The 108,074-nt window shown below is 40.2% G+C and overlaps 16 protein-coding genes across 16 annotated transcripts; 8 read left to right on the top strand and 8 right to left on the bottom strand.

Moving 5' to 3' along the window:
- The first annotated feature begins 253 nt into the window (after positions 1-253).
- Positions 254-7,319, top strand: LOC116737197 (extracellular calcium-sensing receptor-like). Its single transcript, XM_032590220.1, has 11 exons — positions 254-694; positions 1,303-1,517; positions 1,617-1,708; positions 1,845-2,024; positions 2,356-2,544; positions 2,637-3,095; positions 4,449-4,658; positions 4,751-4,874; positions 4,968-5,161; positions 5,253-5,534; positions 6,060-7,319. The coding sequence occupies exons 1-11, from the start codon at positions 486-488 to the stop codon at positions 6,480-6,482; spliced, it is 2,577 nt and encodes an 858-aa protein (XP_032446111.1). The 5' UTR covers positions 254-485; the 3' UTR covers positions 6,483-7,319.
- An 81-nt stretch (positions 7,320-7,400) lies between these two features.
- LOC116737199 (extracellular calcium-sensing receptor-like) lies at positions 7,401-15,197 on the bottom strand. Its single transcript, XM_032590222.1, has 9 exons — positions 13,826-15,197; positions 13,327-13,621; positions 13,132-13,218; positions 11,967-12,236; positions 11,024-11,230; positions 10,670-10,945; positions 9,593-9,820; positions 9,390-9,513; positions 7,401-9,297 (listed from the first exon to the last, which is right to left on the bottom strand). Exons 1-9 carry the CDS (start codon positions 14,068-14,070, stop codon positions 8,387-8,389), a joined length of 2,643 nt encoding a protein of 880 aa, XP_032446113.1. The 5' UTR covers positions 14,071-15,197; the 3' UTR covers positions 7,401-8,386.
- A 238-nt stretch (positions 15,198-15,435) lies between these two features.
- On the bottom strand, positions 15,436-20,820 carry LOC116737305 (extracellular calcium-sensing receptor-like). Its single transcript, XM_032590376.1, has 9 exons — positions 20,470-20,820; positions 19,941-20,235; positions 19,746-19,832; positions 18,573-18,842; positions 18,007-18,213; positions 17,653-17,928; positions 17,100-17,327; positions 16,897-17,020; positions 15,436-16,802 (listed from the first exon to the last, which is right to left on the bottom strand). Exons 1-9 carry the CDS (start codon positions 20,712-20,714, stop codon positions 15,886-15,888), a joined length of 2,649 nt encoding a protein of 882 aa, XP_032446267.1. The 5' UTR covers positions 20,715-20,820; the 3' UTR covers positions 15,436-15,885.
- Positions 20,821-21,311: 491 nt separating this feature from the next.
- On the bottom strand, positions 21,312-31,852 carry LOC116737321 (extracellular calcium-sensing receptor-like). The gene is made up of 9 exons (XM_032590391.1): positions 31,610-31,852; positions 31,153-31,447; positions 30,961-31,047; positions 30,034-30,303; positions 29,240-29,446; positions 28,431-28,691; positions 27,985-28,212; positions 23,222-23,345; positions 21,312-22,761 (listed from the first exon to the last, which is right to left on the bottom strand). The coding sequence occupies exons 1-9, from the start codon at positions 31,849-31,851 to the stop codon at positions 21,839-21,841; spliced, it is 2,637 nt and encodes an 878-aa protein (XP_032446282.1). The 5' UTR covers position 31,852; the 3' UTR covers positions 21,312-21,838.
- A 1,234-nt stretch (positions 31,853-33,086) lies between these two features.
- LOC116737349 (extracellular calcium-sensing receptor-like) lies at positions 33,087-39,420 on the bottom strand. Its single transcript, XM_032590423.1, has 9 exons — positions 39,192-39,420; positions 38,765-39,059; positions 38,573-38,659; positions 38,103-38,372; positions 37,625-37,825; positions 37,275-37,541; positions 36,077-36,304; positions 35,856-35,979; positions 33,087-35,115 (listed from the first exon to the last, which is right to left on the bottom strand). Exons 1-9 carry the CDS (start codon positions 39,416-39,418, stop codon positions 34,205-34,207), a joined length of 2,610 nt encoding a protein of 869 aa, XP_032446314.1. The 5' UTR covers positions 39,419-39,420; the 3' UTR covers positions 33,087-34,204.
- Positions 39,421-41,704: 2,284 nt separating this feature from the next.
- Positions 41,705-46,173, bottom strand: LOC116737351 (extracellular calcium-sensing receptor-like). The gene is made up of 9 exons (XM_032590425.1): positions 45,979-46,173; positions 45,492-45,786; positions 45,285-45,371; positions 44,282-44,551; positions 43,871-44,071; positions 43,497-43,766; positions 43,126-43,353; positions 42,914-43,037; positions 41,705-42,848 (listed from the first exon to the last, which is right to left on the bottom strand). The coding sequence occupies exons 1-9, from the start codon at positions 46,086-46,088 to the stop codon at positions 41,935-41,937; spliced, it is 2,499 nt and encodes an 832-aa protein (XP_032446316.1). The 5' UTR covers positions 46,089-46,173; the 3' UTR covers positions 41,705-41,934.
- A 1,071-nt stretch (positions 46,174-47,244) lies between these two features.
- On the bottom strand, positions 47,245-51,521 carry LOC116707999 (extracellular calcium-sensing receptor-like). The gene is made up of 8 exons (XM_032545747.1): positions 51,261-51,521; positions 51,060-51,146; positions 50,695-50,964; positions 50,043-50,243; positions 49,697-49,972; positions 49,048-49,275; positions 48,847-48,970; positions 47,245-48,158 (listed from the first exon to the last, which is right to left on the bottom strand). The coding sequence occupies exons 1-8, from the start codon at positions 51,519-51,521 to the stop codon at positions 47,245-47,247; spliced, it is 2,361 nt and encodes a 786-aa protein (XP_032401638.1).
- Positions 51,522-52,339: 818 nt separating this feature from the next.
- On the bottom strand, positions 52,340-58,490 carry LOC116708177 (extracellular calcium-sensing receptor-like). Its single transcript, XM_032546006.1, has 9 exons — positions 58,039-58,490; positions 57,660-57,954; positions 57,459-57,545; positions 57,095-57,364; positions 56,473-56,673; positions 56,097-56,372; positions 55,446-55,673; positions 55,245-55,368; positions 52,340-53,940 (listed from the first exon to the last, which is right to left on the bottom strand). Exons 1-9 carry the CDS (start codon positions 58,278-58,280, stop codon positions 53,027-53,029), a joined length of 2,637 nt encoding a protein of 878 aa, XP_032401897.1. The 5' UTR covers positions 58,281-58,490; the 3' UTR covers positions 52,340-53,026.
- Positions 58,491-58,543: 53 nt separating this feature from the next.
- Positions 58,544-62,750, bottom strand: LOC116708178 (extracellular calcium-sensing receptor-like). Its single transcript, XM_032546007.1, has 9 exons — positions 62,377-62,750; positions 62,004-62,298; positions 61,807-61,893; positions 61,384-61,653; positions 61,101-61,301; positions 60,733-61,008; positions 60,287-60,514; positions 60,071-60,194; positions 58,544-59,836 (listed from the first exon to the last, which is right to left on the bottom strand). Exons 1-9 carry the CDS (start codon positions 62,613-62,615, stop codon positions 58,926-58,928), a joined length of 2,631 nt encoding a protein of 876 aa, XP_032401898.1. The 5' UTR covers positions 62,616-62,750; the 3' UTR covers positions 58,544-58,925.
- A 2,244-nt stretch (positions 62,751-64,994) lies between these two features.
- Positions 64,995-70,084, top strand: LOC116708179 (extracellular calcium-sensing receptor-like). The gene is made up of 8 exons (XM_032546008.1): positions 64,995-65,255; positions 65,971-66,265; positions 66,343-66,632; positions 67,453-67,748; positions 68,182-68,387; positions 68,514-68,735; positions 68,844-68,967; positions 69,040-70,084. The coding sequence occupies exons 1-8, from the start codon at positions 65,014-65,016 to the stop codon at positions 69,936-69,938; spliced, it is 2,574 nt and encodes an 857-aa protein (XP_032401899.1). The 5' UTR covers positions 64,995-65,013; the 3' UTR covers positions 69,939-70,084.
- A 518-nt stretch (positions 70,085-70,602) lies between these two features.
- On the top strand, positions 70,603-74,892 carry LOC116708182 (extracellular calcium-sensing receptor-like). Its single transcript, XM_032546011.1, has 8 exons — positions 70,603-70,880; positions 71,528-71,822; positions 71,915-72,201; positions 72,347-72,642; positions 72,832-73,037; positions 73,149-73,370; positions 73,466-73,589; positions 73,665-74,892. The coding sequence occupies exons 1-8, from the start codon at positions 70,621-70,623 to the stop codon at positions 74,561-74,563; spliced, it is 2,589 nt and encodes an 862-aa protein (XP_032401902.1). The 5' UTR covers positions 70,603-70,620; the 3' UTR covers positions 74,564-74,892.
- A 1,655-nt stretch (positions 74,893-76,547) lies between these two features.
- Positions 76,548-80,621, top strand: LOC116708181 (extracellular calcium-sensing receptor-like). Its single transcript, XM_032546010.1, has 8 exons — positions 76,548-76,804; positions 77,397-77,691; positions 77,780-78,069; positions 78,228-78,523; positions 78,738-78,943; positions 79,079-79,300; positions 79,377-79,500; positions 79,577-80,621. The coding sequence occupies exons 1-8, from the start codon at positions 76,698-76,700 to the stop codon at positions 80,473-80,475; spliced, it is 2,439 nt and encodes an 812-aa protein (XP_032401901.1). The 5' UTR covers positions 76,548-76,697; the 3' UTR covers positions 80,476-80,621.
- A 2,870-nt stretch (positions 80,622-83,491) lies between these two features.
- LOC116708180 (extracellular calcium-sensing receptor-like) lies at positions 83,492-87,978 on the top strand. The gene is made up of 8 exons (XM_032546009.1): positions 83,492-83,874; positions 84,632-84,926; positions 85,011-85,300; positions 85,467-85,762; positions 86,011-86,216; positions 86,329-86,550; positions 86,623-86,746; positions 86,824-87,978. The coding sequence occupies exons 1-8, from the start codon at positions 83,621-83,623 to the stop codon at positions 87,726-87,728; spliced, it is 2,592 nt and encodes an 863-aa protein (XP_032401900.1). The 5' UTR covers positions 83,492-83,620; the 3' UTR covers positions 87,729-87,978.
- Positions 87,979-89,254: 1,276 nt separating this feature from the next.
- On the top strand, positions 89,255-93,424 carry LOC116708183 (extracellular calcium-sensing receptor-like). The gene is made up of 8 exons (XM_032546012.1): positions 89,255-89,429; positions 89,776-90,070; positions 90,163-90,452; positions 90,620-90,915; positions 91,185-91,390; positions 91,504-91,725; positions 91,798-91,921; positions 91,998-93,424. The coding sequence occupies exons 1-8, from the start codon at positions 89,323-89,325 to the stop codon at positions 92,900-92,902; spliced, it is 2,445 nt and encodes an 814-aa protein (XP_032401903.1). The 5' UTR covers positions 89,255-89,322; the 3' UTR covers positions 92,903-93,424.
- A 4,465-nt stretch (positions 93,425-97,889) lies between these two features.
- LOC116737217 (extracellular calcium-sensing receptor-like) lies at positions 97,890-102,415 on the top strand. Its single transcript, XM_032590241.1, has 8 exons — positions 97,890-98,191; positions 98,646-98,940; positions 99,033-99,322; positions 99,958-100,253; positions 100,527-100,732; positions 100,824-101,045; positions 101,120-101,243; positions 101,315-102,415. The coding sequence occupies exons 1-8, from the start codon at positions 97,905-97,907 to the stop codon at positions 102,211-102,213; spliced, it is 2,619 nt and encodes an 872-aa protein (XP_032446132.1). The 5' UTR covers positions 97,890-97,904; the 3' UTR covers positions 102,214-102,415.
- Positions 102,416-103,100: 685 nt separating this feature from the next.
- Positions 103,101-107,727, top strand: LOC116737215 (extracellular calcium-sensing receptor-like). Its single transcript, XM_032590240.1, has 8 exons — positions 103,101-103,395; positions 103,824-104,118; positions 104,229-104,518; positions 104,725-105,020; positions 105,798-106,003; positions 106,098-106,319; positions 106,398-106,521; positions 106,607-107,727. Exons 1-8 carry the CDS (start codon positions 103,157-103,159, stop codon positions 107,503-107,505), a joined length of 2,571 nt encoding a protein of 856 aa, XP_032446131.1. The 5' UTR covers positions 103,101-103,156; the 3' UTR covers positions 107,506-107,727.
- Positions 107,728-108,074: the final 347 nt, after the last annotated feature.

Raw genomic sequence — 108,074 nt, 5'->3', positions numbered from 1 at the left:
TTTTTACTTTAAGTGTTAGTTTTGCCTAATTATCTTGAGCTATTTTCAAACAAACTTGTCCAATAGTACATAGCAAACTGTTTTTGTGTATTATTTATTTTTCATATTTTGCATCCTCACTGTATCACACCTCAGTCTCTCCCATCACTGCTCTGCCTTTACCTTCGAGAGAGATCATTTGATGAAGCGTCATCTTGTTGGCCGTGCCTCCGCTCTGAGCTTCACTCATAAATATTCAGAACATCATCTCTGCTGCAGAGCAGGAGGGCGAGGCTGTGTTTTCATGACTTAACATAGTTTTGCCAGTACTTTCTTTGTCAGAGACATTTAATCAGTGTAGATGAAGACTTCAACTCGTTCATGTCGTTTAAAGATTTAAAATAGCATGCAGGTATTTCTCCCCCTTCCCCCCCAAGATGTTCTGTTCTGTGAATGTATTCTAGAAGGTGTTTTCCGTTGAAGCGTCCAGAACCGCACCATCCACCATGTCCCTGCTGGCCCAGCTCGTCGCTCTCTGGCTGGTGGGCGCACAGCTGGCTCAGACGCTGACCTGCTCTCGGTGGGGAACACCCAGCGACAGCAGGTTGTTTGAGGACGGGGATGTAATCATCGGGGGGCTCTTTAACCTTCACTTCATGCCTCCTGTTAAGGACCAGAGGTTCACTCTGGAGCCAGACAACAAACCCTGCACTGGGTAAGACTCAGGAAGTAACTTTTTACTTTTTGTAGTTGACTGTTTATCACATTTAGTGTGTTATCAGTTTTTTTCTTTTTCTGTTTTTTTTTTTTTACAAGGTTTTGCAAAACTATTTATACACTTTAACTCAATTTTTTTTCTTTCAAATGCTCGTCGCATGACAACCATCAAGTTCAAGTGTGTTGTTCTTGGGTTTTATCTTACAGGACTAAAAAGTAAGGAGTTATTGAGGACAGAAACGAGAACTGATGCATGGTTTTGGAGGGAGTGCACATTCATCAATTTTTTATCTTTTCCCAGAATCCTCCTGTACCATAAATATGCTTCAATCTAAGCAATTTCATTGTGGAAATCTGGATTGGTAAATTTCTAATTTGTTTCATCACTAACAGGTTTTCTTCTGGGATTTCCCTGTATTTAGATCCATTCTGAAACAGTGTTTTTGAGTGTCGTTCACATTTGCTTTGTCCATGAATTGGTATTTGGCAAACTTAAAAATGGAAAAAAAAGTTAAAAGTTTCAAGTTACCAGTTTGCTAATGCTTTTGCATTTGATTTTTATTTGTTTATTTTTGTGTGACCTCATCTCTCCCTATTTCCCTATAGTTTGCAAAATCTACCATTGCAGTACATCTATGCGATGCTGTTTGCTCTGGAGGAAATCAACCACAGCTCCACCTTGCTGCCGGGCGTGAAGCTGGGCCACCGTATCCATGACTCCTGCGCCCTCCCTGCTTGGGAGATGCACGCTGCGCTGTCATTGGTCAGTGGAGACGCACCGAGCTGTAACTCGGATCAGGAGGAAACAGAAGTCGGAGCAGGTAATTGTCTTGACTTGTTTCGTGCAGAATAAGACTGTATGTTATTGCAATAAAAAAAATAAAAAAAATTACATGTAGCATACTTTGTAATGTTATTAGGTGAACAGCGTGTGCCTCTGATCATTGGTGGCTCCTCGTCTATAACAGCCCACGTACTGTCCAGACTCCTGGGACCACTTTCTATTCCTCTAGTGAGTTTCCCGATGTAACAGATAGATATATACCATAGACTATAGATGGAGCATTTCTTACAGTTTATACGCTCTACGATTCAGATTATATGTTGAATTTTGCAGTAAATGCACATTGTTTTTTTTCTCCCTTTAGCTGAGCTACACAGCAAGTTCTCCAAGCTTAAGTGACAGGCGACAGTTTCCTAATTTCTTCAGAACCATGGCCAGTGATACCTATCAAGCACGTGCAATTGCTCAGCTCGCTATAAAGTATAATTGGAGCTGGGTTGGAGCAGTGGTGGCCAACAATGACTATGGCCTCATGGCAGTGAAGGTTGTTCCATTAGTTGTATTGTTTCTTTTTCTTCTTTGCAAAAATGCAGACTTTAAACATCTTTTTTGCCAAGCGATATTTAGCAAAAGTTTGATTCGTATTCTTTTATATTCAAGATATCAGGAACTGAAATGTGTCAACTACATATTTAGCCAAATTGTTGAACATCCCAAAGACTAATGAGGAAGAGAAAAGATTGCGACATTTGGGATTTTCATTAACGATATTGTGATTCCAACATTTGACGATAATATTGCTGTTGGATTACTTGTTAATGTCTGACAGTCTTAATTCATTCCTCTCCAGCCTTCTCATTTGTGCTCCAAATCAGGTGTTTCAGGAGGAAATTCAGGGGGCCGGGGTTTGCCTCTCCTTTTTGGAGACCCTTCAGAGAGAAAACATTGAAAGTGAGACCAGACGGGCAGCGCTCACCATCCAGGCCTCGACTGCGAAGGTGATTCTAATCTTTGCCTGGTTCACGGATGTAATAGAGCTGTTCCTACAACTGGAGAAGCTAAATGTAAGAAACAGAAATGAAAAATCTTCATATAAGCTACCAAAGAAGGCTTTTATTACATCATTTCGGACATTTTGTGTTGTTGTTATTGTTAGGTGACTGACAGACAATTTCTGGCAAGTGAGGCCTGGAGCACCAGCAGCGATCTTCGGCAAAGCACCTTTTCACGTAAAGTGGCGAGAGGTGTTCTCGGCGTTGCCATCCGGAGATCCCCCCTGCCTGGGTTTGGGACTTTTGTTCGGAATTTAAACCCGTGGCTTCGCCCGAACGACCAGTTCCTGAAGGAATTTTGGGAAAAGGAATTCAGATGCAATCCTGGGATTGCAGCAGCTCCGTCGTCTTCATCTCTTCCACCCTGCAACGGCACAGAGAGCCTGTGGGACGTGGAAAATCTCTTCACTGACGCCTCCCAGCTACGGGTGACATACAATGTCTACCTTGCAGTCTATGCTGCGGCCCACGCCCTTCACTCCCTACTCTCCTGCCCCGACGTTAGCAGCTCTCCAGGACGAAACGTCGCCTGTTCACTTCACACTCAAATCAAACCCATTGAGGTAAAGACATTTATGCATGTTTCAGACTTTTGTGAAATGTGCATTTAGATTTGGACCTCATATTTATCTCATATGTATCATCATTTTTTATTTTTACTTTTCCTTCCCAAGTTGTGGTATATAATAGCAAAATCCTGGCAAAATCAATAATTATATTTTTTTTAAAAAGAGAAAGAAAAGTGAACTAGAGGCAGCTGAGAACATAATTTTAAATTGCCACCCTGTAAACTGTTCTACCAATACATCTGCATCGTCAGACATCAATTTACAGCTGATGTCTGAGGGAAGCAAATAGAAGACCTAACAAACCGACACCTTATTGTGGGCCTTAAAAGCATTATACTTCCTGAATGAGTTAATTAATAAACATTTGTGACAAAAACTGTCATTTCAAACAATGAAGTTCCAGAAATTTCTGCTTTGGCTCCTTGTAAGAATGTTATTCTGATATCAATGGGTGACAAAAATTTAAAAAACACCAGAACGCAAATGTCTCACATTTCACCATGTAATCCAGGTTGTGTGTGTGTGTGTTGGCGTGTGTGTGTGTGTGTGGGCTGCAGCTACACTGAATTAATTCCACTATCGAAACAATATTTTGAGGACATTGTCTGCCATAGTTTTCTCACAAGTCATTTGGTCCTCAAAAGACACTTTTATCAGAACAGATGGAAAGCTAAACTACTTATATCTGCAAACCTATTTGCTTCAGACGCAGTGATCAGTGATGCAGCTACAGCAAATTATAGCTGCATCACTGAACACGTTTATTTTAGCTTAACTTGAGAGTTGCTCTAGCTGTCTGTAAGAGCGTTAGCACAAAATGTGCTGTGTTGTCATCCTTCAGCTTTTGATCGGTCCTTCTTCGGAGACTGCGATCGCTTCATTCTTCTGGGATAAAAATCGTTTACAACGGAGTGACTCTTTTTCTGTGGTTGCAAAAAAATGTGTCCCTTCCATCTGTTTACTTCCGAGGAGCTCACTAGCTTTTTCTTATTTGATGATCTTTACAGAAAAAGTGCTCAATATTTGCTCTTTTTGTGTCACTATTTAACGTCACACACGCATTCTACGTATTTCTACTAAAATGTTGTTTTTTTTTGTTTTGTTAAGAAAACAAACTGTTGTGATTAGCGCGAGAGATTTTTTTGAAACTACTGTTGCAGTTCCCGAGCAAAGTCCAGTAATTAGGCTTAAAGAATTAATGATTGGGAATTTTTGTTTCATATTCCTTAAACGTACGGACTTTCTAGCCCTAAAACATGAAGATATATTGTTTTTACAGATTACAGAGCAGCAGTTGCAGAAACAAGAATGCTGTAGTAATTTTTTTTCCCACTTCTTGGCCTTCAGCTGATGGAGCACCTCAGCAAAGTGAACTTCACCACACCGCAGGGCGAAGCGTTTTATTTCCAAGGTGCCGACGTCAAGGCGAAGTATGACCTCTTGAACTGGCAGAGCAGCCCCGAGGGAGAGGTCAACCTTGTTTTGATTGGTCGTGTGGATGGCTTTGACCTCCACCTTAACGAGTCTGCCATTCAGTGGAGCACAGGGTCCAGTCAGGTACTCCGAATGAATCCGCTCGCTTTTTGGGTTTTCTGCAGAGTTGTTTCATGTTTACTCCTGAGACTGATGAGTTGTTAAACCTTTTTCAGGTCCCCGTTTCCGTCTGCAGTGAGAGTTGTCCTCCTGGCACAAGGATGGCCAGCAGGAAAGGAGAACCCATCTGCTGTTTTGACTGCATTCCATGTGCTGATGGACAGATTAGCAACACAACTGGTGAGGATGGCAGCATCAAAAGAAAGCCCATTTCAGCCTTTCTGCCATGACTTCGACGCCGTTTCCGTCTGTTTCTTTCTCTTCTGCGTCCAGGTTCCACTCAGTGCAATATTTGCCCATCTGAGTTCTGGTCCAACGCCGAGCGTACCGCCTGCATCCCTCGCCAGCTGGACTTCCTTTCCTTCAATGAAACTTTGGGCATCACCCTCACAGCAGTGGCCGTTTCTGGTGTCATGGTGACAACTGCTGTGTTCATGGTGTTCCTTTACTACCGACAGACGCCTATGGTAAGCCGACGGACATCCGCGTTCGACATTTTGATGTTTTACATTTGGAAAACGAAGCCATTCAAGGTTGTCGGTTCCCGTGTTTTCATAGGTACGAGCCAACAACTCGGAGCTCAGCTTTCTGCTTCTCCTGTCACTGAAGCTCTGCTTTCTGTGCTCGCTGGTGTTCATCGGCCGGCCCTCGGCGTGGTCATGCCGGTTCCAGCAGGCGGCCTTCGGGATCAGCTTTGTCCTTTGCGTGTCATGCCTTCAAGTGAAGACAATTGTGGTCCTGGCAGCGTTCCGCTCGGCCCGGCCCGGCGCCGAAGCCCTCATGAAGTGGTTCGGTCCCGGACAGCAGAGAGGAAGTGTCTGCCTCTTCACATCCGTACAGGTAGTGTATTTTTTTTAAATATTGCTTTTACCCAGGATGCCGTTCACATCCCTATTGAAGCGCTATGTGTTGAGACCTTGATGAGGCAACAGATGAGAACAAAATGATACCATGGTAAATCATTTCAAAACTTTCTCCACATGTACAAGACATAAGGAAGAAAATAGATATTGTGTAAAACATTGGTGACATACAGTAAGAAGTATTTCACATTCCCCTTAGTATTTCCCTTAATATTTACCTTCAAGGTAAGGAACGTTTTTAAATGATTTATTGTGGTTTACTTATTTGTTTTTTTTTACTTCTGAGAGCAAAAGGATTGTACAATGTATTAGTATTAATATAATTATTATTGATATTGTTTTTTAACACTTTAAGCATTTTTTGTGTACCTTTACCTGTTGCTGCTATTACACTTGAATTTCCCCCTCGTGGGATAACAAAGGTTGTTTGTATTCAACTTAAATCTACACTGTAATGACATTACTGCCATGACCACGTTTCCCTTTTCTTTTCTTTTTCTAGGTTGTCATCTGCATTATTTGGCTGTCACTTAGCCCCCCACAGCCTCGACCTGACTTGAAGATCCCGGGTCTGCAGGTGACCCTGGAGTGCGCCATGGCCTCTGTGGTGGGGTTCTCTCTGGTGCTGGGCTACATTGGCCTCCTGAGCTGCACCAGCCTCCTTCTGGCCTTTCTCGCCAGGAAGCTCCCCGACAACTTCAACGAGGCCAAGCTGATCACCTTCAGCATGCTGATTTTCTGTGCCGTCTGGGTGGCTTTTGTCCCCGCTTACGTGAGTTCACCTGGAAAATACGCGGTGGCCGTGGAGATTTTTGCCATCCTGGCCTCGAGTTACGGTTTGCTGCTCTGCATCTTTGCTCCAAAGTGTTTCATCATCCTTCTGAGGCCAGAGAAAAACACTAAGAAGCATTTGATGGCAAGATAGTCATTTCAGTCACGCTCTCTGTTTTATAAGTTGTTCATGCTCTATTGTTTCATTTCAAAGGTTTTGTTTTTCCAGATGTTGCACACAATGTGTGACGACCTGTAAGAAATGATCATAATTTAGTAAAAATAAGCCACTAAAAAGGATTTTTTTTAAAGAATATGTTTTGATTCATTCAGTTCAGGTATGTGTTCCTTTGGATACATATTTTTATGTTAAAAATGGTTTTGCTAAGAGTTAAAGGGAGGATAAAAGTGTGCTAATTAGAACTTTTATACAGCCTCCATATATGTTGTTTGTCAGTATCTTATTCACAACTCTCCTAAATATTGATGCTACATGGATTATATTGCCAACAGCCACATTGATTTCTTTATTTAAACTTTGCAAACTAATGATCAAATTATTTGCATTTAAGTAGTGTAAAGAGCTAGATGTCTGACAACCAGATCAGGAACTTGACCGCGACTCTCTGATCAATTTTAAGTCCGCTGCTGCCATCTGCTGGCCAGATTTCAAAAGTGCTTTCAAAAAGGTCAATAGGATTCTTTCTCTCCTTACACAGAATAATTGGACAAGGGAAGACCTTAAAATTCATTCTAACTTTTACAACATATTTTTGAAAATTCAGTTTACACAATATGTTTGATTTGTAATAACTGTGTAACGATACATGTATGTTCTATGCTATTTAACGTTTTCGATTCAGTTGTGCTAAAAGAAAAACTTTATGTTAAAAAAATTTGCTAAGAGTAAAAGAGGGCATAATTATTACAATTATGTTTAATTTGTAATTGTTTAAAGATGCATGTTCTGTGCTATTTAAAGTTTTTGCTTAATTTGTGTTGGGTTGTTTGTTTTTGTTTCATTGTCAAATGCAATTTGCTGCAGTTTGTCTAAGAACTTACAACACTACAGAGATTAACCAAATGAATCTTTATTCATAGAAAACAAATTTACATTCAAATTTGTTATTACAAAGCAGCTGCAGTGATATTTTAAAAGTAACATTATGGCAAAAAATAAATAAATAAAAATAAAAACCTCTGGCGGTGATTCCGACATTTTGAGTGTTCTAACAATTTCTTTCATAAACTCATCTTAATAACTTCTCATATTAGTCATGATATTCATTTTAATCTGTAAATTGATTCCACCTCTTAAAAAGCATTCACACCCGTTGAATTGCTTCACATTTGTTAATGTGGCAACTACAAACCTCTGCCTGTTGTATAGAAATATAATGATATAGAACAATGTAAAGTAGCACAAATTCACAAAATAAATATATATATTCCTGATCAAATCAAAACCAAGAAAATTTGTGCTGTATTTTTGTATTCAGCCCCCACTTACTCTGACACCAAAAAAAAAAAGACTGATGACTTTTTATGACTGCTTTAACGGCCATAAAGATATGTCCACGACTTTAATCCTCATCTGTCAGCAGTGAGCTTCTGGGTGTTCATGACGCAATTCTCCGAAGTTTTCCACAGAGCAGGTAGGAGAAATTGTCAAGTCCTCCACAATTAGTCATTGACTTCATGAATGAGTGGCAAGAAGGAAATCACTACTGAAAGATGGAGGTCAGTCTGCAGCTAGTCACATGCAAACACATTGAATAGTGACCTGGTGAGATGAGATGACAATGTGAATGTTTGCACTGCACATTGACCTGCACACACCGTCCCCCTGTGAAACACGGTGGTGGCAGCTTCATATACCCTTTTGTCAGCAAAGAAAGAGATGCTGAGCAGAGTTGATGTGAAGATGTTAAGAGCTACAAAATTTGCTGTCCACCTTCCTGCAGAAAGTATTAAACAAAATCTAATTAAAGTTTTGTTGCGCCGTACAAAATGGGACAGAACGTTGAAGGAGTACTTAGACTTTTACAAGCTATTATTTTATTGTTCCATTCCTCTTGCCATGAGAGCTTTCTTTGTATTTCTTTCTGGTCTCAGCAGAATTATGTAACATTTAGGTCCAAACAGCGCCACCAAAAGGCCAAAACTGGAGGCCAGGATGGCGAACACCTCCACTGCATCTGCATATTTGCCCGGTGAGCTGACATAAGCAGGAACAAAGGCCACCCACACAGCACAGAAGATCAGCATGCTGAACGTGATGAGTTTGGCCTCGTTAAAGTTGTCGGGAAGATTCCTCGCCATAAATGCCAACACAAAGCTGAGAAGAGCCAATACGCCAATGTATCCCAGTAACACGGAAAAACCAATAGTGGAGCCAACAACACACTCATAAACTATCTTATCGTTGTGGTATTTGGTGTTTTTATGTGGAGAAGGAGAAGAAGAGACAAGCCAGGCAGTGCAGATTGCTGCCTGAACAGAGGTGAGAACCAGAACAGTTCCTCTCTGCTGCGAAGCGCCGAACCACTTGAGACTGGCTCCCCCTCCTGGCTTGGAGGCTTTGAACACAGCCAGAACCACCATGGTTTTAACCAGGATGCAGGACACACAAAGCACAAAGCTGATCCCAAACGCTGCGTGTCTGAGTTGACATGTCCACAGCCTGGGTCGTCCGATGAACAGCAGCGAACACAGGAAGCACAGTTTAAGGGAAAGCAACAGGTTGAAGCTCAGTTCTGAGTTGTTGGCTCGTACTATCGGTGTACTGCGGTGATAGATGAAGATCCCCAGAACAACAGCGCAGATGAATGTGCCCAGCAGTGAGGCTGCTGTCAAGCAGAACCCTAGCGGTTCCTGATAGGAGAGGAACTCTGTTTGCTTAAGAACACAGTGATCTCGCCGTGGACTGGACCAGAAGTCCTCTGCACAACTGAAGCACTCCAGGGAATCTGACAGAAAGACAGGAAGAAAGTCAAACCGTGTATTTGTAAGACTGCGTTGTGAAAATCATAATAAAAACTAGTAAAACATTAAAACTCACTAGTGTAATTACTGATCATTCCCTCAGAGCAAGGGATGCAGTCAAAACAACACTCAGGTTCCCCCTTCTTTCTCACAACACGGGTTCCTGGAGGACAGTTCTCGCTGCACACCGACCGCGGCGGCTATAGGAGAAACATAAAATCATGTTTCTCCCTAAAGTCACTTCACAAGTTACAAAAGGAACTAAAGGAAACGAGTCACCTTTTTTGATTGAAAGTTCCAGAAGATTTTGTCTCCATCAAGTGTGAGTTGTTCACCATTAAAAGGCGACACTTTTACGTCGCCGACATTTTGAACTTTTGTTTGTCCATCAGGGAGCCAGAGCCAGTTCATGACGTCATATATTGGTAAGGCATCGCCGTTCTCATCAAATGACACTTGGTCACCAAATGATGTGGTGAAATTAACCCTCTCTAGATAATACACAAGCTAATGGAACGCAAATGAGAAAAGGGAAAAGAACATCTGAAAGACATTGACTGCATAATTTTATCCAGTTCACTGTTAAAGTTGATATGTAATACTATGACCATACTGTAAAAGAGTATAAAATTATTCTCAAAACAATATTAGACATTTTTGATGTTGGTAGACAGACTCCTTTCATTGACTACCACCGAACCCTCATTGGGCAGCTGCTTAATCATGGTAGATGCATTTGAGTGCATCAATAAGCTTATAAAGTAAGTTGTCAGGGACTTTATACTTGTGACATGCAGTCCTAAGTGAGCCTGAAACACCTCAACTGGTTCCTCTTGATGTGTAGAAACAATGGTTCTACTCTGAGCCCCCCCAGAAATTGAGCTTATGAACTTATCGCTAAGAGAGAACCCAGATACCTTGTGGGGGCAGTTTGGTAGTACAAATTGGCAGGTGTTTTGATGAAGACATGATGAAGCCCCGCTAAGGACAAAGGTGTACAGAAAATGGATGGATGGATGGAATTTTATGGGTTGACAAAGAATCGTAGCCCCAAGTGGAGGTGGGTCCTGTCCACCCTCATCTGTGGCCACAAGCTCTACGTAGTGACCTAAAGAAAGAGTTTGTGGATACAAGTGGCTGCTCTCCCTTAGAGATAGAGTGAGAAACTTGGTCATCTGAGTGAGGGACAGAGTTCAGCCACTGCTCCTCCACATCAAGAAGAGCCAGATGAGGTGGGAGGAGACCCAGGACAGAACTGCAGAGAGGGAGCTCTTCTTTTGTTAGGCTACTGAGTAAACACATTATATTTATTTATTACTATAGTTCATTGTCAAAAACATGTAGCATGTACTATACCTGCCATGGTTGAAGGTTTTGTAAAGTTGCACAGCTTTCCTTACTGAAAGGCCCTTTTCCTGGTTCACACCTCAGCAGCTCATCAAGGGCGTATGCCAGAGCGTACACAGCTTTGTAGACGTTGTACTCAGGCCTGAGATCAGAAACATCTAAGAACTCAGTTTCCACGGCCTTCAAATCCTCGTCTCCAGAGCAAATCCTTCCCCCATCCTTAACCCAGCCTGATGGAGCTGGTGCAAATTTACATTGAAATGTGAATTCCCAAAACTGGTTTGCCTGGAAAACATAAAAGTGACATTTTTTAAGAAGGATTTTTTAATCATCATGGCTACACTTAATGACTGAAAAAGTCACCATGCTATTTTCATAGGTGGTGGTGTGTTGTAGATCAGCACGTGTTTGGAGCAGGAAGTCCCTGAGGCCTGGTATCTCTCCTTGACGGATAGCGATGCCCAGAGTGCCCCCGAGGTACGGCATGAGGTCAGGGGTCTGGAGCACGGCAGCTGTGGACCAGGCTTCACTGGCCAGCCACTGAAGGCCTGTCAAGTTCTGCCTCACAACCTGTTTAGGGACAAAACATGATCTCAGCTAATTCACACAAACTAGATCAATAAAACTGAAACAAAGTCAAACATTGAACAGTGGAATGATTTTAAAAGCACTCACAGCAGGAGTTATAAGACCATTATATCTATATTACATCTATAAACTCTAATAAAACTCTTATAAGCAGAGGCATTTCTTGAACGCTTATGAACACCATCTCACAGAGCCTACACCAGTCAAAACTATTCCCCATTTATTATTAATTGTTATAAGAGTTGTTTATTGCAATGGAATCAAACTCTCTCTTACATGAATGTCCTCAAAATGCCTGGTTGTGGCAGAATGTATTGCTAAAACCACCTTTTAGCAAACTGTTAAAAAGTAATAACTTTCTTAGCCTTCAATAAATACTTAGATTATGTTTAAATATTCTCAGATTGAAGTAGTTTGATACAGAACAAAGAAATACTGACTAGTTTTGACTGGTAAGATAATATGTGAGCACACAACTATTATCCTGAAGTTGTATTTATGTGACTAGAGGCCCATAGTAATACTTCCATATTTGTCCTCTGAGCCTTGAGTTTGACACTTTGTCTTCAGACTCTTTGGAAAGAATAATATTTTTTCTATACTGACGTGTTGAGCAGTGGTGTATTTTTTATTTTTTTGTCTCATGTTGTTTCTTGCTCACATGTTTGATTCTGACACTTTATACGTTTAGGAAGGACAAATAAATGTTAGGACCAACCTCCTCCATGAGATTAATGATCATACCCTCATGCGCAAACACAACAACAACGCGGGCCGTGGATTTCCTCATCACATCCACGATCCTCTTGAATTCATTCAAATCTTTTTCCCAGGGCAGAATCTCTACATAGGCCAGACAGCCTCCTCCAGACACACCCAGGTCAGAGTTGAAGGAGCGGGCGGCGTCCAGCCCGTAATCATCATCACTTATCAGCAAACCCGCCCAAGTCCAGCCAAAGTGTTTCAGTATCTGAAGCATGGCGCGCACCTGAAAACACACAGGAAAAACTGACTCTGTGTGACTCCTCTGTTTTAAAATGAATCATGTTCAGTATGCAGTTAGCATCAAATTCCCTCATATGTTTGGTATGTTTTATTTCATTTTCGTTTAGATCAGGAGGTTTGACTCTGATTGAAATTGACACAGATTTCTCCTGAAGATGTCAAGAAAAACATCTACTTTTTAAAAATAGTCCCGACACATGCAATGTGGAAAATGATCTATGCCACTCTCGCGTGACAAATTTGATTACAGCAATCAAATTTGTCATATATGTGCTCATAAGATTTTCTTTAAATGAGATAATTCATGTTCTGCAGAGGTTTATGTTTTGAGGTTGGAAAGCCTCCTTGCTGTCCACCTCATCTTTACCTCCCTCTGCAGATTCTCTGTTGGACTCTTCAAAACATTAACATCACTTCTACTCAGAAGAAAAACGCTGGTCAAACTAAAAGATTGCTTGTGTGCAAAATTTAGTCAAACTATTGTTGTGAAAAAATTTAACTACCCACTCTCTACTTATGTGAAAGCACCCAGTGAAGTTTAAAAAAAAATTGAGCAAGATTGAGAATGTTGAGGATGTTGCTTTGAGCTCTGACATTCAGAATAAGCACATGTCTTTTATATTGTTGTACCGAAGAATAGAATAAGTTAAAAAAAATAGTTTAAGACAGTCTGTCAGACTGGATGTTATCTAAAAACATACTACTTCCAGAGCAGCAAACAGAAAATCTCATGACACTGTTCATGAGATAAAGACACAAACATACCTTTCCACAGTCAGATGCAATTTCTACTATTTTTAGTTGAAATAAACAGATCAAAGGAAATAATTTTTCACTTTTTAATATATTTTTTCATTCTAAGCTTTTTTTTTTTTTACCTGGAAAGCATCACTCGGGATTGTCCTAAAGAACGATGGAAACCTCTGCCGATCACTGAGACAGGCACACGTGGCAAAATAACTCACCTGTTAAAAATACACGTCGCACATTCTCATATCTTTTCAAAACGGTTCCAGTCGTCACATTTTACATACAAACAAATCTGTTATTAGACGGCAAAGCTGGACACTTACCATCGGCACTCTGTACAAACCCAAGACAGTGGAGATAGCAATAGTGCGTGTAGAGGAAGAATCTCCCACAAGTCCTACAACTGGAGGGGCTCCTTCACAGGTCTCATTCAACACAATATGCTCCTCTTGACCGCTGATTAATGCCAGTGCTGCACGAAATCCAACTCCGAGAGTGAGACAGCTGTCGTAGAGACTGTACCCTAAAGTCACGTTGGGTAAAAGCCGATTGTCTCTGTTGATCTCATCAATGGCAAAGGCCATGGTCTGAGCCTTTCGAAATCCTAAAAAATCAAAACTAGCGCAAAGAAAACAAGGTTTGACGCTGAAAAATATAACAGTTAAGTTTTTATAACTACAAATCAGCCAAGGGGGAAAAAAAGGAATAATAATAATTACTTGAATAATATAGACAAAATATTTCTCAGATGATAACACCTGATTCTCAAATGTCTTTCTATTGCTCTGGTTTCCCAGTCTTTTGTGCTCCTGACGCACTTACCTGTGGCATATCAGCTGTTGTGGTTCAGCGGTAAACGACTGGTCAGGAAACACGGAGAAGAAGTGGACCTGAAACAGCCCGCCGAGTATCAAATCCCCAGCCTTGTGCATGCCATTTAGATGAAATCTTCCCTGTAACAGACAGGAGGAGGGAAACAAAGAGGAGGGCACAGAAGAAAAAGCACCAGAGTGCAGCAGTAGAAACAAGAGTGAGCTTGTGCACTTTAAGTTTTGCGTCATGTCCATTTCGTTGATCCTGGTTGTTGTGTTTCAGGGCTTCCTCAACTGTTTTTATTGACTTCGCTGCCCAGCAGGGGTGAGGAAGAGCAGTGGGCGGGGCCTGTTATGCATTTCAAGCTTACCTTGAACTTAACCATCAATAAGTTGGTTAAAATTTCAGAAAAATGTTGAATTTAAATATCTATGACATGGATTGATCATAACCAGGCCAAAACAGCAAAAACACAACAAAGGCCTGTTGTGATTTGAATGTGTATTATTAGTCAAATTTTACAGACATGTGAAACTTGCATAAATTTCAAATACTGCAGTGGAATTCAAAAGGGACATGGTGAAACGGCTCTCAGCTCAGTTTTAAACACATATATAACATAGATATTTGAAAATTTAGTACTAATAATCCTCCAGTACAGTGAAAAAAGCCTTTTGAAGATCCAAAGACCAACAGCAAGTCAGCCATTTTGGGTCAAAGAGTAAATTTAAGGGTTTTTGACATTTTAAATGTCAAATTTTGACAAACACCTCACAGGCAGAGGCGGTCGTAGCCTGTTTGGCGTCCTGGGCGAACCACATTTCAGGCCCCCACTCCACAAATCTGTAAATGATAAAAGTAATGCTTCAGTTCTTGACTGTGTGTCCCATCACTTTGTATTTTTTGTCTTCATCATGTAAAGCACCTTGAACTGCCTTGTTGCTGAAATGTACTACACAAACAAACTTGTATAACTGGAGAACTGGTGGGTTCATGTCTTTTGATTCTCTACCTAATTTACACAGCAAACTTTCACCAGTCAGTCAGTCAATTCGGGACAGAATTTGTTTGATGTATATATATTTTTTATTTTCACAATTTACCAGGATCTGACGACAACAGCCACAATTCAATTAGACTTAAAGGAAGTTCATGTTGGGAGATCATGTTTATCTTTCATTTATCTATTCAAATTCACAATATCACGCTGTAGTTTCATATATGTTAATTAATATTAAAAGGGTCAGAGTTATCTTTACATAAGCAATTAAATTGATTTGAAATAAGGCTGCACAGTGGTGCAGTTGGTAGCACTGTTGCCTTGCAGCAAGAAGGTCCTAGGTTTGATTCCCGGCCCTTTCTGCATGGAGTTTGCATGTTCTCCCTGTGCATGGTGGGTTCTCTCTGGGTACTCCGGCTTCCTAACACAGTCCAAAAACATGACTGTCAGGTTAATTGGTCTCTAAATTCTCCCTAGGGGTGAGTGTGTGTGTGAATGGTTGTTTGTCCTGTTTGTCTCTGTGTTGCCCTGTGACAGACTGGCGACCTGTCCAGGGTAAACCCGTCTCTCGCCCAGAACGTTAGCTGGAGATACGCACCAGCACCTCCCGACCCCACTAGGGACAAGGGTGATAGAAGATGGATAGATGGATTAAAATAAACCACATTTTCATAACAATGCAGCCACAAACAAATAAAAAACCACAAATAAGTAGTCACACAAGAGAGAACCGAAAGCGATACGTACTACTGGCTCAGAGTTTATGTGCTTAGTTGTGTTTGTTGCTAGAATGAGTTATTGCTGCACTTAATGCTTTACTTTTTCTATCAATGATGTAGAAATTTTAGACCGAGATTCAATTATTCTGTTTCAGCAATCATATCAGTCTATCATTACAGAGTCTACCATGAATTTAGGAAGATATTCATATTTGCCTAATTTAGACAGTTGAACAAATTTGGATTTAAGCCTGTACACTGGACGCAAAAAATTTGATTCAGATCTGACTCCAAATCTAAAATTTTTGTGTAGTTTCTATGCACTTCAATCACCCAGCACGTTTTTACCTTTAAGTAGTTCCTATAGTGCTTCGCCCCATGAGAGCTTTCTTTGTATTTCTTTCTGGTCTCAGCAGAATTATGTAACATTTAGGTCCAAACAGCGCCATCAAGAGGCCAAAACTGGAGGCCAGGATGGCGAACACCTCCACTGCGTCTGCATATTTGCCCGGTGAGCTGACATAAGCAGGAACAAAGGCCACCCACACAGCACAGAAGATCAGCATGCTGAACGTGATGAGTTTGGCCTCGTTAAAGTTGTCGGGAAGATTCCTCGCCATAAACGCCAACACAAAGCTGAGAAGAGCCAATACGCCAATGTATCCCAGTAACACGGAAAAACCAATAGTGGAGCCAACAACACACTCATAAACTATCTTATCGTTGTGGTATTTGGTGTTTTTATGTGGAGAAGGAGAAGAAGAGACAAGCCAGGCAGTGCAGATTGCTGCCTGAACAGAGGTGAGAACCAGAACAGTTCCTCTCTGCTGCGAAGCACCGAACCACTTGAGACTGGCTCCCCCTCCTGGCTTGGAGGCTTTGAACACAGCCAGAACCACCATGGTTTTAACCAGGATGCAGGACACACAAAGCACAAAGCTGATCCCAAACGCTGCGTGTCTGAGTTGACATGTCCACAGCCTGGGTCGTCCGATGAACAGCAGCGAACACAGGAAGCACAGCTTAAGGGAAAGCAACAGGTTGAAGCTCAGTTCTGAGTTGTTGGCTCGTACTATCGGTGTACTGCGGTGGTAGATGAAGATCCCCAGAACAACAGCGCAGATGAATGTGCCCAGCAGTGAGGCTGCTGTCAAGCAGATCCCTAGCGGTTCCTGATAGGAGAGGAACTCTGTTTGCCTAAGAACACAGTGATCTCGCCGTGGACTGGACCAGAAGTCCTCTGGACAGCTGAAGCACTCCAGGGAATCTGACAGAAAGACAGGAAGAAAGTCAAACAGTGTATTTGTAAGTCTGCGTTGTGAAAATCATAATAAAAAAAATAGTTAAACATAAACACTCACTGGTGTAATTACTGATCATTCCCTCAGAGCAAGGGATGCAATCAAAACAACACTCAGGTTCCCCCTTCTTTCTCACAACCCGGGTTCCTGGAGGACAGTTCTCGCTGCACACCGACCGCGGCGGCTATAGGAGAAACATAAAATCATGTTTCTCTCTAAAGTCACTTCACAAGTTACAAAAGGAACTAAAGGAAACGAGTCACCTTTTTTGATTGAAAGTTCCAGAAGATTTTGTCTCCATCAAGTGTGAGTTGTTCACCATTAAAAGGCGACACTTTTACGTCGCCGACATTTTGAACTTTTGTTTGTCCATCAGGGAGCCAGAGCCAGTTCATGACGTCATATATTGGTAAGGCATCGCCGTTCTCATCAAATGACACTTGGTCACCAAATGATGTGGTGAAATTAACCCTCTCTAGATAATACACAAGCTAATGGAAGGCAAATAAGAAAAGGTTACAGCAGAGGTTGTTGTTACATGACATCATATTGCTCTTTTACCTACACTGTGAGACGTGATTGTCGTAAGACGTTTTTACTAAGTTTTAATTGAAGAGCAGTGAATGCCAAAAATATTTTCACAAAGTCGTTTTTGTCTTTACTTCTGCTTTGCATTGCTTTATCACATCAAATTGGAAAGAAATTCATAAATTTTAGGGTCATAACACCACAAAATGGTCATAAATAAATACATGAAATCAGGTTTATGAATACATTTTAAAGACTTTTAAATTTCACTGTCAACATGTACTATACCTGCCGTGGTTGAAGTGTTTGCAAAGTTGTACAGCTTTCCTCACTGAAAGGCCCTTTTCCTGGTTCACACCTCAGCAGCTCATCAAGGGCGTATGCCAGAGCGTACACAGCTTTGTAGACGTTGTACTCAGGCCTGAGATCAGAAACATCTAAGAACTCAGTTTCCACGGCCTTCAAATCCTCGTCTCCAGAGCAAATCCTTCCCCCATCCTCAACCCAGCCTGATGGAGCTGGTGCAAATTTACATTGAAATGTGAATTCCCAAAACTGGTTTGCCTGGAAAACATAAAAGTGACATTTTTTAAGAAGGATTTTTTAATCATCATGGCTGCACTTAATGACTGAAAAAGTCACCATGCTATTTTCATAGGTGGTGTTGTGTTGTAGATCAGCACGTGTTTGGAGCAGGAAGTCCCTGAGGCCTGGTATCTCTCCTTGACGGATAGCGATGCCCAGAGTGCCCCCGAGGTACGGCATGAGGTCAGGGGTCTGGAGCACGGCAGCTGTGGACCAGGCTTCACTGGCCAGCCACTGAAGGCCTGTCAAGTTCTGCCTCACAACCTGTTTAGGGACAAAACATGATCTCAGCTAATTCACACAAACTAGATCAATAAAACTGAAACAAAGTCAAACATTGAACAGTGGAATGATTTTAAAAGCAATCACAGCAGGAGTTGTAAGGTCTGTTAAAGACTAAAAAATGTGAACCCATTAGAAAAATAGTTTTTTTCATCTAGGAAACAATATTTTAAACTGAGACAAGTTTGATTACACTGAATATCGTCTTGCAAATCTCACTCTGGCATAAATGTGCTATGTCACTTGCTTGAACATTTTCTGTTCCGTTTTGCTAAATTGGTGGCTTTAAAAATGTATTCATTGCTCATCGTAAAGAGAAACAAATAATTTTTAAGACCAACCTCCTCCATGAGATTAATGATCATACCCTCATGCGCAAACACAACAACAACGCGGGCCGTGGATTTCCTCATCACATCCACGATCCTCTTGAATTCATTCAAATCTTTTTCCCAGGGCAGAATCTCTACATAGGCCAGACAGCCTCCTCCAGACACATCCAGGTCAGAGTTGAAGGAGCGGGCGGCGTCCAGCCCATAATCATCATCACTTATCAGCAAACCCGCCCAAGTCCAGCCAAAGTGTTTCAGTATCTGAAGCATGGCGCGCACCTGAAAACACACAGGAAAAACTGACTCAACAGGTTTTAATTTAAGGTAACCATGTTCAGTATGCAGTTAGCATCAAATTCCCTCATATGTTTGGTATGTTTTATTTCATTTTCGTTTAGATCAGGAGGTTTGACTCTGATTGAAATTGACACAGATTTCTCCTGAAGATGTCAAGAAAAACATCTACTTTTTAAAAATAGTCCCGACACATGCAATGTGGAAAATTATTTATGCCACTCTCGTTGATGAGTGGACATTTTTTTTTGTCATTACAGCTATCAAATTTGTCATATATGTGCTCATAAGATTTTCTTTAAATGAGATATTTCATGTTCTGCAGAGGTTTATGTTTTGAGGTTGGAAAGCCTCCTTGCTGTCCACCTCATCTTTACCTCCCTCTGCAGATTCTCTGTTGGACTCTTCAAAACATTAACATCACTTCTACTCAGAAGAAAAACGCTGGTCAAACTAAAAGATTGCTTGTGTGCAAAATTTAGTCAAACTATTGTTGTGAAAAAATGTAACTATCCACTCTCTACTTATGTGAAAGCACCCAGTGAAGTTTAAAAAAAATTGAGCAAGATTGAGAATGTTGAGGATGTTGCTTTGAGCTCTGACATTCAGAATAAGCACATGTCTTTTATATTGTTGTACCGAAGAATAGAATAAGTAAAAAAAAATAGTTTAAGACAGTCTGTCAGACTGGATGTTATCTAAAAAACATACTACTTCTTAGAACAGCAAACAGAAAATCTCATGACACTGTTCATGAGATAAAGACACAAACATACCTTTCCACAGTCAGATGCAATTTCTATTATTTTAAGTTGAAATAAACAGATCCACGGAAATTATTTTTCACTTTTTCATAATATTTTCTTTCATTCCAAACTTTTTTTTTACCTGGAAAGCATCACTCGGGATTGTCCTAAAGAACGATGGAAACCTCTGCCGATCACTGAGACAGGCACATGTGGCAAAATAACTCACCTGTTAAAAATACACGTTGCACATTCTCATATCTTTTCAAAACGGTTCCAGTCGTCACATTTTACATACAAACAAATCTGTTATTAGACGGCAAAGCTGGACACTTACCATCGGCACTCTGTACAAACCCAAGACAGTGGAGATAGCAATAGTGCGTGTAGAGGAAGAATCTCCCACAAGTCCTACAACTGGAGGGGCTCCTTCACAGGTCTCATTCAACACAATATGCTCCTCTTGACCGCTGATTAATGCCAGTGCTGCACGAAATCCAACTCCGAGAGTGAGACAGTTGTCATACAAACTGTAGCCCAAAGTGACATTGGGTAAAAGCCGAGAGTTTTTGTTGATCTCGTCAATGGCAAAGGCCATGGTCTGAGCCTGTCTAAATCCTAACAGATCAAAACTAACACAAAGAAAACAAATGTTAGACACAGAATGGCCAGTTAGTAAATGAATGAGGAACATTTATCTATCAAGTCATGTTCACGTAATGAGTCTTTTCTTAGAAGAAGAAATCAATAACATACAAAAATAAAATTTAAATTATATAAATATGCCAAATATTTCTCACACGAATCGTGCCAATCTTTCAGCACCTTTCCTGGCTTCTCTGTAAATGTGCTCCTGACGCACTTACCTGTGGCATGTCAGCTGTTGTGGTTCGGTGGTAAACGACTGGTCAGGAAACATGGAGAAGAAGTGGACCTGAAACAGCCCACCGAGTATCAAATCCCCAGCCTTGTGCATGCCATTTAGATGAAATCTTCCCTGTAACAGACAGGAGGAGGGAAACAAAGAGGAGGGCACAGAAGAAAAAGCACCGGAGTGCAGCAGTAGAAGAAAGAATAGGCCTGGGCGCTTTAGTTTTGGCATGACAGTCATTAGATTGAGCCTGGTTGTGATTTTTTGCTGCTTTCCCAACTGTCTTTATTGACTTCGCTGTCCAGCGGGGCAGAGGATGGAGAGTGGGCGGGGCCTGTTATGCTGATATGCTTTTCTGGCCTTTTAATTTGCTAAATACTGACTAACTATGCAGAACTATGCGGCACAGATAGATAGTAAAAGCCAGAATATGTATTGTAAAAAGGCTCATGGGTTTAAAACTGACAGGATGTGGCTGTATGAAAAATAGAATAAGGAGCCTAGGACATTTTGATTTTAAAAATTAGTATCAAAACATATTTTATATACAGCCTGTAGTGATTGTTCCAAAGAGTTGAACCAGTAATTTATATGTTGTGATGATACGTAAGAAAAGCTAAAAAGACGTAAAGTCTTATTTTTTTAAAAGCATGAATCTCTGAAAAATAATTCTCAGCTGCGTGAAAATAAAACCTGACCTGACTGCAACGATTACTGGCAGGGAGATACTCTGCCACCTAATAATTACTGAGAGAGAATATTTTACTAATGGTTAAGAAAATTAATAATCACCTCAGAATGATCAGACTTTTGATTAATGAGGTAGCAGAAACATTTTCTTTCTCCAGTTCTTCCACATGAAGACATGAATAATGCCAGAAATTAAAGAACAACTCCCCCATATTTAGCTGATTTATTTTTGTTTATTTTATGTTAGACCATCTACAATATTTGTTTAACAATGGCTTCTCTTTCCTTGATTTGTCCCTTTGTCCCTGTAAGATCTTTACATTACCCTGAGTCTTTTTTTCCCTGATAAAGCAGGAATTATAAAGCAATTTAAACATTAAATCAGATGGGGGTTTTCTGTAGCTAAATGCCACCAGTGGTTGAAATTACTTTGTAAATAAACTGAGTTGATCCAAGTTACGCATTTGAACAAAGGAGCTCAAAAGCTTTTAATCCCGTCCCATTACATAAATTACACAAACGTTTTGCTTGCTCTTCATTTTTTGTGTGGAATATTCAGAAAGTAAGTTATGTGAAAATCTTTCTATTAAAGTCAAGCTTATTTAATCTTACAGCATTCACATTGCAGTTATGAATTAAACTTCTTCTAAGCAGTTCACTTCCCCCAACATCTTTTACTTTTCGGAAGTTCCTATAGTGCTTCGCCCCATGAGAGCCTTCTTTGTATTTCTTTCTGGTCTCAGCAGAATTATGTAACATTTAGGTCCAAACAGCGCCATCAAGAGGCCAAAACTGGAGGCCAGGATGGCAAACACTTCCACTGCGTCTGCATATTTGCCCGGTGAGCTGACATAAGCAGGAACAAAGGCCACCCACACAGCACAGAAGATCAGCATGCTGAACGTGATGAGTTTGGCCTCGTTAAAGTTGTTGGGAAGATTCCTCGCCATAAACGCCAACACAAAGCTGAGGATGGCCAGTAAGCCGATGTAACCGAGTAACACTGAAAAACCAACAGTTGAGCCAACAACACACTCATAAACTATCTTGTCATTGTGGTACTGAGTGTTTTTATGTGGAGCGGGTGAGTTGGTGACAAGCCAGGCAGTGCAGATTGCTGCCTGAACAGAGGTGAGAACCAGAACAATTCCTCTCTGCTGCGAAGCACCAAACCACTTGAGACTGGCTCCCCCTCCTGGCTTGGAGGCTTTGAACACAGCCAGAACCACCATGGTTTTAACCAGGATGCAGGACACACAAAGCACAAAGCTGATCCCAAACGCTGCGTGTCTGAGTTGGCATGTCCACAGCCTGGGTCGTCCGATGAACAGCAGCGAACACAGGAAGCACAGCTGAAGTGACAACAGTAGTTGGAAACTGAGTTCTGAGTTGTTGGCTCGTACTATCGGTGTACTGCGGTGATAGATGAAGATCCCCAGAACAACAGCGCAGATGAATGTGCCCAGCAGTGAGGCTGCTGTCAAGCAGATCCCCAGCGGTTCCTGATAGGAGAGGAACTCTGTTTGCCTAAGAACACAGTGATCTCGCCGTGGACTGGACCAGAAGTCCTCTGGACAGCTGAAGCACTCCAGGGAATCTGACAGAAAGGAGAATTATATGTCATAGTTGCAGCCAGATGGAAAAAAAAGAGGTCTTCTCATTAAATATTCAGTTCTTAATCAACAAATGTTTGCATGGTAATGTCTAATGGACTTTTTTGTGTTTTGAAACCCCCCAAATAGATTTAATTCCAGAAATGAGCCTTATTAATGCATTTCACAAAAGATATCAATAAAGAGCTGTATAGCTGTAGCTGCTGTTAATCACCCTCCATGTGTTAAGCCTAATTTATTTATGCATTTTAGATTAACATTTTACAATGCACTTTTTTCTGTTCTCATTTTTTTACTCATAAAATTTCAATTTCAATTGATAGAAATCATCCACGTGTCCAAACGTTGCTGTTGTAGAGTGTGCTCATTTTAATCCACACCTGTATTTACTGTAATTTGTTTTTAAAACAATGCTATCAAAGTAGCTCAAATATAGATACTCACTGGTTTTGTTATTGACCATCCCCTCAGAGCAAGGGATGCAGTCAAAACAGCACTCAGGTTCCCCCTTCTTTCTCACCATGCGGGTTCCTGGAGGACAGTTCTCGCTGCACACCGACCGTGGTGGCTGAAAAAGACAAAAAAAATAAATAAATCCGTACCGGTGAGGTGCGGTCAGGGGAGACCTGTCATCATGGAAAAATAATATCTAATGATAAAATCACTTATATAGCTATTTTCACCCTGTGGTTTGTACTATAAAGTACCTATTTTTCATTTAGGTTAACCAATTTTGATTATTTTTTCTTCAAAATCGCTGAATTTTCTTCATTTCCCATTCAAATGCTCGGAAGCGCAGCTGGTGAGGCAGCAGTGAGCTGAGCCTCACCTTGATTGATCAACCTCTCACTAACTGCACTGGATGACAGCATGAATGGTTAAAAAACATTTAATGCGTGAGCTGATTTTCCATAATTTAGCTTATATAATATAATGTAAAGTGTTTTTTGTCACCAACATGTGTGTAACATGTTTCGTGTGCTGAGCAGCGATCAGAAACGGCAGAGAATAGATTTGAGGTGAGGCAGGCAGTTCTCTCGCCCCATGGCAGGGGGCGCTCATGATCCCAGACATTGTGACTGCAGAGTAAGAGACAGTAACAACGAGCTAGCCATTGAGCTAGCCATACAGTACAGAATAGTCTGTTTGCCCTCCAGCGTTGTCCGCATGCGCAAAATTTTCTTATGTAAACAATAACGCGCAACTAGAAAATTTCTGAAGAAATTTAAACGGGGCCTGCCAAAGTGAGCCTGTCGGTTGGAACCCAGCGTCCTGATGCTACAAATTAGTATCAATGCTAAAGTAAGCTACAATGTACTCAATAGCATGTGGAGAGTCACAAGCATGTTGAGTAACATGGACTTATGCCATTCGGTGAAATGAGAGTACAAGTTAAAATGAGCCAAACATTAGCCTAAATACTGTGAGTAGCATGTGGGGCATCACTCCATTCAGTGTACTAAGAGTGGCTAATAAATAAGAAAAATAGCTAAAAGCATTTTTTAGGGAAAAGGCTAATGCTAATGGGGGGCAGTGAAATGCTAATGTTTGTGCTAAGGTTTGTGTTAATTTACTGTCTTGCGCAGTAAGTCTTACTTTCAGTTATTAATGTACAATAAGTGAAAAGAGAGATGTATCTTCTATCATGAATATAGATTAGAAAAAAACCCTACAAATTACAATGAGATATTGCTACTTCTGGTGGGCGCCAGAAGTAAGACCCATAATCGTTTCCCCAGTAAGTCGCCCAGGAAAAAGGTGGATAGAATGTTCAGTTCCAATGACATCAGCAGTGATGACAAAACTCTATGATACCACAAAGGAGTCTCTCTCTTGAATGTAGCTCACAGACAGCGTTTTCTCAGACCTGTTCCACAGTTCTATCGCGACAGATCACTCTTCAGAGCACGTTCGAAATTAATCGAAACAAGCGGGATATCGATTCCAGATATTACACACCTTTCAGAGAAGCAAGAAATTACCAGAACATCGACATGAAGCAACAACAGATTGCTTGTGAACATGAAGCTTTTCCAGCTGAGCTTTCATGGGTCGACATTATGGACCTTAACATCCAAGTCGACTATGACGCTGTCATTTCTTTTGAAGAAGACACAGACAGCCCCATTAAACCGGAAGATGAATCAGGAGAGATCCAGGGGGAATCAAGTCCTTCCGGCGACTTGGAGAGTCCAACATCATTGGAAGTCGAGCAGGAAACAACTCCCTCTGCTGGCTTCAAGATCACCCCCTCGGTGGAAGTCGTGGAAGAGTCAAGCCAACACGTCATTGACCTGACAAGGCAGGTAGACGATCTTAAAAAAGAACTGCAGAGTAAGGCTTTTGATCTCCATAAGGAAAGAGACCGGAGGATTGCATATCAGGCTGAAGTCAAATCACAGCAGGAGGAGATTGAGAAACTGCAAAAAATGGTAGTAAAAGAACATCACCTGCGAGTCAAACGTGAACATGAAAGAAACGTGCCAGAGATGAAAGATCTATCAAAGGTTTCTTGCTCGTCCAAAGTTACAGTTGACAAGAGCATTCTTCAACAGCTGGAATACTTCAAGAGGGAGGCTGAAAAATACGCCTCCCGCAACAAAGGTTTGATAGAAGTAATGGTTGAAGAGTACAGAGTAAGACTTAAATACGAGGAGCAGCTCAAAAGTCACACTGAGCAAGCTTCCAAATTCAAAGCACAGGAGGAAACGATGAAATCTCTGCAGGGTCAGGTTGCAGACCTGAAGGTGAAATTGAAACTTGCTCTGGAAAACAACCATCCCAAAGTCTCCACCCAACCAGAGGCCCCCCTGAAAACAGAAGGTTCCCTACAAACAGAGGAGTCCAAGCAAAGACAGACCTCCAATCAATCAGGGAGGTCTGAGCAAAGACAGACCCTGAATCAACCAGGGGTCTCCCATAGCCTGGTTCGGCCTTTGCACCGACCCACACCCAGGTTGCAAACAGAGGAATCAACACAAAGCCAGACCTCCACACAAACATGGAGGTCTGAGGAAAGACAGACGTCAATGCGACCAACCTCTACTGGTTGCATGAAGGGCCTTCACGTTGGCATTGGCGTGAAGGCCAATCTATGCCCTGCTCGGCCTTTACGCCGACCCACACCTAGGTGGCACTAACCTAGGTTAGGGTTAGGAAAAATGTGTGGGTTAGGCAAAATCGCAGCTACTAAAATGAAGGGAAATCAATGCTAAGATTTAATATGGGTCGAAATAGCTTTGACAAACTTGTACAGCATTTTGTTTTCTAAATCATTATAAACAATGATGATATAATGTTAGTGTTTCTCTGCCACTTGCGTAGCTGCAGTACACTGTTAGTCTAATGCGGCGTTTCCCAATTCCGGTCCTCAGGCCTCCCTGCCCTGCATGTTTTAGGTGTTTCCCTTCTGCTACACACCTGGATTGAATATATGGGTGATCAAAAGGTTTCTGCAGCACTTGATGGTCATGCAATCATTTGAATCAGCTGCTCTGGAATAGAGGCACATCTAAAACATGCAGAGCAGGGAGGCCTGAGGACCGGAATTGGGAAACGCTGGTCTAATACATTGAATGTGCTGATCAGAATCAGAACCAAAAGACAAACTTTTGGTTCTGATTGGTTGTTTCTGGACAGTAGCAGAGCCAGATGCATTTTCACAAATTCTCTGTTTCATGTTCTACTGTCAAACATTTTTAACAAATATTCATCCATCCATCATTTAACATGCTTATATTTGCACACACACATTTACACCTTAGGACAATTTAGAGAGACCAATTAATCAATTAATTTTTGAGAAATTTTACCTGATCAGCAGATCCCAAATTTGTGTAAAGAATCCAATTTCCATAATGCCCAGTGTTAGCGAAACCTGGGCTTTTTATAGTGACCAATACTAGTCTATTCCCAACCCTAATCTTAACTAAAACTTAATTAGCATCTTATCTCTAAACGTTACCCCTGACCCAAAGCAATGAGTCCATCATATTAGGACCAGCGTTTGGTCCTAATATGATGGAACTAATACAGTGTTTCTCAATTCCGGTCCTCAGATCTCCTGCTCTGCATGTTTTAGTTGTTCACCTTCTGCCACACACCTGGATTGAATCAGAGGTTGATTAACAGGCTTCTGCAGTACTTGATGACTGCAGAAGAGATCATGCAATCATTTGGATCAGCTGTTCTGAAATAGAGACACATCTAAAACATGCAGAGCAGGGGGTTTAAGGACTGGAATTGGAACTGACCTAATGTGACACTGGACATATAATGGTACGTTCACACTAAATGCGTTTTGAGCATCAGGCAGGTCTGGTTTGCATTCAAAGTCTATGTGGAGGCACGTTGAGGGCCATTGCGTCGCGCTTCCAGCGTCTAGCGCAGCCCAATTTGAACCGTTTGGAGCGTTTGACACATCTAGCGCATCCAACGCTCCACATAGACTTTGAATATAAACCAGACTCACCTGACGTTCAAAACGTGTTTGATGTGAATGGACCATTAGAATGTTCAGTTCCACTGGTAACAATGACGTCAGCAGTGATGACATCACTCTTTGATGCATCAAATGAACCTTTCTCTTGAGTGTAGCACACAGTTTTTTCAGACCTTTTCCTGTTTCAGACAATTATTTGAAGACACAGAATCAACCCAGTACAGGTTCACATTCTCAGGTCAGAGAGACTCATCTGGTATAAAGTACATTTTTCAGTACTGGAATTACATTTATTAATTTAATCAAAGCATGTCATGAATATGTGTGCATGTACTCCATCTTAAGTCCAGAGCATTCTAGTTTTTTGTTGCTTTTTCCACCACTAGATGATATGCATAGATGATATAACATAAACAGCACCATTCAGAGATGCAATGAGTTTATAGCAGTTGTTCCACCATTTCTGTAGTTCTGACATTCTGCCATCACTGTAGCTCTAAAGAGCAGCTCTGAGGGGCAAACTAAATTCTATGTCTATTTTGAGTCTAACTGACACTGTTTTGTGTCAACGCTATGGCAGGCACCTATTCCACTGCTCTCCCTATGCATTGCTATGGGCAGGCCCCAATAACATGCAGGGGGTCTATATTTGTACATCTTATTATGATTAAGCCAGTGCCTCACCGCACGTCACTGATCCGTACATAACATATTTTAACCTACACCCACGGGAACTGCAAATGTGAAAAAAAGAGAAAGGAGTCACCTTTTTCGATTCAAAGTTCCAGAAGATTTTGTCTCCATCAAGTGTGAGTTGTTCACCACTGAAAGCTGACATTTTAACCTCGCCGACATTTTGAACATTTGCTCGTCCGTCGGGGAGCCGGAGCCAGTTCATGACGTCATATATTGGTAAGACGTCGCCGTTCTCATCAAATGACACTTGGTCACCAAATGATGCGGTGAAATTGACCCTTTCAAGGTAGTACACAAGCTAATAAACAGCAAGTCAGAGACAAGATTTAATTTTATTGTTTTTATATCTTTGCAACGCAAATGTGCTCAATAAATCTCAAATTCCTCTAACATTCAGAGAGTGAAAAAACTGGAGTATCGGGACTTTTAATTTACAAAAGTGGCTGTCTGTCAGTTTCATTTTGCTCTGCAATAAGAACCTGTGAAGTAGTCATGGAACAGTCGACCTTCTTTTACCTGCCACGGTTCCAGTGTTTCCAGAGCGGCACAGCCGCCACTTCCTGGTTCACATCGCAGCAAATCGTGGAGGGCGTGGGCCAGAGCGTACACGGCTTTGTAAACGTTGTATTCGGGCCGGAGGTTAAAAATGTCTAAGAACTCAGTCTCCACCGTCCTTAAATCTTCTTTTCCAGAGCAAACTTTTCCTCCGTTTTCAACCCAGCCTGCAGGCGGCGGTGCAAATCTACACTGAAATGTGAACTCCCAGAACTGGTTTACCTGAAATACATCAAGACCTTACGATGTGTCACTTATGAATGGGGCTGGACAATAAGTCAATAACAATATATACTGTGATAGACACATCATCCGATATCCAATAGAAGTTTCAATAATTGTACAGAACTCTGAGCTAGAACAGCAAAGCATTCTGGGGGATGTAGGCCGAGGAAAGGCCTGCTAAGCAAGGTTGGTGGCATCAAGTAACTCCCTCGCTGTTTGGTTACCTAGCAACAACCTGTTCAGTAACAGGTTGTTGAGTAACAGGTTGTTGCTAGGTAACAGGCTTGTGCAGGAGCAGCTTAAGGTTTCAAAACCGTGTCTCTAAAGAAAACCTACCTTGACATAGAGTGAAAACTGTGGACAAAACAAAAAACATAGCATCGCGAGTTTGGCAGTATTTCAGACATTTAAAGAAAAAAAAATACCTAATCTAAAAATATCGATATTGACTGATATGAAACACCTACAGTATATCATGATACGCTTTTCAGCCACATCGTCCAGCCCTACTTGCGTAAGCATTTGATAACACAGATAAATCTCACCATGCTATTTCCAGAGCTGCTGTTGTGTTTTATATTAGGATTGATTTCTAACAGGAAGTCCCTGAGGCCTGGTATCTCTCCTCGACGGATAGCGATGCCCAGTGTGCCCCCGAGGTACGGCATGAGGTCAGGGGTCTGGAGCACGGCAGCTGTGGACCAGGCTTCACTGGCCAGCCACTGAAGGCCTGTCAAGTTCTGCCTCACAACCTGTTTAGGGACAAAATGCAATGTCAAATTCTAACTCTACATATTGTATGGAAAGTGAAGAAATCTCTAAATTAAAATAATGTGTATAATTTTCATTGGATAATTTAATAGCACAACCAGATAAGTTTAGTATGTTTTTGCCGTGTTTAGTCGTGCGTTTAAGTGAAATGTCATATTCGTTCTGATAGTGAGAGCAGGAAAATAACGTCTCATCTCTGTTTAATCTAACTTCTTCACATGACGTCCTTCATGAACAAAATCAGGAACAAAATTGTAACCTTTGGTGATAAAAAAGCTGATAAAAGCATAAATTGCAACATAACGTGATAATGACAGAAGAGCTTGGAACATGATAGCCATAAATGTACTGTCTTGTGCTAGAGGCCATATGTTTGGATATCACTATTAACGCAAACACCATATATTTTTGATCACCTTAGGTTTTAAGATATTCTTTCAGGGATTTAGATTTAGATTACAGTGACACAATGTCTCCATTTTAGAACAGAATTAGCTATTTCGCTTCTTTAACCTCTGACCGTCTCTGAGGCCAACGTGAGAAACGACAAAACGGTCAAGCCCTTTACCTCCTCCATGAGATTGATCATGTGGCTCTCATGTGCAAACACAACGACCACCCGAGCTGTGGATGCCTTCATCACGTCCACGATCCTCCTCAGCTCCGGTGGCTCGTTGCCCCACGGCAACACCTCCAGGTAGGCCAGGCAGCCTTCGTCAGACAGACTCAGATCAGACTGAAATGATTTGGCAGCGTGGAGCCCGTAGTCGTCGGCGCTGATCAGCAATCCCACCCAGGTCCAGCCGAAGTGCTTTAGGATCTGAATCATAGCATTCACCTGCGCAGGCATGGAGTAAGGGGATAAAAGGGAACATTTTGTAGAAAATCTGATGAGAATGTTGAACTTCGGATGAAATTACAGGACTCATGTGATTGCCACTTAACTCATCACTTAGGAGATTTCTACATAATGTTTTCGAATTGCCCAATTATGTCTAACTTCTGGTCCCATGTCAAATTTCTTGCATTTCTACTCCTGTTTTTTTTATTTTTTTATTTTGAACTTCCTTAATGATACTTTTGACATCTCTCTTAAACAAATTCGACTTAAAATCTTGCTGGAATCACGTCTGCTAGGAAAACAATTACCGTACATAACACTGGTTTACACTTGACACGGAGCCTGCAAAGAATTGCTAACCTTTAAAATACAACTGAACAAAGTCTCTTCTAACAAAACTCAGGGGATGAGTCAGTAGCTAATCAGATCATTGTATGCACATTTGCTACTTGATGTTATGTTTCTTTTTCCTTTTTTTGAGGATTTCAATGTAGCAGCACAAAGAGATGCTTAATATGCTTGTAACCTTGTTAAAACGTCGATTACAAGATAAAGAATGCTTCACAGGAATCAATCTATTTTTCTCTGCTCTTAAAGACGGATGATTTTTTATTTATTTATTTTTTTCTGCAATATTTGTTGCACGGATTTTACCTGGAAAGCATCGCTTGGTATCGTTCTGAAGAAGGACGGAAACTTCTGACGGTCACTTAGACAGGAACATGTGGCAAAATAACTCACCTGTTAAAAATACACATTTTACACATGTTTTTTTTTTTTTTTAAAAAAACAACTACTTTTGTTTGGATTGGTTGGACCAATTGGTCGGTAAAGCTGAGCACTCACCATTGGCACTCGGTACAAACCTAACACGGTGGAGATAGCAATACAGCGGGTGGAGGAAGAATCCCCCACAATTGCCAACACCGGAGGGCTTCCTGAACAGTTATCCTCCATCACAATCTCCTCCTCTTGTCCGCTTATTAATGCCAGCGCTGCACGAAATCCAATTCCCAGTTTAACACAGTTGTCGTACAGACTGTACCCCAAAGTGACGTTGGGCAAGAGCTCGGCGTTCCTGTTGATCTCATCAACTGCAAAAGCCATGGTTTGGGCCTGTCGAAATCCTAGAACATCAAAACTAAAACAGCAACACGACGGTTTAAATAATGAAAACGCAACCACTGAGGTTAAAAGCTAGACATTTTGTCGAAGAAAAAATACACAGAAAATGCACGTAGTGCGTTGACTGATCAGAAAAGTGTGAGTTCTTAATTCATCTCAATTTCTTTTGCACACTTACCCATGGCAGGTAGGATGCTGGGGCTCAGATGTGAAAGACAAGTCAGGAAAGACTGAAAAAAAATTTATTTCAAACAATCCCCCCAGAATCACATCTCCAGTCTTGTGCATGCCGCTGAGATGAAACTGTCCTTGTGACCGACAGGAGGGCGGCCGAGTAGAGGGGCTGGAGCAGTGAGAACAGAATAAGTGCAACAGCAGCAGGAGCAAGATTTTGTCTTTACAGGAATACATTACTATCATGTGGCCACCCCTCTCTTTAAACTCAGTTAATTGTTTTGTTTTTAATTTTGTCACTCCACCCCTTTTATTGACTTTCAGTGTTTATTCACACTGCATGCCACCAATAGGAGTAGAGGACAAAGAGTGGGCAGGGTTTCAATTGTAATTCAGTTTTGACTGATTTTGGATACATGAAACATTATTATGTAGTGATTATAGAACTAAAACAAGTGTTGCAACATTTATGCAAAATCGACTTTTTTTGTGCTTGTTGTTCTCTCATCATAAACACACCTGGAGTGTTGCTTTCATTTTTTTTATGCATGTTTGAGAAATCCGTTAGTCTGTCTTGGCAACCATTCAGCTGTGCAAAACTCCTGAGTGGACCATGCGCCGCCTTTGAGACGCAGCTCCTCCTCAGAGCTGCGGCCTCCAAGGGTCCCAGCTTATTACAGAGCTCCTTACCCATGCAACTCCCCCACTCAGCTCCTTCAGACTAGCCAGCAGCGATTAGCAAACATCTGGTGGAACTGCGCATCTGCTAAGCTCATTATATGCGTTCCTTCTCAGTGCAACTCTGGTAATAAAAAGGAAAAATAAAACTTTGTTAAAGGGTTAGTAGAAGAGCAATATTGTGATGATTTCTTGAAGAGTAGGATTTTCTTAAAGAGACAGAGGCCCAATTTCAAGGCGCTAAATCAGCTGGCACCGAGATTGTTTCTCCCACCTTCCGTATATATATTTTTTAATATTAATAGCTTGTCACATTTGAATGTGTCTTTTTTTCATTTTGGAAGTATTCTGAAAATTAAGAAAGTGTTACTGCCAAAGCACGCATTTCTATAATACAAAGGCATTGGATTAAATCTTTTTTTTTTTTTTTTGCTTAAAAATTAATCCTTATTTCAGACAAAACAGATTCATACCATTATATTAAAGATCACACATGTAAACATCAATCTTCACTCAGAAATAAAATAAATCATAGAGACACTTTAGTTACAATATTTACAGAATGGTGACACACAGGTGTCACCATGTGTTGGAATAGCTCTTACCATTGAATTTATTCACTCATTCAAGCAGCACATACATTTATACATGTTATAATTCCCAGCATGGCAACTATGAAAAAAAAAAAAAATCTTATTATTGAACTGCAGAACCTAGGAGATGTTTATCAAAGAGCTCACTGTGAGCAGAAAAAATTCTGATTGTGTGTGGGTGTGTGTGGGGGTGTGTGTGTGTGGGTGTGTGTGTGTGTGTGTGTGTGGAGAAACAAACCCTAAAACACTTTTTGATAGGCAATACAATGAATAGTATTTTGTTCACTCGCGTTAGTTAAGTTGTGTTATTTTTAAAGCGTCCTCTAGATGGCAGCAGCAAGCCATGATAGAGAAAGCATGACGCACTGGCGACAGAGTTTGAACATTTTAACTTTACATGGCACTACTGATGAGCCATTAGCATCCATTTTTTCCAAGATTCTTTTTTTTTTTTTAGGTTTGTTAGTCACATAACAGATAGTACACAATGTAATAAATACAAAGTTACAAACCAACACAAAAATGAAAGGGGACTCAAGGGACACTTTGTCTGGAAGGCCATGGAGACTGCAAAAGCAAAAGTAATCAAACAACCGTTCAAAGAAAATTCTGCTGAATAAGAAAAAGGTTACTGCTATTAAAAGCCTTTAAAAAATGTTTGATCAATTGTATACTGTTCAACAAAACAATAGCAAAAAAAGCAAAAGGATTTTTTAATTTGAATTTTTTTTTTCTTGGTTGATCTCTCATTTTTCACTAAAATTGAAATTGTGCACAATAGCAGTGTGTTTTCTTGCAGCAAAAAGGTCCAAGGCTCCAATAATCTCCTATGTAGTTGGACAGGCAACGTGTGAATTGAGTCACTTTGATCTTAGAAATGTTAAAGCCATACAAAAAAAAAAAAAAAAAAAATTAATAGAACATTAAAATGGACAGATTTTCTCTTATCATTATAAGTATTTGAACTGGCTCCCCTGACTGGACATCACTGAAACAACTTCCTGCATTCAAACCTTGCAGGACGTCTGGGATTTTAAGTTGCCCTGCTGATTTAATTGAGGATAATTACTAGGAACAATTCATGACTGGGTTCATTGGTGTTGTATTTCATAAATCTGTGACCATTGAAGTTATTGACATATCTGAACGGAGTTATTTGGAGGAGTGACCCAAAACTTTACTAAAATTTAAGCTTTTTTTTATTATTCCCTAGGATGAAAAGAGCATAACAATGGCAAAGAGGGTTAGTTTTATTTATAGTTACATTAAAATATTTATTCATAGTTCCTACATGATTATTAACAAAAGCATAAAAACAAGTGAAACTGTTATGATTTGCTGTATCGGCCTATGATAGCCTTCTTTGTATTCCTGTCTGGTTTGAGCAGAATTAGATAACATTTAGGTCCAAACAGCGCCACCAAGAGGCCAAAACTGGAGGCCAGGATGGCAAAGACCTCCACTGCATCTGCATACTTTCCCGGGGAGTTGATGTAGGCAGGAACAAAGGCCACCCACACGGCACAGAAGATCAGCATGCTGAAAGTGATGAGTTTGGCCTCGTTGAAGTTGTTGGGCAGATTCCTCGCCAAAAACGCCAAGAAGAAGCTGAGAAGAGCCAATATACCGATGTATCCCAGCAACACAGCAAAGCCAACCGTGGAGCCGACTGCACACTCATAAACTATTTTGTCATTGTGGTACTGGGTGTTTTTATAGGGGGCAGGCGAGGAGGAGACAAGCCAAGCGATGCATATAGCTGCTTGAATACAGGTGAGAACCAGAACAGTTCCTCTCTGCTGCGTAGCTCCAAACCACTTAAGACTGGCTCCCCCTCCTGGCTTGGAGGCTTTGAACACAGCCAGAACCACCATGGTTTTAACCAGGATGCAGGACACACAAAGCACAAAGCTGATCCCAAATACAGCGTGTCTGAGTTGACATGTCCACAGCCTGGGTCGTCCGATGAACAGCAGCGAACACAGGAAGCACAGCTTGAGCGACACCAGGAGCAGGAAGCTCAGTTCTGAGTTGTTGGCTCGTACTACCGGTGTTCTGCGGTGGTAGATGAAGATCCCCAGAACAACAGCGCAGATGAATGTGCCCAGCAGTGAGGTGGTTGTTAAACAGATCCCTAGCGGTTCCTGATAGGAGAGGAACTCTGTTTTCTTAGGAATGCAGTGATCTCGCTGGGGGCTGGACCAGAAGTCCTCTGGACAGCTGAAGCACTCCAGGGAATCTGACAGAAAGAACCAGACAATGAAATACAGACATGTTCAATAAATTGTAAATGCATTCTGTAAAATAGTCTCAATTAAAAAAAACAAACAAAACATCCTTTAAGCAGGAATGAACATACTTTCTATTGACCCAATATTTATAATATTATTCATATTATTATGATGTAATTTTTTAATGTTAAATGTTGTATTTGTATTAGCAGTAAAACAAAAACCACTATAAATTACAGAAAGAAAGTCTTTACATCAGTTTGTGTGTAATTGATGCACTTAGAGAATAAAGTTCAAGTTAACTTAAAAAAAGAAGTTTTTTTTAATATATGTCTTTGTCACAACAGGAAGATTTTAGCACTGCCAGTCACCCTGGTGTATGCGCTGCTCACAACATCCACCGTGCTATTTGCTCCTTCCCCACAACCCTGCCACGTATGCTCAGATGGCAAATAAACAGTTTTCATGTAACAGTAAGTTGTTTTTCCACCATTTGCACAGCTGTGGCATGTACACAAGCATTATTGACAGCGCTAAGACATTCTTCCAGGCTCTGATTGGTTGTTTCTGACTGAGTAGAGCATTTCTGCAGATGGCTGTAGGACCACAAGAAGAGGGTAGAAGAGCTTGATTTTTCCTGATTATCCTGCTACGACAAATCGACAGTTTTAAGAAAGATGTAAAAATAAAAATAAAAAAAATATGTGAACTTTCACAAAAATTCACACATAAAGACATTAACACCTACTGCTCTTATTGCTAATCTTTCCCTCAGAACAGGAGACACAGCTGAAGCAGCATTCAGGTTGTGTTCTTTCTCTGGCCATTCGAGTGCCTGGAGGACAACTTTCACTGCAAACTGAGCGGGTTGGCTTGGTAATTAAAAGGAAAACAAATATATGATTATGCGTTTCTTAATTTTAATTCCATATGAGAGGCATGTGCAAAAAAATAAATAATTAAAAATACCTTCTTTGAATCAGTGTTCCAGAAGATTTTGCCTTCATTAAGTGTGAGTTCCTCTCCTCCAGAGTCAGACCTTTTCACTTCACCAACACTTTGAATCTTAATCTTGCCGTCAGGCAGTCGCAGCCAGTTCATCACGTCGTATATCGGCAGAGCATCGCCGTTCTCGTCGAATGAGACTTCATCACCAAATTCAGTTGAGAAGTTGACCTTGCGCAAATAGTGTAAGAGCTATAAACAGAGGAGAGACTTCATACAGATTCAGTCGGAAACAAAAGTTTTTCAGTAGTTTAACGTTAAATACGCTTACTGTCTCTTTAAGGATCAAATGAAATGGCCCAAAGCAGTAAGTTCCAAACTTTTCAACCTCTTTGTAATAGCACAAACGCCATCAATTGGCAATTAGTTGTTTTTTTTTTTACCATGTGCAACTCTTTTTAAATCTCCTATTAAATTTCCTCTTAGATTTAACGTATAAATTACAATTTTTCAGTATTTTTCTTTTCATTTAGTTTGACTTCTGCAAGCCAGAGTAGGCTCCTGACCCCAGTTTTGGGGTTGTCTTACCCAGAAGACGCACAGCTTTTATTTGCATTTGAAAAAATTGCAAATTACAAAGATATCCTTAAGAAACATGATCACTGAGAAAACACCTGCTGTTTGAACTGGCTTGTTACAAAATCCAATTTCTTGCCTAATTTTTGCAGCTCACCATGCAACATATTAGCATTGTTTTGACCTAGTGGGTAATTTGGAACACCACAAACAAAAAGTGAGAAACTGGCTGTGCACATATATGTTAAAAAAAAACAAAAAACCAGAGCAGATCAAATGTTTCAGGTGAGTTAACCTCCAGCAGCAAAGAGCTACAACACTGCAGTTTCCATTAAAAGTGCGGCCGATGCAGCAGATGTTTGCTTGTTTAAGAACTTGTGCAAATTATTTGGATTAAAGTACGTCGACCAATAGAATGAAATCTGAATAACTATATAATCAATGGGTGGAACCAATCCAAAACTCATTCTGCGCTCAAACATGTTTAAGTTCTTGCGCCACTTCTTGATAGAACGGCACCCTGGGTGGTGAGGCTTGTTGCTCTTATGAGATACTAATACAAATTAATTCCATCATTAGGTGTGTCTCTTTAATATGCAAACAAACCCGTCCAAGCATAGCAGCTGTTTTAGAAATAGATGATCACCTGCCATGGCTCCACAGCCTGCAAACTGACACAGCTGCGCCCAGTAAAAGGTCCTTCACCCGGCTCACACTGCAGCATGTCGTCAAGGGCATGAGCGAGAGCGTAGACTGCCTTGTAGACGTTGTACTCGGGCCTGAGGTTAGAGACGTCCAAAAACTCTGCCTCCGCCAGTTCCATGTTTTCGTGGCCGGTGCAGACGGATTCCCCGTCCTCCCTGTCCGCTGGGTTGAATTTGCACTGAAACGTGTGCTCCCAGAACTGCTTCACCTGTACAAAAGATACACTTCCACCATCATGAATGACTTAATGTCTCGTTCACAGCAGATACATTTCAAGGCTGAGGCTTGTACCAAGCTGTTTTCGTTGGTGCCATTCGGGTCGGGGCGTATTTTTAACAGGAAGTCCAGGAACCCGGGTATTTCTCCACGCCGGATGGCGATGCCCAGCGTGCCGCTGAGGTACGGCGTGAGTTCCTGTGTCTGGAGAACAGCTGCTGATGTCCAGGTTTCACTAGCAATCCACTGCCGGCCAGTTACATTCTGCTGTGCCACCTGATAATATCAAACGTGTGTCACTGGAATTTTCATTTTCCAACCAGCCTGTATAATGATTTAAAAGACAGAGGTGTGTCTCATGCTGAATACGTAGAAGCTCAACAGCTCAACATTGTAGTTTGTAAGAAGCTACAATGTCTTTCTTCCACTCGAGCTCTTAAAAATACAATGTAGGAAATCAATTTTTTGCAATATGTAAGTAACTGACTGCTTCATGCTGCACAAATAACTGAAATAAATGGATTTTAATCTCATAATGCACTTGATTTCTAACCTCCTCCATTAGCTGAATCATGTGAATTTCATGTGCAAACACGATGACAACACGAGCTGTTGACGTCTTTATCGTGTGTACAATCCTCCTGAGTTCACCTGGGTTACTGTCCCAAGGCAAAACCTCCAGGTAGGCCAGGCAGCTTTCGCCAGATTCAGCCAGGTCAGCCTGGAAAGACTGGGCCACATGAAGTCCGTAGTCATCGTCACTGACCAGCAGGCCAAACCATGTCCAACCAAAGTGCTTTAGAATATGAATCATGGCACGCACCTGGGGGGAAAGCATAGGAATCAACATATTCGGGGCTTAGGCTTTGTGCACTTGGAATAAACATCAATATTGTCACATTAATTGTGTAGAAATCCAGACAGCATTAAAAAAAAAAAGTGTCTATTGGTGGCAGTTCTTTTCTGTCTCTGTTGTCTGAGACAAATATAGATTCTCAAAGGGGGGGGAAAAAAAGGTTTTACCTGGAAAGCATCATTTGGGATTGTTCTAAAGAATGTGGGAAAGCGCTGCCGATCACTGAGGCAGGAACATGTGGCATAATAACTCACCTAAATTAAAAACAAACAAACAAAACAACAAAAAACCAGGCAAATTTAATGGAAATTAAAACAGAAAAATATTGTACTACATAAGAAAAGCATAGTAAGGCTTACAATAGGCATGCTGTATAAACCTAGCACATTGGCAATGGCAATCGAAAAAGTTGAATAGTGATCGCCAACAACGCCCAGAACAGGAGGGCTTCCAGAACAGTTCTGGCGGAGCAGAAACTGCTCGTCTCGGCCACTGGCTAGGGACAAGGCGCCGCTGAATCCAATGACGAGCGCACCACAGTTATCATAAAGGCTGTATCCCAGGGTCAGGTTGGGAAGAAGGTCGGAGTTCTTGTTGATCTCTTCGACAGCAAAAGCCATGGCCATCGCGTGCCTGAACCCTAAAGTGTCGAAGCTAGCACACAGAGTTTGACACACATCAGTGTATGATCAAATAAGGAAGAAGAGATTTTCTTTCTTCAATGTGAGAATGAAGGATACTCTTAGCGTGACGGCATGTGTGTGTGTGTGTGTGTGTGATACTCACCCTGTGCAGATGGGCTGCTGTGGCTCTGATGTAAAAGTCAGTTTGGGGAAGACAGAAGTGTAATGGACCTCAAACAGTCCTCCTAGAGCCACATCACCTGACTTGTGCATCTCGTTTAGATAAAACTTTCTCCTTAAATCACATGTCGAAGGAAGGGAGAGGGTCACACAGCTCATGAAAAGAAAGTAAACACTCAAGAGTAGGGATGTGTTCTGGAAACCTCCCATTACTGCCCTTATCCCCTCATGTCATTTTACTCTCAGTACAAAGTCACTTCATTTTATATGCTTGGCGGTGCCACGTCTTTGACATGATCCCCTTCAGTGTTCACGTTTCTGAGCACCAATAAGAAACAGAGGGGCTGGACATAACACAGATGTCAAAAATACAGTGAATATTTCATTGCTACACTGAGTGTGTAAAAGTCTGGAACCATCTATCTTCTAAACTAATTATTTCTTTTTATTTTTACTCTTGAAACTCAAGAAAATGATGCACAGATTTACAAATATTTTACAAATGAAAGTCTGATGTATGGCATGCGCTTTTTTTAATGAAACCCCAAGTCAATATTTTTAATTTCCCCTGCAATTGCGGCTCCAAGCTTTTTAAGGGTTTGTCTATTTGCTTTGAACACATAGAAGCAGAATTTTACTTATCCATCATTGCAAATGAGCTCAGACTCCATCAAATGAGAAAACATATTTCTGTGAACATCAGAGTTCAAGTCTTTCCTCAGACAATTAATTGGAGTCAAGGGTAGACTCATTTTTGACTGACTGGGTAAAAATATCCAAAATGTTAAAAATGATAATGATGACTCATTAATTAATAATCATTCAATTATTATTTAGCTTAAATGTTCTTCAGTCCGAATGAGCTGAAAAGAGAACCCACCTTGTGCAATCACACATCTCTACTGCCATAGTGCAGACTGGAATTACAAGCTACTTCAGCTAAAGTTTTGAAATCAGGGAACATTTCCCTAATTGAGGTGATCAGCAAAACTCTCTGAACGAAAGGTTTCCTCATCACACAAGGCTTCGTTTCAGTGGGAGGAAATCCAGCATCATTCGCTCCTTGTGCACTAGTGTTTGGACCCGCAGTCAGAGACCTGTGCTTGAAAATGGTGTTTATTTGGAAACCTTAAATGACTTTTCAAATTTATTCAGTGATTCAAATGCAAGGTTTTTGTGCACAATCCTCTATGTGGATTATGTAAGTGTAGAGCCTTTGCTTTTTACCACAAAACCTGTGTCCCTTATGCTTTTTAGCAGAACCCAAAGATGCAAATTAGCTTAAAATGAAATTTTAATCACTCAAATTAGTTCTTTTCCTTTTATTATTTTTTTTTATTGTAAAACCATATCTAGGTCTGCATATCTTAAATTCCACTGAGTAGGTTTGATCCACAGGCCACCAATTTAAAGTTTCCACACCCATTTCCTGGATGAAACATGAAGGAACTTATTTTGCACAAATACGGGGTTTAGTATATTTTTTATGTTTTGTTGCTGATTAAATATAATAGAAATTTGCTAATGTATAAACAGATAAATTCAACAAGGTTTTTCATACCTTTTAATTACACAGTGTTCCACATTATTACGCAAGAGATATTTTCTCAGATTTTCTTAAATGGTCAATGCAAATGACGGTCAGTATAGTTTTCAAGTCATGAACTATTACAGTATAAATCAAATTTTACTGAACAAAACTCCCCGTGAGAACAGTATTTTTTTCCAAAATAAAAAACTCAAAATGCACTGTTCTAAATTATTATGCACAGCAGATTTTGTGAACATTTTATGGATTATAAAGAACTGCAAACGGTCATTCTTTGAATGTGCAGCATAATGACTCCACCACCTCGTTCCTGATGTCACAGCCTTGTTGGGATGTGGTGGCCATCCACCACCAATCCACTACTGCGTCCATCTGGACCATCCAGGGTTGCAACAGTCATCAGTGAACAAGTCTGTTTGAAAATTAATCTACATGTACGGCTGGGCCCACTGTAACCGTTTTTGCTTGTGAGCTCTGGTTAGGGGCCCAATAGTAGGTTGATGCACCTCAAGCCTCTGGAGGATCCTCCACCTTGAGGTTCCAGAGGCACCAGCTGCTTCAAATAACTGTTTGCTGCTTTGTAAGGGCATTTTAACAGCTGCTCTCTTAATCCCATGAATTTGTCTAACAGAAACCTTCCTCATTCTGCCTTTATCTGTACAAACCATCTTTGCTCTGAATCAGCCACAAATCTCTTCACAGTACGATGATAACGCTTCAGTTTTCGTTAAATATCTAATGTTTTCATACCTTGTCATACAGCACTACACTATCTGATGATTTTTGTCAGCAGAGATCCTTTCTCTTTCCCATATTGCTTGAAACCTGTGGCCTGCTTAATAATGTGGAACATCCTTCTTAAGAAGATTTCCTTTAATTGAACTCATGAGACAAACTAATCAACCAGCTCTTTGAAATTAATTATAGTGATTCAAAGAGCCCTGACACACAATACCATCTATAAATTTAATAGCACAACAAAAATGTTTATCTTTATGACACTTTAATCCAATTTGCATAATAATTTGGAACACGGTGTAGATGTAACCAAAAATCTCACTAACTCAAAGTGTCAAACCAATTTAGGAGAAAAAATGTGTAAGAAAAACAAATACTAAATACCACAAACTCCATAATCCAAATTCCACATGGTTTTGCATGAACAAGACGAGACACGTTAAGATGTGGTGATTCCTCTGCCCATGATGGCTTTCTTTGTGTTTCTTTCAGGTCTTAGTAGAATTATGTAACACTTGGGTCCAAACAGCGCCACCAACAGGCCAAAACTGGAGGCCAGGATGGCGAACACCTCCACTGCGTCTGCGTATTTACCAGGGGAGTTGATATAAGCAGGAACAAAGGCCACCCACACAGCACAGAAGATCAGCATGCTGAACGTGATGAGTTTGGCCTCGTTGAAGTTGTCGGGAAGATTTCGTGCCAAAAATGCTAACACAAAGCTAATGAAAGCTAGTAAACCAATGTAACTAAGTAGAACAGCAAATCCAAAGGTTGAACCAACTTCACACTCATAAACTATTTTGTCATTGTGGTACTGAGTGTTTTTATGTGGCATCGGTGAAGCAGAGACGATCCAAACAGTGCAGACCACTGCTTGAATGCAAGTGAGAGTGAAGACGGTTCCTCGCTGCTGTGTTGGACCAAACCATTTAAGACTGGCTCCCCCTCCTGGCTTGGAGGCTTTGAATACAGCCAGAACCACCATGGTTTTAACCAGGATGCAGGACACACAAAGCACAAAGCTGACCCCAAACGCTGCGTGTCTGAGTTGGCATGTCCACAATCTAGGTCGTCCGATGAACAGCAGCGAACACAGGAAGCACAGCTTGAGCGACACCAGGAGCAGGAAACTGAGTTCTGAATTGTTGGCTCGTACTATTGGTGTACTGCGGTGATAGATGAAGATCCCCAGAACAACAGCGCAGATAAATGTTCCCAGTAGTGAAGTAGTTGTCAAGCAAATCCCAAGTGGTTCATGGTAGGACAGGAACTCAGTTTCTTTAGGGAGACAGTGATCTCGCTGGGGGCTGGACCAGAAATCCTCTGGACAACTGTTGCACTCTCTGGCATCTGAAAAAGAAGAAACTGACATTTCTATGCACATTATGTGTTTATGCAAAAATAATAACACTTACTAGATCCATTGCTGATCTTTCCATCAGAACAGGGAATGCAGTCAAAGCAGCAAACAGGCTGACCCTTTTTTCTTGCCATCCTTGTACCTGGAGGACAGTTTTCACTGCATGCTGACTGGGGTGACTGGAGGTCGGAGATGCAATCGGTCACTCATTAGCACACACCGATATTTAAACAACAGTTTAAATGCTATCTGCTAAGAAGAAATCACCTGTTTTGACTCAAAGTTCCAAAAGATTAGGTTTTCGTTAAGTACGAGCTCTTCCCTTCCGAAGGCAGACTTCTTCACTTCACCAACATTCTGGATTTTGGTTCCTCCATCCGGGAGCCACACCCAGTTCATGACATCGTACATAGGCAAGGCGTCGCCATTTTCATCAAACGACACTTGGTCACCAAACGGTGTGGTGAAATTGACTTTCTGTAAATAGTGCAAGAGCTACAAAAGGACGAGGAGAACGACAAACCTCAAGCAGACTTTCATGAAAATCTACAACAGACTGTTCAGAAATCTTGACCTGTTGTTTAATCTATTGTCCCGAACGTAATGTCAGCTATTTGGAGCTTAATTTGATGTCACACCTGCCACGGCTCCAGACTTTGCAGAGCAGCGCAGGTCCGATCAACAAAGGGTCCTTTGCCTGGCTCACAATGCAGCATCTCATCAAGAGCATGAGCCAGAGCATACACGGCTTTGTAAACGTTATACTCAGGTCTGAGGTTGGACACATCCAAAAGCTCAGTCTCAACCTGTTCAAGATCTTCATCACCAGTGCACAGAGCTTCATCATCTTCTTCCCCTTCGGCTGGTTCGAATTTACACTGAAAGGTGTGTTCCCAGAACTGTCTCACCTGAAACACATCCAAAAAGAAAAAGAAATATTCAGGATTTTTAGATTTGTAATGATTTGTGTCCTTTGCATGTGGCATTTCTTCAAAAATCCTCTGAATTTTACCAGATTAGTTTCGTAGTTGTTGTTTTTATTAGGATGGGTTTGTAGTAGAAAGTCTCTGAGCCCTGGTATTTCCCCTCGACGAATAGCGATACCCAGAGTGCCACCAAGGAAAGGAATGAAGCGGGGAATCTGGAGTACAGCTGCTGACGCCCACGCTTCACTTGCTATCCATTGTCGGCCGGTGACATTTTGTTCCGCTACCTGGGCATTACGTCACAAAAACACATCTTTAGACTTTAAAAATATGCTGCACGTTTTAGAAAATGAATGGCTTGATTGGCGCCATTTTTCTGGGCTATATGACGAAAAGCAGAAATGAGAGAAGAAAGAACTTTGCAGGAAAGTTTACTGTCAATTCGACAGTCGACTACTAGCTAGAACAGTTAGAATAGTTCATGCATTCATTCTTACCTCTTCTATCAGCCTAAACGTGTGAATCTCATGAGCAAACACGATGACAACACGAGCCGTTGACGTCTTGATCAAATTTACAATTCTCTTAAGTTCGCCTGGTTTGCTATCCCAGGGCAAGACCTCCACATACGCCAGACAAGCTCCACCCTGCTGTGAGAGGCTCGACTGAAAAGACTGGGCCACATAGAACCCGTAATCATCGTCGGTAACCAGCAGGCCGGCCCACGTCCAGCCGAAGTGTTTCAGAATTTGAATCACGGCGTTCACCTGGGGAAACATGAGAAAAAATACATAAAAAAGATGTACAAAGTTCTCCTGTGGTTAAAAATGCGTCTTGAAATAAGTTCCTGTCATGGAGACTTTGTGACTCCAAGATGGCACTCTTTGCTTCAGTTTAGTTTCTTCACTCTCTCTGGTGGCAATAGAAACTTGAGAGCAGCCCTATTTGTCCAAATTGATATGAACTTTAAAAAAGAAAGAACAAACTTTTGTTTTGTGTATGGATGTTGGCTATTTCGATCCTGATTTATCATGAGCTTTTAACTATCTTAAGAAGATCAAGACTCAAGTGACATCTCCTTTGTTTTTCCTGTATTGAGGGAGGTGCAATAGATGTCACACACTATTTAAGGCCATATTTATATTTCAAGATAGCAGGAAAAGGATGGCTTACTAAAACAAAAGTATCTAAAACACCGAATATGACAAAATGCTTCAGTTGAAATATCTTATGCTGCAAAGGTGGAGGAGCTAAAAATGTGTGACACTGGTGAGTTTAACGAAAACAATAGGTTCCTGCTGTAGCATTTTTCCACAAAGGTCAGCTTTTCCCACACATTTTCAGTTTGAAATGCTCCAGCAATAAACACTGGAATTATTTCAAGAATTTTTTTACAAGTCTTTTTTTGCTTAAGGAAATGCATGTACTTGCAATATAGCAGTAAGTCCCATTATTGAATAGATTATCTTACGTCTTGTGCAGAACTAAGCTGTATCTCACCTGGAAAGCGTCACTTGGGATTGTTCTGAAGAAGGACGGAAACTGCCGATGGTCACTCAGGCATGAACATGTGGCAAAATAACTCACCTATCATTACAATTGCACACAAATGATATCCTTCAGAACACAGTCAAGAGATGTCGCACTCAAAACAGCATTAAACGGCGGAGAAAATTTCAGGTGAATCGAAGGAGAGAGCACACTTACAATTGGTATTTTGAACAAACCTAGCACATTGGCGATCGCTATTGAAAATGTTGAATAGGAATCGCCAACGATGGCAAGAATTGGAGGAGTCCCTGAACAGTTCTCCTGAGGCGAAATCCCCTCTTCCTGGCCACTGGCCAGAGATAAGGCACCGCTGAAGCCAATAACAAGCGCACCGCAGTTATCATAAAGGCTGTATCCCAGGGTCAGGTTTGGCAGCAGATCGGGGTTCTTGTTGATCTCCTCAACGGCAAAAGCCATAGTCATGGCATCTCTAAAACCTAGAGTGTCAAAACTGAAACAAAATATTGCAATAAACGTCCAAAAAAAAGGGGAGAAATTGCCACATATATTGACGATGTAGGAATTAATTTTACATGTGTCACAGGCGTCCACATGTAAGATGTAACTTACGTCGATTTCTATAAAGTCTGAACAGACAATTTAATTTACACAGAGGGGTTAAATTCATCCATGATGTACTTACCCTTCACAGCTCGGTTGCTCTGGCTCGGAGGTGTATGTGATGTTGGGGAAAAGAGAAGTGTAGTGTACCTCAAACAGCCCACCCAGCACCACATCACCCGGCTCGTGCATTTCATTGAGGCGGAAACGTCTCCGCAAACTGCAAGGCGAGTCAGTGGATGAGGCCACAGACACGAAACTGAGAGTCAAGAGGAAACGTGTGTAAAGTAAAGCCTCCATAACTCTCCTCCTCCTTTAGCACATGTTTATATTGTTTGTTCAAGAGTGCATGAACTTATGTGCAACATTACATCATCACCCACGTGCTCCTCTATTCAGAAATGCTGTGGACAAAACACAACGAGTGTGAATTAATTTTTACTTTCATTAAAATATCGCAATAACTGATGTGCAAACCTTTTTGGGATTTTTCTCTTTTGAATGTATCAAGAAAAATTCTGCTAAATTCAGCTGAAAGTGTAGGAAGGTAGTCAGAAAATCAATATTTCACTCCTGAAATAAATAACCTGTTTAGACTTTTTCCAAGATTCAACTAAATGTAAAATGAAGAACACAATGAGACTGAGTGGCATGATGCAGCACAAATTTATTTAGTTTTTTATTTTTTTTTACCCTGGATGAGGCAAACAAGACATATTTTTGCACAAAACTTGAAAAAACTGTAAGATTGTTTATCATGACCATTGAGTAGGTTTTCAAATGATCACATATGTTTCTTTTTAATTTTAGATCAAAGAGTACCATGATTTTTTTTTTCTTTGGTCAGTTTTTTTACATGAGAGATTTGGGTGAACTAACACCCACTGAACATTCTGGGAACTGACATTGAGAAAGTGGCATCTGATAAGTACCAGATTAAAAACACTCCCAATCAGGATTTAGCTGACAAAATTCAGGGATTGAACAAACAATTTGGGGAAAAATGTTTGATAGACACAAAGAAACATATAAATTAGTTGTACTGAACAAACAAAACGTTTCTCTGAGCTGATATATGTTGCAAATATCTAAAAGTGGATGAGCTTGTACTCTAAGTATCTTAAAATGCGTTTTAAAGAAAAATAAATCTAAATCATGGTCTAAAAGGCACAGTGTTTGTTTTTCTCTCACAATTTTTCATATATTAGTACAGTAAATATTTGTACATATCACACCAAACAATGCTATTGACAAATGTTTTTAAGTTTCAGTGAATGAGTTAGAGATGAATAATTCCACTGTCTTTGTTAACAGGCTGCAGCGATAACATAAATTGTACAGCTGCCCTTTAACATTTTGTAGTTCTATGACCCATGATGGCTTTCTTTGTGTTTCTTTCTGGTCTGAATAGAGTTATGTAACATTTAGGTCCAAACAGCGCCACCAAAAGGCCAAAACTGGAAGCCAGGATGGCGAACACCTCCACTGCATCTGCGTATTTGCCCGGAGAGTTGATATAAGCAGGAACAAAGGCCACCCACACAGCACAGAAGATCAGCATGCTGAACGTGATGAGTTTGGCCTCGTTGAAGTTGTCGGGAAGATTTCGTGCCAAAAATGCTAACACAAAGCTAAGGACGGCGAGTACACTGATATAACCCAGTAAAGCGCTGAAACCAATTATGGACCCAACGACACACTCATAAACAATCTTGTCATTGTGGTACTGAGTGTTTTTATGAGGTGTTGGTGACGCGGTGACAATCCATGCGGTGCAAATTGCTACCTGAATGCAAGTGAGAGCAAAAACCGTTCCTCTTTGCTGCACAGCACCAAACCACTTTAGATAGGTGCCACCTCCTGGTTTAGAGGCTTTGAACACAGCCAGAACCACCATGGTTCTCACCAGGATGCAGGACACACAAAGCACAAAGCTGATCCCAAATACAGCATGTCTCAGCTGGCATGTCCACAGCCTGGGTCGTCCGATGAACAGCAGCGAACACAGGAAGCACAGCTTGAGCGACACCAGGAGCAGGAAGCTCAGCTCTGAATTGTTGGCTCGTACAATGGGTGTGGTGCGATGGTAGGTGAAGATCCCCAGAACGACGGCGCAGATTGACATTCCCAGCAACGAGGTCACTGTCAAACAGATACCCAGAGGTTCCTGATAGGAGAGGAACTCAGTTTTCTTAGGAATGCAGTGATCTCGTTGGGGGCTGGACCAGAAATCCTCAGGACAATTAAAGCACTCCAAGGAGTCTGACAAAAGAGGGGAGAAAAAAATAAAATTCACATCTATTTAGCACAAGCATATTGGTTCAATTAGAGTGGGGAGCTTTAGCACAACTGAATATTGCTGGGAAATAATGGGGTGTAGCAAGACTTTTAAAAACTAGTTGCAGAATTGCTTTGCTGCTGTGTGTTTTGGACAGGTGAGTTTGAAGGTTTTATATTTATATAAAATATACGGAGTTTATTATATAAACTCCAAGATTTAGTTGAATCTTGGAGTGATGAAAACATGCACGGAGTTTGCATGTTCTCCGTGTGCATGTGTGGGTACTCCAGCTTCCTCCCACAGTCCAAAAACATGACTGTCAGGTTAATAGGTCTCTCTAAGTTCTCCCTAGGTGTGAGTGTGTATGCATGGTTGTTTGTCCTGTCTGTCTCTGTGCCCTGCGACAGACTGGCGACCTGTCCATCCAGGGTGAACCCCGCCTCTCGCCCGGAACGTTAGCTGGAGATAGACACCAGCACCTCCTGACCCCATTAGGGACAACGATGTACAGAAAATGGATGGAAGCAGAGACTACAACTGATTAATTTTAGCTGCGTTTCCATTACAAATGTGCACAAAATGTTGTCAGCATTCAGCTGATGTTGAATAAACACAATTTCACAATTGTGGTGTTTCCACTAAACAACAAACTATGAAAATGACACCAACCAGTTTTGTTGCTGACCTTTCCTTCAGAGCACGGGACACAATAAAAACAGCACAGAGGCTCTCCTTTCCTCCTCACCATATGCGTTCCAGGGGGGCAGCTGTCACTGCACACAGACCTGGGCGGCTGAGAAACATGAAGTATTTAAATTTCACTCAATGTGAGAATCCGACTCTATGTTTAAACAAGGCCGAAATTCCTACTTTTTTAGATTCAAAGTTCCAGAAGATTTTGACTTCATCAATTGTGAGTTCTTCCTCTCTGGACGCAGACCTCTGAACCTCCCCGACACTCTGAACTTTAATTGTTCCGTCGGGCAGCCAAATCCAGTTCATGATATCGTATATTGGTAATGCGTCGCCGTTTTCATCGAACATGACTTGGTCACCAAACGGTGTGGTGAAGTTGACCCGTTCCAGGTAGTGCATTAGCTGCAAACACAAACAGAAACATATGAAATTGATAAGCAAACATTGTTACTTCCATTAATAATTATCACCAAAACAAACTCAGACAACCAACCAAACATTTTTTTTTCTTTCAAAAATGTTCTATTTTTAGTTACATCTTAAATTAAACATTTGTTATATGTTATCTTGGGATGATGTTAACATTTTAAATGTTGAAAAAATCAGGATGTAATTTTTTTTTCATATAGGCCAGAAAATGGCACATTGAAAAGTATACAAATTAAAATAGGCCCATTGCAGAAATGTCACCCATATCTGAAGTTAACAATTTGAAAGATGTGGCTCCGTTAGAATTTTTTGTTAGTAGTCGTAGTATTTGTATTTTAAGCCAGAGAAATTATAAATATTGATATTAGTGGTACATTTTAAACTGACTGCGTACCTGCCAGAGCTCTAATGTTTGCAAAGACGCACATTTGTTCCCTCTGAAAGGCCCTCGCCCTGGGATGCAGCTCAGCATGTCATGAAGAGCGTGTGCCAGCGCGTACACAGCTTTGTAAATATTATACTCAAGCCTGAGTTCTGACACATTCAGCAGGTCAGTAGTCACACTGTTCAGGTCTTCTCGTCCAGTGCATTGAGCTCCAACGTCTTCTGCCAAACCTGCTGCAGGCAGCGGAAACTTGCACTGAAACGTGTGCTCCCAAAACTGCTTCACCTGAAACGAAGGTGTAGAATAAATTCAACCTAATTTTTTTGCACACAGTCTGAGTTAGTGAAGCTCTCACCATGCTATTTTCAGAGATGTTGTGCTGGTCAGGATGAATTCTCAGCAGGAAGTCTCTGAGTGCTGGTATTTCTCCGTGACGGACAGCGATCCCCAGAGTTCCACCAAGAAACGGCATGAAAGCAGAGATCTGGAGGCCTTCCAGTAACGTCCAGGCCTCGCTGGCAACCCACTGCAGCCCTGTCACATTCTGCTTCACCACCTGAGTCTCACAAAATTTATATTTTCTTTTACAATTTTGAAAAACAAACAAGAAAATAAAGTCTATTCTGTTCACTTTTTGTATCGATCGTTAGAATTGTTTGGTTCATATAAAAAGTTTTCCTCTCTGTCTCATTTTTTAAAAAATGCAACTTTGTAGTTATTGCATACTATTAATAAACTCTATATTAATGAAGGATTACATTACCCCACTTAATTTATAAGTTTTTACTTAATACCAAAGAACTTTTTTTATTTTGGCTTAAAAGTTTGTTTCTTTTCAGCCAAAATCAAATACATAAATCAGGTTTGTAAATCTTGTCACCTTGTAATTTGATATAAAATTTCACAGAATCAAATGCAAGACAGTTTTTGTAAAAAACAACAAACAAACAAAAAAAACAAAACTTTTTGACATGGGTTATGACTCTGACATATCTATTTCCTCCAACCTGTTCCATGAGTTGGATCATGTGCATCTTATGTGCAAACACAATCACTACGCGTGCCGTGGACTTTGCCATAACATCAACGACCCTTTTATATTCCCCCGGATTGTCTCCCCACGGTAAAACCTCCGTGTACGCCAGACAGCCGCCGCCCGATCGAGTCAGGTCAGTTTGGAATGATCTGGAAACATGAAGGCCATAGTCGTCGTCACTGACCAGGAGGCCCGCCCAGGTCCAGCCAAAGTGCTTCAGAATCTGAATCATGGCACGGACCTGATGAAGACGGAGCGAAAGTGCAGACGCAGTGTTCATTGTGAGGCCTAATTCCACAAATACCTTTAACATTCATGAATAAGTTTGAAATTCACCTGGAAAGCGTCACTTGGGATTGTTCTGAAGAAAGATGGAAAACGCTGGCGATCGCTTAGGCAAGAACACGTGGCAAAATAACTCACCTATAAGAAAAAATATACACAAAAAGTTCACATTTTGCTTATTTTGTGAAAAAGCTTGGTAATTCTTGCAACTGACTGAAATAGTCTGGCGGGTTTTTTAAAGGGCAAACTTACCATAGGCAGCCTGTACAAACCTAAAACGTCTGAGGCAGCTATAGAAAACGTGGAAAAAGGATCACCAACAATTCCCACAACTGGAGGGGTTCCTGAACAGCTCTCTTGAATCGAAAACTGCTCCTCCTGCCCGCTGGCCATTGCCAAGGCAGCACTGAACCCAATGCTAAGAGTGGCACAGTTATCATAAAGGCTGTATCCCAGGGTCAGGTTTGGCAGCAGAACGGGGTTCTTGTTGATTTCCTCAACGGCAAAAGCCATAGTCATAGCATCTCTAAAACCTAGAATGTCAAAACTGAAACAAAATGTTACAATAAATGTCCAAAGTAAAAAAGGGAGAAATTGCCACATATCACATTGACGATGTAGGAATTAATTTCACATGTGTCACAGGCGTCCACATGTAAAATGTAACTTACGTCAATTTCTATAAAGTCTGAACAGAGAATTTTATTTACACAGAGGGGTTAAATTCATCCATGATGTACTTACCCTTCACAGCTCGGTTGCTCTGGCTCGGAGGTGTATGTGATGTTGGGGAAAAGAGAAGTGTAGTGTACCTCAAACAGCCCACCCAGCACCACATCACCCGGCTCGTGCATTTCATTGAGGCGGAAACGTCTCCGCAAACTGCAAGGCGAGTCAGTGGATGAGGCCACAGACACGAAACTGAGAGTCAAGAGGAAACGTGTGTAAAGTAAAGCCTCCATAACTCTCCTCCTCCTTTAGCACATGTTTATATTGTTTGTTCAAGAGTGCATGAACTTATGTGCAACATTACGTCATCACCCACGCGCTCCTCTATTCAGAAATGCTGTGGACAAAAGGAGTGTGAATTAATTTTTACTTTCGCTAAAAATATCACACTAAGTGATGTGCAAACCTTTTTGGGATTTTTCTCTTTTGAACATATCAAGAAAAATTCTGCTAAATTCAGCTGAAAGTGTAGTGTTTTTGGAAAGTAGTCAGAAAATCAATATTTCACTCCCGAACTAGATAACCTGTTTAGACTTTTTCCAAGACTCAACTAAATGTAAGATGAAGAACACAATGAGACTGAGTGCCACGATGCAGCACAAATTTATTTAGTTTTTTATTTTTATTTACCCTGGATGAGGCAAACAAGACATATTTTTGCACAAAACTTGAAAAAACTGTAAGATTGTTTATCATGACCATTGAGTAGGTTTTCAAATGATCACATATGTTTCTTTTTAATTTTAGATCAAAGAGTACCATGATTTTTTTTTTCTTTGGTCAGTTTTTTTACATGAGAGATTTGGGTGAACTAACACCCACTGAACATTCTGGGAACTGACATTGAGAAAGTGGCATCTTATAAGTACCAGATTAAAAACACTCCCAATCAGGATTTAGCTGACAATATTCAGGGATTAAACAAACAATTTGGAGGAAAAATGTTTTATAGACACAAAGAAACATATAAATTAGTTGTACTGAACAAACAAAATGTTTCTCTGAGCTGATATATTGTGCAAATATCTAAAAGTGGATGAGCTTGTACTCTAAGTATCTTAAAACGCGCTTTAAAGAAAAATAAATCTAAATCTTGGTTAAAAAGGCACAGTGTTTGTTTTTCTCTCACAATTTTTCATATATTAGTAAAGCAAATATTTGTACATATCACACCAAACAATGCTATTGACAAATGTTTTTAAGTTTCAGTGAATGAATTAGAGATGAATAATTCCACTGTCTTTGTTAACAGGCTGCAGCGATAACATAAATTGTACATAAGCTGCCCTTTAACATTTTGTAGTTCTATGACCCATGATGGCTTTCTTTGTGTTTCTTTCTGGTCTCAGCAGAATTATGTAACATTTAGGTCCAAACAGCGCCACCAAAAGGCCAAAACTGGAAGCAAGGATGGCGAACACCTCCACTGCGTCTGCGTATTTGCCCGGAGAGTTGATATAAGCAGGAACAAAGGCCACCCACACAGAACAGAAGATCAGCATGCTGAACGTGATGAGTTTGGCCTCGTTGAAGTTGTCGGGAAGATTTCTCGCCAAAAATGCTAACACAAAGCTAAGGATGGCGAGTACACTGATATAACCCAGTAAAGCGCTGAAACCAATTATGGACCCAACGACACACTCATAAACAATCTTGTCATTGTGGTACTGAGTGTTTTTATGAGGTGCCGGTGACGCGGTGACAATCCATGCGGTGCAAATTGCTACCTGAATGCAAGTGAGAGCAAAAACCGTTCCTCTTTGCTGCACAGCACCAAACCACTTTAGATAGGTGCCACCTCCTGGTTTAGAGGCTTTGAACACAGCCAGAACCACCATGGTTCTCACCAGGATGCAGGACACACAAAGCACAAAGCTGATCCCAAATACAGCGTGTCTCAGCTGGCATGTCCACAGCCTGGGTCGTCCGATGAACAGCAGCGAACACAGGAAGCACAGCTTGAGCGACACCAGGAGCAGGAAGCTGAGTTCTGAATTGTTGGCTCGTACAATGGGTGTGGTGCGATGGTAGGTGAAGATCCCCAGAACGACGGCGCAGACTGACGTTCCCAGCAACGAGGTCACTGTCAAACAGATACCCAGAGGTTCCTGATAGGAGAGGAACTCAGTTTTCTTAGGAATGCAGTGATCTCGTTGGGGGCTGGACCAGAAATCCTCAGGACAATTAAAGCACTCCAAGGAGTCTGACAAAAGAGGGGAGAAAAAAATAAAATTCACATCTATTTAGCACAAGCATATTGGTTCAATTAGAGTGGGGAGCTTTAGCACAACTGAATATTGCTGGGAAATAATGGGGTGTAGCAAGATTTTTAAAAACTAGTTGCAGAATTGCTTTGCTGCTGTGTGTTTTGGACAGGTGAGTTTGAAGGTTTTATATTCATGTTTATATATATAAAAAAGTGCTTTCTTCTGCTGCTTTGTGGAGGTAGCACTTTATCAACAGTGACCTCTGGTGTTTAGAGGAGGCACTGCAGGAACTCTAAATCATAGTTGAAAGCAGAAACTAGGGCTGCTGTTGGTAGAGCTGTTGCCTTGCAGCAAGAAGGTCCTGGGTTCGATTCCCTGGGTCTTTCTGCACGGAGTTTGCATGTTCTCCCTGTGCATGGTGGGTTCTCTCTGGGTACTCCGGCTTCCTAACACAGTCCAAAAACATGACTGTCAGGTTAATTGGTCTCTCTAAATTCTCCCTAGTTGTGAGTGTGCATGCATGGTTGTTTGTCCAGTCTGTCGCCGTGTTGCCCTGCGACAGACTGGTGACCTGTCCAGGGTGAACCCCGCCTCTCGCCCGGAACGTTAGCTGGAGATACATACCAGCACCTCTCCTGACCCCATTAGGGACAAGGATGTACAGAAATTACAAATGTGCACAAAATGTTGTCAGTATTCAGCTGATGTGGAATAAACACAATTTCACAATTGTGGTGTTTCCATTAAACACCAAGCGAGAAACTAAAATAAGCTTGTTTATGGGCTAAGTTATTTAAAAACAGGTCTTGCTATGATCTTAAAACTACTTCCTGCCGTCTTCTTCTTTGTGGTTTGTGTCAGAGGCAGCATCTGGATACCGACCATGTGACTCATATGATTTGATTTCCTTTATAGTTTTGAGGAATAAAACAATTTTGACTCGGTCAAACAACCAAATCATCCTAGCCCCATAAGATTTTTTATCGAAAAACAAGTTATTTTTTTAAAACTGTATTTCCATTAAGCAAATTTATTTTCGAAAAAATGATATGGTCAATGGAAGCACAGTTTTTGTTACCAAAGAGTGACTATTGTGTGGCATTTAACCTGCCAAAAGCTTGAATAAATCATTTTCAGCTTTATTAAACCAAGAGATCAAGAAGGAAGAGAAATCAAAGCAGACTAGATGCTAGGAAGAACAATCCCAAACAATTTGGTTTAGTCACTAGCAGCACAAAGTCATGAATTCATCAAAGTTTTTAAGCGCCACTAAACAACAAACTATGAAAATGACACCAACCAGTTTTGTTGCTGACCTTTCCTTCAGAGCACGGGACACAATAAAAACAGCACAGAGGCTCTCCTTTCCTCCTCACCATATGCGTTCCAGGGGGGCAGCTGTCACTGCACACAGACCTGGGCGGCTGAGAAACATGAAGTATTTAAATTTCACTCAATGTGAGAATCCGACTCTATGTTTAAACAAGGCCGAAATTCCTACTTTTTTAGATTCAAAGTTCCAGAAGATTTTGACTTCATCAATTGTGAGTTCTTCCTCTCTGGACGCAGACCTCTGAACCTCCCCGACACTCTGAACTTTAATTGTTCCGTCGGGCAGCCAAATCCAGTTCATGATATCGTATATTGGTAATGCGTCGCCGTTTTCATCGAACGTGACTTGGTCACCAAACGGTGTGGTGAAGTTGACCCGTTCCAGGTAGTGCATTAGCTGCAAACACAAATAGAAACATATGAAATTGATAAGCAAACATTGTTACTTCCATTAATAATTATCACCAAAACAAACTCAGACAACCAAACAAACATTTTTTTTTCTTTCAAAAATGTTCTTTTTTTTTGGTACATCTTAAATTAAACATTTGCTTATATGTTATCTTGGGATGATGTAAACATTTTAAATGTTGAAAAAATCAGGATGTAATTTTTTTTTCATATAGGCCAGAAAATGGCACATTGAAAAGTATACAAATTAAAATAGGCCCATTGCAGAAATGTCACCCATATCTGAAGTTAACAATTTGAAAGATGTGGCTCAGTTAGAATTTTTTGTTAGTAGTCGTAGTATTTGTATTTTAAGGCAGAGAAATGATAAATATTGATATTAGTGGTACATTTTAAACTGACTGCGTACCTGCCAGAGCTCTAATGTTTGCAAAGACGCACATTTGTTCCCTCTGAAAGGCCCTCGCCCTGGGATGCAGCTCAGCATGTCATGAAGAGCATGTGCCAGCGCGTACACAGCTTTGTAAATATTATACTCAGGCCTGAGTTCTGACACATTTAGCAGGTCAGTAGTCACACTGTTCAGGTCTTCTCGTCCGGTGCATTGCACTCCAGCGTCTTCTGCCAAACCTGCTGCAGGCAGCAGAAACTTGCACTGAAACGTGTGCTCCCAAAACTGCTTCACCTGAAACGAAGGTGTAGATTTGGTTTAAAAAATTGTCCACCGGCGTGAATAATTTTAACCCACTTTTTTTGCACACAGTCTGACTTAGTGAAGCTCTCACCATGCTATTTTCTGAGATGTTGTGCTGGTCAGGATGAATTCTCAGCAGGAAGTCTCTGAGTCCTGGTATTTCTCCGCGACGGACAGCGATGCCCAGAGTTCCACCAAGAAACGACGTGAAAGCAGAGATCTGGAGGCCTTCCAGTAACGTCCAGGCCTCGCTGGCAACCCACTGCAGCCCTGTCACATTCTGCTTCACCACCTGAGTCTCAATATATATATTTTTTTACAATTTTGAAAAACAAACAAAAAAATAAAGTCTATTCTGTGCACTTTTTGTATCGATCATTAGAATTGTTTGGTTCATATAAAAAGTTTTCCTCTCTGTTTCATTTCTAAAAAATGCAACTTTGTAGTTATTGCATACTATTAATAAACTCTATATTAATGAAGGATTACATTACCCCACTTAATTTCTACATTTTTACTTAAAACTAAAAAGCAGTTTGTTTCTTTTATGCCAAAATCAAATACATAAATCAGGTTTGTAAATCTTGTCACTTTGTAATTTGATATAAAATTTCACAGAATCAAATGCAAGACAGTTTTTGTATAAAAAAAAAAAACAAAAACAAAAACTTTTTGATATGGGTTATGACTCTGACAAATCTATTTTCTCCAACCTGTTCCATGAGTTGGATCATGTGCATCTGATGTGCAAACACAATCACTACGCGTGCCGTGGACTTTGCCATAACATCAACGACCCTTTTATATTCCCTCGGATTGTCTCCCCACGGTAAAACCTCCGTGTACGCCAGACAGCCGCCGCCCGATCGAGTCAGGTTAGTTTGGAATGATCTGGAAACATGAAGGCCATAGTCGTCGTCACTGACCAGGAGGCCCGCCCAGGTCCAGCCAAAGTGCTTCAGAATCTGAATCATGGCACGGACCTGATGAAGACGGAGCGCAATGCAGACGCAGTGTTCATTGTGAGGCCTAATTCCAGAAATACCTTTAACATTCATGAATAAATTTGAAGTTCACCTGGAAAGCGTCACTTGGGATTGTTCTGAAGAAAGATGGAAAACGCTGGCGATCGCTTAGGCAAGAACACGTGGCAAAATAACTCACCTATAAGAAAAAATATGTAGGAAAGGTTCACATTTTGCTTATTTTGTGAAAAAGCTTGGTAATTCTTGCAACTGACTGAAATAGTCTGGCGGGTTTTTTAAAGGGCAAACTTACCATAGGCAGCCTGTACAAACCTAAAACGTCTGAGGCAGCTATAGAAAACGTGGAAAAAGGATCACCAACAATTCCCACAACTGGAGGGGTTCCTGAACAGCTCTCTTGAATCGAAAACTGCTCCTCCTGCCCGCTGGCCATTGCCAAGGCAGCGCTGAACCCAATGCTAAGAGTGGCACAGTTATCATAAAGGCTGTATCCCAGGGTCAGGTTTGGCAGCAGATCGGGGTTCTTGTTGATCTCCTCAACGGCAAAAGCCATAGTCATAGCATGTCTGAACCCTAGAGTTTCAAACCTAAAAAAAAAGAAAAAGAATAAGAAGAAGCTTGTCATCAAAACTGATTCTGTAGCAATGTGTGTGTGTTGTCAGGATACTCACCCCTGGCAGCTGGGCGGATGTGGCGCTGAGGTGAAGGTCTGCTCAGGAAAGACGGAGCTGTAGTGGACCTCGAACAGCCCGCCCAGGATCACGTCGCCAGGCTTGTGCAGACCATTGAGGTAAAACGTTCTCAGCAGCTTACAGGACGAGGAAAGAAAGGAAGACTCCGGGAAGAAAAGGGAGGAATAAATCATGAACTGATAGAAGTTCATGAGGAAATATCTAACAAATAAAGCCACCATAACTGCTCTTCCACACCGGCCAGCCTGCGAGACTCGTAGCTAATTTTATATAGAGGACTACAGCAGCCTGTTCCTTTCTCTGTGTAATTATTCACGCCACCCATCAGAGCATTGTTGTGGCCTCATGGGTGGCCTATGGGGATGTAATGCTTTCTTCTTCATTCTTTATTTAAGAGAGTAATAAACCAGCAAAATATTAATTGCAACATTTGTGTCTGGCATTTGGAAATGCAAAGTTGGAGTGTTTTTAACATAAGAAACAGTCAATTTAAAATAGTTTATTAATTAATTATTTGCAGCTTCAACACTACACATGTAACACACATTATTTGCCATTACCGGTGATGGCTTTCTTTATTGTTGTTAGAAAATGTCACTATCTATTAAAATTTATTTGCCTGTGAAGCCTTTGAAATTGGAGAGACTGGAACTTAACTAACTGGAAAATAACTGCAAATTATTGCAAAATGTGTCAAAACATAGACGATATTTAATTACTTCATGAATACCCCCACAGATATGAAATTATCAAGACAAAATGTACAACCTACACAGATGCTATCATAATTTTGCCTCTACTATATTTCTGGTGTTTCTTTTGAGTGGTTGACTTTGAGAAAAGTAAGAATTAAACTAATAATCTTATCATTTTGCAGTTCCTCGACTCATGATGGCTTTCTTGGTGTTTCTTTCAGGTCTCAGCAAGATTACATAACATTTAGGTCCAAACAGCGCCACCAAAAGGCCAAAGCTGGAGGCCAGGATGGCGAACACCTCCACTGCATCTGCATATTTGCCCGGAGAGTTGATATAAGCAGGAACAAAGGCCACCCACACAGCACAGAAGATCAGCATGCTGAACGTGATGAGTTTGGCCTCGTTAAAGTTGTCCGGTAGATTCCTTCCCAGGAATGCTAACAGGAAACTGATGATTGCCAGTAAGCCAACATACCCCAATAACACTGCAAAACCAACCGTGGACCCAACAACACACTCATAAACGATCTTGTCATTGTGGTACTGAGTGTTTTTATGAGGTGCCGGTGAGGCAGTCACAATCCACACAGTGCAAATTGCTGCTTGAACGCATGTGAGCGCAAAAACCGTTCCTCTTTGCTGTACAGCACCAAACCACTTTAGATAGGTGCCACCTCCTGGCTTGGAGGCTTTGAACACAGCCAGAACCACTATGGTTTTAACCAGGATGCAGGACACACAAAGCACAAAGCTGATCCCAAACGCTGCGTGTCTCAGCTGGCATGTCCACAGTTTTGGTCGTCCGATGAACAGCAGCGAACACAGGAAGCACAGCTTGAGCGACACCAAAATCAGAAAGCTCAGCTCTGAATTGTTGGCGCGTACCATGGGAGTGCTGCGGTGATAGGTGAAGATCCCTAAAACCGCAGTGCAGATGCATGTTCCCAGCAACGAAGCTGTAGTCAAGCAGACACCCAGAGGTTCGTGGTAGGAGAGGAACTCTGTTGTCTTAAGAATGCAGTGATCACGGCGGGGGCTTGACCAGAAATCCTCTGGACAGCTGAAGCACTCTACAGAGTCTGAGAACAAAAAAACAAAACAGATTTTACAGTTAGTCATAATTCAAGATGCCACTTTTGATTCATTAACATACCACAATTTGAGGAGTTGGTGTTTAGGTTAAATATTAAACCTTTTAGGAACCTCAAGTGACATAAACTTCTTGTCAGTTTTCTTTCTATTCTCTCAACGTGTTCATGTCAGCTATAAAGATCATTCACTCATATAAATGTAATTGTAACCATGATACCAACTTGTTTTGTTGCTGATCTTTCCTTCAGAACAAGGAACGCAATCAAAACAGCACACAGGTTGCCCCTTCTTCCTCGCCATGCGAGTCCCAGGATTACAGGTCTCACTGCACACCGACCGAGGAGGCTGCAGACACACATGCAAAAAAAAAAACATATAATCAGATTTCTTCTAGCTCACTTATAAGCAGCACTTCAAATAAAATCAATGAAGGCAACCTGATTATTGTTGAAGTTCCAGAAGATTTTTTCTTCATTAAGAATGAGTTCTTCAACACCAGAAGCTGTCTTCTTAACAACGCCCACATTCAGTACTTGAACTCCACCGTCAGGGAGCCACAGCCAGTTCATGATGTCGTATATCGGCAGAGCATCACCGTTCTCATCAAATGACACATGATCCCCAAAGGGAATGGTAAAGTTGACTTTTTCCAAGTAATACATTAGCTGGAAATGTGAAGAGATCAATACTGTGACAAGGAGTCAAGCTTTGTTTTTGTCTGTCGTTTCTAAATTCTGATATCACCGCTCACAAGCTAACAAATGTTCGACGATAGAACACTTTCAGTAAAATTAAAACTATCTGGTATTCAGGTTGAGTATAAATCCTAATACGACACGATCTGATGAAAATACTAATGGCTTAGTGAAAACTGATGCCCTACCTGCCAAGCCTCCAGTTTTTGCAGAGAGGCACAGCTGTGCCCGCTGAAAGGGCCTCTCCCTGCCTGACACTGCAGCATCTCATCGAGGGCATATGCCAGAGCATACACGGCCTTGTAAATGTTATATTCAGGCCTGAGGTTAGAAACATCCAGAAACTCAGTCTGCGCACTCTCCAAATCTTCTTCACCAGAGCATAATGCTCCCCCAGCTTCTAGCCAGTCTGCTGGAGGGGGAGCAAATCTACACTGAAATGTATGTTCCCAAAACTGCCTTATCTGGAAAGTTTTATAAAAAGAAAAAAAACTGCTTGACAAAAGAAAGACAATAATGTATACCAGTGCAATTATAGGTCAAAGTTGAATCTCACCATAGTGTTCTGATTGTTGCTGCTATTCCCAGGCTGTGTGCTCAGGAGGAAATCTCTAAGTCCTAAAATGTCTCCTCGACGGATTGCAATGCCCAGCGTGCCACCCAGGTACGGCATGAGACGGGGGGTTTGGAGCACAGCCGCTGATGCCCAGGCTTCACTCGCCATCCACTGGAGCCCTGTCACGTTCTGCTTCATAACCTTTTTTGCAGGGAAGATGCAATAATGCAAAGTATTTGGCCTCTAAAACAATAAGTAATTAACACATAAGAAAGAGGGATACCTCTTCCATCAGCTGAATCATATTGATCTGATGGGCAAACACGATAACCACGCGAGCTGTGGATTTTTTCATTCCTTCCACGATTCTCCGTAGCTCAGATGGGTTTTCACCCCACGGTAAAATCTCAGTGTATGCAAGACAACCCAGTCCAGATTGAGTCAGCTCCGACTGGAAGGACTGGGCAACATGGAGCCCATAGTCGTCGTCACTGACCAGCAGACCAGCCCACATCCAGCCAAAGCGTTTTAAAATCTGAAGCATTGCATGCACCTAAGTGGACACACTGCGTGAGATACCATTGCTTTCCTGTTCTCATAAAATCACAGTTGTATTACAATGATCATGCCTATTCTTCTGAATCTATGTACTATGAGATTAATGTAATTTCGCCTGTGTGACATCTCATTTATAAATCAGTCACACCTGAAAAGTATCACTCGGGATTGTCCTAAAAAAGGACGGAAACCTCTGGCGATCACTTAGGCAAGAACACGTGGCAAAGTAGCTCACCTAAAAGAAACAAGGAAGTTAAATTTGTATTATTTAGATAACCCCAAACAAAGATGTGGTACATGTAATATACATTATTAGCGAAGCAGAAGTTCAGAAAGAAAACTTACGATGGGAAGTCTGAATAAGCCTATCACATCGGACGTGGCGATGGAAAACGTTGAAAAAGAATCGCCGACTATGCCGAGGACTGGAGGGCCTCCTGAACATTTCTCCTGAGGAAGAAACTGTTCCTCTTGACCACTGGCCAGTGACAATGCCGCACTGAATCCAATTACCAGTGTGGCACAGTTGTCATAAAGGCTATATCCCAAAGTCACATTGGGGAGCAGAGTTGGGTTTTTGTTAATTTCCTCAATGGCAAATGCCATGGTCATGGCATGTCTGAACCCTGGAGGGTCAAAGCTTACATATAGAATGCTACATGAAAACACGAGAAGGAAACACAGTGTGTGAACAAGCCACAGTGAGAGTGAAGCTTACCCTTGGCAGATGTGCTCACTTGGCTCTGAGGTGAACGTTAGCTCGGGGAACACAGAAGTGTAGTGAACCTCAAACAGTCCACCCAGAATCACGTCACCGGATTTGTGCATGCCATTAAGATGAAACCGTCTTCTTAATGTGCAAGATGGTAAAATGGATGAAGCTTGTGAATAATCAATGTCGAAGAACAACATCAATATGACAAACAAGGGCATTAATGACTTCAGAAGCGCCTCCATGATTACATATTCTCCTTAGACCAGTGCTTTTTACTTCCTTGAACAGACATTTTATGTGGATCGTCCTCTCCCTTGATGACTTTCATCATAAGAGGAGGAGGGCCAGAAGAGATCTCACTGAATCTTCCAATACATTGAGATTTAAATTATTGACTTTTGTTGAGCAAGTGCTTATTTTTAGTTCCTTTCTTAAAACTCAATATACAGATTAATGTTGGTATGAATAATAATAAGAAAACTCAGCTCCACATAACGTGAAACATGCTGCCACATTCAATAAATTACAATATTGTTGAAAATTTCCTTCTTTTGTTGTTTTCAGATGTTTGTTGACCTTGATTGACAAAATGTATGTGGTGCTTTATGATATGCCCTTCTCTCTAATTGGCCATAGTCCAGTTTATGTTTGATTAAATAAGGTTTTCAAACACAGATGATCAAACTAATAACAAATGTTTACGTACTCCCTTAGTTTGTAACCATTCCTGGTGTTCGACTACATTTGTTACAAAAGGCATTTTCTATAAATCCAAGCGATGATACTGCGCGTATGTCAGGAATTTTTTAACCAATAGCCATTAATCTAAGGTGTCCTAACTAATTCTGTGTTCTAGTTACCTTGGAACTCTGAGCTGGGTTTGACATCAAACCCAACCTAGTTAAGTCGGAATTTCAACATGACGACAACCATAAACATTATTTGCAATACCTCTTGCAAACATAGTTTTAGGTTTTACTTTCCGTAAGCAAACACCACTTTCAATTTGTTCAGTGTATAGCTGAAGGTGTTACATACATCCATTATCTCCATGCAGAAAGACCCCGGGCTGGGATTTGAACCCAGGACCTTCTTACTGCAAAGCAACAGTGCTACCAACTGTGCCACTGTGCAGCCTGCGTGGCGTTATGTACAGCATTGAATTTAGATGAATGCTTACAAGTGTGTCTTGTAAAATAAAAATGTTTCTACCAGAGCTTACCACTGTTTATGCAAGAAGCAGCCATGTCGAAAGAGAAAGTTGACCTTGCAAGTCTTAACTGGGGGTAGTCAGATTGTCTCCCAGTTTCCCAAATGAATGTCCAAATTTGCAGGCGATGACTGTTGATTTTTCTGACTGGGAAGTCAACATTTTCCAGTTCTGAGGACAACTAATGCAACATAACTCCACATGCAGACTTAAAAGAGACTGTTTAGAATAGCAAAACGCTTCCTTGTGTCCAATTTAAGCAGTTTTAGTATTGGAATCCCAAAATACTAAATTAGATCACTGCCGTAAATAATAGTATAATTATTTAGTGAAATGGTACTTTCTTTTCATTCATTCAAATTAAATTTAACTGTGAGGTTGATTTCATTTTGTCAATAAATTTTGAATATTGAAGTGTAGTTGTTTGTGTTTTTTCCATGTATAGTTTCTTGCTGCTTGAAGAACAGCAAGACTTAACCTTCCATCTGTTGTTATTTTAATACCTAGGCCTTATCAGGCAGACATGGGTAAACAATATCTGAGACTGATATATTTGGCTATTACTATCAAGTGGTACCCAAACTTGGTAAATTTATCTGAATTACAAATTTTCAGAATTGTTTGTTCTATTTTTTTTATTCATGGCGTACACAGAGATATTCTGAATAAGTGATTTTGTTGGCAATATGAATTATCCATAGCTAAAAAGACATCCACCACAAAGCACTCAACATGGAACTGACATTTTCAATTTTGTCCTTGCAGTAAAACCACAGAACAGTAACATTTCTTGCGATAAAATGTGACATTTTAATGGGTATTTCTTGCTGAAAGATGGCTTTATGTTTATCTAGATTTTTAAAATATTACTAATGTCCACTAGATGGCAGCATTGGAGTTAAACTTTGAACAGATGTCTACATACTTGACTGACTTTAATAACACATTAAGTACTTTCAACCAGGTAGAAACTTATTGCATTACATATTTAGACTTGCAAAAGCCATAAATAAATAAATAAATAAAGTCAGCATACAATGGTCTGTTGATTAAAGACTTTTTCATTAGATTCTTTAACCATAATTGTAATGTAATCTGTGTTTTTTGGTCATATTCACATTGGATATTCACCTGTAACTTTTTATTTCGACTTCGCTGTTTGTCATGTATGAATTCACAGTTTGAAAATAATCAATATTATGTAATCTAATATGAATGATTTTTAACAAAATAATGTGAGCATGGTATTACTGTATCAAATTAAATAACAAATGTGTAAAGAAGTTGTTGGCCAGGCCCCAGTCAGATCTAAAATGGAAGAGAAGTCAAAGGCCACTGGGTGATGGCGTCTTCTCTCTGAAGTATGACGATGTTTCATAAGGGAGCTATAAAAACAGTCTCAACAAACTCACACCCACACTTGGACACAGATGGAGATCTCATTGTTGCTTGTGAGCCTCAGACTGGCTCTGGGTCTGTCTGAGGGTGGATCAGATCGGGTCAGAACCCTGGCTTCACCCATAAAATGTAGCCTGCAGGGTTCAAATCGTCTGCCTGCATTCACAATGAACGGGGACTTCGTCGTTGGAGGAGCTTTTTCAATTCACTACAAGGAGCTCACGAGGACTCACAACTACACCACTGTGCCTGAACCGCCTAGCTGTGCAAGGGGGTTAGTGACAATGAGAAGCGGTGGGGAAAAGAGGGAAGGGAATGGTAATCTGTGCCAGAACAAATATGTGTTTAGAACAATGCTGTTTATTGTTGCAAAGTTGTTATCTTGTCTACAATATGGGATGGATGTTTTTTATTAGTTGTTCTAATTATTAGTTATAAGAATTTGAAGTTTAGTAACTTATTTGCCCATAGTATGAAACCACCATGTCTTTATATGATTACCCAATTTATTTTAACTTTAGAGGTTTAATCTGTTATGCAGATAACTAGCAATTTTATTTGTTCAAACAGAATGTGGCTGTTCTTATTTATTAGTTTTATTTGTTTTTTTTCCAGTTATTTGTTAATTCTTACATTGTGTGTGAATTGTGAGACAGTTATTTTTTGTTTTTAAGCATATGCACTGACTGATGGCACCTTTTAAATTTCATTGTTCTTGTGACAATGACAATAAAGATCTATCTATCTATCTATCTATCTATCTATCTATCTATCTATCTATCTATCTATCTATCTATCTATCTATCTATCTATCTATCTATCTATCTATAGATAGATAGATAGCCTGATATGTAGAATATCTACCCTTTGTAGACCTTGAACATCTACAAAGGGTAGATATTCAACTGCTGTTAAACGTTGATTCTATGTTAGATTCAACAATGACATGTTGTAAATGTAATATAAATGTCTGAAATGTCTCTGTTCAGCATCAACAGTCGAGAACTGCGCTTCTCTCGCACAATGATCTTTGCAATCGAGGAGATTAACAACAGCACAGAACTGCTGCCAGGAGTCAAACTCGGTTATCAGATCCACGATTCGTGCGCCTCCGTGCCCATGGCCATGCATGCAGCATTTCACCTGTCAAATGGGCAAGATGCTGTGTTTGAGACAGGCCATAATTGTTCTTCGTCTGGTGTAGTAATGGCTGTTGTTGGTGAGTCTGGTTCCACCCCATCCATTAGTATTTCTCGTATTTTGGGGCCCTTCAACATACCTCTGGTAAGTAGTCTTTACTAAACATAGCAACTTTAGCTCAAATGCTTAAAAAGGGTTAACACGGGCTTTCCTTGCGATAGGTGAGCCACTTTGCCACTTGTGCCTGCCTGTCAGATAAAGATCAGTACCCAACATTTTTCAGGACAATCCCCAGTGATCAGTTTCAAGCCGATGCACTGGCCAAGCTGGTGAAACACTTTGGTTGGACTTGGATAGGAGCCGTCCACTCGGACTCGGATTATGGAAACAATGGCATGGCCTCTTTTCTTGAAGTAGCACTCAGAGAGGGGATCTGTGTGGAGTACATTGAGTCTTTCTATCGGACCGATCCAACCAGCAAGATTCAAGGAGTAGCTGATGCCATCCGCAGGTCTCAGCATTTTTTTAGCACTTGTTGTATGTTGTTAAGGAAGAAAGTTATTAGGTTAGCTTAATTTTGGAAAAAGCATGGCTCTCCTCTCCTCCTGTTAGCCGGGTCGCGAGCGGATGTCGTGACGGCTGCAAGACAAGGCGAGGCACAATGACGTCACAGATCACGGAGTTTAATCTCATACAAAGCAATCGACAACAAAGCTGCAGAGGAACAGAGATATACATTATATCACAAAATAAGGCACACAAGGGAAGACAAACGAACACAGAGACAGACAAAGGCGCCACGTGGAGAAAAGATGAAAAAACTCTCCGACTCTCCGGTGCTGTCCTGAAATTTTAACCAAAGAGGCGTTTCCCTATTTAATATATGCAAAGAAGGCGTTCTGCTCTTCGACCAATTAGAACTCCCTCAGGCCCCCAAAGAAAGTTGTGACTTCCTGATTTATAGCAAAGGTGTCTGTTTTTTTATCTAAGCATAGGCGGACCACTTCGTGCCCATCTCCATCCGACCCGGGCCGAGAGGCGCCAAGAAGTCTCTGACCCTTTTCGGAATGCAAATTTATTGCTCTGTCTTCAGCGGGGGAGGCAAAGGGCCCTGCTTTGTCTGCTGAATTCCCAACTGCTCAACAGAAACTATTCCAAATTAAAGTGTTGGCTATACCTTTACACATGTCGTAAGATTAAGTGTATTTTAGCATTAAATAATCATTTTCCTTAGCAATGTTTTGTTTGAATGTTGACTCTTTTTACAGATAGTAAAAAAAAAGTTATGAGGTGAAATATGATATTGTAAAATATATTTTTTCTCCCTTCAGGTCAACAGCGGTGGTTGTTGTCGCATTTGTAGCTGCTGGCGATATGAAATTTCTCTTAGAGGAGCTGGCCCGAAATCCTCCTCCACCTCGTCAGTGGATCGGGAGTGAGTCTTGGGTAACAGATCCACTCTTGATGAGATTCAGTTTCTGTGCGGGAGCCATTGGAGTTGCTATTCAGCAGTCTGTCATCCCAGGTCTGAGAGATTTCCTCCTGGATCTCTCTCCCTCTGAAGTGTCTGCCTCTCCAGTTCTTACTGAATTCTGGGAGGATGCGTTCAACTGCAGCCTGACAACAAGTGAGAATTTAACCATCATTATCAATATATAAACATGTTTGGTTGCATCAGAAACCAAAACATGTAACATTTATGTACTTATCTAAACAAACTCTTTAACAAACAATCTGCAATAAATTTAATCATGATTTGAGTTAATATTCAATGCCCTTATCTTGTTTGCCCATTAGCCTTTTAGATTTTTTTATTAAGGAATCCAAACTTTACCAAGAACTGAAGACTACGAAAAGTTTTAGTACTATCAATTACCAATTGTTGTCCTATTGTATGTACACTATAATTTTATAATTTTGATTGTGTACATGGAAACAAAGAATATTCCCAGTTCTTACTTAGTTTAGAGCCATATTAACTTGTGTGGTATGTCGTGCAAAAAAAACACAAGAAAATTAGAAATTTCTTTCACAATAACTACTTTTGGCTGCATTTTTAGGTACAACAGTAAGGGGCAAACTTTGCGATGGAACTGAAGACCTAAAATCTCTAAATAATCTCTATACTGAAACATCCAAGTACAGAATCACCAACATGGTGTACAAAGCTGTTTATGCCATAGCACAAGCTGTTCACAACGCAGTGTGTGAGGAAAAAAAGTCAACCGCTCAGTGTGACAAACACATTAGATTGGAGCCCAAACAGGTCAGTTTAAATTAAAACCGAATCCCACTAATATTTCATTTGAAAGCTTTTGATATGGTCAGGCACTAACATCGTTGTCAGTTGTCATAGATTCATTTTTCTCTCGGTTCTTTTTGTGAATCACAGATTTTCACTGAATTAAAGAACGTCAACTTTTCCCAGAATGGCTATCATGTATCGTTTGATGCTAAAGGAGATCCTCTAGCCTTTTATGAGCTGGTCAACTGGCAGAAGACTGAGAGTGGAGTCAATGAGCTGATAACTGTGGGATACTATGATGCATCACTGCCTAAAGGCCAGGAGTTTCACATTTACAAGAATTTAACCTGGATGGAAGGAAGAGTACAAGTAATGGGTCAAGGAAAAATACTTTTATAGATGAAAACTTTGTGGAAGGAGTGATTTGAGTCATATTCCCATTCTAACATCAGTTATTTGTTTCTCCTTGTCTGGAAGGTTCCAGTGTCAGTTTGCTCAGAGAGTTGTCCTCCAGGAACTCGTAAAGTGTTGCAGAAAGGAAAACCAATCTGCTGCTATGACTGTATACCATGTCCTGAAGGAGAGATCAGTAATATGACAGGTAAAATCTAATGATTTAATGTTTACAAACATCTTGATATTCATTTGTTCTAAAAACTGTTTTTATTCATAGATGCTCCAGATTGCATTCCATGCCCTAGTGAATTCTGGCCTAATTCAGACAACACGGCTTGTTTCCCAAAAGCTGTGGAGTTTCTCTCTTTTGATGAAGTATTGGGAATCATTCTAGAAATATTCTCCATCAGTGGAGCCTGTCTGGCCATCATTACAACAGTGATTTTCTTCCATCACAGAACAACTCCAATTGTCAGAGCCAACAACTCAGAGCTGAGCTTCCTGCTGCTCTTCTCTCTGACTCTGTGTTTCTTATGTTCATTAACTTTCATTGGAGCCCCCTCTGAGTGGTCCTGCATGCTGCGGCACACAGCGTTTGGCATCACATTTGTTCTCTGTATCTCCTGTGTTCTTGGGAAAACTATAGTGGTTCTAATGGCCTTTAAAGCTACACTTCCTGGTAACAATGTCATGAAATGGTTCGGTCCTCTTCAACAAAGAATGACTGTAGTGTCTTTTACATTTATTCAAGTTATAATATGTATCATTTGGTTGGTTGTGAGTCCTCCCTTCCCAGTAAAAAATCTGACCACCTACAAGGAGAAGATCATCCTGGAATGTGCGTTAGGCTCTGCTGTTGGTTTCTGGGCTGTGCTCGGCTACATCGGCCTGCTGGCTGTGTTTTGCTTTGTGTTAGCTGTTCTAGCTCGGAAGCTACCTGATAATTTTAACGAAGCCAAGATGATAACCTTCAGCATGTTGATATTCTGTGCAGTCTGGATCACCTTCATCCCAGCTTATGTCAGCTCTCCTGGAAAATTTACTGTGGCTGTGGAGATATTTGCTATTCTGGCCTCCAGTTTTGGACTGATACTGTGTATATTTGCTCCAAAGTGTTTCATCATTTTGTTTCAACCAGAGAAGAACACTAAGAAATATTTAATGAACAAAAATTGATTGGGTACTGTCAATAATTAGAAAATGTTATAAAATGATGGGATTTCTTTGTATTAGTTTATTTTGCAATGTTAAATTTTAATGCACAGTCGTTCTACTTGTATGTAATTTTTTTCCTACTTTAGTCTACTTGTGACATTTTGTGAAATTACCATGAAATCTATTTAAATAACAAATAAAACTTATGCAAAACTACAACTTGGTTTGGTGTCCCTCCCCCAACTTTAAATCACATCTTTCTATAAAAAACAACAACAAATGGGTAAAAGTTCCAGGGGGCAAAGACTTTGGATCTACTTCACTCTTTGCCATGTGTGTCAGGAGTGATGTTTTTTTGTTTTGTTTTGTTGTTTTAACTCAATATATTTTATACTGATTATTTTCTGGTTTGGGTGTAGGACCAGTTCTGCACAATATTACAAAAAATGCAAAATTTCACTGATGGACGGACAGATATATAAATGAATATATGTATTTACTTATTAGGGTATAACATAATGCCACATACATTGAATATGCATATGTATGTGGCAAAAAACAAAATGCTCCACATGTGAAAGTAGGTCTCTTGGGCTCCTCCTGGGCACTCGAACAAGTCTTACTGCTATGCTGCCTTTGTTCAGAGTCTCAGACAGGTTATATAAATTGGTAACAACACTTCCCCACCTTTAGAGCTGGAGGGATGGAGATCTCACTTCTCCTTATTGGCTTGAGACTAGCTCTGAGTCAGAGTGTTGGCTCATTTTTTGCTTTTAGTGGGTCAGATGGTGTCAAAAATGGGGCTTTAGCCATCAACTGTACTCTGCAGGGTACAGCTCGTACACCTGCATTCTCAATGGATGGGGAGTTCATTATTGGCGGCGTTTTTTCCTTACATTACAAGGAGCTGACAAAGATTCACAGCTACACCACTGCGCCTGAGCCGCCCACCTGCATAGGGAGGTTGGTAAAAGGGAGAGTGGTGGGAAATGGAAGGGGTGATATACTGAAAAGTGAGGGTTGTGATTTGTATGATGTAGAGTTGTGCAGCAAATTGCAAATGATCTATATACATAAGGATATTTTTCAAGAATTATTTGCATAACATCAAAATCAATGCCAACAGTGTAAAAAAATTCTATGTAGAGAAAATCTGACACTGACAATAATAAAGTCATATTCTATAAATTAGAACATGCTTTCAAAAGAAGCTCATTTGTCAGATTAAAAGTATAATTTGAATAAGAAAACTTTTAAGCTGTTTTTCCACATTAGATACACTTTTTTACATTTAGAATGTCTTTGTTACAATGTACCATTCTGATCTTAAATGTCATTTATTGCAACCAATAAATCACCATCATTAACAGAAAAAAGCTTTAAATAATCGACCCATGAGGAATTAATCTATTTAACGGATACTATCAGCTGAGATCGTAAAAAGTATAACCTTTTGAATTAAATTGACATCTTCTGAGTATGACTGTCCATAGAAAAAACACGAAATGTTTTCCTCATCTATGGTTTTTCTCAGACTAATTTTGTTGGTGATCATTTGAACTGATGTTATGTTATACATAAAAAGGAGTAATTTAAATGTATGTGTGCAGTATCAACAGTCGTGAACTGCGCTTCAGTCGTGCAATGATCTTTGCAATTGAGGAGATAAACAACAGCACAGAGCTGCTGCCTGGGATTAAACTCGGGTACAAGATCTACGATTCATGCGCCTCTGTGACTGTGGCCACTCATGTGGCATTTCAGCTGTCAAACGGGGAGGACCCCGTGATCCAGACAGGACATAATTGTTCTAATGTAGGCGTGGTAACGGGTGTTATTGGTGAATCCGGATCCACTCCATCTATTGGCATGTCACGCATCTTTGGGCCCTTCAATATTCCTCTGGCAAGTAGTGTGACTTTATTACAAGATGGAAAAAAAATTATTGTGGCATATGTCTGGTAAAAAAAGATCAATTGTTATTTTTGTTGTTTTAGGTGAGCCACTTTGCCACCTGTGCCTGCCTGTCAGATAAGAAGCAGTTTCCGACTTTCTTCAGAACGATTCCCAGTGACCATTACCAAGCTGATGCGTTGGCCAAACTGGTGAAACACTTTGGCTGGACTTGGATCGGAACAATCCATTCTGACTCAGATTATGGAAGGAATGGCATGGCCTCTTTTCTTGAAGCAGCACACAGAGAAGGGATCTGTGTGGAGTACACTGAAGCTTTCTATCGGACTGACCCACACAAGATTCAAATAGTAGCAGATGTCATCCGCAGGTTTGAGCCTCTTCTATCTTTTTAATGTGCTTAGTTAAGATGTAGACCGTTTTTACTAACCACTTTAAAACACCTTTAAAACATTTAAACATTGATTTCAAACAAGTATAAATGAAAGTAGCTTTATACATATTTTTCTCTTCAGGTCAACTTCGGTCGTTGTGGTGGCATTTACCGCCTCTGGTGATATGAAATTCCTGTTAGAGGAGTTAAACCAACAACCTCCTTCGCCTCGTCAGTGGATTGGAAGTGAGGGCTGGATAACAGACCTTCAGCTGATGAGATTCAGTTTCTGTGCAGGAGCCATTGGAGTTGCTATTCAGCAATCTGTCATCCCAGGACTTGGAGACTTCCTGCTGGGTCTCTCTCCCTCTGAAGTAGCCGCCTCCTCCGTCCTCACAGACTTCTGGGAGGAAGCATTCAACTGCAGCTTGACGAAAAGTGAGAAACGAACATAATCAATTCTCAGTTTAATTAGTGTTTTATTTAAAGAATCTTATAAGAGAAACTGAGTTAAAATGCTCAGTTTCTCTTATAAGATCTTATAAGATCTCATCTAATTTGAATATGCATTCAAATTAGATGCATATTTTCATCTAATTTGAAAATATGCAAAATTATATATTTCAGTTCTCGATACAAAAAAGAGGCTTTGTGATGGAACTGAAGACTTAATGACACTCAAGATCCCGTATACTGAAACGTCTAAATTCAGAATTACCAACATGGTGTACAAGGCTGTTTATGCCATAGCACACGCTATTCACAATGCAGTGTGTGAGGAAACGTCATCCACAACTAATTGTAAAAAACAAACAATGTTAGACTTAAGTCAGGTAAGATTTAATTTGAAAAGTTCTCTTGACACATCATATAATACTAAATAACTTAATTGAACAGAGTGCAGCTCTTGGTTCCCCTTTCTTTATTTTTGCGCATGTCCTCAGATTTTTACCAAACTGAAGAAAGTGAATTTTACCCAGAATGGTTACCATGTGTCTTTTGATGCTAATGGAGACCCGGTGGCTTCATATGATGTTGTTAACTGGCAGAAAAGTGGGAGTGGAGATATTGAACCGGTAACAGTGGGATACTATGATGCTTCGCTGCCAAAAGGCCAGGAGTTTCGTATCAACAGGAACTTAACCTGGTTGGATGGAGGCCTGGAAGTAATGGAAAAACATACAATATTCCTCAACTGTTTGAAAATAGCTGTGTAGCACATGGTTACTTTTTTCCTAATTTGTACTTTTTTCTGTTGCAGGTTCCAGTGTCAGTTTGCTCAGAGAGTTGTCCTCCAGGAACTCGTAAAGTGTTGCAGAAAGGAAAACCAATCTGCTGCTATGACTGTATACCATGTCCTGAAGGAGAGATCAGTAATATGACAGGTGAAACTGTTTAAAATGTATATTTTATGATGACATATTTTAAATACTTACAACCATTTCTAACTTTATATTTAGATTCTCCTGATTGCATCGCATGCCCCAAAGAGTTCTGGCCAAATGCAGAAAAAGATGCTTGTTTCCACAAACCAGTTGAGTTTCTTTCCTTCGATGAAGTCCTGTCAATCATCTTGGCTGCATTCTCAATCAGTGGAGCCTGTCTGGTCATCATTACAGCAGTGATTTTCTTCCATCACAGAACAACTCCGATTGTCAGAGCCAACAACTCTGAGCTGAGCTTCCTGCTGCTCTTCTCTCTGACTCTGTGTTTCTTATGTTCATTAACTTTCATTGGAGCCCCCTCTGAGTGGTCCTGCATGCTGCGGCACACAGCGTTTGGCATCACATTTGTTCTCTGTATCTCCTGTGTTCTTGGGAAAACTATAGTGGTTCTAATGGCCTTTAAAGCTACACTTCCTGGTAGTAATGCAATGAAATGGTTTGGACCTGTACAGCAAAGAATGACTGTAGTATCTATCACCTTTATTCAGGTTATAATATGTATCATTTGGTTGGTTGTGAGTCCTCCCTTCCCAGTGAAAAATCTGACCACCTACAAGGAGAAGATCATCCTGGAATGTGCGTTAGGCTCTGCTGTTGGTTTCTGGGCTGTGCTCGGCTACATCGGCCTGCTGGCTGTGTTTTGCTTTGTGTTAGCTGTTCTAGCTCGGAAACTACCTGATAATTTCAACGAAGCAAAGATGATAACCTTCAGCATGTTGATATTCTGTGCAGTCTGGGTCACCTTCATCCCAGCTTATGTCAGCTCTCCTGGAAAATTTACTGTGGCTGTGGAGATATTTGCTATTCTGGCCTCCAGTTTTGGACTGATACTGTGTATATTTGCTCCAAAGTGTTTCATCATTTTGTTTCAGCCAGAAAAAAACACCAAGAAATGTTTAATGAACAAAAATTGATATATAATTGTCAATGATTTGGATACAATTTTGTGTCTTTTCTAATGTTAAATGCAATCGTCTCAAGCTTATTACTTCTTTGTCCTTTTTGAATATTTACTATAATTACTAATTATTATTGCACTCTTTTTCAGCTTGCACTTAATTTTTAAATATCTTAACTTATGTGACTTTAATGAAATACTTTCTATCTGCTTAAAATAAAATGCAACACTCCAGAAAGTCAGATGTTTTTTACATTTTTGTTTGCTGATTCCTTTTCTACGACACTCCCCGGGACAGCATCACAGACACTGGCGGAAATTAGATATTGTTTTGTGCCTTCTCACACCTTCACAGTCACATTGTTAATATCTTAACTCTGCATGTGCTTTACTGGATTTTCTATGTTTTTAGCATGTTTGTCACACTTCGGTTTCGATTTGGTTTGAATCTTACATAAAAAACAGGGATTTCTTTGTTTCAATTGGAAACTTCTCATCAAAGAGGTCAGAGGTCACATGTGGGGTACCCCAAGGTTCAATCCTAGGACCCTTCTTATCAATATTTATGTGCTCCTACTAGCTCAGGAATCTTATTTCCTTATAACAGGAAATAATATTAGCTACCATAACTATGCAGATGACACACAGCTCTACATTACGATGTCACCAGGTCACTCAGAGCTCATCCAATCACTGAACAGATGCTTAGAATAGATAAATGTGTGGATGTGCCAAAACTTTCTCCGGCTGAACAGAAACAAAACTGAAGTTATTATTTTTGGACCTAAAGAGGAACGATCTAGAGTCAATGCACAGCTTCAGTTATTACAACTGAAAACCAGCGATCAGCCCGAAACCTGGGAGTAGTGATGGACTCTGACCTGAACCTTCAGAGCCACAGAAAGACAGTTACAAAGTCGGCCTTCTATCACCTGAAGAATGTTAGAGGACTTGTCTCAGCCAGATCTAGAGAAACTCATCCATGCGTTTATCTTTAGTCACATTGATTATTGCAACAGCGTCTTCACAGGTCTGTCCAACAAATCAATTAAACAGCTGCAGCTGATCCAGAATGCTGCAGCTCGCGTTCTCACTAAAACCAGGAAGACAGAGCACATAACACCAGTTTTAAAGTCCCTACACTGGCTCCCTGTAGCTCAAAGAATAGACTTTAAAATACTGTTAGTTTACAAATCACTGAACGGCTTAGCACCACAATACATTAAAGAGCTGCTGGTTTTGTATCAACCTTCCAGACCTCTCAGGTATTCTGGTTCTGGTCTGCTCTGCATACTCAGAACCAGAACCAAACGAGGAGAAGCTGCATTCAGCTTCTATGCACCACACATCTGGAACAAACTTCCAGAAAACTGTAAAACAGCTGAAACACTGACTTCCTTTAATCTTGACTAAAACCCACCTGTTAAGAGTTGCTTTTGAAACGTAATCAATTAATTTAATGATGACACTTGACTTAATGTAATATTTTGATTGTTGATTCTATGTTGCATGACTTTGTGTTTTTATGATGTAAAGCACTTTGAAATGCCTTGCTGCTGAAATGTGCTATATAAATAAAATTTGATTGATTGATTGATTGAAAAAGTCAAACAATAAAGATATTTCTGCTTGTTAAATTAGGTCACAGCATAGAAAACTGGTTGTGTGGCTCGCTTTGGGTGTAATTTCTTTCTCAGTTATACTTATACATGTTCTTTCCAAACAGATTGGTAAGCCTTAAAATGAAGTGATCTTTAACTTTCTATGACAAACATAAAGAATGGTACACCCTCTGCTTAAAGCTATGCCACTGTATCACATATATGGGTTTCATAGACCTATTTGTTTTACAAAAAATGTGCTGCTAAAATGAAACAATGGATGGTAAGAAAAATCACCACTAGGTGACATAATCTAAGTGATGTAATGATGATGCTTTGTTGAAGAGTTATATGAGGCAGTAAACACACTCACACCCACCTTTAGCGATTTGAGGGATGGAGATCTCACTTCTACTTATTGGCTTGAGACTAGCTCTGGGTATATGTGTTGTCTTAGCAATTTCTTTTGGTTGGTCAGATAGTGTCAACAATGGGGCTTTAGCTATCAACTGTACTCTGCAGGGCACAGCTCGTATACCTGCATTCTCAATGGATGGGGAGTTCATTATTGGCGGTGCTTTTGCAATCCACTACAAGGAGCACCCAAAGATTCACAGCTATGGCACTGCGCCTGAGCCGCCCACCTGCACAGGGAGGTTGGTAAAATGAAGAAGTGACGCAGAATGGAGGGAGTGTAACACTGAAAAATCAGAGCTTTGATTTGTATGATGCATAGCTATGCTGCAAAATGCAACATGAGGATTTTTTGTTTAGTAATTATTTGCAAAATGAATTTCAACAACGTATAATCTATTTCTATTTAGGTAATGATATATTTCTGATCTTATGAAAACACTTTAATCCAGAGTGTTTGTTGTACAACTTGACTGTCAAAGGTGCTAAGAAATTACTTTGTTAGTAAGCCAATTCATTTTTTCAGCTTGCAGCATTCATTGGGGTTAAGTATATAAAACACATGTTGATCTACTCTAAGTATCTAGCACTGGAAGTGTTGCTAGAAACTTCACTTGCTTATAAATAGTTGACTGTTATGAACCAAATTGACTGTTATGAACCAAATTGCACTCCAACAATCTCATTTGTGAATGTTTTGCTATTTTTTTGGATTTTTACTCCCATGAAAAGAATACAAAATATCATCCTCATTTATGTTTTTTCTAAGTGTTATTCTATTTGTAAAATTGTGAACAATTACATATATATCACGCTGTAAATGTATGTGTGCAGTATCAACAGCCGTGAACTATGCTTCGGTCGTGCAATGATCTTTGCAATTGAGGAGATAAACAACAGCACAGAGCTGCTGCCTGGGATTAAACTCGGGTATAAGATCTACGATTCATGCGCCTCTGTGACTGTGGCCACTCATGTGGCATTTCAGCTGTCAAACGGGGAGGACCCCGTGATCCAGACAGGACATAATTGTTCTAATGTAGGCATGGTAACGGGTGTTATTGGTGACTCTGGATCCATGCAATCCATCAGCATTTCACGCATCTTTGGTCCCTTCAATATTCCTCTGGTGAGTAGTTTGAATGTCTTATCAATTGTAATAGATGTGTATTAATATACCTCTTGGGAAAAAAAATCAATTGTTTTTGTTGTTTTAGGTGAGCCACTTTGCTACCTGTGCCTGCCTGTCAGATAAGAAGCAGTTTCCGACTTTCTTCAGAACGATTCCCAGTGACCATTACCAAGTTGATGCGTTGGCCAAACTGGTAAAACACTTTGGCTGGACATGGATCGGAACAATCCATTCTGACTCAGATTATGGAAGGAATGGCATGGCCTCTTTTCTTGAAGCAGCACACAGAGAAGGGATCTGTGTGGCGTACACTGAAGCTTTCTATCGGACTGACCCAAAGAGCAAAATACTAAGATTAGCTGATGTTATCCGCAGGTTTATGCCTCTTTGATTTTGTTTGTGTACTTTAGATAGATGCAGAGCTGTCTTTAACTATCTTTTAAAAGTTATATAATATATACTTTATAGGTAATACTAAGAAAGTGCTGAAGACGTGTATGCGTTTTGCACAGTAAATTCTATTGTCTTTTCAGGTCGACAGCAGTCACAATAGTGGCATTTGCAACCAATGGTGATATGAAATTCCTGTTCGAAGAGCTAAACCAACAACCTCCTTCGCCTCGTCAGTGGATTGGAAGTGAGGGCTGGATAACAGACCTTCAGATGACGAGATTCAGTTTCTGTGCAGGAGCCATTGGAGTTGCTATTCAGCAATCTGTCATCCCAGGACTTGGAGACTTCCTGCTGGGTCTCTCTCCCTCTCAAGTAGCCGCCTCCTCCGTCCTCACAGACTTCTGGGAGGAAGCATTCAACTGCAGCTTGACAAATGGTGAGAAATAATCATAGTCAATTCTCAGTCTGATTTTGTTTTTCACAAAATAAAATAAAAGGTTGAAACTTGATCCAATCCTTCAGACAGAAATCAGTTTTAGTTTAAACCTGTAATTTCTCTAACTTTAATGAATGTAACTAAGTTGAAATTCTTAAAGATTTCTGATGTAATATGAAAATATGTCAATAACTTGTTTTTTCTTTATTTTTAGCTACCTCTGCAAAAATGAAGCTTTGTGATGGAACTGAAGACTTAATGACACTCAAGATCCCGTATACTGAAACGTCTAAATTCAGAATTACCAACATGGTGTACAAGGCTGTTTATGCCATAGCACACGCTATTCACAATGCAGTGTGTCAGGAAACTAATTTCACTAATACCTGTAAGAAACAAAAGGGGTTGGACTTAAAGCAGGTGAGACTAAATTAAAGTCAATCACTTCTTTAATTTTTATATTTGAGATTGTTTTTTTTTTTTTGTATATTCAGTGTTGTTGAATTTCTCTTTGCTCTCTTTTTTTTATTTATTATTTACCATTAATCTTTGCAGGTTTTTACTGAGCTAAAGAAAGTGAATTTTACCCAGAATGGTTACCATGTGTCTTTTGATGCTAATGGAGACCCGGTGGCTTCATATGATGTTGTTAACTGGCAGAAAAGTGAGAGTGGAGATATTGAACTGGTAACAGTGGGATATTATGATGCTTCACTGCCCAAAGGCCAGGAGTTTCGTATTAACAGGAACTTAACCTGGTTGGATGGAGGCCTGGAAGTAATGGCAAAAGTGGAAAAATTGCTCAAGCTACTTGAATTTATTTTATTATTTCTATTTTCCATCTCTGTTGCAGGTTCCAGTGTCAGTTTGCTCAGAGAGTTGTCCTCCAGGAACTCGTAAAGTGTTGCAGAAAGGAAAACCAATCTGCTGCTATGACTGTATACCATGTCCTGAAGGAGAAATCAGTAATATGACAGGTGATTGTAATGTTTTTATGAAAATTTGTATCATAAAATAATAAAGTGCTATGATGCTGTATGACTTCATTTTCAGATTCTCCTGATTGCTTCCCATGCCCCAGAGACTTCTGGCCAAATGCAAAGAGAGATGCTTGTTTCCCAAAACCTGTGGAGTTTCTTTCCTTCGATGAAGTCCTGTCAATCATCCTGGCTGTATTCTCTGTTGGTGGAGCCTTTCTCGCTGTCATTACAGGAATGCTTTTCTACCATCACAGAACAACTCCAATTGTCAGAGCCAACAACTCAGAGCTGAGCTTCCTGCTGCTCTTCTCTCTGACTCTGTGTTTCTTATGTTCATTAACTTTCATTGGAGCCCCCTCTGAGTGGTCCTGCATGCTGCGGCACACAGCGTTTGGCATCACATTTGTTCTCTGTATCTCCTGTGTTCTTGGGAAAACTATAGTGGTTCTAATGGCCTTTAAAGCTACACTTCCTGGTAGTAATGCTATGAAATGGTTTGGTCCTCCACAACAAAGAATGACTGTAGTGTCTTTTACATTTATTCAAGTTATAATATGTATCATTTGGTTGGTTGTGAGTCCTCCCTTCCCAGTGAAAAATCTGACCACCTACAAGGAGAAGATCATCCTGGAATGTGCGTTAGGCTCTGCTGTTGGTTTCTGGGCTGTGCTCGGCTACATCGGCCTGCTGGCTGTGTTTTGCTTTGTGTTAGCTGTTCTAGCTCGGAAACTACCTGATAATTTTAACGAAGCCAAGATGATAACCTTCAGCATGTTGATATTCTGTGCAGTCTGGATCACCTTCATCCCAGCTTATGTCAGCTCTCCTGGGAAATTTACTGTGGCTGTGGAGATATTTGCTATTCTGGCCTCCAGTTTTGGACTGATACTGTGTATATTTGCTCCAAAGTGTTTCATCATTTTGTTTCAACCAGAGAAGAACACTAAGAAATATTTAATGAACAAAAATTGATTGGGTACTGTCAATAATTAGAAAATGTTATAAAATGATGGGATTTCTTTGTATTAGTTTATTTTGCAATGTTAAATTTTAATGCACAGTCGTTCTACTTGTATGTAATTTTTTTCCTACTTTAGTCTACTTGTGACATTTTGTGAAATTACCATGAAATCTATTTAAATAACAAATAAAACTTATGCAAAACTACAACTTGGTTTGGTGTCCCTCCCCCAACTTTAAATCACATCTTTCTATAAAAAACAACAACAAATAGGTAAAAGTTCCAGGGGGCAAAGACTTTGGATCTACTTCACTCTTTGCCATGTGTGTCAGGAGTGATGTTTTTTTGTTTTGTTTTGTTGTTTTAACTCAATATATTTTATACTGATTATTTTCTGGTTTGGGTGTAGGACCAGTTCTGCACAATATTACAAAAAATGCAAAATTTCACTGATGGACGGACAGATATATAAATGAATATATGTATTTATTTATTAGGGTATAACATAATGCCACATACATTGAATATGCATATGTATGTGGCAAAAAACAAAATGCTCCACATGTGAAAGTAGGTCTCTTGGGCTCCTCCTGGGCACTCGAACAAGTCTTACTGCTATGCTGCCTTTGTTCAGAGTCTCAGACAGGTTATATAAATTATTTTGTTTCAGCCAGAAAAAAACACCAAGAAATATTTAATGAATAGAAACAAAATGTAGGATGAGAATGTGATAAGTCATGGAGAGACAAATCATGCAAGAAAAATGTAACTGCTCATGCTTATAAATGCGTATATCATTCTTTTGATGTAACTTCATTCATTTTTTATTTTAGAAAAATGTTGAAATGTTTATTTAAATTTGCAAATTAAATTTCAAGTCTACATCTTCATATTGCAGAGTGTCTATTTCACTTTTTATTTCATAACTCCATACTTCAGTCGTACATTTGGAGTGGTCAAAATCTAAAGATTGATATAAGCCTTTATAGTTTTGCTCTGTCACATCATCAGATCATCAGTCAAAGAATAACTACTGTTATTCCTTGACTATGGTTAAGACCTAAATATAAAACTGAAACAACTTTAAGCTGATTTCATTAAACCACGACGATCAGTAATATCAATTGTAGAATTTGTAGACCTTTTCCAGTTTGTCACACAGATGCAATGCATATTCCGTGTCCTGCAAAAGTATTCATACCTCTTGAACATTTCCATATTTTGTCACATTACAACCACAAACAAATATATTTCATTGGAATTTAACGTGACAGACACAGTGGTACGCAATTGTCAAATAGAAATAAAATTTAACACGATTCAAAACATTTTCTTACAAATAAAAAACTGAAAAGTGCAGTGTGCAAAAGTATCCAGACTCCCCTGAGTCAATACTTTTGGAACCACCTTTTGCTACAACTCCAGCTGCAAGTCTTCTAGGAATCGTCTCTACCAGCTTTTTGCACCTAGTGATGGAAGTTTTTGCCTATTCTTTACAAAACAGCTCAAGGTCAGTCAGATTAGATGAAGAGCATTTGTCTACAGCAGTTTTCAGATCTTGCCACAGACTCTCAAATGGGTCTAGGTCTGTACTTTGACTGGGCCATTCTGACAAATGAATTTGTTTTATTTTGAATTGGCCCCTTGTAGCCCTGACTTTATGTTTAGGGTCGCTGTCCTGCTGGAAGGTGAACAGCCATCCTAGTTTCAAGTCTTTGCAGACTCCAACAGGTTTTCTTTCAAGATTGTCCTGTATTCGGTTCCACCCATCCACTTTGACCATCTTCCATGTCCCTGCTGAAGAGAAGCACCCCCAGAGCATCATGGTGCCACCACCATATTTGACAGTGGTGATGGTGTGTCCAGAGTGATGTCCATTGCTAGTTCTCTGCCTCACATAGCTCTTTGAATTTTGGGGGAAAAGTTCAATAATGATCTCATTTGACCAAAGCACCATCTTCAGGGCTTCCGGAAAACTGCAAAAAGGACTTCTTGTGGTTTCGTTTTGTCAATGGCGTCCTTCTTGCCACTTCCATAAAGACCACGTGTTCCTTGGACTTCATGCCGCTGTTTGCGCCCCAATATTCTCTTAGCCAACCTCTGAGGCCATCACAGAGCAGCTGGGTTTGTACTGAGATTAGATTACACACAGGTGGACGATATTTAGTCTTAAGCAATCATCAGGCAACTTCTGAGAGCAATTGGTTGTGCTTAGAATAAAGGGGAAGAATTCTTTTGCACACAACACTTTTCAGACATTTCAGGTTTTTGTTTGTAAAAAAAACATTTTGAATCATGCTTAAATTTCTTTCTATTTCACAATTGTGTACCACTTTTAGCAGGTCTTTCACATAAAATTCCAATAAAAACGGTGTGTATATATATATATATATATAACAGATGTAAGACCCTTCTATTTTTAATCTTCTTCAAACCAACATTAACTCTATTATTACTCAATGAGATGTTTAAATATGAATGTAAAAAAAACAACCAAATACCTGCCTATGAATCTAAAGTTACTTTGTTTTAAATACTTGCTCCATTTCTATTTTATTTGTCATACAATTTAGTGTTTTGAGTCTTAATCCCATGTTTCTGTTTTACCTTTATCTTGCTGCACTGTTTTGTTGTTTAACTCTACAAGATACAGTGTTGTTCATGATTTAGTAAACAAAACGGATGCTACCAGTTAGCAACTACTGCTAACATCACTCACCAGAGCTCCAGGAAAAGCATTGTGGTTAAACTTGACAAAAAACCTTGTTGTCCGCAAAAAGCCGAACTATGAAAGAGTCATAATTTGCTAAGCCAAGTCGTAACACATAAAAGGTTGTATTTTTATGATATTCCGGGATTTTGCACACAGCAGAGCTAATAAGGACGTGCCCTTTATTCTACTACTTCTACTACAGATATAGGTGATAGTGCGCCCCCTAGTGGTGCCGATTAAAATTCTGCAGCTTTATCATAAAGAGGAGTTTATGTTTTACATGGGTTGCAACAACAGGCATGATGCTGCTTTCAAAATCCATGGCTGGTAAGAGCAAATCAGACAGCTAGATGATGTAATCTATGTGATGTAATGATGATGTTTTGGAGAAGAGTTATATGGAGCAGTAGCAAAACTCACAGCCACCTTTAGAGACTTGAGGGATGGAGAACTCATCTCTCCTTATTGGCTTAAGACTGGCTCATATTTGGCTCATATTTGTTGCTTTTGGTGTACCAGACAGAGGCAAAAATGGGGCTTTAGCTATCAACTGTACTCTGCAGGGTACAGCTCGTATACCTGCATTCTCAATGGATGGGGAGTTCATTATCGGCGGGGTTTTTGCAATCCACTACAAGGAGCTCACAAAGATTCACAGCTACACCACTGCGCCTGAGCCGCCCACCTGCACAGGGAGGTTGGTAAGAGGGAGCATGGGATATGAAGACAGTGTTATGCTGAAAACTGAATAGGCTTTTATTTGTATGCTGCAAACAATGATTTATTTAACATTTCTTTTGTTTGTCTTTTGTTTTTTTGTAATTATGCATGACCTGAAAATTAATTTCAACAGAGAAAAGGTCCATATACAGTACAGACCAAAAGTTTGGACACACCTTTTAATTCAATGAGTTTCCTTTATTTTCATGACTATTGACATTGTAGATTCACACTGAAGGCATCAAAACTATGAATAACACATGTGGAAATATGCACTAAACAAAAAAGTGTAAAACAACTGAAAATACCCCTTATATTCTAGTTTCTTCAAAGTAGCAACCTTTTGCTGTGATTACTGCTTTGCACACACTCTGCATTTTCTCAATGAGCTTCAAGAGGTAGTCACCTGAAATGGTTTTCACTTCATAGGTGCCCTGTCAGGTTAATAAGTGGGATTTATTGCCTTATAAATAGTCATGAAAATAAAGAAAACCCATTCAATTAGAAAGGTGTGTCCAAACTTTTGGTCTGTACTGTATATGTTAGTGGCGTTGTGTAAATGACACAACTTCGACTCCCAAGGTGCATAGAAAGGGTCAGAAGTGATAAGACACAACTTTATTAGTAGATGATACTCTTTAGTTTATGGTATTATCTGGTTTGTGAAAATGTAAATAGATTTTCTTTAAAAAATATAAATAACTAAACGGTAACTTGTAAATGTCTGTGTGCAGTATCAACAGTCGTGAACTGCGCTTCGGTCGTGCAATGATCTTTGCAATTGAGGAGATAAACAACAGCACAGAGCTGCTGCCTGGGATTAAACTCGGGTATAAGATCTACGATTCATGCGCCTCTGTGACTGTGGCCACTCATGTGGCATTTCAGCTGTCAAACGGGGAGGACCCCGTGATCCAGACAGGACATAATTGTTCTAATGTAGGCATGGTAACGGGTGTTATTGGTGACTCTGGATCCACACAATCCATCAGCATTTCACGCATCTTTGGTCCCTTCAATATTCCTCTGGTGAGTAGTTTGAAATCTTTAAAAGCTGTAAAAATTACTTAGTGTATGTCTGTTAAAAAGATCTTTTGTTTGTTGTTGTTTTAGGTGAGCCACTTTGCTACCTGTGCCTGCCTGTCAGATAAGAAGCAGTTTCCGACTTTCTTCAGAACGATTCCCAGTGACCATTACCAAGCTGATGCGTTGGCCAAACTGGTGAAACACTTTGGCTGGACTTGGATCGGAACAATCCATTCTGACTCAGATTATGGCAGGAATGGCATGGCCTCTTTTCTTGAAGCAGCACACAGAGAAGGGATCTGTGTGGAGTACACTGAAGCTTTCCATCGAACTGACCCAAAGAGCAAGATCCAAACAGTCGCTGATGTTATCCGCAGGTTTATGCATCTTTGATTTGGTTTGTGTACTTCCGGCTAGACACAGAACCATTTTGAAGCAATATTTAAAAAGATAGAGAATGAAATCTTTTACCTTTATTTCACTAAATCTAAAAAGTCCTGAAAAGGTTTAAGTTTTAGACAATACAATCTATTGTCTTTTCAGGTCGACAGCAGTCACAATAGTGGCATTTATTGCTGATGGTGATATAAAACTCCTGTTCGAAGAGCTAAACCAACAACCTTCTTCGCCTCGTCAGTGGATTGGAAGTGAGGGCTGGATAACAGACCTTCAGCTGATGAGATTCAGTTTCTGTGCAGGAGCCATTGGAGTTGCTATTCAGCAATCTGTCATCCCAGGACTTGGAGACTTCCTGCTGGGTCTCTCTCCCTCTCAAGTAGCCGCCTCCTCCGTCCTCACAGACTTCTGGGAGGAAGCATTCAACTGCAGCTTGACGAAAAGTGAGAAACAAACATAATCAATTCCCAATTATGTTTAGATTTTGTTTTTAAATGATCAAACACTTTATGCAGAAACCAATATGTGTTCTCTATTGATTTTCAAAATTAACTCTATGTTACAATATATTTTATATAATATGCACTACACAGTAATTTTCATCTCCATTTTGTACATTACACTCATCCTAAAAGATTTATCATGTAAAATTAATGTATAACAACACTTTATTCTTTATTTCCTTTCTCAGATACCATTGCGAAAGAGATGCTTTGTGATGGAACTAAAGACTTAATGACACTCAAGATCCCGTATACTGAAACGTCTAAATTCAGAATTACCAACATGGTGTACAAGGCTGTTTATGCCATAGCACACGCTATTCACAATGCAGTGTGTCAGGAAACTAATTTCACTAATACCTGTAAGAAACAAAAAGGGTTGGACTTAAATCAGGTGAGTTCAAATGAAAGCAAAATATTTTCTCTTGATAGAAATAAATATTTTTTTGCTATTTCACTGTTGTTGAAATTCTATTTGCTCACTTTTATTATTTACATCTTGTCAGGTTCATACTGAGCTAAAGAGAGTGAATTTTACCCAGAATGGTTACCATGTGTCTTTTGATGCTAATGGAGACCCGGTGGCTTCATATGATGTTGTTAACTGGCAGAAAAGTGAGAGTGGAGATATTGAACTGGTAACAGTGGGATACTATGATGCTTCGCTGCCAAAAGGCCAGGAGTTTCGTATTAACAGGAACTTAACATGGTTGGATGGAGACACGGAAGTAATGAAAAAAGTGCAACATTGCTCATCTTCTTGAAAACCATTTATTTCACTAATTTTGTTTCTGTTTCAGGTTCCAGTGTCAGTTTGCTCAGAGAGTTGTCCTCCAGGAACTCATAAAGTGTTGCAGAAAGGAAAACCAATCTGCTGCTATGACTGTATACCATGTCCTGAAGGAGAGATCAGTAATATGACAGGTGATTGTAATGTTTTTATGAAAATTTGTATCATCAAACAGTAAAGAACGAACAGCTGTTTATAACTTTATTTTCAGATTCTCCTGATTGCATTCCGTGTCCAGGAGAGTTTTGGCCAAATGCAAGGAGAGATGGTTGTTTCCCGAAACCTGTGGAGTTTCTTTCCTTCGATGAAGTCCTGTCAATCATCCTGGCTGCATTCTCCATCAGTGGAGCCTTTCTGGCCATCATTACAGCAGTGATTTTCTTCCATCACAGAACAACTCCGATTGTCAGAGCCAACAACTCTGAGCTGAGCTTCCTGCTGCTCTTCTCTCTGACTCTGTGTTTCTTATGTTCACTAACTTTCATTGGAGCCCCCTCTGAGTGGTCCTGCATGCTGCGGCACACAGCGTTTGGCATCACATTTGTTCTCTGTATCTCCTGTGTTCTTGGGAAAACTATAGTGGTTCTAATGGCCTTTAAAGCTACACTTCCTGGTAACAATGTCATGAAATGGTTTGGACCTTTACAACAAAGAATGACTGTAGTGTCTGTAACTTTAATTCAAGTTATAATATGTATCGTTTGGTTGGTTGTGAGTCCTCCCTTCCCAGTGAAAAATCTGACCACCTACAAGGAGAAGATCATCCTGGAATGTGCGTTAGGCTCTGCTGTTGGTTTCTGGGCTGTGCTCGGCTACATCGGCCTGCTGGCTGTGTTTTGCTTTGTGTTAGCTGTTCTAGCTCGGAAACTACCTGATAATTTTAATGAAGCCAAGATGATAACCTTCAGCATGTTGATATTCTGTGCAGTCTGGATCACCTTCATCCCAGCTTATGTCAGCTCTCCTGGAAAATTAACTGTGGCTGTGGAGATATTTGCTATTCTGGCCTCCAGTTTTGGACTGATACTGTGTATATTTGCTCCAAAGTGTTTCATTATTTTGTTTCAGCCCGAAAAAAACACCAAAAAACATTTAATGAACAAAAGCCCAATGTAAAATGTGAATGTCTTGAACATCAAATTGCCAGCAATGATGTGATAAGTCATGCAAGAAAACTTAAACTGCTTATGCTCACCAAATATGTGTCACGTTTATTTTGCTTTTTTACATTTTAGAATAATGTTGAAGCCTTGGGGAAATGAGAGGTTTAAAATTAGTCACTGTGATATGAATATCTTATGACATATCTTGTAATATCATCAAATTTGTTTAAATTTGCAAATTAAATTTGAAATCAATATCTTCATATTGATGAGTCTGGATTTCACATTTTATTTCATGTTTTGTTTCAATGCACTTGAGTCAACCCCTGATAAGCCATAATTCAGTAGTACACATGGAATGGTTTCCATGTGTACCCAATCCCTCTAAAGATTGACATGATCCTTTAAAGTCTTGATCTAGCTGATCATCAGATCGTAGCAGACAATGGTTGCATAACTAATCATAATTTTGTTGGTTCTAGTCACATAACTTTAGAACTGCTAACACACATTAACATTTGGAGCATCCATGTCTTATGCTGTCTCTTGTTATATTCAATTCGATCCCCTAGCGCCCCCTGCCGATAACTTCTTTAACAGCAACTATGATTACAGTTGTTACTGAAAATAATAAATGTCCCTAAGTTCATTTAACTATATTATGTTAATGATCTTGACAGCCAAGCATCTGATGTAGTGAATACTTCCTTGTTCAGTACCATACTGTTGTAAGAGGAAGGATCCTATTTGTTTTGATCTTTTAAAAATATATATTCCTCTATTAGTACTCAATGAGATGTTTAAATTTGAATGTGTCCAAAAAAAGCCCATTTATCTACAGTTCTTTTGTTTGAAATACTTGCTCCATTTCCATTTTATTTGCATTATTGTGTGTTTTTAGTTTTAATTGTGTGTTTTTAGTCTTATTTCTGTTTTTCTTGCATCTTGTTGCACTGTTTGTTTGTACTCTACAAGGCACAATCTTGAAGTAAATAAAAAAGAAGCTATCAGTTAGCAATTGATGCTAACGTGACTCGCCAGAGAAAAATACTTAATACAAAACTCTCTCGTCCCCAAAAAGCCCAACTATAAACGAGTTATAATCTGTTAAGCCAAGTCGGAACACATAAAAAAAAAGTTTGCATGGTACACTTCGGGTGTAGTTTTTTATTATGTTTTGGGACGTTTCTGGCACACAGCAAGTCAAAAGAGGACTTGCTCTTTATCCTCCTCCTACTACACGTAGGTAAAAGCGCGCCCCCTGCTGGTGCCAATTAAAATTCTCCAGTTATATCACATGGGTTGCAACAACAAGAACGACGCTGCTACCAAAATCCATGGCTGGTAAGAGCAAATGAGACAGCTAGATGATGCAATCTATGTGATGTAATGATGATGTTTTGGAGAAGAGTTATATGGAGCAGTAGCAAAACTCACAGCCACCTTTAGAGACTTGAGGGATGGAGAACTCATCTCTCCTTATTGGCTTAAGACTGGCTCATATTTGGCTCATATTTGTTGCTTTTGGTGTACCAGATAGAGGCAAAAATGGGGCTCTGGCTATCAACTGTACTCTGCAGGGTACAGCTCGTATACCTGCATTCTCAATGGATGGGGAGTTCATTATTGGTGGGGTTTCTTCCTTTCGTTACAAGGAGATCACAAAGATTCACAGCTACACCACTGTGCCTGAGCCGCCCACCTGCACAGGGAGGTTGGTAAGAGGGAGACTGGTGGGAAATGACGTGATTTATACTGAAAACTGAAAAGCTTTTTATTTGCATGCTGCAAAGTGCAATGATTTATTTAACAGATTTTTTTGTAAATATTTTTAACATCAAAATAAAATTTCAACAGAGTAAAAATCAGTTTCTGTATTGATGTCCTTGTGTACATGGCACAACTTCATCTTTCAAGGTGCATAGAAAGGGTCAGAAATGATAAGAAACAACTTTATTAGTAGATGATACTCTTTAGTTTATGGTATTATCTGGTTTGACACTGTAAGCGGATTTTCGTCAAAAAAAAAAAAGCAGTAACATGTAAATGTATGTGTGCAGTATCAACAGCCGTGAACTGCGCTTCGGTCGTGCAATGATCTTTGCAATTGAGGAGATAAACAACAGCACAGAGCTGCTGCCTGGGATTAAACTCGGGTATAAGATCTACGATTCATGCGCCTCTGTGACTGTGGCCACTCATGTGGCATTTCAGCTGTCAAACGGGGAGGACCCCGTGATCCAGACAGGACATAATTGTTCTAATGTAGGCATGGTAACGGGTGTTATTGGTGACTCTGGATCCACTCCATCTATTGGCATGTCACGCATCTTTGGGCCCTTCAATATTCCTCTGGTAAGTTTGAATTTATTACAAAATATAAAAATGTATTTTATTGTATGTCTGTTAAAAATATATCTTTTTTTATTGTTTTGTTTTTGTTTTAGGTGAGCCACTTTGCTACCTGTGCCTGCCTGTCAGACAAGAAGCAGTTTCCGACTTTCTTCAGAACGATTCCCAGTGACCATTACCAAGCTGATGCGTTGGCCAAACTGGTGAAACACTTTGGCTGGACTTGGATCGGAACAATCCATTCTGACTCAGATTATGGAAGGAATGGCATGGCCTCTTTTCTTGAAGCAGCACACAGAGAAGGAATCTGTGTGGAGTACACTGAAGCTTTCTATCGGACTGACCCAAAGAGCAAGATCCAAAGAGTCGCTGACGTTATCCGCAGGTTTATGCCTCTTTGATTTGGTTTGTGTTCTTTGGCTAGATACAGAAATGTTTTGTAACTATTTTTAAAAAGTTAAACAATTAAATATTCCACTTTTATTACAGTAAATCTAGAAAGTGCTGGAAAGGTGTATCGGTTTTACACAATAAAATCTATTGTCTTTTCAGGTCGACAGCAATTGCTATAGTGGCATTTATAGCTGATGGTGATATAAAATTTCTATTAGAGGAGTTAAACCAACAACCTTCTTCGCCTCGTCAGTGGATTGGAAGTGAGGGCTGGATAACAGACCTTCAGCTGATGAGATTCAGTTTCTGTGCAGGAGCCATTGGAGTTGCTATTCAGCAATCTGTCATCCCAGGACTTGGAGACTTCCTGCTGGGTCTCTCTCCCTCTGAAGTAGCCGCCTCCTCCGTCCTCACAGACTTCTGGGAGGAAGCATTCAACTGCAGCTTGACAAATAGTGAGAAATAATCATAGTCAATTCCCAATTATGTTTAGATTTTGTTTTTAAATGATCAAACACTTCATGTAGAAATCAATGTGTTCTCTATTGATTTTCAAAATTAACTCTATGTCACAATATATTTTATATAATATGCACTACACAGTAATTTTCATTTCCATTTTGCACAATACACTTTAATGGGTGTAACTGAGCTGAAATTCTAAAAGATTTATTATGTAAAATTAATGTATAACAACACTTTATTCTTTTTTGCCCTTTCTCAGATACCATTGCGAAAGAGAGGCTTTGTGATGGAACTGAAGACTTAATGACACTCAAGATCCCGTATACTGAAACGTCTAAATTCAGAATTACCAACATGGTGTACAAGGCTGTTTATTCCATAGCACACGCTATTCACAATGCAGTGTGTGAGGAAACTAATTTCACTAATACCTGTAAGAAACAAAACAGGTTGGACGTAAATCAGGTGGGATTAAATGAAAGCTAAAAATTTCCTCTTGATAGAAATAAATTTTTTTTTTGCTAGTTCACTGTTGTTGAAATTCTATTTGCTCACTTTTATTATTTACATCTTGTCAGGTTTTTACTGAGCTAAAGAGAGTGAATTTTACCCAGAATGGTTACCATGTGTCTTTTGATGCTAATGGAGACCCGGTGGCTTCATATGATGTTGTTAACTGGCAGAAAAGTGAGAGTGGAGATATTGAACTGGTAACAGTGGGATACTATGATGCTTCGCTGCCAAAAGGCCAGGAGTTTCGTATTAACAGGAACTTAACCTGGTTGGATGGAGACACGGAAGTAATGAAAAAAGTGCAACATTGCTCATCTTCTTGAAAACCATTTATTTCACTATTTTTGTTTCTGTTTCAGGTTCCAGTGTCAGTTTGCTCAGAGAGTTGTCCTCCAGGAACTCGTAAAGTGTTGCAAAAAGGAAAACCAATCTGCTGCTATGACTGTATACCATGTCCTGAAGGAGAGATCAGTAATATGACAGGTGATTGTAATGTTTTTATGAAAATTTGTATCATAAAATAATAAAGTGCTATGATGCTGTATGACTTCATTTTCAGATTCTCCTGATTGCTTCCCATGCCCCAGAGAGTTCTGGCCAAATCCAAAGAGAGATGCTTGTTTCCCAAAACCTGTGGAGTTTCTTTCCTTCGATGAAGTCCTGTCAATCATCTTGGCTGTATTCTCTGTTGGTGGAGCCTTTCTGGCCATCATTACAGGAATGCTTTTCTACCATCACAGAACAACTCCAATTGTCAGAGCCAACAACTCTGAGCTGAGCTTCCTGCTGCTCTTCTCTCTGACTCTGTGTTTCTTATGTTCATTAACTTTCATTGGAGCCCCCTCTGAGTGGTCCTGCATGCTGCGGCACACAGCGTTTGGCATCACATTTGTTCTCTGTATCTCCTGTGTTCTTGGGAAAACTATAGTGGTTCTAATGGCCTTTAAAGCTACACTTCCTGGTAACAATGTCATGAAATGGTTTGGACCTGTACAACAAAGAATGACTGTAGTGTCTGTAACTTTAATTCAAGTTATAATATGTATCATTTGGTTGGTTGTGAGTCCTCCCTTCCCAGTGAAAAACCTGACCACCTACAAGGAGAAGATCATCCTGGAATGTGCGTTAGGCTCTGCTGTTGGTTTCTGGGCTGTGCTCGGCTACATCGGCCTGCTGGCTGTGTTTTGCTTTGTGTTAGCTGTTCTAGCTCGGAAACTACCTGATAATTTTAACGAAGCCAAGATGATAACCTTCAGCATGTTGATATTCTGTGCAGTCTGGATCACCTTCATCCCAGCTTATGTCAGCTCTCCTGGAAAATTTACTGTGGCTGTGGAGATATTTGCTATTCTGGCCTCCAGTTTTGGACTGATACTGTGTATATTTGCTCCAAAGTGTTTCATTATTTTGTTTCAGCCAGAGAAGAATACTAGGAAATATTTAATGAACAAAAACCCAATGTAAAATATGAATGTGTAATGATGTGATGTCAGATTTTAATAAGTCATGTAATGCTTAAATTGATCATGCTTCCAAAATACTTATTGTTTTACTTATTTTTATTCTAACTGTATTTTATATTGGTTTTTTTTAATTAAAGTTCATCTTTAAATTTTCAAATTACATTTTAATTTTATGATTTGGACTTAACTTTTGATTTTGTTTTTTTTTTCAGTTCTGCTGAATGGACACAATAAATCATCTTCGAGTTATACATTTTGAAGGTTCCCCTGAAGTTCACTGTGTCGTTAATATTTTGATCTACTTTATAAAATTTTCTGATTATTTTCTTTTATTTATTTCAATAAGCCACAGAACCCAGAACTATGTATTGGTCAGACACAAAAATGTTGAAATTTTTTTTATTATGTTTGATAGATTTAATGCATTGATACTGCAACCATTGAAACTGAATGTGGATAGTTATTTGTCTGGCCTTTCTGAGTACTGCACTATTAAAAATGTCACATGTGTTTTTGTGACCTACAAATAGGCTTTCCTGTTATCTTAATGAGTTTAGAGAATCTGTTTTTGTCCTTTCTTCGAGAGCTACCATTTTGCAATTTTCAAATCCCTTCTTTAACACCTGAACATGACGGAAAGCACATTAAAAGGGCAGCACTGTGTATTTCCCAGGCTGTTACGTCCAAAAGGGCACAACATATTTGAGGACACAGATGCAAGAGTGAGGATTCAAATATTCTCTTTATTCAAAAACTCTCCAGGAAATGTCTTTTGGTTCAGAAAAAAAGAGAGTTAAATACCCTCACTCCTCGTGTCCAAGAAAAAAACAAAACAAAACCCCCAAAGTATTAACAGAATGATGGAGATGGTGAGCCGATCAAAAAGAACAAAAAGATACAGCAGGGGGCCAACCCTATATGGGGCCTTCGAAGCCCCTGCTAGTTCCGACTAAAGCAAAAAAGAACCTACTGCAAAAGAAAGAAATGAAAATAGGACAAGCAGTCCCACCAGGCCAAGATCTCAACAAAAAAGCAAACAAGCAAAGGCTAACAAAAACTACCGCATGGGAGGCTGGAGAAGTCAACTTTCGTCCTACAGCCACTGGTTACGTACTCGCTCCTTAGCAGGATGCATCCCCGGTGATAGTGGAGCGAGCACGAACGAGACAAAAAGCGGGACTACTGCACGCACTACTACACACGGACCAACAGCGCCACAGTTTAAAGCAGTCAAATTAATTACAAAAATAAGAAATTATCCAAACTCGAAAATATATTAAGAAAATCGAGACCCAGGGAAGTTTTGTATCCCAAAGTCCATGTCAGGCTGTCCACCATAGGGGATGAAAGGGGTTATTCTATATAGTCAAGAATGAAAGGAGAAATTTAATGTCAGTAATGTGAGTTTTCAAAATGTCATTGTGCACTTAGACTGATTGGCCAGAAGGTGGCAGCATACGGGGTGATAGGGCTCTTTGCACCTCAGCTTCCGCGTTTGGGGAAAAGCGGCTCGATCGTTTCCGATCTATTGAAAAAGGCTCTTTACACTGGGTGTTTACAGGGCTTGTCCAAGGTAACAATTAATGATGAACATCGATCCGAAGCCCCGACAAGTAGCTGGAGAAAGGTTTTAAGATATTCACCTCGTTATACGTTCACAGATACGAAGGTGAGTTTTACTTTCTTTAAACTTTGTGGCTAACATTAGCTTTAGCTTATGCTATTAGGCAATATTCTCTGACATTTTTCTTGTAAAAATGTGCTATTTAAGTATCTAAACATTTTTCATCCATTCTAACGGACAATGTTTTTACCTTACGTTCAAGTGTATTACGTGTGTTTGTTGTCGTTAGTGTCAGAGACCAAGTAACGGGGGATTTTACGGTTTGGGCTTTTTGCTTCTGAAGCATGAGGAACAACAAGCCCATAGCTTAACAGCAGAGCAGCTCTGGTGTTGGAGTTCTAGTTCAGCTCACTGTTCAGGTTCAAAGTTGTTGCTTTTAGAAAAATATGGCCGTGTTTCGTTTTATTAGTTTTGCATGCTTCTCGTGAAGCAGCACGGTGTTTACAGCAGTGTGTACAGGCAGATCAGTTGCTCGGCTGTGTTGAGGAAAATTATTGATTTTGGTGCTTAATGCAGTTACTTTTACGCATGTGTAAAAGGGTAGGTTTGATACTCTTGTTTTGAACCGGACAGACAGGGGTTAGAATGCAGATCACTAAATGGGGCCGCTTGCAGCCCGGCCAGAACACAGAAACATAAATTAACATTCTTGCAGGCAGTTGGGGGGAGATCTGCTGCGAGTTCAGCATCTGCGATGGTGTGAAACTAATGCAAAATAGAAGATTGAAACCCCTTAACATTTAATTTCTAAGTATTAATACCATGTTTTTACTGAAGATTGTATTATCTCATTTTAAAAACTATTAAAGGATGAATGTATTTGAAAACTGTATTATCTGTGACGATATTAGAAGCAAATGGAAATTGTTTGAATGAAAATGTTTTCTTTACTATTAGAAAATGGCTCAGGAAAGTATACTTTATTTTGTCCTGTGGATTTTATGTATTATTTTGGCAGAACTTAATCTTTTGGGGGGCTGAGTGTGCAAAAGCAAAAAAGGGGTTTGCAAAGATAACATTTTTTGAAAAATTACCAGATGCAAGTCTCTTCGAGAACGTTAGGAGAGATAATGGAAGAGACGTCAGATTTATGGGTGTCTGCGAAATCTTATCTTAAGACTCTCGGCGCCGGGGACATTCGTACCTGGTATCGTCCAAGATTAACTGGTCCGCCCTTGTCTCTCGACAGAAACCAGACGCCTTTGGAACTTCGTTGTAAATTGGGAGACTTCTCAAGTTTCCTGTAGTCCCTACGGGAGTTTCTAATTGGTTAAAGAGCGGAACGCCTTAGTTGAATATATTAAATTGAAGAAACACCCACTCAGTATAAAACTTCATGTAAACGTTAAAAATTCAGAATGCTACCACTGTTTTGCTTTTTGGGATAAAAAGCTTTCTCCAAAGACGCGTCTTTGCCCCCCTTGTTTCTTTGTGTTTCTTTTTCTATTTCTCCTGTTACAGGTAATGAATATATCTCTGTATCTCTGCAGCTTTGTTAATTGATTCATGCGTTGTTTGGTGTGGAATTAAACTCTGTGATCTGTGACGTCAACGTGCAGTGTCGTGGTTTCACTTCCTCCAGCCGCAGCCCGCCTGCCAGCGATTCCGGGACTCTAAGGAAGAAGGAGCCAAACTTTTTGTCCAAAGTTAATGTTAAATTATACTTCCTTAATAGCTGTCTGGCTCTGGTCTGCTCTCTCGTTCCCATAAACTCTCTTTCAGGCTGAATACAGAAGTGATTCCATGGAAACAACACAGGAGGCTCCTTTACCTTCTTCTTTAGGCTGAAGAAGTTGATCCGGAGTGAAGTGAAGGTTGTAAACTTTGCTGTGCGGCGTTAGCTTTAAGTGGTAGCGACGAATATTCACAAGCCACCGTCTTCTTAATTCAGGACCGCTTGGAAATCCATGAAAACTTAAAAGCCCATTATATTAGGAAGACAACAAAGTGCATAGTATTGTTTTATTTTCTAGGTGTCATGGTAACTCAAAGCGGAAAAAAGAGAGCCGCATTTGCGCATGCGGTTGTGACGTCAGCGCGGCAGGTGTAAAGAGCCCATTTGTAGTCAAATTTCTATGACGCACCAGTGCGCTCGTCAATGAAAGTCATGGAAACGACGTTATCGTTGGCAACCCTATAAAAAGCCCTGACCTTCGGAATTCTTTCCCTTTGCGACGGGACTTTTGAAAGAGACGCCTGAAGGAGCATTAGAAGCCTCGGAAGGTTTGAGCTTGTTGAGAAGTCTGCTGCTTTGGAGCAGCATGCTTCAAAGCATAAATGAAATCCAAGAATGGCCAAAAGATCGCTCTCTCCAGGACATCCTGATGTTTGCCACCAGTTTAAACACACCACCTCCGTCTGGAATTCTGCCAACACCCAAACTGAGTTTTCAGGCCACATCTGGCTTTCCTGTCAGAAGCACCTGGTCAAACACTATCAAAATGCCGATGTCCAAGGCATACGATCAGTTTAAAAAGACATGGACTTTGGGATGCAAAACTCCTCTGGGTTTGGACTTTCTTAAATTCAAATACAGAATCACCAAACACAAATGTGGCAAGTTCCACCAGGTGTTTGCTAATTACTGTTGGCTAGTCTGGAGTGGCGTGAAGGAGTGGAGGGAGTGGGGCCCTCTATGAGGCAGTCGTTTTGTCATCACAGCCCTCAAAGATGGCGCTCAGTCCACAGCTGAATGGTTGCCATGGGAGATTAAAGGATTTCTCAAACATGCATGAAAGAATCAAAGCAACACTCCAGGCATGTCTTTGATGATGGAATAACATTATAACATGATGTAAAGGTAAATAAAGTTGTTGAAGTTGTTAAAGTTGTCCTGCTCCTTTAAGGACTACATCTGTTTTTGTATTCCTAAAACTGTGGGTCTTATCAGTGAATGTACTCATGTAGTTATGTATTTTCACCATTTCCAAAAGCTGGTGATTGGGAATAGCAAAGAAACTTTGCCTGATCGCCCAACTACACTCAACCCCAACCTCACTTTCTCTTTTTTATTCAGTAAAACAATAACGAGCATCCCCACAACATGAGGCGGTCAAATCCTAATTTATGAAACAGTTCTTTTTTTTCCTTTTGCATTTCAGGCTTATGAATGTTTTTGTAAAGAACTTATGGTGCCGGACGTTAAAGCTTGCAGCTAAAACCAGACAGTCCATCCAAAAGATTTTGCCAATATAAAAAGCGAAGTTCGTTTAAACAGAGAAAAGAAAACAAAATCTACACTGTAAAATTAAACACACAACCAACGGTTGCTGGGTCAGAGCATGTGATTTTTGAGCAGAAATAACCAGACGTATAAAAGAGGAGGCTCGTAAACCAGTACAAGCACAGCTAGAGAGAGAGAGATTCGAGCAGTCAAGGAATGGAAATCTGGAGATCAGCTTTACGTTTATTGGAGCTGATGGCAGTAGTCGTCTCTGGTGGGTTTCTGGACGGTTTGAAAACCCGGAGTGGACTCACGGAGGCTGAAAGTGGTGCCAGCACTGAGACTCCATCGGTAGAATGTACCCTGCAGGGTTCCCCTCGCTCACCTGTCTACTCAGCAGACGGGGACTTTATCATTGGAGGTGTTTTCTCTATTCATTACCAACTTTACACAGTGATCTATAATTACACCACCAAGCCTGAGCCTCCAAGGTGCGCAGGGAGGTCAGTAAGATAAGAGAGAGAAATTGACAGGATGTTAAAGATTTACAAATAGATTTATTAAGGATGCACAGACAAGGGCTTTTTTTCATGTTGAAACAATACTGTGTATTTCTTTAGTAATATTGTGCAGAATTTTAAGTAGATGCTATTGCAACTTGTTTCTGCTTCTTTACAAAAACGCACACTTTGGTTTGCTACTGGCCAGTAAATCTAAATATTACATGGTCAACATTGCTAGTTGGGAGTTTGACTCTTTCTAGCTGCCACATTGAAATTCACCTTAAGTTTTGAATAATGTGTGATTTCATACTTTGAATTCTGTCAGGAAAAATATTTTAATTGTTGTGGTGAAGAGATAAAATACGGCACCAAATGGATTCTAAGGGGGTTTTTTTTGTATAAAGTTTCTGTGCAATTTCTTCGGATTTCTTTCTTCTTTTTTTTTTCTGCTTAGTATTGATGCCCGGGAACTGCGCTTCTCTCGTTCAATGATCTTTGCCATCGAAGAGATAAATAATCGCACGGATCTGCTGCCAGGCACCAAACTCGGATATCAGATCTACGATTCATGCGCGTCCGTGCCCGTCGCCGTCCACGTGGCGTTCCAGCTGTCAAACGGCCAGGACCCCGTGTTTTACAAAGGCGTCAACTGTTCTCGGTCCGGCATGGTGATGGCTGCCGTTGGTGAATCTGGATCTACACCATCCATCAGCATGTCACGCATCATGGGTTCTTTTAACATCCCTCAAGTAAATATTCACTTTATTTGAAGCTGAGGATAGAAAGAGATGATTTTTCTGCACATTAATCTTGTTTATAAAGACATCATGTTTTGCTCTAGGTGAGCCACTATGCCACTTGTGCTTGTCTGTCAGATAAGCAACACTACCCAAATTTCTTCAGAACAATTCCCAGTGACCAGTTCCAAGCTGACGCCCTGGCCAAGCTGGTGAAACACTTTGGTTGGACTTGGATAGGAGCCGTCCACTCGGACTCGGATTATGGGAATAGCGGCATGGCGTCTTTTCTTGAAGCGGCTCTCAGAGAGGGCATCTGTGTGGAGTACACTGAATCTTTCTTTAGAACTGACCCAGGCAGCAAGATTCAAAGAGTCGCTGACGCCATCCGCAGGTGACACTTGTCTGATTTTGCTGACCCTTCACTGCAACAACAGAAAATCTTGTCAAGAATTTTTGTTCTAGTTTCTAGTGCAAATTTAATTTACAAGTGACTTACAAGATATAGGAGCTTGTTTTGAGTCAATAATTTGTTAATATTGATGAAAAAGAACGATTTCTAAATGAAATAATCTGACAGGAGAGCAAGACATTTTAATTTATAATATGGGGAAAATGTATAGTTCCACTCACAGACTATTCCCCTTATAACTAGTACTTTTTCATCAATATTAAGGAATGAATCACCTAAAACAACCAATTTCTTGAACAAGCTACTTCTGAGTTAGTTTTTTCTTATTTCAAGTGTACCAAGATATTTGCACTAGAAATTAGAAAGTACTTTGTAAGATTGTGTGTTATTGCAGTGTTTGCATAAACGTCTGTTGTCGTTCAGAAATTACAAATAAGATTACAGTCTATTTATGGAAAAGTATTCTTGTGCTTTTTATCCCCTTTGCATGTAAAAAACAAAGATCCAAAGAAAATCTACTTTTATCATGAAATACCCGTATGTTTGCCTTTAGATTAGGCAGCACAAAATGTAAATTACTAACGACAATGTTTTTGCCTTTTCATGTAATTTCACAGGTCAACAGCCATGGTTGTTGTGGCATTTATTGCCTCTGGAGACATGAGGGTCCTGCTGGAGGAGCTGGATCGTGCTCCTCCACCACCTCGCCAGTGGATTGGCAGTGAGTCCTGGGTGACCGACACTTTCATGGTCAGATACAGTTTCTGTGCGGGGGCCATTGGAGTTGCTATTCCGCAGTCTGTCATCCCAGGCCTGAGAGATTTCCTCCTGGGTCTCACTCCCTCTGAAGCGGCTGCCTCCCCACTGCTCACTGAGTTCTGGGAGGATGCATTCAACTGCAGCCTGACAAAAAGTACGAGCAATTTTCTGAATTCTGAGATGTTTTGTATTTTTATTTCTCACATAGTATTAAAAATACTGTCTGCTTTCAGACCAGACACAAAAAGTCTGCTATGTTTACATCCGGTACTGAATTTTCCAGTTATACCGGTTGAGTTTCAATTTTTTTTTTTCTTTCTTTTAATGGTGAGAAAAAAAATAGGACTGTGTGGTCAATGTTTAAGTTACATAAAATTGCGGTAAAATGTTTTATCATTTGACATAAAACAGTTATTTGTGTCTTCAGATCCTGCTGCAAACAAGGGCGAGTGTGACGGAACGGAAGACCTGAAAAGGCTGGAGAACCCGTACACCAAAACATCTCAGCTGAGAGTGACTAACATGGTGTACAAGGCCGCTTATGCTGTAGCGCATGCTTTTCACAATGCACTGTGTCGGAAAATAAACTCCACCATTCAGTGTGACAAATTCATCAAAGTGAATGCAAATCAGGTTAGTCCAAATGAAAACCAGGGTTAGGAGTCTCTTCTTTTATTATTATTATTATTACTACCTATTTGCCATTGTTTCTTTGTTGTTCCAGATTTTTTCTGAAATAAAGAAAGTCAATTTTTCTCAAAATGGTTACCATGTCTCGTTTGATGCTAATGGGGATCCCGTAGCTGCGTATGAGGTGGTCAACTGGCAAACAACTGAGAGTGGAGGCACTGAGGTAGTGACTGTGGGTTATTATGATGCGTCATTGCCAGGAGGACAGCAGGTCCAGATCAATAGGAACATAACGTGGATGGAGGGAGGATCACAAGTAATGACAGTAACAGTTTAACAGGTGAGGAGTTTGTGTCTTAAAATAATATTTTTACATTTTCTTGCTTACAGGTTCCAGTGTCAGTTTGCTCACAGAGTTGTCCTCCAGGAACTCGTAAAGTGTTGCAGAAAGGAAAACCAATCTGCTGCTATGACTGTATACCATGTCCTGAAGGAGAGATCAGTAATATGACAGGTGAAATCTATGATTTTTTCAGAATCATTAAATGTGTAGCCAATTAAAACCCTCAATGGTTTCATTTTTAGACTCGCCTGATTGCTTCCCATGCCCCAGAGAGTTCTGGCCAAATGCAAAGAGAGATGCTTGCATCCCCAAACCTGTGGAGTTTCTTTCCTTCGATGAAGTCCTGTCAATCATTCTGGCTGCATTCTCCATCAGTGGAGTCTTTCTGGCCATCATGACAGCAGTGATTTTCTTCTATCACAGAACAACTCCGATTGTCAGAGCCAACAACTCTGAGCTGAGTTTCCTGCTTCTTTTTGCTTTGACTCTGTGTTTCTTATGTTCATTAACTTTCATTGGAGCCCCCTCTGAGTGGTCCTGCATGCTGCGGCACACAGCGTTTGGCATCACATTTGTTCTCTGTATCTCCTGTGTTCTTGGGAAAACTATAGTGGTTCTAATGGCCTTTAAAGCTACACTTCCTGGTAGTAATGCAATGAAATGGTTTGGTCCTCCACAACAAAGAATGACTGTAGTGTCTTTTACCTTTATTCAAGTTATAATATGTATCATTTGGTTGGTTGTGAGTCCTCCCTTCCCAGTGAAAAATCTGACCACCTACAAGGAGAAGATCATCCTGGAATGTGCGTTAGGCTCTGCTGTTGGTTTCTGGGCTGTGCTCGGCTACATCGGCCTGCTGGCTGTGTTTTGCTTTGTGTTAGCTGTTCTAGCTCGGAAGCTACCTGATAATTTTAACGAAGCCAAGATGATAACCTTCAGCATGTTGATATTCTGTGCGGTCTGGATCACCTTCATCCCAGCTTATGTCAGCTCTCCTGGAAAATTTACTGTGGCTGTGGAGATATTTGCTATTCTGGCCTCCAGTTTTGGACTGATACTGTGTATATTTGCTCCAAAGTGTTTCATTATTTTGTTTCAGCCAGAAAAGAACACCAAAAAATATTTGATGACTAAAAAATAATGTTTCAGGTGTTTTCAAACAATGACAATGATTTCAGTTTAAGTAAAATTTTATATGTATGTTGTCAGAAATGTTATCTTTTCAAAATTTTGACAAATGTCTTCTGCTTCTGTCTAATTCTGACAATGTCCCTTTAACCTGTTGTTGATTTCTTTGACAAGTATTTGTTTACATCACAAACAAATAAAACTGTTGTAGGTAACTTTTGCGGAAATCCGATTTTTGCGTTTTTCTTAAAACCGTCTTCTTGTTGTCACAGTATAACATGGAACAGATAGTTTGTGGAAAGAAATGAGCTCCTCTCTCTGCTCTCTGTTCTACTGCTATTTGCAGAAATCCACTGCTTGGACTGAAATACCAACATGAGCCTGGAGGAGAGTCATAGCGCTATACTGAAGCTGTGCTAATACACAACAGTGGGGTTTTGGGGGAGTAAAACTCACTACTACATCAAAATACGAAGAAAAAAAAAGAAATGTTTTTTGTAGTTACAGCAGTAATGACACCATGAACACCAAAAGAGGAGCTGGCTTCAAAATTGGCATGACTCCATGTTCCAAACTTATTTTTGTATTGTCAAATTACACAATTATATGGTTTTATAAAGCGGATCAAGTTTATCTGAATAAGAAAATATAAAAAAATACATGTATATTACACTCCAAACTACTAAAAAAATATATCACCAAAAACACATAAGCAATGTTTATATGCGGTATAAATGAATAAAAGAAAAAAATCTAATATTTAATAAGAAATTGTAAAAGAAGTCAGAGAAGCAAACAAATGAGGTTGTACCCTCCTCAGGTAAATGATCACCTGACGTATAATGGAGAAGGCTTAAAAAGCTATAAAACACACTTTTACTCCCACAGACTCTTGAGGAATGGAGATCTGGGCTGCTTTCAATGCCCTGAGACTGGCTGTTTGTTTGCTGGAGCTGATGTCAGTGCCTAACCTGGGTGGGTGTGTGGACAGACTGAGACAGAGGACAGAGTCCACAGACCCTCTCACTCAGGCTGGTGCATCGGTGCAGTGCACCCTGCAGGGTACGCCTCGCGCGTCAGCTTTCTCGAAGGACGGGGACTTTGTTATCGGAGGCATTTTCTCAATTCATTACCAGGTTTACACAGTGATTAATAATTACACCACCAAGCCTGAGCCTCCCAGATGCACAGGGAGGTTAGTGTGGAGAAGTGAAAAAGTGAACCATAGAAATGTGAAGTTTTGCTGTATTTATTTATTTATTTTGCAATTTCATGTTGTATATTAGAAAAGGATTTAATTATTTTTTTGTTGTTGTTATAATGAATGCTCTTCTAGTTATTAACAGAACATTTGTTACCTCAAATAACAGAGGCCTCATTTAGGATAATGGAAAAAAAAACCCCACTTACATACATTTAGGATTTATACATAATAAAACAAGTATGTAACATCAAAAAATGTGAAACTGTAATTAAAAAAAAAAAATCAGTATGATAAGTTTCATTTATGTTTTGGATATGCAGATGAATTATGTCATCAGTTGTTTTCTGTTAAGTCCGACCGATTTCGTGACTATTTGGTGCCAGGTGTTGTCTAAACATCCACCCTCTGGTTTTGTGCAGCTTGAACTCTCGCGTCCTGCGCTTCTCGCGCGCAATGATCTTTGCAATTGAGGAAATAAACAACAGTTCCCAGCTGCTCCCCGGCGTCAATCTCGGATATCAGATCTATGACTCGTGCGTAGCGGTGCCCGTGGCCGCGCACGTTGCGTTTCAGCTGTCAAACGGCCAGGACCCCGTGTTTCACCAGGGCGGGAGCTGTTCTCGGTCCGGAGTGGTGCTGGCTGCTGTGGGAGACTCTGGATCCACTCCATCCATCAGCATTTCGCGCATCTTCCGCTCCTTCAGCATTCCATTGGTAAGAAGTGCAGATTTATCGCAAACTAAAATTCTAAAGTGTATTTCTACTTCTATTAAATTGGAAAAAAAAAAATAATTTACAAATGGTTTGTTTAATTACATCTTTAGGTGAGCCCATTTGCCACATGTGCCTGTCTGTCAGATAAGCAGCAGCATCCGACGTTTTTCAGAACCATTCCCAGTGACCAGTACCAAGCTGACGCGCTGGCCAAGCTGGTGAAACACTTCGGCTGGACTTGGATTGGCGCGGTGCGCTCCGACTCGGATTATGGAAATTATGGCATGGCGTCCTTTCTCGACGCAGCGCTCAGAGAGGGGATCTGCGTGGAGTACTCTGAAGCCTTCTACCGGACCGACCCGCCGAGCAAGATCCAAAGACTCGCCGATGTGATCCGAAGGTTTCTGAACGTTTCAAATGCTGCTTTTTGCAGACAGATTATGTGACAGAAGATTACTTTATGTGCTCGTTCTTGTCCATTTTCTCAGTTACATTGAAGCCCAGATGCCCAGAGTTGATGTCTGTTTTCATGCATAAACAGTAAGTCACAAAAATACGTGTTTAAAAGATTAATTCATTTAACTTGTATGTATTTTGTGAACCCAGATCAACAGCCGTTGTTGTTGTGGCCTTCGCGGCCTCTGGCGACATGAAGGTCCTGTTAGAGGAGCTGGCCCGGGACCCCCCTCCACCTCGTCAGTGGATCGGAAGTGAGGGCTGGGTGACGGATCCTCACTTGATGAGCGTCGGGTTTTGCGCCGGCGCCATCGGAGTTGCCATCCAACGATCTGTGATCCCAGGGCTGAGAGATTTCCTCCTGGACCTCTCTCCCTCTGACGTGGCTGCGTCCTCCGTGCTGACCGAGTTCTGGGAGGAGGCGTTCAACTGCAGCCTGACAGAAAGTGAGGACCCCGCGATTTAAACTGTCATCTGTTCCATAAACGCATTTTTATGATAAGAGATTACATCTCATTTACATATTTAAACCGAGACATTTCTTTTAATATTCATGAATGAAATCTTGGTAGGACAAAGGATCCAAGCATTTTTTTTTTTTTTTTTCATTCAACTTCATTTGTTTTACCTGCTGTTTTACATAGTGGCTCATCTTTATTTCATTTAGTAATTTCTTTCATACAGTAATTTATACTTAAACATAGTTTTGAAGACGTACTATTTCTACTGCTACGACTATTGCTAATAAAATTACTACTACTAATAATAAATGTCTCATTTTATACAAACGCGTTTTAATGAAAATGAACCTTTTGTTTTCTTAAAATATTTTTCGTAGCGTTTAAAAGATTTTGGTAAGGATCGGGGATGATTTCTGTCATTTCAGTGTGTGCTTAGGTTCAAAAGTAGGATGTCATAAAAAGTGCTTCTGTATTCTTTTTTTAAACTCTTCTTCAAATGTATGTGATTGAAAAGCCCAGCGCTGCGTCACTTCTGACCACTTTTAATTCTCTCTCAACTTAACAAACATGAAGTGAAGCCGGAGTGTTTCAGCTATTCTAGACCCTCAAGAATGACGTCACACACTCACAAACTGCACAAACTGCTGGCATGCATTCCTGTGAGCTGCGTCAAAACATGTTGAACCCATGTCCTAATGCTTAAAGTCCAAGGCGAGTGTGCAAATGTTCTTCCACGGACTAAAAGCGTTTATCCGTTTCCAGAGGCTGACTTGAACAAAAGAGTGTGCGACGGAACCGAAGACATTAAGAGGCTTGAGAACCCGTACACTGAGACGTCTCAGTTGAGAGCGACCAACATGGTTTACAAGGCTGTTTATGCGATAGCACATGCCATTCACAATGCGATGTGTGAGGAAAGCAACGCCACCGTTCGGTGTGACAAACACGCCAGCTTAGAGCCGAAACAGGTTAGTTTGAGTGAAAAAGGTGATCTGGAAGCTTTTTTTTTTAAAGTGGGGGCCGTTGATTCCTTTCTGTCTCTGTTTCTTTCTTACTTTACAGGTTTTCACTGAGTTAAAGAAAGTCAACTTTTCCAGAAATGGCTATCATGTTTCTTTTGATGATAAAGGTGATCCTGTGGCTTTTTACGAGCTGGTCAACTGGCAAAGCAACAAAAATGGAGTTATTGAGCTGGTATCAGTGGGGTACTATGATGCATCACTGCCGACGGGAGAGCAGTTCCGTATCAACGGGAACTTAATCTGGCTGGACGGTGGAACACAAGTAACGAGGCTAATGATCAGAACTGCAATTGTTTGCTATACTGGCGAAGCTGTTATTTTGACCTTTTCTCTGTTTCAGGTTCCAGTGTCAGTTTGCTCAGAGAGTTGTCCTCCAGGAACTCGTAAAGTGTTGCAGAAAGGAAAACCAATCTGCTGCTATGACTGTATACCATGTCCTGAAGGAGAGATCAGTAATATGACAGGTAAGCTCTTTCGCATAAATGTTTGCACGATTAGATAATTCCAAAATAAAAATGCATTTGTGTTATTTATTTACTTTTTTTTTAGATTCTCCTGATTGTTTTCTGTGCCATGACGAATTCTGGCCTAATCCAGAGAAAGAGGCTTGTCTCCCCAAACCTGTGGAGTTTCTTACCTTTGACGAAGTCCTGGGAATCATTCTGGTTGTATTCTCTGTTAGTGGAGCCTGTCTTACAATTGCAGCAGCGGTTATTTTTTTCCATCACAGAACAACTCCAATTGTCAGAGCCAACAACTCAGAGCTGAGCTTCCTGCTGCTCTTCTCTCTGACTCTGTGTTTCTTATGTTCATTAACTTTCATTGGAGCCCCCTCTGAGTGGTCCTGCATGCTGCGGCACACAGCGTTTGGCATCACATTTGTTCTCTGTATCTCCTGTGTTCTTGGGAAAACTATAGTGGTTCTAATGGCCTTTAAAGCTACACTTCCTGGTAGTAATGCTATGAAATGGTTTGGTCCAACACAGCAAAGAATGACTGTCATGTTTCTCACTTTAATTCAAGTTTTAATATGTATCATTTGGTTGGTTGTGAGTCCTCCCTTCCCAGTGAAAAATCTGACCACCTACAAGGAGAAGATCATCCTGGAATGTGCGTTAGGCTCTGCTGTTGGTTTCTGGGCTGTGCTCGGCTACATCGGCCTGCTGGCTGTGTTTTGCTTTGTGTTAGCTGTTCTAGCTCGGAAACTACCTGATAATTTCAACGAAGCCAAGATGATAACCTTCAGCATGTTGATATTCTGTGCAGTCTGGATCACCTTCATCCCAGCTTATGTCAGCTCTCCTGGAAAATTTACTGTGGCTGTGGAGATATTTGCTATTCTGGCCTCCAGTTTTGCACTGATACTGTGTATATTTGCTCCAAAGTGTTTCATTATTTTGTTTCAGCCGGAGAAGAACACCAAGAAATTTCTCATGAACAAAAACTAATCCCACATTGTCAAAGACTTGAAAACACAATCACTTTTTAAGCAGAGGTGATGGCAACTCATTTAATTTCAAAAGTTCTATAATTGGAATTCTTAACATAATTCTTAACTGACTTCCTTCAAATCTCGACTAAAAACCCACCTGTTTAGGATTGTATTTGAAACGTAATCAATTACACATTTAATGATGGAACTTGACTTCATGTCATGGTTTGATTGTTGATTCTATGTTGCATTGTGTTTCTGTGTTTGATATGATGTAAAGCACTTTGAAATGCCTTGCTGCTGAAAGTTGCTATACAAATTAAATTTGATTTGATTTGATAATTTTAGTAAATTAAGACATTGCATATGACTACACTAGACTGACATGACGTTTGTATGTTAACAAAAAGAAGAAGCAAGTAACACATGTAGAAACAGGCAAATTTTGACGTAAGCATGAAAAAAGCAAATGAATTGAAGTGTAATTTATCTCTGATTTAAATTAAACATTTTTTAGATGTTTTTACTTGGTGTCTGTAAACATTTAGCTTCGACTGTATTCCCTATCTGTGATACGTGGCAGAA

The sequence above is a fragment of the Xiphophorus hellerii genome, chromosome 18 (genome assembly GCF_003331165.1).
Source record: "Xiphophorus hellerii strain 12219 chromosome 18, Xiphophorus_hellerii-4.1, whole genome shotgun sequence".
Taxonomy (NCBI): Eukaryota; Metazoa; Chordata; class Actinopteri; order Cyprinodontiformes; family Poeciliidae; genus Xiphophorus; species Xiphophorus hellerii.
The sequence above is the reverse complement of the archived record's forward strand: the minus strand, read 5'-3'. Positions and strand labels throughout refer to the sequence as shown.

Excerpts from the sequence above, each read along its gene's own strand:
- LOC116737197 (XM_032590220.1), top strand. The coding sequence starts at position 486 with ATGTCCCTGCTGGCCCAGCTCGTCGCTCTCTGGCTGGTGGGCGCACAG. Across the intron at positions 1,518-1,616 it reads GGAAACAGAAGTCGGAGCAG|GTGAACAGCGTGTGCCTCTG; the intron begins GTAATTGTCTTG and ends TAATGTTATTAG. Across the intron at positions 4,875-4,967 it reads ACAGATTAGCAACACAACTG|GTTCCACTCAGTGCAATATT; the intron begins GTGAGGATGGCA and ends TTCTGCGTCCAG.
- LOC116737199 (XM_032590222.1), bottom strand. The coding sequence starts at position 14,070 with ATGGACATGACGCAAAACTTAAAGTGCACAAGCTCACTCTTGTTTCTA. Across the intron at positions 13,219-13,326 it reads GTTTGTACAGAGTGCCGATG|GTGAGTTATTTTGCCACGTG; the intron begins GTAAGTGTCCAG and ends TATTTTTAACAG. Across the intron at positions 9,298-9,389 it reads AATGATCAGTAATTACACTA|ATTCCCTGGAGTGCTTCAGT; the intron begins GTGAGTTTTAAT and ends TCTTTCTGTCAG.
- LOC116737305 (XM_032590376.1), bottom strand. The coding sequence starts at position 20,714 with ATGACTGTCATGCCAAAACTAAAGCGCCCAGGCCTATTCTTTCTTCTA. Across the intron at positions 17,929-18,006 it reads CCACCTATGAAAATAGCATG|GCAAACCAGTTTTGGGAATT; the intron begins GTGACTTTTTCA and ends TATGTTTTCCAG. Across the intron at positions 16,803-16,896 it reads AATGATCAGTAATTACACCA|ATTCCCTGGAGTGCTTCAGC; the intron begins GTGAGTGTTTAT and ends TCTTTCTGTCAG.
- LOC116737321 (XM_032590391.1), bottom strand. The coding sequence starts at position 31,851 with ATGATAGTAATGTATTCCTGTAAAGACAAAATCTTGCTCCTGCTGCTG. Across the intron at positions 29,447-30,033 it reads TGATCAATCTCATGGAGGAG|GTTGTGAGGCAGAACTTGAC; the intron begins GTAAAGGGCTTG and ends GTCCCTAAACAG. Across the intron at positions 28,213-28,430 it reads AAACACTGGAACCGTGGCAG|CTTGTGTACTACCTTGAAAG; the intron begins GTAAAAGAAGGT and ends GCTGTTTATTAG.
- LOC116737349 (XM_032590423.1), bottom strand. The coding sequence starts at position 39,418 with ATGGGAGGTTTCCAGAACACATCCCTACTCTTGAGTGTTTACTTTCTT. Across the intron at positions 35,980-36,076 it reads GGAACACTGATTCAAAGAAG|CCAACCCGCTCAGTTTGCAG; the intron begins GTATTTTTAATT and ends TTAATTACCAAG. Across the intron at positions 35,116-35,855 it reads AAAGATTAGCAATAAGAGCA|ATTCCCTGGAGTGCTTCAGC; the intron begins GTAGGTGTTAAT and ends TCTTTCTGTCAG.
- LOC116737351 (XM_032590425.1), bottom strand. The coding sequence starts at position 46,088 with ATGCACGAGCCGGGTGATGTGGTGCTGGGTGGGCTGTTTGAGGTACAC. Across the intron at positions 43,767-43,870 it reads ACAACTACGAAACTAATCTG|GTGAGACAGTTCTGGGAACA; the intron begins GTAAAATTCAGA and ends GATGTGTTTCAG. Across the intron at positions 42,849-42,913 it reads AAAGATCAGCAATGGATCTA|ATGCCAGAGAGTGCAACAGT; the intron begins GTAAGTGTTATT and ends CTTCTTTTTCAG.
- LOC116707999 (XM_032545747.1), bottom strand. The coding sequence starts at position 51,521 with ATGGCTTTTGCCGTTGAGGAAATCAACAAGAACCCCGTTCTGCTGCCA. Across the intron at positions 50,965-51,059 it reads TCCCAAGTGACGCTTTCCAG|GTCCGTGCCATGATTCAGAT; the intron begins GTGAATTTCAAA and ends CGTCTTCATCAG. Across the intron at positions 50,244-50,694 it reads TGATCCAACTCATGGAACAG|GTGGTGAAGCAGAATGTGAC; the intron begins GTTGGAGGAAAT and ends TGTGAGACTCAG.
- LOC116708177 (XM_032546006.1), bottom strand. The coding sequence starts at position 58,280 with ATGGTGGCTTTATTTGTTAGATATTTCCTCATGAACTTCTATCAGTTC. Across the intron at positions 57,955-58,038 it reads CATCCGCCCAGCTGCCAGGG|GTTTGAAACTCTAGGGTTCA; the intron begins GTGAGTATCCTG and ends CTTTTTTTTTAG. Across the intron at positions 57,546-57,659 it reads GTTTGTACAGGCTGCCTATG|GTGAGTTATTTTGCCACGTG; the intron begins GTAAGTTTGCCC and ends TTTTTCTTATAG.
- LOC116708178 (XM_032546007.1), bottom strand. The coding sequence starts at position 62,615 with ATGGAGGCGCTTCTGAAGTCATTAATGCCCTTGTTTGTCATATTGATG. Across the intron at positions 62,299-62,376 it reads AGTGAGCACATCTGCCAAGG|CTTTGACCCTCCAGGGTTCA; the intron begins GTAAGCTTCACT and ends TCTATATGTAAG. Across the intron at positions 61,894-62,003 it reads GCTTATTCAGACTTCCCATC|GTGAGCTACTTTGCCACGTG; the intron begins GTAAGTTTTCTT and ends TGTTTCTTTTAG.
- LOC116708179 (XM_032546008.1), top strand. The coding sequence starts at position 65,014 with ATGGAGATCTCATTGTTGCTTGTGAGCCTCAGACTGGCTCTGGGTCTG. Across the intron at positions 65,256-65,970 it reads CCGCCTAGCTGTGCAAGGGG|CATCAACAGTCGAGAACTGC; the intron begins GTTAGTGACAAT and ends GTCTCTGTTCAG. Across the intron at positions 68,736-68,843 it reads GGATGGAAGGAAGAGTACAA|GTTCCAGTGTCAGTTTGCTC; the intron begins GTAATGGGTCAA and ends CTTGTCTGGAAG.
- LOC116708182 (XM_032546011.1), top strand. The coding sequence starts at position 70,621 with ATGGAGATCTCACTTCTCCTTATTGGCTTGAGACTAGCTCTGAGTCAG. Across the intron at positions 71,823-71,914 it reads GGCCCTTCAATATTCCTCTG|GTGAGCCACTTTGCCACCTG; the intron begins GCAAGTAGTGTG and ends TTGTTGTTTTAG. Across the intron at positions 73,038-73,148 it reads CAATGTTAGACTTAAGTCAG|ATTTTTACCAAACTGAAGAA; the intron begins GTAAGATTTAAT and ends GCATGTCCTCAG.
- LOC116708181 (XM_032546010.1), top strand. The coding sequence starts at position 76,698 with ATGGATGGGGAGTTCATTATTGGCGGTGCTTTTGCAATCCACTACAAG. Across the intron at positions 77,692-77,779 it reads GTCCCTTCAATATTCCTCTG|GTGAGCCACTTTGCTACCTG; the intron begins GTGAGTAGTTTG and ends TTGTTGTTTTAG. Across the intron at positions 79,501-79,576 it reads AGAAATCAGTAATATGACAG|ATTCTCCTGATTGCTTCCCA; the intron begins GTGATTGTAATG and ends CTTCATTTTCAG.
- LOC116708180 (XM_032546009.1), top strand. The coding sequence starts at position 83,621 with ATGGAGAACTCATCTCTCCTTATTGGCTTAAGACTGGCTCATATTTGG. Across the intron at positions 84,927-85,010 it reads GTCCCTTCAATATTCCTCTG|GTGAGCCACTTTGCTACCTG; the intron begins GTGAGTAGTTTG and ends TTGTTGTTTTAG. Across the intron at positions 86,551-86,622 it reads GGTTGGATGGAGACACGGAA|GTTCCAGTGTCAGTTTGCTC; the intron begins GTAATGAAAAAA and ends TTTCTGTTTCAG.
- LOC116708183 (XM_032546012.1), top strand. The coding sequence starts at position 89,323 with ATGGATGGGGAGTTCATTATTGGTGGGGTTTCTTCCTTTCGTTACAAG. Across the intron at positions 90,071-90,162 it reads GGCCCTTCAATATTCCTCTG|GTGAGCCACTTTGCTACCTG; the intron begins GTAAGTTTGAAT and ends TTTTTGTTTTAG. Across the intron at positions 91,922-91,997 it reads AGAGATCAGTAATATGACAG|ATTCTCCTGATTGCTTCCCA; the intron begins GTGATTGTAATG and ends CTTCATTTTCAG.
- LOC116737217 (XM_032590241.1), top strand. The coding sequence starts at position 97,905 with ATGGAAATCTGGAGATCAGCTTTACGTTTATTGGAGCTGATGGCAGTA. Across the intron at positions 100,733-100,823 it reads TCAAAGTGAATGCAAATCAG|ATTTTTTCTGAAATAAAGAA; the intron begins GTTAGTCCAAAT and ends TTGTTGTTCCAG. Across the intron at positions 101,244-101,314 it reads AGAGATCAGTAATATGACAG|ACTCGCCTGATTGCTTCCCA; the intron begins GTGAAATCTATG and ends TTTCATTTTTAG.
- LOC116737215 (XM_032590240.1), top strand. The coding sequence starts at position 103,157 with ATGTCAGTGCCTAACCTGGGTGGGTGTGTGGACAGACTGAGACAGAGG. Across the intron at positions 105,021-105,797 it reads CAACTGCAGCCTGACAGAAA|AGGCTGACTTGAACAAAAGA; the intron begins GTGAGGACCCCG and ends ATCCGTTTCCAG. Across the intron at positions 106,004-106,097 it reads CCAGCTTAGAGCCGAAACAG|GTTTTCACTGAGTTAAAGAA; the intron begins GTTAGTTTGAGT and ends CTTACTTTACAG.